This window comes from Myxine glutinosa, chromosome 7 (assembly GCF_964187855.1).
Source record: "Myxine glutinosa chromosome 7, kmMyxGlut1.1, whole genome shotgun sequence".
Classification (NCBI taxonomy): Eukaryota; Metazoa; Chordata; class Myxini; order Myxiniformes; family Myxinidae; genus Myxine; species Myxine glutinosa.
In genome coordinates this window covers 15,229,943-15,374,121 of record NC_136267.1, presented here as the reverse complement: position 1 = coordinate 15,374,121, position 144,179 = coordinate 15,229,943, and the positions used below count along the sequence as shown (strand labels likewise).

The 144,179-nt window shown below is 46.5% G+C and overlaps 1 protein-coding gene across 6 annotated transcripts; it reads right to left on the bottom strand.

Moving 5' to 3' along the window:
* Window positions 1–35,190: 35,190 nt before the first annotated feature.
* On the bottom strand, window positions 35,191–140,282 carry CEP164 (centrosomal protein 164). Of its 6 annotated transcripts, none has more exons than XM_068121811.2 (23): window positions 140,080–140,282; window positions 134,064–134,187; window positions 126,514–126,625; window positions 118,844–119,075; window positions 116,419–116,601; window positions 115,505–115,573; window positions 115,334–115,411; window positions 94,519–94,608; window positions 87,403–88,923; window positions 85,293–85,397; window positions 70,243–70,365; window positions 69,205–69,366; window positions 64,340–64,423; window positions 63,993–64,061; window positions 60,511–60,978; window positions 60,244–60,305; window positions 56,961–57,228; window positions 56,384–56,486; window positions 46,108–46,309; window positions 45,414–45,484; window positions 42,546–42,615; window positions 36,724–36,834; window positions 35,191–35,693 (listed from the first exon to the last, which is right to left on the bottom strand). In XM_068121811.2, the coding sequence occupies exons 2-23, from the start codon at window positions 134,131–134,133 to the stop codon at window positions 35,603–35,605; spliced, it is 4,344 nt and encodes a 1,447-aa protein (XP_067977912.2). In that variant the 5' UTR covers window positions 134,134–134,187; window positions 140,080–140,282; the 3' UTR covers window positions 35,191–35,602. The 6 variants fall into 6 exon arrangements, 5 of the variants coding, with proteins under 5 accessions (XP_067977912.2, XP_067977910.2, XP_067977911.2 ...); XR_013624016.1 differs by having other exon boundaries at window positions 35,195–35,693; window positions 60,255–60,305; XM_068121809.2 differs by having other exon boundaries at window positions 35,195–35,693; window positions 60,232–60,305.
* Between the last annotated feature and the right edge of the window lie 3,897 nt (window positions 140,283–144,179).

The following is a 144,179-nucleotide window of genomic DNA, read 5'->3' as shown; positions in this document are numbered from 1 at the left end:
AACACGATGATAACACATGAAGTGACAAATGAGGAAAGAAATGTGGAACCAGAAAAGGAAGACTTTTATGGCGACATAAACAGTAGAATTAAGATAATGGCATAACGACAATGTTATGAGTTGTGTCAATTACAATATCAATGAACTCATATCACCACGAGTGACACACTGTTAGAAAAAAAAAGAGGGAAAAGAAAAAGTGGAGAGGAATTATGGTAATAATACATTATGCTTAATTTGTTGGTTTGGGAAAATTGTTGTTGGGAATTAGGTATTCCCGTGTGTGATTGTAATCATATACAATGCTATTCTTAGTTTAGTAATAAAATACATACCTGATTGAATATTATTTGTGTGACGCATATAAATGAATATAACTTTTTGTGTTAAGGAAAAACAACAAATTGTTGAATGTGAAACTGTCGGAAGATATACATGATTATGCTGATTTCATGGTAAGATGTACCCTATCTGATTCAGTGTGTGCGGAAAGCAGATTCAGATATGACTGAGCATAAGGATAAGACGAGATCACATTTTGGAGGGATTGCTAACGGAATTGGGAAGAAGAAAGAAAGAAAATTTGTGGCTAAAAAAATGAAGTTAACCGTGGCATACACCCTCTTTCTCAAAGAATGATGAAGACATTCTCCCGTGTAACTTGGAGATGAATGCTTACCTTCACCAAGGAAATTTATGTGACCATTTGCCTGGATCACACTGCAACATATGAAAGAAAGGCGATCACTTACTCTTGTTCGAAGACTTCGAACATTCACCACATCAGAAGTTGCAGGACAACGACATTTTACCTGCAACCTCTGTGAAATGCGGGGACATATGTTATTACTTCACCAACGTCCGGGGAACCAGCATGGAGCTGCAAAAAACGGCTGTGCCCTTGTCACAACAGCTGTGCACGATTCTGCTGGATTGCTCCTGGTAAGGACCATGAATGACCTGAACACCATGGTCCCAACATCAGTGTGGATGCATCCGGCATCCCTGTTCCACATCTTGCTGGCCAATCAACGTCACACCAATACTTGCTGCCCACTCACAATGAGGGAAGAGGCAAGTCGACTACAACTGGGTGAAGGCCTTGTTCAAGGAATCATTATGGTTCACAGCAAAAAAAGTGGCAAGAATGCTACATGGAGAGAAGGGTCAGTCTATGACTCCGCAGTGTTACCACAACAGCGAAATCCTACACGAAGTAGTGCAGGAGCTATGAAGACATTAGGAGAAAATGTTTCATACCTGGATTCAAACACAAGTGATCAGCCCTTCCTTTCAAACAAAGTTAACATTTGTGTGGAGGCAAACGTTTTTTGCCAGATGGTGCAGATGCTTTACAAAACTTGAAAATGAAGTGAAATTGTTGTATCTTGGTGATGGTGAAGTGTTGTTTTGAAAATATATTTGTGATGCAAATGCAATAGATTGAACAATATGGAAGGAGTCAATGACCAACGAAATGTTTTGTGATTCTTGCAGGATGACGGTGTATGCCTAAGGGAATTTGATTACCAAAGTGATTGATTATTTACTTATACTTGTAATGATGTTTACTAGTAGTGATTGATTGTTTACTTATATTGATGTTTAGATTAATGGTTAATATAAACAAAAACAAAAAGATGAGGGAATTGTGGAAGTGTAACTCAGTGTAACATATTGATTGGCCCTGGTAACTTATTAATTAACCTGGTAACAAAGCAGATACATTTTATGTGTATGAACAATGTAATCTCTTGAAACACCTGGTCAAGGCCCCAGGCTAGAGCACCCCCCCCCCCCCCTGCTGTGTAAATGGAAAATCACAGCAGGAGGGGAGCGAGCTGATGCCAGGACTCGGTGCGATGCATGACCTCGGGACATTAGCGGAGAGGAGATTAAGTCCAGTTTGGCGATATAACGAGAGCAAACGTTGAGTAAAGTACACTGGTCCTCAGAAGCCCTGCCCGACGGAACGATGGAATGAACGAGTACTTGCTACGTGAAGTGCTGACCGAACGGGAGTGTCGGATGGAGAGAAGGACCAGCGAAAAGAGTTAAACCTGATCCATTATATTATGCGGTATCATTTTGGTAATTGGATGAAGTGAATACAGTTTAATAAACGAGACCTTTTGTAACCTGTGTCCGGTCTTTGGAGTCCTGTGAGTCCCCCAGTAAATTCCCTGACAGGGGCTATGGCATGAGAGAGGATGGGGGCTATGGCATGAGAGAGGATGGGAGCCATAGCATGAGAGAGGATGGGGGCCATAGCATGAGAGAGGATGGGGGCCATAGCATGAGAGAGGATGGGGGCCATGGCATGAGAGAGGATGGGGGCTATGGCATGAGAGAGGATGGGAGCCATAGCATGAGAGAGGATGGGGGCTATGGCATGAGAGAGGGTGGGGGCTATAGCATGAGAGAGGATGGGGGCCATAGCATGAGAGAGGATGGGGGCCATAGCATGAGAGAGGATGGGGGCTATGGGATGAGAGAGGATGGGGGCCATAGCATGAGAGAGGATGGGGGCCATAGCATGAGAGAGGATGGGGGCCATGGCATGAGAGAGGATGGGGGCTATGGCATGAGAGAGGATGGGAGCCATAGCATGAGAGAGGATGGGAGCCATAGCATGAGAGAGGATGGGAGCCATAGCATGAGAGAGGGATGGGAGCCATAGCATGAGAGAGGATGGGAGCCATAGCATGAGAGAGGATGGGGGCTATGGCATGAGAGAGGATGGGAGCCATAGCATGAGAGAGGATGGGGGCTATGGCATGAGAGAGGATGGGGGCTATGGCATGAGAGAGGATGGGGGCCATAGCATGAGAGAGGATGGGGGCCATAGCATGAGAGAGGATGGGGGCTATGGCATGAGAGAGGATGGGGGCTATGGCATGAGAGAGGATGGGAGCTATGGCATGAGAGAGGATGGGGGCTATGGCATGAGAGAGGATGGGGGCTATGGCATGAGAGAGGATGGGAGCCATAGCATGAGAGAGGATGGGGGCCATAGCATGAGAGAGGATGGGGGCCATAGCATGAGAGAGGATGGGGGCTATGGCATGAGAGAGGATAAGAGCCATAGGATGAGAGAGGATGGGGGCTATGGCATGAGAGAGGATGGGGATCATAGCATGAGAGAGGATGGGAGCCATAGCATGAGAGAGGATGGGAGCCATAGCATGAGAGAGGATGGGGGCTATGGCATGAGAGAGGATGGGGGCTATGGCATGAGAGAGGATGGGAGCCATAGCATGAGAGAGGATGGGGGCTATGGCATGAGAGAGGGATGGGAGCCATAGCATGAGAGAGGATGGGGGCCATAGCATGAGAGAGGATGGGGGCTATGGCATGAGAGAGGGATGGGAGCCATAGCATGAGAGAGGATGGGGGCCATAGCATGAGAGAGGGATGGGAGCCATAGCATGAGAGAGGGATGGGAGCCATAGCATGAGAGAGGGATGGGAGCCATAGCATGAGAGAGGGATGGGAGCCATAGGATGAGAGAGGATGGGGGCTATGGCATGAGAGAGGATGGGGGCTATGGCATGAGAGAGGATGGGAGCCATAGCATGAGAGAGGGATGGGAGCCATAGGATGAGAGAGGATGGGGGCCATAGCATGAGAGAGGATGGGGGCTATGGCATGAGAGAGGATGGGAGCCATAGCATGAGAGAGGATGGGGGCTATGGCATGAGAGAGGATGGGAGCCATAGCATGAGAGAGGATGGGGGCTATGGCATGAGAGAGGATGGGAGCCATAGCATGAGAGAGGATGGGGGCTATGGCATGAGAGAGGATGGGAGCCATAGGATGAGAGAGGATGGGGGCTATGGCATGAGAGAGGATGGGGGCCATAGCATGAGAGAGGATGGGGGCTATGGCATGAGAGAGGATGGGAGCCATAGCATGAGAGAGGATGGGGGCTATGGCATGAGAGAGGATGGGAGCCATAGCATGAGAGAGGATGGGAGCCATAGCATGAGAGAGGATGGGAGCCATAGCATGAGAGAGGATGGGGGCTATGGCATGAGAGAGGATGGGAGCCATAGCATGAGAGAGGATGGGGGCCATAGCATGAGAGAGGATGGGGGCTATGGCATGAGAGAGGATGGGAGCCATGGCATGAGAGAGGATGGGGGCTATGGCATGAGAGAGGATGGGGGCTATGGCATGAGAGAGGATGGGAGCCATAGCATGAGAGAGGATGGGGGCTATGGCATGAGAGAGGATGGGGGCTATGGCATGAGAGAGGATGGGAGCCATAGCATGAGAGAGGATGGGGGCTATGGCATGAGAGAGGATGGGAGCCATAGCATGAGAGAGGATGGGGGCTATGGCATGAGAGAGGATGGGGGCTATGGCATGAGAGAGGATGGGAGCCATAGCATGAGAGAGGATGGGGGCTATGGCATGAGAGAGGATGGGAGCCATAGCATGAGAGAGGATGGGGGCCATAGCATGAGAGAGGATGGGGGCTTTGGCATGAAAGAGGATGGGGGCTATGGCATGAGAGAGGATGGGAGCCATAGCATGAGAGAGGATGGGGGCTATGGCATGAGAGAGGATGGGGGCTATGGCATGAGAGAGGATGGGAGCCATAGCATGAGAGAGGATGGGGGCCATAGCATGTGAGAGGATGGGGGGTATGGCATGAGAGAGGATGGGGGCCATAGCATGAGAGAGGATGGGGGCTATGGCATGAGAGAGGATGGGGGCTATGGCATGAGAGAGGATGGGAGCCATAGCATGAGAGAGGATGGGGGCTATGGCATGAGAGAGGATGGGGGCTGTGGCATGAGAGAGGATGGGAGCCATAGCATGAGAGAGGATGGGGGCCATAGCATGAGAGAGGATGGGGGCTATGGCATGAGAGAGGATGGGGGCTATGGCATGAGAGAGGATGGGAGCCATAGCATGAGAGAGGATGGGGGCTATGGCATGAGAGAGGATGGGGGCTATGGCATGAGAGAGGGTGGGGGCTATAGCATGAGAGAGGGTGGGGGCTATGGCATGAGAGAGGATGGGGGCTATAGCATGAGAGAGGATGGGGGCGATAGCATGAGAGAGGGATGGGAGCCATAGCATGAGAGAGGATGGGGGCTATAGCATGAGAGAGGGTGGGGGCCATAGCATGAGAGAGGGTGGGGGCCATAGCATGAGAGAGGGATGGGAGCCATAGCATGAGAGAGGATGGGGGCTATAGCCTGAGAGAGGGTGGGGGCCATAGCATGAGAGAGGGTGGGGGCTATAGCAAGAGAGAGGGATGGGAGCCATAGCATGAGAGAGGGTGGGGGCCATAGCATGAGAGAGGGATGGGAGCCATAGCATGAGAGAGGATGGGGGCCATAGCATGAGAGAGGATGGGGGCCATAGCATGAGAGAGGGTGGGGGCCATAGCATGAGAGAGGGATGGGAGCCATAGCATGAGAGAGGATGGGAGCCATAGCATGAGAGAGGATGGGAGCCATAGCATGACAGAGGGATGGGAGCCATAGCATGAGAGAGGGATGGGAGCCATAGCATGAGAGAGGGATGGGAGCCATAGCATGAGAGAGGGATGGGAGCCATAGCATGAGAGAGGGATGGGAGCCATCACATGAGAGGGATGGGAGCCATAGCATGAGAGAGGGATGGGAGCCATAGCATGAGAGAGGGATGGGAGCCATACCATGAGAGAGGGATGGGAGCCATAGCATGAGAGAGGGATGGGAGCCATAGCATGAGAGAGGGATGGGAGCCATAGCATGAGAGAGGGATGGGAGCCATCACATGAGAGGGATGGGAGCCATAGCATGACAGAGGGATGGGAGCCATAGCATGAGAGGGATGGGAGCCATAGCATGAGAGAGGATGGGAGCCATAGCATGAGAGAGGGATGGGAGCCATAGCATGAGAGAGGGATGGGAGCCATAGCATGAGAGAGGGATGGGAGCCATAGCATGAGAGAGGGATGGGAGCCATAGCATGAGAGAGGGATGGGAGCCATAGCATGAGAGAGGGGTGGGAGCCATAGCATGAGAGAGGGATGGGAGCCATAGCATGAGAGAGGATGGGAGCCATAGCATGAGAGAGGGATGGGAGCCATAGCATGAGAGAGGGATGGGAGCCATAGCATGAGAGAGGGATGGGAGCCATAGCATGAGAGAGGGATGGGAGCCATAGCATGAGAGAGGGGTGGGAGCCATAGCATGAGAGAGGGATGGGAGCCATAGCATGAGAGAGGATGGGAGCCATAGCATGAGAGAGGATGGGAGCCATAGCATGAGAGAGGGATGGGAGCCATAGCATGAGAGAGGATGGGAGCCATAGCATGAGAGAGGATGGGGGCTATGGCATGAGAGAGGATGGGGGCCATAGCATGAGAGAGGATGGGGGCATAGCATGAGAGAGGATGGGAGCCATAGCATGAGAGAGGATGGGGGCTATGGCATGAGAGAGGATGGGAGCCACAGCATGAGAGAGGATGGGGGCTATGGCATGAGAGAGGATGGGAGCCATAGGATGAGAGAGGATGGGGGCTATGGCATGAGAGAGGATGGGGGCCATAGCATGAGAGAGGATGGGGGCTATGGCATGAGAGAGGATGGGAGCCATAGCATGAGAGAGGATGGGGGCTATGGCATGAGAGAGGATGGGAGCCATAGCATGAGAGAGGATGGGGGCTATGGCATGAGAGAGGATGGGAGCCATAGCATGAGAGAGGATGGGGGCTATGGCATGAGAGAGGATGGGAGCCATAGGATGAGAGAGGATGGGGGCTATGGCATGAGAGAGGATGGGGGCCATAGCATGAGAGAGGATGGGGGCTATGGCATGAGAGAGGATGGGAGCCATAGCATGAGAGAGGATGGGGGCTATGGCATGAGAGAGGATGGGAGCCATAGCATGAGAGAGGATGGGGGCTATGGCATGAGAGAGGATGGGAGCCATAGCATGAGAGAGGATGGGAGCCATAGCATGAGAGAGGATGGGAGCCATAGCATGAGAGAGGATGGGGGCTATGGCATGAGAGAGGATGGGAGCCATAGCATGAGAGAGGATGGGGGCCATAGCATGAGAGAGGATGGGGGCTATGGCATGAGAGAGGATGGGAGCCATGGCATGAGAGAGGATGGGGGCTATGGCATGAGAGAGGATGGGGGCTATGGCATGAGAGAGGATGGGAGCCATAGCATGAGAGAGGATGGGGGCTATGGCATGAGAGAGGATGGGGGCTATGGCATGAGAGAGGATGGGAGCCATAGCATGAGAGAGGATGGGGGCTATGGCATGAGAGAGGATGGGAGCCATAGCATGAGAGAGGATGGGGGCTATGGCATGAGAGAGGATGGGAGCCATAGCATGAGAGAGGATGGGGGCTATGGCATGAGAGAGGATGGGAGCCATAGCATGAGAGAGGATGGGGGCCATAGCATGAGAGAGGATGGGGGCTATGGCATGAAAGAGGATGGGGGCTATGGCATGAGAGAGGATGGGAGCCATAGCATGAGAGAGGATGGGGGCTATGGCATGAGAGAGGATGGGGGCTATGGCATGAGAGAGGATGGGAGCCATAGCATGAGAGAGGATGGGGGCCATAGCATGTGAGAGGATGGGGGCTATGGCATGAGAGAGGATGGGAGCCATAGCATGAGAGAGGATGGGGGCTATGGCATGAGAGAGGATGGGAGCCATAGCATGAGAGAGGGATGGGAGCCATAGCATGAGAGAGGGATGGGAGCCATAGCATGAGAGAGGGATGGGAGCCATAGCATGAGAGAGGATGGGAGCCATAGCATGAGAGAGGATGGGAGCCATAGCATGAGAGAGGATGGGGGCTATGGCATGAGAGAGGATGGGAGCCATAGCATGAGAGAGGATGGGAGCCATAGCATGAGAGAGGATGGGGGCTATGGCATGAGAGAGGATGGGGGCTATGGCATGAGAGAGGATGGGAGCCATAGCATGAGAGAGGATGGGGGCCATAGCATGAGAGAGGATGGGGGCCATAGCATGAGAGAGGATGGGGGCTATGGCATGAGAGAGGATGGAGGCTATGGCATGAGAGAGGATGGGAGCCATAGCATGAGAGAGGATGGGAGCCATAGCATGAGAGAGGATGGGGGCTATGGCATGAGAGAGGATGGGGGCTATGGCATGAGAGAGGATGGGGGCTATGGCATGAGAGAGGATGGGGGCTATGGCATGAGAGAGGATGGGAGCCATAGCATGAGAGAGGATGGGGGCTATGGCATGAGAGAGGATGGGAGCCATAGCATGAGAGAGGATGGGGGCTATGGCATGAGAGAGGATGGGGGCTATGGCATGAGAGAGGATGGGAGCCATAGCATGAGAGAGGATGGGGGCTATGGCATGAGAGAGGATGGGGGCTATGGCATGAGAGAGGATGGGAGCCATAGCATGAGAGAGGATGGGGGCTATGGCATGAGAGAGGATGGGAGCCATAGCATGAGAGAGGATGGGAGCCATAGCATGAGAGAGGATGGGGGCTATGGCATGAGAGAGGATGGGAGCCATAGCATGAGAGAGGATGGGAGCCATAGCATGAGAGAGGATGGGGGCTATGGCATGAGAGAGGATGGGGGCTATGGCATGAGAGAGGATGGGAGCCATAGCATGAGAGAGGATGGGGGCCATAGCATGAGAGAGGATGGGGGCCATAGCATGAGAGAGGATGGGGGCTATGGCATGAGAGAGGATGGAGGCTATGGCATGAGAGAGGATGGGAGCCATAGCATGAGAGAGGATGGGAGCCATAGCATGAGAGAGGATGGGGGCTATGGCATGAGAGAGGATGGGGGCTATGGCATGAGAGAGGATGGGAGCCATAGCATGAGAGAGGATGGGGGCCATAGCATGAGAGAGGATGGGGGCCATAGCATGAGAGAGGATGGGGGCTATGGCATGAGAGAGGATGGAGGCTATGGCATGAGAGAGGATGGGAGCCATAGCATGAGAGAGGATGGGGGCTATGGCATGAGAGAGGGTGGGGGCTAGAGGGGGCTATGGCAGAGAGGATGGGGGCTATCTCTCCAGAGAGGATGGAGGCTATGGCATGAGAGAGGGTGGGGGCTATAGCATGAGAGAGGATGGGGGCCATAGCATGAGAGAGGATGGGGGCCATAGCATGAGAGAGGATGGGGGCCATAGCATGAGAGAGGATGGGGGCCATAGCATGAGAGAGGATGGGGGCCATAGCATGAGAGAGGATGGGGGCTATGGCATGAGAGAGGATGGGGGCCATAGCATGAGAGAGGATGGGGGCCATAGCATGAGAGAGGATGGGGGCTATGGCATGAGAGAGGATGGGGGCTATGGCATGAGAGAGGATGGGAGCCATAGCATGAGAGAGGATGGGAGCCATAGCATGAGTGAGGATGGGAGCCATAGCATGAGAGAGGGATGGGAGCCATAGCATGAGAGAGGATGGGAGCCATAGCATGAGAGAGGATGGGGGCTATGGCATGAGAGAGGATGGGGGCTATGGCATGAGAGAGGATGGGAGCCATAGCATGAGAGAGGATGGGGGCTATGGCATGAGAGAGGATGGGGGCTATGGCATGAGAGAGGATGGGAGCCATAGCATGAGAGAGGATGGGGGCTATGGCATGAGAGAGGATGGGGGCTATGGCATGAGAGAGGATGGGAGCCATAGCATGAGAGAGGATGGGGGCCATAGCATGAGAGAGGATGGGGGCTATGGCATGAGAGAGGATGGGGGCTATGGCATGAGAGAGGATGGGAGCCATAGCATGAGAGAGGATGGGGGCTATGGCATGAGAGAGGATGGGGGCTATGGCATGAGAGAGGATGGGAGCCATAGCATGAGAGAGGATGGGGGCCATAGCATGAGAGAGGATGGGGGCTATGGCATGAGAGAGGATGGGAGCCATAGCATGAGAGAGGATGGGGGCTATGGCATGAGAGAGGATGGGAGCCATAGCATGAGAGAGGGATGGGAGCCATAGCATGAGAGAGGGATGGGAGCCATAGCATGAGAGACGGATGGGAGCCATAGCATGAGAGAGGATGGGAGCCATAGCATGAGAGAGGATGGGAGCCATAGCATGAGAGAGGATGGGGGCTATGGCATGAGAGAGGTTGGGAGCCATAGCATGAGAGAGGAAGGGGGCTATGGCATGAGAGAGGGATGGGAGCCATAGCATGAGAGAGGATGGGAGCCATAGCATGAGAGAGGATGGGGGCTATGGCATGAGAGAGGATGGGGGCTATGGCATGAGAGAGGATGGGAGCCATAGCATGAGAGAGGATGGGGGCCATAGCATGAGAGAGGATGGGGGCCATAGCATGAGAGAGGATGGGGGCTATGGCATGAGAGAGGATGGGGGCTATGGCATGAGAGAGGATGGGAGCCATAGCATGAGAGAGGATGGGGGCTATGGCATGAGAGAGGGTGGGGGCTATAGCATGAGAGAGGATGGGGGCTATGGCATGAGAGAGGATGGGGGCTATGGCATGAGAGAGGATGGGAGCCATAGCATGAGAGAGGATGGGGGCCATAGCATGAGAGAGGATGGGGGCTATGGCATGAGAGAGGATGGGAGCCATAGCATGAGAGAGGATGGGGGCTATGGCATGAGAGAGGCTGGGAGCCATAGCATGAGAGAGGGATGGGAGCCATAGCATGAGAGAGGGATGGGAGCCATAGCATGAGAGAGGGATGGGAGCCATAGCATGAGAGAGGATGGGAGCCATAGCATGAGAGAGGATGGGAGCCATAGCATGAGAGAGGATGGGGGCTATGGCATGAGAGAGGATGGGAGCCATAGCATGAGAGAGGATGGGGGCTATGGCATGAGAGAGGGATGGGAGCCATAGCATGAGAGAGGATGGGAGCCATAGCATGAGAGAGGATGGGGGTGTGGAAGTGTAACTCAGTGTAACATATTGATTGGCCCTGGTAACTTATTAATTAACCTGGTAACAAAGCAGATACATTTTATGTGTATGAACAATGTAATCTCTTGAAACACCTGGTCAAGGCCCCAGGCTAGAGCACCCCCCCCCCCTGCTGTGTAAATGGAAAATCACAGCAGGAGGGGAGCGAGCTGATGCCAGGACTCGGTGCGATGCATGACCTCGGGACATTAGCGGAGAGGAGATTAAGTCCAGTTTGGCGATATAACGAGAGCAAACGTTGAGTAAAGTACACTGGTCCTCAGAAGCCCTGCCCGACGGAACGATGGAATGAACGAGTACTTGCTACGTGAAGCGCTGACCGAACGGGAGTGTCGGATGGAGAGAAGGACCAGCGAAAAGAGTTAAACCTGATCCATTATATTATGCGGTATCATTTTGGTAATTGGATGAAGTGAATACAGTTTAATAAACGAGACCTTTTGTAACCTGTGTCCGGTCTTTGGAGTCCTGTGAGTCCCCCAGTAAATTCCCTGACAATCTTGGAGGCACCGCTGCGATCAATTGTACAAGCAAGTCTTCTTTAAAAGGTGAGTGTGTCTTGTCTTGCCCAATATGATTACGAACTTGGAAGTTATGGGTACATACATGGGGGAGCAGGTGATCTGGGGCTTCTTGGCGCTGGTTATTAAAGGGCCTTACTGTGACCTGGAAGCGGGCGGAGCAAGTGTGCACCTTGCGACCGCTTGTTTCAAGGACGTGTAAGGCCGGTACACTCGTTTACCCACTCGCACACGGATAAAGTACTACTTTTTTTTGCACTTGTTCGAAGCACTTGACTTGATCGGCGCTCGGCGAGCGACAGGGAACCGGGAAACGGAATTATATTTATATATATATATATTTCCAATATGGTACACCGGCCACAACGATTTTAGCGATTATCCGAGTTTTTTTTTTTAACGATTTCTGTAAATACGTATTTTTCCTGCGCTGTGTAATTCTTCTGACACGCGCCACGAAGAAACGCACCACTGATGTGCATGAAGCGACTTGTTTGCCGGTTCGGTAAGGTCCGTCCGTACACGTGTACAATCGTGTACACCCGTTTTAAATAGAGAATTTTGGGAGCAGTGCTGTTGTATTTTTTTTGACGAAATTTGCTAGATAAATAGCATGGGTGACACGGAACCAGTGCTGTTGTATTTTTTTGACGAAATTTGCTAGATAAATAGCATGGGTGACACGGAACCAGTGCTGTTGTATTTTTTTGACGAAATTTGCTAGATAAATAGCATGGGTGACACGGAACCAGTGCTGTTGTATTTTTTTGACGAAATTTGCTAGATAAATAGCATGGGTGACACGGAACCAGTGCTGTTGTATTTTTTTGACGAAATTTGCTAGATAAATAGCATGGGTGACACGGAACCAGTGCTGTTGTATTTTTTTGACGAAATTTGCTAGATAAATAGCATGGGTGACACGGAACCAGTGCTGTTGTATTTTTTTTTTGACGAAATTTGCTAGATAAATAGCATGGGTGACACGGAACCAGTGCTGTTGTATTTTTTTTTTGACGAAATTTGCTAGATAAATAGCATGGGTGACACGGAACCAGTGCTGTTGTATTTTTTTGACGAAATTTGCTAGATAAATAGCATGGGTGACACGGAACCAGTGCTGTTGTATTTTTTTGACGAAATTTGCTAGATAAATAGCATGGGTGACACGGAACCAGTGCTGTTGTATTTTTTTGACGAAATTTGCTAGATAAATAGCATGGGTGACACGGAACCAGTGCTGTTGTATTTTTTTTTTGACGAAATTTGCTAGATAAATAGCATGGGTGACACGGAACCAGTGCTGTTGTATTTTTTTTTTGACGAAATTTGCTAGATAAATAGCATGGGTGACACGGAACCAGTGCTGTTGTATTTTTTTGACGAAATTTGCTAGATAAATAGCATGGGTGACACGGAACCAGTGCTGTTGTATTTTTTTGACGAAATTTGCTAGATAAATAGCATGGGTGACACGGAACCAGTGCTGTTGTATTTTTTTGACGAAATTTGCTAGATAAATAGCATGGGTGACACGGAACCAGTGCTGTTGTATTTTTTTTTGACGAAATTTGCTAGATAAATAGCATGGGTGACACGGAACCAGTGCTGTTGTATTTTTTTTTGACGAAATTTGCTAGATAAATAGCATGGGTGACACGGAACCAGTGCTGTTGTATTTTTTTTGACGAAATTTGCTAGGTAAATAGCATGGGTGACACGGAACCAGTGCTGTTGTATTTTTTGACGAAATTTGCTAGATAAATAGCATGGGTGACACGGATTAAATGATTTTATGATTATGAATTAATGAGAAAATGATTTTATATTTAAATATAAAAATTGATCTGCTTGGTGTTAGTTTAAAGGGCTGTTCCAAATTTATCTTGATTATGAGACAAAAACAGCAGAATGGGAATCAACAGACAATGGAATAGCTAGCGACGAGTGTTTGTGGGTGACAACCACCCTCTGGTCGAGGCTCATAGAAGGGGTGATGCTTACTGATTCGGCACGCTTAAAATAGGTGTTAATGGTGGGATGTCAGAGGTCTTGGCGTGGGCTTAATAGTCACACTGTTTGAAAAATAATGCTCGATGCAACATGATCCTAAAAAGAACCCATCCCTACATCGAAGGATAAGGAAGGGAAGGAATGGAAAATTTGAAGTATAAAAGTTACGGAACTCAAAATGTCTGGGTTTGGATGGAGTCATTAAAGGATTGAGTCATTCATTCGTTTGATGATGGTCCTAATATTTTGATAAATGTTTGATAATGGTCCTGGTGATTTTAGTCCTAGGAATAATATATGCTAGTGGTTTGTATGAAGGTTTTAATGAGATCGGATTTTTATCTATCTATAATTCCAGTAATCTCGGTGTGTGTGTCGGTATGTCTGTATGCGACCGCTGTTTCTCAACAACTACCGGTCCGATATACTTGAAACTTGCCAGGTATATTTGTGGGGACCCGAGGATGTGCCTTTTCAAGGTTTGAAATTAATCGGACGGGTGGGTCCCAGGGTGTGGTCGCCGTGCTCGCGGGTCGTTCGCTTTGGCTCTGCGGATGGACCGAACCATTGCATGTAAATAGAAGGGGGGTTCTGTGGTCGTTCGCTTTGGCTCTGCGGATGGACCGAACCATTGCATGTAAATAGAAGGGGGGTTCTGTGGTCGTTCGCTTTGGCTTTGCGAATGGACCAAACCATTGCATGCAAATAGAAGGGGGGGTTCTGTGGTCGTTACTGCCACGTGGTTTCAAAGTTTTGTTGTTGTTGTTTGCACGCATGTTTTTTGCAAGCACGTACGGGCGAGCACGTACGTGCGGGCACGCCCTAGTATATATAAATTGAGGTAATATTAAGTTATGGAATTAATTGCTTTCAACAATGCAAAGGGTGACAAAATATGGGATTTTAATGGGATTTTTTAATGGGATATTGGTTTAGGAATGTTTAGAGGTCATTGCAATGTGATAATGACTTGTGACCATTTGTTGTCAAAACGTTTGGGACCATTCAAAGGTTGGGTTGTGCTAACGTTTCCACAACGTCGCTACAACGTTTCACTTTCGTTGTTGCAACGTTTTGCTCCAACGTTTTGTGAACATTTAAATGTTGTGTTTTGCTGACGTTTCCACAACGTCGCTACAACGTTTCACTTTCGTTGTTGCAACGTTTTGCTCCAACGTTTTGGGAACATTCAAATGTTGTGTTTTGCTGACGTTTCCACAACGTCGCCACAACGTTTCACTTTCGTTGTTGCAACGTTTTGCTCCAACGTTTTGTGAACATTTAAATGTTGTGTTTTGCTGACGTTTCCACAACGTCGCTACAACGTTTCACTTTCGTTGTTGCAACGTTTTGCTCCAACGTTTTGGGGACATTCGAATGTCAAGTGAATCGAATGAGAATTCAGGAATTATTTCATTATTAACGATTAATGAAGTACTTATTTAATTAATTACATTTCTTATTACATTACAGTAATTACATTACAGTAATTACCTGAGGTAATTACAGTAATTACAGTTCCGGTAATTGCAGTAATCATTACAGTAATTGCAGTAATCTTATTACAGTAATTACATTACATTAACTCAGGCACCTTTTGAGTAAGGAAGCTGATATTTGGACATGACACTGACCAAGTGATGTGGCTGTCAAGGAAAATATTGATTTATTGATTAATCATTTAATAAATTAACTCGTTGATTTATAAATGACTTATTTAATTAAAATTCCTGAGAGATACATCTTCGGATGAAATACTTGCAGATTGGTTATGCTATGAGCCAATTGATTAAGGAAAATATTTTGTGATGGCCATATTGGCAATTTCGTGGCCATATTCGTGGCAACTCAGTTAGTGCCACTGCACCTTTAAAATGCATCCCTGCGTTCATTTTTCGATCGATTGAGTTGAAATTTTGAACAATCGGATCTGGACTGTCGTTGTTAACGACTCTAGCACGCACTCGTCCAATCAGGATGGAGCGGTATGGTCCCCGGATCATCACTGCCCGCAGTTTTAATTAATTTTACTTTTTCTCTTGGGCATATAATTTTGAAGACATGCATGTCATGATAGAGGAAATGTTTGTTCTGTTAAACGGAATAAATGTTGTTTATTTGTGTGGGTGTGTATTTTTGTGAACTTGGATATATTTTTCACGACTAATTCCAGTTAACATCCTGCACAATTTGCTCGTTTGCTGGCCGAGTCGAAATTGCGTTGAGTTTCTATGGCATGCGCCATTAAAAGCGCAGTGTAATGGTTGAGCTCCCTTTATTTCGTTTTGGTCATGCGGATGAGCAAACAAAGTGACAAATGCTGCGACTGGAGCAGTAAAGGCGATGTTTTTTAAATGGAAACGATTTTTGTGGGTGTCTATTTTGAGTATTTTGGATATATTTTCACGACTAATTCCAGTTATCGTCCTGCAAAAGGTCTGCTCGTTCTTTTCCTTTGAGTCGTAAATTCCTGTTGAACTCTCATTAAAAAGCGGAATTAAGTACGCTGTGTGATGATGGAGATCCTTGATGACGAATCAGGAATAGTGAATGAGCAGACAAATATCACGGATGGTACACCAGATAGGGAAAATGTAGATGAAACCCCTTTTGCTCAGGTGCTGTGTAGCGCTGCACAAAGATCCATATGAGCGGGGCCTGGGTGCTGTGTAATTAGTACACAAAGAACCAATTACTAGGGTGCTGAATAAACACAAAGATCCATTTTTGGAGCTGGTTCTCCCGGTGCTGTGATTTATTCAAAGAACCAAATCTTGCAAGAATTAAGATATGATTTGTCGACATTAGAAATACTTTAATATATGTAACGATTTTGTAACGATCATCCTGCAAAAGGTCTGCTCGTTCTTTTTCCTTTGAGTCGTAAATTCCTGTTGAATTCTCATTAAAATGCGGAATTAAGTACGCTGTGTGATGATGGAGATCCTTGATGACGAATCAGGAATAGGGAATGAGCAAACAAATATCACGGATGCTGCGGCTAGAGCAGTGGAAGCGATTTTTGAATTGTTCAATGATTATTCGATATTGTTATGACTTATTGTCAATAGGTATACTAAGTGGCCATGAGGTAGCCTGTTGCTATGTACAGTTTTATTCTATTGTTGATTATACCACATAGCTGTGGTGATAAAGGAAATGTTCGTTTAAATAGATGATTATGATAGGACCATGACTATAAAATCATGATGATTATTATGAATGATATCATAGGGTTCAAATGCAGAATGATTGCATGAACTTGGGAAAGAACTTTCAAGCCCTATGGGATAAATTGGGTATTACAAGCGATGGAGTTTCAAAATTTAGCATGATTGAAGGAATTTGACAGTCCCATTTCAGGAGTTTTACGAAATTTATATTGCCAAGAGATTTTGGGTACTATTAAAAGGAAAATGATGAGATATTTTTCCCAAAGAACTTTAATATCTGGCATCCATTTTGGCTGTCTCACGAATGAAGGATGAGTTGCCTTTAGTGGTTGCAAAGAAAAATTTGTGGAGACCAGGCAAAATGGGAAAATATGTCAGATATGACCCTAGGACAGGACGGCGATTCATCAATTGACATGAGGTACGAATCCGAGGTGACGACCGATGAAATTCGATCTCAGTCAATGGATGGACCTGTCCTGACATCATTGGGGAAAGAGCTTATGCAAGGAGTCATTCAAAATGATTAATTTGATTTATTGATGAATATTGATGAATTAATTGAAATTGAATAATTGATTGAATTGTTAATTGATTGAATCTAATTGATTGAATTTAATTGCATAAATTGAACTGAATAAATTGAATTGAATATATTGATTGTTTGATTGATGAAAATGCGGTCTCAAGAAAGAAGCTTTGATATCTTTGCGAGATATTATCAATGTGGAGACAACCTGGGAAAATTGAGCAAGGTGGTGAGTTTATATACAGATATATATGTGCGGTTACCATTGTGTGATTTCCCCGTCAAACAGAGCGGACACCTGAGGATTCACCCACTTCATACTGACCCTCCGGCTCATCTGCAAATACTGATCTGTGAGATTGGATTGTGCAAAAGCCACAGCTGAGGGAGATTCTCTGGAAATCACCGTGCGAACAGGTGGAGAGATCCTTCCTGGAGGTACGAGTGAAGCTTTAGAGGAACCTGGAACAAGCTACAACACATCCAACGCCACTTTGATAAAAGGCAGAATGGGAAATGGAGCCTGCAAGAACACACAAGGACAACCAGAGATTCCACAAAAAGGTACTTGTACACATCATATGTACGACCGTTATGGTGCCGAAGCTATAAGGCAGGTCGAGAATTGGTATTTGTGGACAAAGGGACATGATGAGGAGTTTCCAAGAGATGGTACATTTGAGCGAAGTCGATTGGAAAGATTGGAACAAAGATTGAAAGCCAGGAAGAGACAGAATCTAACGGTAGACTGGCTTGCATTCCATCTTTGGGATGGTGAATCCAGACAACGGGAACAGCAAGAACGGATAACGGAACTAGAACTTAAAATAAAAAGGATACAGGATACAGTGGAGGAGAGAAATGCACAACTGCCCTCGAAATTAGGAATGAAAGTCACAGTTGTCCCATCTGATTTCCAGTTGTCTCCCCAAAAAGGACGGTACAGAGAATTTTTTCGTGTTTCAGGAGATAACGAGAGATTGCAGTGGCAACTTAGGGATGTAGAGATGCAGCCCAGCAATACAAGTGCACAGGCGCACAGATCAGACAACGACAGAAACCGGTGTTTCGAGTGTGGAAAGATGGGACATTGGAGAAGAAGATGTCCGTATGTCAACAGGAAGACAAGGTCATGGGGCAAACCAAGATCAAGGGTACCAGTGCTTACCGGTACCTCAGACAATGATTAGGCCTTCATTGCTGCAAATCCCAAATGATGATTGGCCTCAACAGATTCGATTACTGGACAAACATGAACAACTGTCAATGATTCTTGTGTCTGAAAAGTTTTCAGAGCAAGAATGATTCATTTTTCTTTTTGCTTGTTAACAAATTAATAATTAATTGATCAAATGCCAAAATTGGATCTTCTATTTTGGGCACAGCAATTTTAAATTTACAAAGTTTGGAACAATTGCGTTGCAATTGTTGGCAAACCAAGTAACAAGAGTCACATGATGATCAGGTGGGAATTTCGGACTATTGTTCCGCACGATTGATAGGTCAATGGTCGACTGACATGCAAATGGGTGTGTAGTCAAAATTTGGATAGATTATTGTGAAGGCAGAAAGGGTAATTTCAATTTGACATCATAAGGGTTTTCTAAGAATGGACTTTTGGTTTATTTATCTATAAGCATTTTGAATTTGATTGACAAATTTTATGAAATTGAAATTGGGATTCCATTTTTGATAGAATGTATATGAGAATAACATCTATTTATGGATATGAGCTTCATAAAAGGAAATGAGGAAGTACAAAATCATCCAAATTTGGGAGAGGTCTTACACTGACTTCCCAGAATACTCTGCTCATGGATTTTATATATATAAACTTGAATTTTATCAGCATATAAATTGTGCTGTATGTATGGATGTGTTTTAGGCATAGATTATATGGGAAAAGAGTAAAGAAAATTTTGCTGGTTTGAACTATTGTGGGTTTTTCAGTTCTGGAGTTTAAACAAAGTCACTGGTTAACAGATGAGAAAGGATAGTAAATAAATTATTCTCTGCTGGGCAAATTAAGTACGATATTACTAAGACTTATGAGAGCTATTGTTCCGCCTTACAGCAGTGGAAAATTATTGGAAAAAATTAGATCCAACATAATGAATCTATAAAAGAATGTGATAGGGATAATATCCTCAATTTGTACTAATTATTTGATTGTGGGTAAAGGAATTAAGTCATCGTAGTGGATTGTTAACAGCAGCCTGAAAATGTCCTGAGAGTGTGCATCCATGTAATCAGAAATCCCAGATTTGTTTTTACAAACAACATTTTGGTAGAGGTCTTGTGTGGAACACTTCCTTGGTAGATAAAAACGGTACTGCATGCTGGCAGCCACTTTTGCGGCCAGTTAGGCCAAACAAATTGAGAGGAAATTGTAGTTAAATACGTAAGTTACACATGGCTATTTGTAAAAAAGGAAATTTGTTGAGATGGGAAACATTTTTTCGAAGGTTTATTAAGGTGTTATAATATGACATGTGGCAAGGCAAACTATTGGATGGGAAAATTAGATCTGGCTATAGAATAAATTTATTGACCCCTTGAAGTTAATCCTTCGAATCATTGTTTCACTGGCATTTTTGTTCAAATTGGAAATAGTTTGGTAGAGCTTTGGTTAAAACCTTTGGTTGCGGTATCTTGGAACGAATTGATAAACCATAGGAGATTGATAAGAATAGAAACAAATATGGACCCAAAATAGAAAGTTGGATTCATGCCTCTCATTGCAAGCAAGCACATGGGGCTAAGGTGGACGATCCCACAGAAAATGAGGCTGCACCTAGCAGCCCAGCAGAACATTCAGTGGTAGAAAAATGATAGTCATGATTTACAGTCATTTGAATTACATTTTAACACCCCTTGCATTGATAAACATTACATTTTCAACATGTGATATTCCTACTTGGAATAGTGACATTTATTTGCCTACATGACATACAATTACCTGCTGATATAAATACAACATGAGTGAAAATATGTATCACAACTACACTCATGATCAGGGGATTGAGTTCAACCCCGGGAGATAGGGGGATCAGGGTAAGACAAATAATCTGATTATGTTACATATTAAGGGATTTTCTTTATTTACCTTTTAGGAAGCTTGTTAGTTTGGTATATAATGTTAAATGTCATCGACATATAACTATGTCATAGATATGAATATATACAAGGAGTAGCAGACTTGTGTGTTGGTTTAGTAGTTATATTGGCAATTGTTTTAGTGGTGGCTTGCTTGAAAGCCTTAGTGACGGTGTGTTTGAATAAGGTAACCAACAACACGATGATAACACATGAAGTGACAAATGAGGAAAGAAATGTGGAACCAGAAAAGGAAGACTTTTATGGCGACATAAACAGTAGAATTAAGATAATGGCATAACGACAATGTTATGAGTTGTGTCAATTACAATATCAATGAACTCATATCACCACGAGTGACACACTGTTAGAAAAAAAAAGAGGGAAAAGAAAAAGTGGAGAGGAATTATGGTAATAATACATTATGCTTAATTTGTTGGTTTGGGAAAATTGTTGTTGGGAATTAGGTATTCCCGTGTGTGATTGTAATCATATACAATGCTATTCTTAGTTTAGTAATAAAATACATACCTGATTGAATATTATTTGTGTGACGCATATAAATGAATATAACTTTTTGTGTTAAGGAAAAACAACAAATTGTTGAATGTGAAACTGTCGGAAGATATACATGATTATGCTGATTTCATGGTAAGATGTACCCTATCTGATTCAGTGTGTGCGGAAAGCAGATTCAGATATGACTGAGCATAAGGATAAGACGAGATCACATTTTGGAGGGATTGCTAACGGAATTGGGAAGAAGAAAGAAAGAAAATTTGTGGCTAAAAAAATGAAGTTAACCGTGGCATACACCCTCTTTCTCAAAGAATGATGAAGACATTCTCCCGTGTAACTTGGAGATGAATGCTTACCTTCACCAAGGAAATTTATGTGACCATTTGCCTGGATCACACTGCAACATATGAAAGAAAGGCGATCACTTACTCTTGTTCGAAGACTTCGAACATTCACCACATCAGAAGTTGCAGGACAACGACATTTTACCTGCAACCTCTGTGAAATGCGGGGACATATGTTATTACTTCACCAACGTCCGGGGAACCAGCATGGAGCTGCAAAAAACGGCTGTGCCCTTGTCACAACAGCTGTGCACGATTCTGCTGGATTGCTCCTGGTAAGGACCATGAATGACCTGAACACCATGGTCCCAACATCAGTGTGGATGCATCCGGCATCCCTGTTCCACATCTTGCTGGCCAATCAACGTCACACCAATACTTGCTGCCCACTCACAATGAGGGAAGAGGCAAGTCGACTACAACTGGGTGAAGGCCTTGTTCAAGGAATCATTATGGTTCACAGCAAAAAAAGTGGCAAGAATGCTACATGGAGAGAAGGGTCAGTCTATGACTCCGCAGTGTTACCACAACAGCGAAATCCTACACGAAGTAGTGCAGGAGCTATGAAGACATTAGGAGAAAATGTTTCATACCTGGATTCAAACACAAGTGATCAGCCCTTCCTTTCAAACAAAGTTAACATTTGTGTGGAGGCAAACGTTTTTTGCCAGATGGTGCAGATGCTTTACAAAACTTGAAAATGAAGTGAAATTGTTGTATCTTGGTGATGGTGAAGTGTTGTTTTGAAAATATATTTGTGATGCAAATGCAATAGATTGAACAATATGGAAGGAGTCAATGACCAACGAAATGTTTTGTGATTCTTGCAGGATGACGGTGTATGCCTAAGGGAATTTGATTACCAAAGTGATTGATTATTTACTTATACTTGTAATGATGTTTACTAGTAGTGATTGATTGTTTACTTATATTGATGTTTAGATTAATGGTTAATATAAACAAAAACAAAAAGATGAGGGAATTGTGGAAGTGTAACTCAGTGTAACATATTGATTGGCCCTGGTAACTTATTAATTAACCTGGTAACAAAGCAGATACATTTTATGTGTATGAACAATGTAATCTCTTGAAACACCTGGTCAAGGCCCCAGGCTAGAGCACCCCCCCCCCCTGCTGTGTAAATGGAAAATCACAGCAGGAGGGGAGCGAGCTGATGCCAGGACTCGGTGCGATGCATGACCTCGGGACATTAGCGGAGAGGAGATTAAGTCCAGTTTGGCGATATAACGAGAGCAAACGTTGAGTAAAGTACACTGGTCCTCAGAAGCCCTGCCCGACGGAACGATGGAATGAACGAGTACTTGCTACGTGAAGCGCTGACCGAACGGGAGTGTCGGATGGAGAGAAGGACCAGCGAAAAGAGTTAAACCTGATCCATTATATTATGCGGTATCATTTTGGTAATTGGATGAAGTGAATACAGTTTAATAAACGAGACCTTTTGTAACCTGTGTCCGGTCTTTGGAGTCCTGTGAGTCCCCCAGTAAATTCCCTGACAGGGGCTATGGCATGAGAGAGGATGGGGGCTATGGCATGAGAGAGGATGGGAGCCATAGCATGAGAGAGGATGGGGGCCATAGCATGAGAGAGGATGGGGGCCATAGCATGAGAGAGGATGGGGGCCATGGCATGAGAGAGGATGGGGGCTATGGCATGAGAGAGGATGGGAGCCATAGCATGAGAGAGGATGGGGGCTATGGCATGAGAGAGGGTGGGGGCTATAGCATGAGAGAGGATGGGGGCCATAGCATGAGAGAGGATGGGGGCCATAGCATGAGAGAGGATGGGGGCTATGGGATGAGAGAGGATGGGGGCCATAGCATGAGAGAGGATGGGGGCCATAGCATGAGAGAGGATGGGGGCCATGGCATGAGAGAGGATGGGGGCTATGGCATGAGAGAGGATGGGAGCCATAGCATGAGAGAGGATGGGAGCCATAGCATGAGAGAGGATGGGAGCCATAGCATGAGAGAGGATGGGAGCCATAGCATGAGAGAGGGATGGGAGCCATAGCATGAGAGAGGATGGGAGCCATAGCATGAGAGAGGATGGGGGCTATGGCATGAGAGAGGATGGGAGCCATAGCATGAGAGAGGATGGGGGCTATGGCATGAGAGAGGATGGGGGCTATGGCATGAGAGAGGATGGGGGCCATAGCATGAGAGAGGATGGGGGCCATAGCATGAGAGAGGATGGGGGCTATGGCATGAGAGAGGATGGGGGCTATGGCATGAGAGAGGATGGGAGCTATGGCATGAGAGAGGATGGGGGCTATGGCATGAGAGAGGATGGGGGCTATGGCATGAGAGAGGATGGGAGCCATAGCATGAGAGAGGATGGGGGCCATAGCATGAGAGAGGATGGGGGCCATAGCATGAGAGAGGATGGGGGCTATGGCATGAGAGAGGATAAGAGCCATAGGATGAGAGAGGATGGGGGCTATGGCATGAGAGAGGATGGGGATCATAGCATGAGAGAGGATGGGAGCCATAGCATGAGAGAGGATGGGAGCCATAGCATGAGAGAGGATGGGGGCTATGGCATGAGAGAGGATGGGGGCTATGGCATGAGAGAGGATGGGAGCCATAGCATGAGAGAGGATGGGGGCTATGGCATGAGAGAGGGATGGGAGCCATAGCATGAGAGAGGATGGGGGCCATAGCATGAGAGAGGATGGGGGCTATGGCATGAGAGAGGGATGGGAGCCATAGCATGAGAGAGGATGGGGGCCATAGCATGAGAGAGGGATGGGAGCCATAGCATGAGAGAGGGATGGGAGCCATAGCATGAGAGAGGGATGGGAGCCATAGCATGAGAGAGGGATGGGAGCCATAGCATGAGAGAGGGATGGGAGCCATAGCATGAGAGAGGGATGGGAGCCATAGCATGAGAGAGGATGGGGGCTCTGGCATGAGAGAGGGATGGGAGCCATAGCATGAGAGAGGATGGGGGCCATAGCATGAGAGAGGATGGGGGCTATGGCATGAGAGAGGATGGGAGCCATAGCATGAGAGATGATGGGGGCTATGGCATGAGAGAGGGATGGGAGCCATAGCATGAGAGAGGATGGGGGCCATAGCATGAGAGAGGATGGGGGCCATAGCATGAGAGAGGCTGGGGGCTATAGCATGAGAGAGGAAGGGAGCCATAGCATGAGAGAGGATGGGAGCCATAGCATGAGAGAGGATGGGGGCTATGGCATGAGAGAGGATGGGGGCTATAGCATGAGAGAGGATGGGAGCCATAGCATGAGAGAGGATGGGGGCTATAGCATGAGAGAGGATGGGAGCCATAGCATGAGAGAGGATGGGGGCTATGGCATGAGAGAGGATGGGAGCCATTGCATGAGAGAGGATGGGAGCCATAGCATGAGAGAGGATGGGGGCTATGGCATGAGAGAGGGTGGGAGCCATTGCATGAGAGAGGATGGGAGCCATGGCATGAGAGAGGATGGGGGCTATAGCATGAGAGAGGATGGGAGCCATTGCATGAGAGAGGATGGGAGCCATTGCATGAGAGAGGGTGGGAGCTATGGCATGAGAGAGGGTGGGGGCTATGGCATGAGAGAGGATGGGAGCCATAGCATGAGAGAGGGATGGGAGCCATAGCATGAAAGAGGGATGGGAGCCATAGCATGAGAGAGGATGGGAGCCATAGCATGAGAGAGGGATGGGAGCCATAGCATGAGAGAGGGATGGGAGCCATAGCATGAGAGAGGATGGGGGCCATAGCATGAGAGAGGGTGGGGGCTATGGCATGAGAGAGGATGGGGGCCATAGCATGAGAGAGGGTGGGGGCTATGGCATGAGAGAGGATGGGGGCCATAGCATGAGAGAGGATGGGGGCTATGGCATGAGAGAGGGTGGGGGCCATAGCATGAGAGAGGGTGGGGGCTATGGCATGAGAGAGGGTGGGGGCCATAGCATGAGAGAGGGTGGGGGCTATGGCATGAGAGAGGGTGGGGGCCATAGCATGAGAGAGGATGGGGGCTATGGCATGAGAGAGGATGGGGGCTATAGCATGAGAGAGGATGGGGGCCATAGCATGAGAGAGGATGGGAGCCATAGCATGAGAGAGGATGGGGGCCATAGCATGAGAGAGGATGGGAGCCATAGCATGAGAGAGGATGGGGGCCATAGCATGAGAGAGGATGGGGGCCATAGCATGAGAGAGGATGGGAGCCATAGCATGAGAGAGGATGGGAGCCATAGCATGAGAGAGGATGGGGGCCATAGCATGAGAGAGGATGGGAGCCATAGCATGAGAGAGGATGGGGGCCATAGCATGAGAGAGGGTGGGGGCTATGGCATGAGAGAGGATGGGGGCTATGGCATGAGAGAGGATGGGGGCTATGGCATGAGAGAGGATGGGGGCCATAGCATGAGAGAGGATGGGGGCTATGGCATGAGAGAGGATGGGGGCTATGGCATGAGAGAGGATGGGGGCTATGGCATGAGAGAGGATGGGGGCCATAGCATGAGAGAGGATGGGGGCTATAGCATGAGAGAGGATGGGGGCCATAGCATGAGAGAGGATGGGGGCCATAGCATGAGAGAGGATGGGGGCCATAGCATGAGAGAGGATGGGGGCCATAGCATGAGAGAGGATGGGAGCCATAGCATGAGAGAGGATGGGGGCTATGGCATGAGAGAGGATGGGGGCTATGGCATGAGAGAGGATGGGAGCCATAGCATGAGAGAGGATGGGGGCCATAGCATGAGAGAGGATGGGGGCTATGGCATGAGAGAGGATGGGGGCTATGGCATGAGAGAGGATGGGAGCCATAGCATGAGAGAGGATGGGGGCTATGGCATGAGAGAGGATGGGGGCTATGGCATGAGAGAGGATGGGAGCCATAGCATGAGAGAGGATGGGGGCCATAGCATGAGAGAGGATGGGGGCTATGGCATGAGAGAGGATGGGAGCCATAGCATGAGAGAGGATGGGGGCTATGGCATGAGAGAGGATGGGAGCCATAGCATGAGAGAGGGATGGGAGCCATAGCATGAGAGAGGGATGGGAGCCATAGCATGAGAGAGGGATGGGAGCCATAGCATGAGAGAGGATGGGAGCCATAGCATGAGAGAGGATGGGAGCCATAGCATGAGAGAGGATGGGGGCTATGGCATGAGAGAGGTTGGGAGCCATAGCATGAGAGAGGAAGGGGGCTATGGCATGAGAGAGGGATGGGAGCCATAGCATGAGAGAGGATGGGAGCCATAGCATGAGAGAGGATGGGGGCTATGGCATGAGAGAGGATGGGGGCTATGGCATGAGAGAGGATGGGAGCCATAGCATGAGAGAGGATGGGGGCCATAGCATGAGAGAGGATGGGGGCCATAGCATGAGAGAGGATGGGGGCTATGGCATGAGAGAGGATGGGGGCTATGGCATGAGAGAGGATGGGAGCCATAGCATGAGAGAGGATGGGGGCTATGGCATGAGAGAGGATGGGGGCTATGGCATGAGAGAGGATGGGGGCTATGGCATGAGAGAGGATGGGAGCCATAGCATGAGAGAGGATGGGGGCCATAGCATGAGAGAGGATGGGGGCTATGGCATGAGAGAGGATGGGGGCTATGGCATGAGAGAGGATGGGAGCCATAGCATGAGAGAGGATGGGGGCCATAGCATGAGAGAGGATGGGGGCTATGGCATGAGAGAGGATGGGAGCCATAGCATGAGAGAGGATGGGGGCTATGGCATGAGAGAGGATGGGAGCCATAGCATGAGAGAGGGATGGGAGCCATAGCATGAGAGAGGGATGGGAGCCATAGCATGAGAGAGGGATGGGAGCCATAGCATGAGAGAGGATGGGAGCCATAGCATGAGAGAGGATGGGAGCCATAGCATGAGAGAGGATGGGGGCTATGGCATGAGAGAGGATGGGAGCCATAGCATGAGAGAGGATGGGGGCTATGGCATGAGAGAGGGATGGGAGCCATAGCATGAGAGAGGATGGGGGCGATGGCATGAGAGAGGATGGGGGCTATGGCATGAGAGAGGATGGGAGCCATAGCATGAGAGAGGATGGGGGCCATAGCATGAGAGAGGATGGGGGCCATAGCATGAGAGAGGATGGGGGCCATGGCATGAGAGAGGATGGGGACTATGGCATGAGAGAGGATGGGAGCCATAGCATGAGAGAGGATGGGGGCTATGGCATGAGAGAGGGTGGGGGCTATAGCATGAGAGAGGATGGGGGCCATAGCATGAGAGAGGATGGGGGCCATAGCATGAGAGAGGATGGGGGCTATGGGATGAGAGAGGATGGGGGCCATAGCATGAGAGAGGATGGGGGCCATAGCATGAGAGAGGATGGGGGCTATGGCATGAGAGAGGATGGGGGCTATGGCATGAGAGAGGATGGGAGCCATAGCATGAGAGAGGATGGGAGCCATAGCATGAGAGAGGATGGGAGCCATAGCATGAGAGAGGGATGGGAGCCATAGCATGAGAGAGGATGGGAGCCATAACATGAGAGAGGATGGGGGCTATGGCATGAGAGAGGATGGGAGCCATAGCATGAGAGAGGATGGGGGCTATGGCATGAGAGAGGATGGGGGCTATGGCATGAGAGAGGATGGGGGCCATAGCATGAGAGAGGATGGGGGCCATAGCATGAGAGAGGATGGGGGCTATGGCATGAGAGAGGATGGGGGCTATGGCATGAGAGAGGATGGGAGCTATGGCATGAGAGAGGATGGGGGCTATGGCATGAGAGAGGATGGGGGCTATGGCATGAGAGAGGATGGGAGCCATAGCATGAGAGAGGATGGGGGCCATAGCATGAGAGAGGATGGGGGCCATAGCATGAGAGAGGATGGGGGCTATGGCATGAGAGAGGATGGGGGCTATGGCATGAGAGAGGGTGGGGGCCATAGCATGAGAGAGGATGGGGGCTATGGCATGAGAGAGGATGGGGGCTATAGCATGAGAGAGGATGGGGGCCATAGCATGAGAGAGGATGGGAGCCATAGCATGAGAGAGGATGGGGGCCATAGCATGAGAGAGGATGGGGGCCATAGCATGAGAGAGGATGGGAGCCATAGCATGAGAGAGGATGGGGGCCATAGCATGAGAGAGGATGGGGGCCATAGCATGAGAGAGGATGGGAGCCATAGCATGAGAGAGGATGGGAGCCATAGCATGAGAGAGGATGGGGGCCATAGCATGAGAGAGGATGGGAGCCATAGCATGAGAGAGGATGGGGGCTATGGCATGAGAGAGGATGGGGGCTATGGCATGAGAGAGGATGGGGGCTATGGCATGAGAGAGGATGGGAGCTATGGCATGAGAGAGGATGGGGGCTATGGCATGAGAGAGGATGGGGGCTATGGCATGAGAGAGGATGGGAGCCATAGCATGAGAGAGGATGGGGGCCATAGCATGAGAGAGGATGGGGGCCATAGCATGAGAGAGGATGGGGGCTATGGCATGAGAGAGGATAAGAGCCATAGGATGAGAGAGGATGGGGGCTATGGCATGAGAGAGGATGGGGATCATAGCATGAGAGAGGATGGGAGCCATAGCATGAGAGAGGATGGGAGCCATAGCATGAGAGAGGATGGGGGCTATGGCATGAGAGAGGATGGGGGCTATGGCATGAGAGAGGATGGGAGCCATAGCATGAGAGAGGATGGGGGCTATGGCATGAGAGAGGGATGGGAGCCATAGCATGAGAGAGGATGGGGGCCATAGCATGAGAGAGGATGGGGGCTATGGCATGAGAGAGGGATGGGAGCCATAGCATGAGAGAGGATGGGGGCCATAGCATGAGAGAGGGATGGGAGCCATAGCATGAGAGAGGGATGGGAGCCATAGCATGAGAGAGGGATGGGAGCCATAGCATGAGAGAGGGATGGGAGCCATAGCATGAGAGAGGGATGGGAGCCATAGCATGAGAGAGGGATGGGAGCCATAGCATGAGAGAGGATGGGGGCTCTGGCATGAGAGAGGGATGGGAGCCATAGCATGAGAGAGGATGGGGGCCATAGCATGAGAGAGGATGGGGGCTATGGCATGAGAGAGGATGGGAGCCATAGCATGAGAGATGATGGGGGCTATGGCATGAGAGAGGGATGGGAGCCATAGCATGAGAGAGGATGGGGGCCATAGCATGAGAGAGGATGGGGGCCATAGCATGAGAGAGGCTGGGGGCTATAGCATGAGAGAGGATGGGAGCCATAGCATGAGAGAGGATGGGAGCCATAGCATGAGAGAGGATGGGGGCTATGGCATGAGAGAGGATGGGGGCTATAGCATGAGAGAGGATGGGAGCCATAGCATGAGAGAGGATGGGGGCTATAGCATGAGAGAGGATGGGAGCCATAGCATGAGAGAGGATGGGGGCTATGGCATGAGAGAGGATGGGAGCCATTGCATGAGAGAGGATGGGAGCCATAGCATGAGAGAGGATGGGGGCTATGGCATGAGAGAGGGTGGGAGCCATTGCATGAGAGAGGATGGGAGCCATGGCATGAGAGAGGATGGGGGCTATAGCATGAGAGAGGATGGGAGCCATTGCATGAGAGAGGATGGGAGCCATTGCATGAGAGAGGGTGGGAGCTATGGCATGAGAGAGGGTGGGGGCTATGGCATGAGAGAGGATGGGAGCCATAGCATGAGAGAGGGATGGGAGCCATAGCATGAAAGAGGGATGGGAGCCATAGCATGAGAGAGGATGGGAGCCATAGCATGAGAGAGGGATGGGAGCCATAGCATGAGAGAGGGATGGGAGCCATAGCATGAGAGAGGATGGGGGCCATAGCATGAGAGAGGGTGGGGGCTATGGCATGAGAGAGGATGGGGGCCATAGCATGAGAGAGGGTGGGGGCTATGGCATGAGAGAGGATGGGGGCCATAGCATGAGAGAGGATGGGGGCTATGGCATGAGAGAGGGTGGGGGCCATAGCATGAGAGAGGGTGGGGGCTATGGCATGAGAGAGGGTGGGGGCCATAGCATGAGAGAGGGTGGGGGCTATGGCATGAGAGAGGGTGGGGGCCATAGCATGAGAGAGGATGGGGGCTATGGCATGAGAGAGGATGGGGGCTATAGCATGAGAGAGGATGGGGGCCATAGCATGAGAGAGGATGGGAGCCATAGCATGAGAGAGGATGGGGGCCATAGCATGAGAGAGGATGGGAGCCATAGCATGAGAGAGGATGGGGGCCATAGCATGAGAGAGGATGGGGGCCATAGCATGAGAGAGGATGGGAGCCATAGCATGAGAGAGGATGGGAGCCATAGCATGAGAGAGGATGGGGGCCATAGCATGAGAGAGGATGGGAGCCATAGCATGAGAGAGGATGGGGGCCATAGCATGAGAGAGGGTGGGGGCTATGGCATGAGAGAGGATGGGGGCTATGGCATGAGAGAGGATGGGGGCTATGGCATGAGAGAGGATGGGGGCCATAGCATGAGAGAGGATGGGGGCTATGGCATGAGAGAGGATGGGGGCTATGGCATGAGAGAGGATGGGGGCTATGGCATGAGAGAGGATGGGGGCCATAGCATGAGAGAGGATGGGGGCTATAGCATGAGAGAGGATGGGGGCCATAGCATGAGAGAGGATGGGGGCCATAGCATGAGAGAGGATGGGGGCCATAGCATGAGAGAGGATGGGGGCCATAGCATGAGAGAGGATGGGAGCCATAGCATGAGAGAGGATGGGGGCTATGGCATGAGAGAGGATGGGGGCTATGGCATGAGAGAGGATGGGAGCCATAGCATGAGAGAGGATGGGGGCCATAGCATGAGAGAGGATGGGGGCTATGGCATGAGAGAGGATGGGGGCTATGGCATGAGAGAGGATGGGAGCCATAGCATGAGAGAGGATGGGGGCTATGGCATGAGAGAGGATGGGGGCTATGGCATGAGAGAGGATGGGAGCCATAGCATGAGAGAGGATGGGGGCCATAGCATGAGAGAGGATGGGGGCTATGGCATGAGAGAGGATGGGAGCCATAGCATGAGAGAGGATGGGGGCTATGGCATGAGAGAGGATGGGAGCCATAGCATGAGAGAGGGATGGGAGCCATAGCATGAGAGAGGGATGGGAGCCATAGCATGAGAGAGGGATGGGAGCCATAGCATGAGAGAGGATGGGAGCCATAGCATGAGAGAGGATGGGAGCCATAGCATGAGAGAGGATGGGGGCTATGGCATGAGAGAGGTTGGGAGCCATAGCATGAGAGAGGAAGGGGGCTATGGCATGAGAGAGGGATGGGAGCCATAGCATGAGAGAGGATGGGAGCCATAGCATGAGAGAGGATGGGGGCTATGGCATGAGAGAGGATGGGGGCTATGGCATGAGAGAGGATGGGAGCCATAGCATGAGAGAGGATGGGGGCCATAGCATGAGAGAGGATGGGGGCCATAGCATGAGAGAGGATGGGGGCTATGGCATGAGAGAGGATGGGGGCTATGGCATGAGAGAGGATGGGAGCCATAGCATGAGAGAGGATGGGGGCTATGGCATGAGAGAGGATGGGGGCTATGGCATGAGAGAGGATGGGGGCTATGGCATGAGAGAGGATGGGAGCCATAGCATGAGAGAGGATGGGGGCCATAGCATGAGAGAGGATGGGGGCTATGGCATGAGAGAGGATGGGGGCTATGGCATGAGAGAGGATGGGAGCCATGGCATGAGAGAGGATGGGGGCCATAGCATGAGAGAGGATGGGGGCTATGGCATGAGAGAGGATGGGAGCCATAGCATGAGAGAGGATGGGGGCTATGGCATGAGAGAGGATGGGAGCCATAGCATGAGAGAGGGATGGGAGCCATAGCATGAGAGAGGGATGGGAGCCATAGCATGAGAGAGGGATGGGAGCCATAGCATGAGAGAGGATGGGAGCCATAGCATGAGAGAGGATGGGAGCCATAGCATGAGAGAGGATGGGGGCTATGGCATGAGAGAGGATGGGAGCCATAGCATGAGAGAGGATGGGGGCTATGGCATGAGAGAGGGATGGGAGCCATAGCATGAGAGAGGATGGGGGCGATGGCATGAGAGAGGATGGGGGCTATGGCATGAGAGAGGATGGGAGCCATAGCATGAGAGAGGATGGGGGCCATAGCATGAGAGAGGATGGGGGCCATAGCATGAGAGAGGATGGGGGCCATGGCATGAGAGAGGATGGGGACTATGGCATGAGAGAGGATGGGAGCCATAGCATGAGAGAGGATGGGGGCTATGGCATGAGAGAGGGTGGGGGCTATAGCATGAGAGAGGATGGGGGCCATAGCATGAGAGAGGATGGGGGCCATAGCATGAGAGAGGATGGGGGCTATGGGATGAGAGAGGATGGGGGCCATAGCATGAGAGAGGATGGGGGCCATAGCATGAGAGAGGATGGGGGCTATGGCATGAGAGAGGATGGGGGCTATGGCATGAGAGAGGATGGGAGCCATAGCATGAGAGAGGATGGGAGCCATAGCATGAGAGAGGATGGGAGCCATAGCATGAGAGAGGGATGGGAGCCATAGCATGAGAGAGGATGGGAGCCATAACATGAGAGAGGATGGGGGCTATGGCATGAGAGAGGATGGGAGCCATAGCATGAGAGAGGATGGGGGCTATGGCATGAGAGAGGATGGGGGCTATGGCATGAGAGAGGATGGGGGCCATAGCATGAGAGAGGATGGGGGCCATAGCATGAGAGAGGATGGGGGCTATGGCATGAGAGAGGATGGGGGCTATGGCATGAGAGAGGATGGGAGCTATGGCATGAGAGAGGATGGGGGCTATGGCATGAGAGAGGATGGGGGCTATGGCATGAGAGAGGATGGGAGCCATAGCATGAGAGAGGATGGGGGCCATAGCATGAGAGAGGATGGGGGCCATAGCATGAGAGAGGATGGGGGCTATGGCATGAGAGAGGATGGGAGCCATAGGATGAGAGAGGATGGGGGCTATGGCATGAGAGAGGATGGGGGCCATAGCATGAGAGAGGATGGGAGCCATAGCATGAGAGAGGATGGGAGCCATAGCATGAGAGAGGATGGGGGCTATGGCATGAGAGAGGATGGGGGCTATGGCATGAGAGAGGATGGGAGCCATAGCATGAGAGAGGATGGGGGCTATGGCATGAGAGAGGGATGGGAGCCATAGCATGAGAGAGGATGGGGGCCATAGCATGAGAGAGGATGGGGGCTATGGCATGAGAGAGGGATGGGAGCCATAGCATGAGAGAGGATGGGGGCCATAGCATGAGAGAGGGATGGGAGCCATAGCATGAGAGAGGGATGGGAGCCATAGCATGAGAGAGGGATGGGAGCCATAGCATGAGAGAGGGATGGGAGCCATAGCATGAGAGAGGGATGGGAGCCATAGCATGAGAGAGGGATGGGAGCCATAGCATGAGAGAGGGATGGGAGCCATAGCATGAGAGAGGATGGGGGCTCTGGCATGAGAGAGGGATGGGAGCCATAGCATGAGAGAGGATGGGGGCCATAGCATGAGAGAGGATGGGGGCTATGGCATGAGAGAGGATGGGAGCCATAGCATGAGAGATGATGGGGGCTATGGCATGAGAGAGGGATGGGAGCCATAGCATGAGAGAGGATGGGGGCCATAGCATGAGAGAGGATGGGGGCCATAGCATGAGAGAGGCTGGGGGCTATAGCATGAGAGAGGATGGGAGCCATAGCATGAGAGAGGATGGGAGCCATAGCATGAGAGAGGATGGGGGCTATGGCATGAGAGAGGATGGGGGCTATAGCATGAGAGAGGATGGGAGCCATAGCATGAGAGAGGATGGGGGCTATAGCATGAGAGAGGATGGGAGCCATAGCATGAGAGAGGATGGGGGCTATGGCATGAGAGAGGATGGGAGCCATTGCATGAGAGAGGATGGGAGCCATAGCATGAGAGAGGATGGGGGCTATGGCATGAGAGAGGGTGGGAGCCATTGCATGAGAGAGGATGGGAGCCATGGCATGAGAGAGGATGGGGGCTATAGCATGAGAGAGGATGGGAGCCATTGCATGAGAGAGGATGGGAGCCATTGCATGAGAGAGGGTGGGAGCTATGGCATGAGAGAGGGTGGGGGCTATTGCATGAGAGAGGATGGGAGCCATAGCATGAGAGAGGGATGGGAGCCATAGCATGAAAGAGGGATGGGAGCCATAGCATGAGAGAGGATGGGAGCCATAGCATGAGAGAGGTATGGGAGCCATAGCATGAGAGAGGGATGGGAGCCATATCATGAGAGAGGATGGGGGCCATAGCATGAGAGAGGGTGGGGGCTATGGCATGAGAGAGGATGGGGGCCATAGCATGAGAGAGGGTGGGGGCTATGGCATGAGAGAGGGTGGGGGCCATAGCATGAGAGAGGATGGGGGCTATGGCATGAGAGAGGATGGGGGCCATAGCATGAGAGAGGGTGGGGGCTATGGCATGAGAGAGGGTGGGGGCCATAGCATGAGAGAGGATGGGGGCTATGGCATGAGAGAGGGTGGGGGCCATAGCATGAGAGAGGATGGGGGCTATGGCATGAGAGAGGATGGGGGCTATAGCATGAGAGAGGATGGGAGCCATAGCATGAGAGAGGGTGGGGGCCATTGCATGAGAGAGGATGGGGGCCATAGAAACAAGGTTCAATGTGGGTGGTTTTTGAATTCCTGTTACATTTTAAAATAAAACCATTAAATGGAATCAGAATTCATATTCAAAGAGCACAACAGAATGTTATGCGAGGTAAACACTTCAAACAGCACACCAACCACAATAGCTGAGGTTAAAAAATAAAAAAGGTGAATTTGAACCTGGAATCTTCAGGAAGAAGGGTCAAACCGAATATTGTCCAAGACGGCTACAATATGTGAAGATTTGTTGTTTGGAATCCCGGTGACATCACCAGCGGAGCATCACAGCAAATTCTGCTGACGTCATGGAATCACGTGACCTCTTGGAACACATTTTCCAAGTTCACATCTGGGAGACAGACTCGTCCAAATAACACGATGGGTGCCGTGTCATTCAAAAGGAAGAACCCCAAACCACTCTGCACCCCACTCCCTTTAACATCACAAACACGAGTTTTGTTGGAAAACAATAATCTTTGTATTTTCACATAAATACAGAGCAGAATTCAAAAAAATACAATATGCACAGTCGAAAACAAGAACCGTGTGTACATGACATCACAATATCATGTGCACAAAAAGAAGGAAGCTACGAGGGTGGATTTTGAGCCTGGTGTGCCAGGGACCTGTGACGTCATTGCTGAAACGACACTGCGTTTGGATGACATCGTCGAACATCGTTGCAAAAAGAGCGGAATATTGTGCAACAGCCAATCCTGACGTTTCGTCATCGCGACGTGTGCAACATTGAAGGTCGTCTCTTTTACAACGTCCGTTTTACTGATATGCATGTCGGCATAATTCGTCTTGCCACAGACTTCCATACGCCCCTCGTATATGTAGCATGTAACCATGGCAACATGAGGACCTCAGTGATGATAAACGCGGATTTGGTTCGATTCGTCCAGTCGTAACTCCAGGTAACCATGAGGACTCCGTGCCGGTTGAGTTGTGGAGGGGCTGCCAAAAGATTGGGAATCAAGGAGATGCAACTTTGAAATTATGGAACAATGATAACGATTACGATAACTAGGCAGCAACATCGTAGCACAGGTCTTCAACATGACTGCCAAGACACAGCTATGATTACCAGACTCCGCATACACCTGGTGTTGGCTTAACGGTTAAGGTAGATGGGCTTTAGATCTTAGGGTCCCGAGTTCGGGCCCCTGTCGTGTCGTTCAATTAACACCAGGTTGGTTGACTCGGCCTGTACTCCTTCCGAGGTCGGCAAAATGAGTAGCAGCTTAATGGTAATGGGGGCATTAAATGAGTACCAGCTTAATGGTAATGGGGGCATTAAATGAGTACCAGCTTAATGGTAATGGGGGCATTCAATGAGTACCAGATTAATGGTAATGGGGGCATTAAATGAGTACCAGATTAATGGTAATGGGGGCATTAAATGAGTACCAGATTAATGGTAATGGGGGCATTAAATGAGTACCAGATTAATGGTAATGGGGGCATTAAATGAGTACCAGATTAATGGTAATGGGGGCATTAAATGAGTACCAGATTAATGGTAATGGGGGCATTCAATGAGTACCAGATTAATGGTAATGGGGGCATTCAATGAGTACCAGATTAATGGTAATGGGGGCATTCAATGAGTACCAGATTAATGGTAATGGGGGCATTCAATGAGTACCAGCTTAATGGTAATGGGGGCATTAAATGAGTACCAGCTTAATGGTAATGGGGGCATTGCATCATCAGAAAATGATGCAACCAGCAGCCACAGGCTGCACACAAACCACCACCAAGATCGGCGGTGTTTTGGTTAGAGAGTCTGCTCCTGGTCTGGGACAGTCAAATTAAAGACCTAAAATGGTAACTGTTGCTTCCTTCCATTGAAAAAGGAAAGAGCATGGACAAACAACCGTAGGCTGGCAAGCATTGTGAATGCTTGATGGGCTGAATGACGTCGTCCTGTGCTGAAATCCTTGGAAGGAACTCGTATTATTAGCCGCCCATTGGTTGAGGATACAGTGATGGCCGCTTGCGAAAGTCGTGGAGCCATTGCCGGTGGTTCTCTGCGACCATTCCCATTTGAGGAGACGATGCGCTTGTTCGCCGATGGAATGTCGACACACGCTCACTGCACACAAACCCAAAACCTTTCGTTATTGAGGATTGCTTCGTTCAGTTCCTGTTAAAACCACCGGACGGAGTCTGATGCTCATGACACTGCAATACATTACACCCTTACACTGAAAAACTGGAAAAAATTAATGATTTAAATACTGCATTATATAAAATACTGTGTAAAAATAAAAAATAAAAAATACTGCATTGTATAAGTGTAAAAGTAAAATAAAAAAAACATACTGCATTATATAAAATATTGTGTAAAAAAAACAAATACTGCATTATATAAAATACTGTGTAAAAAATAAAATAAAAAAATACTGCATTATATAAAATATTGTGTAAAAAAAACAAATACTGCATTATATAAAATATTGTGTAAAAAAAACAAATACAGCATTATATAAAATACTGTGTAAAAAATAATAATAATAAAAAATACTGCATTATATAAAATATTGTGTAAAAATAAAAAATAAAAAACATACTGCATTATATAAAATACTGTGTCAAAAAAAACAAATACTGCATTATATAAAATACTGTGTAAAAAAAATAGTAATAAAAAATACTGCATTATATAAAATATTGTGTAAAAAAAACAAATACTGCATTATAAAAAATACTGTGAAAAAACAATAATAATTAAAAATACTGCATCATATAAAATATTGTGTAAAAATAAAAAATAAAAAACATACTGCATCATATAAAATATTGTGTAAAAAAAACAAATACTGCATTATATAAAATACTGTGTAAAAATAAAAAATAAAAAACATACTGCATTATATAAAAGTGTAAAAAAAACAAATACTGCATTATATATAAAATACTGTGTAAAAAATAATAATAATGAAAAATACTGCATTATATAAAAGATTGTGTAAAAATAAAAAATAAAAAACATACTGCATTATATAAAATATTGTGTAAAAAAAACAAATATCCTCCGTCGATATCGGTATCCTCCGTCGTGCGAACGGTATCCTCTGTCGTGCGAAGTCCTTCCTCGGCACACCTGAGCTCCTCACCACATACAAGGCTTTCATCCGCAGCTCAATGGAATACTGTTCTCCCCTATGGGCCGGTGCTCCTGCCTCACACCTAGCTCGGCTTCACGCTGTTGAAACCAAAGCTTTCAGAATTATTGGAATCTCCCGCGATGAAGCTATCTCTGAGGGCCTTTCACTCACTCACCGCAGGCAGGTAGGTGGTCTTTCTGTCTTCTACCGACTCCTCTCCGGCCTTGCACCCCCAGCTCTCTCTGTGCTCTGTCCCCCAAATATTCCTACAGGTCGCACAAGATCTGCCAGCAACCCTCTGATGGTTAAACTGCCGAAATCTCGGCTCTCTGCTCACCTTCACTCTTTCATTCCTCTTTTCTCCCGCCTCTGGAACAAACTCCCTCACTCCCTTCAATCCCACTCCTCCCTCCAGGTCTTTAAAACAGCTGTTCACCACCATCTCTTATCTTCCCCCATCCAAAACCTTGATCTTTTCTACCCCCGCTAATTCACCCCAGATCCACCTTGTTTGAAATTCCAACTTCTTTCCTGGAAGTCCTGGCAGTGTCCATATGTTTTATACCTCTCCCACCGCCCCCTTCCCACGCCCCCCCCCCCCCCCCCAAGCCCTCGCCCTCTCTCAGATCTCTCGATGTCTCCATGTCCCTGCTCTCAAATGTTGTGTTTGTGTCCTTCCCCCTCTCTCCCCATCTTGTCTACCGCTCCCTATGTTATATGTTTTATGTGTCGGTTTGTCTTTCTGTGTGATTAATGTTCGCTCTTTCACGAGCCTCGACCTTGTATACAAAAACAAAAAAAAAATAAAAAAAAATAAAAAAAAAATACTGCATTATATAAAATACTGTGTAAAAAATAAATAAATACTGCATTATATAAAATAGTGTTAAAAAAAAATACTGCATTATATAAAAGTGTAAAAAAAAACAAACAAAAAAATACTGCATTATATAAAATACTGTGTAAAAATAAATAACAAAAAACATACTGCATTATATAAAATATTGTGTAAAAAAACAAACAAATACTGCATTATATAAAATAGTGTAAAAATAAATAACAAAAAACTGCATTATATAAAATAGTGTAAAAAAACAACAAATACTGCATTATATAAAATAGTGTAAAAAAAAAAATACTGCATTATATAAAATACTGTGTAAAAAATAAATAAATACTGCATTATATAAAATAGTGTAAAAGTAAAAAATAAAAAACATACTGCATTATATAAAATATTGTGTAAAAAAAAAAATACTGCATTATATAAAATACTGTTACAAAAAAAAATACTGCATTATATAAAAGTGTAAAAAAAAAAAAAAAAAAAACATACTGCATTGTATAAAATACTGTGTAAAAATAAATAATAAGAAACATACTGCATTATATAAAATATTGTGTAAAAAAAAAACAAATACTGCATTATATAAAAGACTGTGTAAAAAAAAATAAAAAAATACTGCATTATATAAAATAGTGTTTAAAAAAATACTGCATTAAATAAAATACTGTGTAAAAAGAAATAAAAAACATACTGCATTATATAAAATACTGTGCAAAAATAAATAACAAAAAACATTGCATTATATAAAATATTGTGTAACAAAAAAAAACAAATACTGCATTATATAAAATAGTGTAAAAAATAAATAAATACTGCATTATATAAAATACTGTTAAAAAAAAAATACTGCATTATATAAAAGTGTAAAAAAAACAAAAAAAACATAATGCATTGTATAAAAGTGTAAAAAAAACCAAAAAAAAAAACATACTGCATTATATAAAATATTGTATAAAAAAAAAACAAATACTGCATTATATAAAATACTGTGTAAAAAAAAAAAAAAAAACCATTATATAAAATAGTGTTAAAAAAAATACTGCATTATATAAAATACTGTGTAAAAAGAAATAAAAAACATACTGCATTATATAAAATACTGTGCAAAAATAAATAATAAAAAAGATACTGCATTATATAAAATATTGTGTATAAAAAACAACAAATACTGCATTATATAAAATACTGTGTAAAAAAATTAATAAATACTGCATTATCTAACATACTGTGTAAAAAAAATTAAAAAAATACTGCATTATATAAAATACTGTGTAAAAAATAAATAAATACTGCATTATATAAAATAGTATAAAAAAAATTAATAAAAAACATACTGCATTATATAAAATACTGTGTAAAACAAACACTGCATCATATAAAATACTGTGTAAAAAATAAATAAATACTGCATTATATAAAATACTGTGTTAAAAAAAACTACTGCATTATAAAAGATACTGTGTAAAAAGAAATAATAAAAAACATACTGCATTATATAAAATACTGTGTAAAAAGAAATAATAAAAAACATACTGCATTATATAAAATACTGTGTAACAAGCGTTACGCCTAGGTCCCCCGTCGGGGAAGTGATGTGAGTTGACAAAGTGGAACACGCAGAAAACATGCTATGATATGATATTTCGCTCACAAGGTTCAGACATACATGGAGGCAGCCATCTTGGATTTTGACGTGGTGACCCAATTTTCAATAGCGTTCTTCCTTATGCCTAGATACACCCACACACCAAAAGGTACTTCGCTTATTTTTCAAGATATTTCGCTCACAAGGTTCAGACATATATATGGTGGCGGCCATCTTGGACTTTGACGTGGCGACCCAATTTACAATAGCGGTCTTCCTTATGCCGAGATACACCCACACACCAAATTAGAAGTTGGTACTTCGCTTATCTTTCAAGATATTCATCTCACAAAGTTCAGACATATATATGGTGGCGGCCATCTTGGATTTTGACGTGGCGACCCAATTTTCAATGGCGTTCTTCCTTATGGCGAGATACACCCACACACCAAATTAGAAGTTGGTACTTCGCTTATTTTTCAAGATATTCATCTCACAAGGTTCGGACATACATGGCGGCGGCCATCTTGCATTTTGACATGGCGACCCAATTTTCAAAAGCGTTCTTCCTTATGCCTAGATACACCCACACACCAGATTAGAAGTTGGTCCTTCGCTTATTTTTCAAGATATTTCGCTCACAAGGTTAGACATATATATGGTGGCGGCCATCTTGGATTTTGACGTGACGACCCAATTTTCAATAGCGTTCTTCCTTATGCCTAGATACACCCACACACCAGATTAGAAGTTGGTCCTTCGCTTATTTTTCAAGATATTTCGCTCACAAGGTTAGACATATATATGGTGGCGGCCATCTTGGATTTTGACGTGACGACCCAATTTTCAATAGCGTTCATCCTTATGCCGAGATACACCCACACACCAAATTAGAAGTTGGTACTTCGCTTATTTTTCAAGATATTCATCTCACAAGGTTCAGACATACATGGCGGCGGCCATCTTGGATTTTGACGTGGCGACCCAATTTTCAATAGCGTTCTTCCTTACGCCTAGATACATCCACACACCAGATTAGAAGTTGGTACTTCGCTTATTTTTCAAGATATGCAGGTTACAAGGTTCAGACATACATGGCATCAGACATACATGGCGGCAGCCATCTTGGATTTTGACGTGGCGACCCAATTTTCAATAGCGTTCGTCCTTATGCGGAGATACACCCACACACCAAATTAGAAGTTGGTACTTCGCTTATTTTTCAAGATATTCATCTCACAAGGTTCAGACATACATGGCGGTGGCCATCTTGGATTTTGACGTGGCGACCCAATTTTCAATAGCGTTCTTCCTTATGCCTAGATACACCCACACACCAGATTAGAAGTTGGTACTTCGCTTATTTTTCAAGATATGCAGGTTACAAGGTTCAGACATACATGGCATCAGACATATATGGCGGCGGCCATCTTGGATTTTGACGTGGGTTGCACCCACACACCAAATTCGAATGCGGTCCTTCGCTTAAGCATGCACGCCCACACACACGCACGCCCGCACGCACACACGCCCGCACGCACGGACGGATGGACGGACGGACACACGGACGGAGGGGAAAGCCATAGTCTCCCTTTCGCTCCGCTGTGCGACGGGGGACAAAAAGAAATAATAAAAAACATACTGCATTATATAAAATACTGTGTAAAAAAAAATAAAAATAAAAATACTGCATTATATTAAAGTGTAAAAATATATATATAAATACTGCATTATATAAAAGTGTAAAAACAAATACTGCATTATATAAAATACTGTGTAAAAAAAATTATATATTTATATACTGCAGTATATAAAATAATGTAAAAAATAAAATAAAATACTGCATTATATAAAAGTGTAAAAAAAAATAAAAAATACTACATTATATAAAATAGTGTAAAAAAATAATTTATTTTTTTTTTTTTTTTTTTTTTTTTTACACTATTTTACACTATAAAATAGTGTAAAAAATAAGATAAAATACTGCATTATATAAAATACTGTGTAAAAAAAAAATAAAAAAAATACTGCATTATATAAAATACTGTCCATACATGACATCCATGGTACATCTATCATAAGGAAGAAAGAAAGTAAAGTGTATTTCTTCCTGAAAACACATTCAAACAAGATGTTTGTACAGATGTTTGTTAATCATGTGAAACACCGTGATGGGCCGACACTCTATGTTTAATTCCATTTGCAATTGCTTAATTCAAATTGGGGGATGGTTATTAAATATATATATATTGGGTTGAGGTTACCTGGCTGGGATGTACCCAAGGTAGCTAGCAAGCCCTCCTATGTCACCCGAAGCAGTTGGAGGAAGGCCAGCTGCAGGTCAGGAAAAGAAAAGTGAAAAGATGAATGACGATCATGGGTTCTCACGTTTCTCGTGTACTTTCCACTTAAAAACTCCCCCATGTCCCCTATCCAGTCAAAATACAACTTGTTACATGCTCCTCCCCAAACCCCGGTCACGGGGTACCTCCGAGCCCCGAGAGGAGTCACGGCAGAAAGATGTGTTATTCTGTGTGTCAAAGATCAATGGTGAAACCACACCAATTGTTACCAAGAAACAAGTATTGTATTAAGATCACACAAGAATAACAGCACAATAACAATATTAATCAATTGTACAACAAATATATCATTCCTATGATGGTACCATCAGTTTCGTACAATATAACTCACTGTGCTCCAAGTGAGCGAAAAGAACATTCCCAATGTCTCTATCCGGGCATCAAGCCAAAGTCTATCCACGCTCCAGTGATCGTCAGAACGATGTCTCTTCGAGACCAGAATCCTGTTCGGTTGACAGTCACACTGCCAAAGATGGGCAAAGGTGTCCTCAAGAGGCGACTGGGAAATCACACCTTCGGGTATGGATGTTCAACGGCTCCCCACACGGCGAACCGCAAATTCCCACTCAAAATCCACGTCACACATGCAAACCAGGCTAATGGCTGGATGCGTTGAAATGGTTGGAGCGAGGTGAAAATCCTGGAGCGATGCGAAATCGGGCGCGAGACAAAACGGCCAACGGCCCGTATTCAAGGCGTAACGGTACTCCAATGATTCTCTTCGGAATCAACCGCAAAACCTGACATGCAGGTTTATCTGTCACAGCGATAACAACTCTGTCGCAGGAATCCCTTTCCCAGGAAACCCAAAGTTCACTCGTGACCCCCGTTCGCTAGCGTTTGCTCAAAACCACAACGCAGCTCGGCTTCTGCTCCACCTTACTCGCTCCGCCTCCTTTTCCTCCTCTCCTTCCTCTTCTTCCTCCTTTTCCTCGTCCGGTTCCCGATCCGGTTTTCGGTTTCTTTTAAAACACTAACTTTTTTACCTTTTGAAAACAGTGATCTCTATATTTCACTTAAACGATAACAATAATAGTACATGCAACCAAAAATGTTTACAGTGGATGAGAACCACCACAACGGAAGTGACGAATCCATAACAAACTTAAATCAAACTCTATCAGCCTGACATTTATTGTAATCTCTATATAACTTGTACACAAACTGAGGATGTTGTGGATATCCAACTATTCTCCTTACCTTGTCCCACTCCCTTTCTCTTCCATTTGCTCATACACTGCTCCTCAAACAATATCCTTCAGGTTTTTAACTTTCTATGCATTACTTATTCATCAACCTACACTTTTCCTTTTCCTTTCCACACTTTTCCTTTTCATTTACTTTACTAAGGGGTGTTGCAAAATAAATGATACTGTTTTCCCCAAAAATTAAAAACTCACGTTTAATACACGTCAATATGTCCACCATTAGCTTCAGAAACCATTTGAAGTCGACTTTTAAAAGATTTCAGCAAAGACACGAACATTAGTCGCAAATATGACGGAGACAACACGCAGGCAACGTGCGCAACACGTCATGATGACGCACGTGAAATTTGAATTCAAAAATCGCGGACATGTGGTCAATACAATCTGGGGGGGGAAAGTATCATTTATTTTGCAACATGTGGTCAGGTCAATACAATCTGGGGGGAAAAAGTTATTTATTTTGCAACATGTGGTCAATACAATCTGGGGAGAAAAAGTATCATTTATTTTGCAAAATGTGGTCAATACAATCTGGGGGGGGGAAAAGTATCATTTATTTTGCAACATGTGGTCAGGTCAATACAATCTGGGGGGAAAAAGTATCATTTATTTTGCAACACCCTATACATGAGCCTGGTGTTGGCTTAGCGGTTAGGGTGTGGCTTAGGATCCTAGGATCCTGGGTTCAAATCCCAGTCGATCGCTGAATGAACGCCAGGGGGGTTGACTCAGCCTGTCATCTTCCGAGGTCGGCAAATTGAGTACTAGTTCACTGGTAATTCCCTGTGTGTCGCAAGAAGCGAATAACAGGGTTGGCGGCAGGAAGAGCATTTGGCCATAAAACATTGCTTCAAAAAGGGGACCACGGTGCCCAAAAAAGGCCAACCCTGCTCTGCGGGGAAAAATGGCCTCGAAAGGTGGTTCTATTTCCTTTACTACACCCCACAGTTCTCTTAAAATGCAACATTTTCTCTCATCCCATCATATTGTATTCACCATCTTTTGTCCTTTCTATGTGACAGGGTGGTGCACAAGTGTGTGCACTTACCTTTGAGTTGTGTAGTTTGGAGTCGATTCTCAGTCCGACTATAAACTGCTGGATTGACCAGGCAGGTTATTATTGTACAACAAAATGCAGCATCCCTTGTTAAGACGTTAAGCCGGATGTCCAGTCTGCTCACATTTGTTGGCCGCCGATAAAGATCTCATGGTGTCTTTTGTGAAGGGTAGGTGAGTTATCACCAGCACCCGACTGAACAGATTCCAAATGCCTGCCACCTTCAGTCAAGTGTTAGCCTTGGCCGGCATGGTCATGAGAGATTTGGCCCAGAAACTTTCCCGCCTGACCCCCTCAAGATGGGAATAATTAAGGAGTAAGGAAGTAGTAGCCGCTAATGAAGTAGGAGTAGCAGCCGAAGTGGCCTTGCTATATTATCTCACATTCTCAATCTCACATTCACATTCAATCACAGTCTCAAAAAAAAGAAAAAAAAAAGAAATGCAATGTTTCTATCCACATCTCTTTCCTGAAAGCTCTATCAGTGCCATTTCGTGCTGATACCTGGAAAATAGTGGCTCCAACGTCTGCTCAGGTGGTTGGTCAGTGACTGCGAAGCGGTGCTAATGTTGGGGCTACAAAGCATGAAGGTGGCGGTTCATGTGAACAGAAAATGTGGAAGTGGGTGAAAGAGGGTGACAGTAGGAAGAATCAAATCACTTTGACAAATTGTGAGACATTCTTCATGTGTGAGCGTAAATACTATGTCACAGTCACAGCAGCAAAAGCACATGGACAGATAAAAATCAAGAACAAACAAAAGCAAAAACAAAACAAAACGTAACCAAAATACTGGAGGTAATAATGGAGCAAACATGGATGTCACCAAAACTCTAAAATTGACATGTGGTGGAAATAGCGCCACCTTTTGTGGTAGCTGGTATTACAAATCATCTTCCTTTATCTTATGACTAGCGAGGTACTCATGCTACGCACGGGAGGAAGGCCGGGATCTCAAAAAGTTTGTAACAATAAATTCCACATTCCTGTGACAACTTCAGTTGAACGTCAGGCATGGACAGCCGGTTCGTGAAGGACTTGGGCAAAACACTTACTGCAGCTGACCCCAACAGAAGTAAGCTGGGAAATATTTCTATGATGCCAAAGGGGGAAACTACAAATGCCAAATCCGCGAATGTCATGTAATAATCAAGAACAAACAAAACCAAAAAGTTAAACCAAAATACCTCATACTCACTTGGATACGAAGGTGGAGATAGGAACACCTGGTTCAGTGGGAATGTGATTGGGGCTAACCCGTGTTGGTCCATATGGTGGGTTACCCCCAATTGGCTGGTAAATATAGCCGGATGACGTAGGCAAAGTTGGTAATGCTGCCAACACCGCTCGCAGCTCCACACTCAGCTGCTGCAGCAATGAGGGTAGTCGAGATGGTACAGCTGGAAACCAGAGGAGCCGAGGGGTAAGTGGGGTTCACCATAACATAACAAGAATGACCGCACTGTGGTCACAACCAGCGACAAAATCCGGTAACGGGCCGAATAGGAAACGCGCATTTAAAGCACTCTTAAAGGATGTACAGTGTGATTGGGAAACACACGTATAATGCGCTATCAAATAACTTGTGCAACGTTACGCTTGATTACGTAACGTAACGCTTGATTATGTAACATATCACTTGATTACATAACGTAATGCTTGATTATGTAACATTGATTACGTAACGTAACGCTTGATTATGTAACATATCGCTTGATTACATAACGTAATGCTTGATTATGTAACATTGATTACGTAACGTAATGCTTGATTATGTAACATATCACTTGATTACATAACATAATGCTTGATTATGTAACATTGATTACGTAACGTAATGCTTGATTATGTAACATATCGCTTGATTACATAATGTTACGCTTGATTATGTAACATATCACTTGATTACATAACGTAACGCTTCATTATGTAACATTGATTACATAACGTCATGCTTGACCACATAACATACCGCTTTGATTATGTAACATTGATTACGTAACGTAATGCTCGATTATGTAACATCACGCTTGATTATATAACGTAACACTTGATTACGTAACATATCGCTTGATTACGTAATGTAACGCTTGATTATGTAACATATCACTTGATTACATAACAATGCTTGATTATGTAACATTGATTACGTAACGTAATGCTTGATTATGTAACATATCGCTTGATTACATAACGTAATGCTTGATTATGTAACATATCGCTTGATTACATAACGTAATGCTTGATTATGTAACATTGATTACGTAACGTAATGCTTGACCACATAACATACCGCTTTGATTATGTAACATTGATTACGTAACGTAATGCTCGATTATGTAACATCACGCTTGATTATATAACGTAACACTTGATTACGTAACACAACACTTGATTACGTAACGTAACGCTTGATTACGTAACATTGATTACGTAGCGTAACGCTTGATTATGTAACATTGATTACGTAACGTAATGCTTGATTACATAACGTAACGCTTGATTATGTAACATAACGCTTGTTTACATAACATACCGCTTGATTATGTAACATTGATTACGTAGCGTAACGCTTGATTATGCAACATTGATTACGTAACGTAATGCTTGATTACATAACGTAACGCTTGATTATGTAACATAACGCTTGTTTACATAACGTACCGCTTGATTATGTAACATTGATTACGTAACGTAATGCTCGATTATGTGACGTAACGCTTGATTATATAACGTAACACTTGATTACGTAACATAACACTTGATTACGTAATGTAACGCTTGATTATGTAACATTGATTACGTAATGTAACGCTTGATTATAGAACATTGATTACGTAACGTAATGCTTGATTACATAACATAACGCTTGATTATGTAACGTAACGCTTGATTACCGTGCGTTCTGGATTACCGTGCATTCTGACGTGCTTGATTAAACCTTACAATTATTCGACATATGATTACATTTTTTGGGGTCCTGCAGCAGCATCATTTTGCCTTTCATGTTATACTAGAACGGCACTCGGTAGAGAGCATACCTTCTCCAGGCTGAACAGTTTATGTTTTGTATCCACTGATAGGCCGGATCTGGATTTGGACCTGAACTAAAATCTAATCACTTGTTCTTATCGCCTAATCAACTCATTCACCAAGTTTCATCCCAATCCTTCCATAACTTTTTGAGATATCGTGCTATATATCGGTTTTAGCCCTATCACTTAACGGTGAAGAATCACTCAAAAAACATTCTCGGATCTGGATTCGAATCTTCACCAAAATTGAATCAATTATTTCTTGTCACAAACACGACGTATCCACCAAATTTTTTTTTTTTTTTTTTTTTTCATCCGAATACGTACACAACTTTTTTGAGATATCGTGCTATTTGTCGTTTTTGGCACTCTCTCAATGGTGAAGAATCACTCAAAAAAAATTCTCGGATCCAGATCCAGATCTTCACCAGAATCATACCAATTCATCCTTGTCACACACCTGCCCACCAACTTTCGTCTAAATACATCCATAAGTTTTTCAGATATCCTGCTCACAAACACACAGACAGACAGATAACTTTGGTGGTGGAGGTAATAATAATGGAGCAAACGTGGACGTCACCAAAACTCCAAAATTGACATCTGGTGGGAATAGCGCCACCTTTTGTGGTAGCCGGTATTACAAATCATCTTCCTTTATCTTATAACTAGCAAGGTACCAGTGCTATGCACGGGAGCGAGGCAGTGTTCTGGGCCCTGTGCTTTTTCTGGTCTTCATCAATGATCTCTCTGACTCTCTTGAAAATCCTCTCTATCTCTTTGCTGACGACTCGACTCTCTGTCGCTCCATTCCTCATCCCTCAGTTCGGCAGTCTGCAGCCTCCTCACTCTCTGCAGACCTTGACAAAATCACAGACTGGGCAAACAAGTGGAACATGTCTTTCAATCCTGACAAATCTCACACTCTTACGATGTCTCTCCGAAAAGACCGACTGGACAACCCTCCCATCTACTTTCTGAATAATCCTCTCCAAGAAGTTCTGTCACTCAAGCTTTTGGGTCTCACTCTCTGCCATGATCTTTCCTGGAAAAACCACATTTCAAATCTGGCCTCCAAAGCCAGTCGCCGACTGGGCATCCTCCGTCATGCGAAGTCCTTCCTTGGCACACCTGAGCTCCTCACCACATACAAGGCTTTCATCCGCAGCTCAATGGAATACTGCTCTCCCCTCTGGGCTGGTGCTCCTGCCTCACACCTAGCTCGCCTTCGCGCTGTTGAAACCAAAGCATTCAGAATCATTGGAATCTCCCGCGATGAAGCTAACTCCAAGGGCCTCTCACTCACTCACCGCAGGCAGGTTGGTGGTCTTTCCGTCTTCTACCGACTCCTCTCTGGCCTTGCCCCCCCAGCTCTCTCTGGGCTCTGTCCCGCAAATATTCCTACAGGTCGCACAAGATCTGCCTGCAACCCTCTTTTGGTTAAACTGCCAAAATCAAGACTCTCTGCTCACCTTCACTCCTTCATTCCTCTTTTCTCCCACCTCTGGAACAAACTCCCTCACTCTCTTCAATCCCACTCCACCCTCTAAGTCTTTAAAACAGCTGTTCACCACCATCTCTTATCTTCCCCCATCCAAAACCTTGATCTTTTCTACCCCCGCTAATTTCACCCCAATTCCACTTTTTGAAATACCAACTTCTGTCCTGGAAGTCCTTGGTGTCCTTGTGCTTTATACTTCTCCCTCCCCCCCCCCCTTCCCATGCTTCCTCCCCGCGGGCCCTCTCCCTTCCACACATCTCCCTGCTCTCGGATGTTGTGTTTGTGTGCTTCCCCTTTTCTCCCCATCTTGTCTTCCGCTCCCTCTTTTTGTGTATTTTGTTTGTCTGGTCGATTTGTTTGTGAAGTAAATGTTAGCTCTTTCACGAGCCTCGATTCAGTATACAAAAAAAAAAAAAAAAAGCGAGGCCGGCATCTCAAAAAGTTTGCACCAACCGATTCTTCCTTGTCACACACACAACCTGTCCAACAAGTTTCGTCCAAATCCATCCATAACCTTTTGAGATATCCTGCTATATGTTGGTTTTAGCCATATCTCCCAATGGTGAAGAATCACTTAAAATTTAATAATTATTGTATCCGAATCCATATTCAGATCTTCACCAAAATCGAAACGATTAGTCCTTTTCCACCAAATAACCACACAACCTCTCCACAACCTCTTCACCAAGGTCCAACCAAGGTTTGGTCAACCAAGGTTGAGGTTTTCCCACAACCTCTCCACCAAGTTTCGTCCAAATCCATCCACAACTTTTTGAGATATCCTGCTCCATATCATTTTTGGCCATATCACTCAATAGTGAAGAATCACTTAAAAATTTTACTAGCTGGATCCGGATCCAGATCTTCACCAAATTGAATCGATTCTTCCTTGTCACACACACAACCTGTCTAACAAGTATCGTCCAAATCCATCAATACCTTTTTGAGATATCCTGCTATGTATAGTTTTTGGCCCTGTCTCCCAATGGTGAAGAATCACTTTAAAAATTCTGGTGGCCGGATCCGAAACCGGATCTTCACTAAAATTGAATCAATTCTTCATTGTCACATACACTACGTCTCTGCCAAATTTCGTCCGAATCCGTCCACAACTTTTTGAGATATCTTGTTCACAAACGGACAGACAAACGGGACAGACAAACGGACAGACAGGGGTGAAAACACAACCTCCACCGACCTTTGGTGGCGGAGGTAATTAATACTATACACAAAGAATTAAGTTAAGCACCCCTACACAACGAATTAAGGTAAGCACCCCATAATATATATTCTTTGTGTATATGTATACATTGGCATATATTCTAAGGTATGTGAGATCAAATAATGATTGGTATGGAACAACCTGCCACAGCAACGCATACGACGGCTTACGGGGTCTATGAGACGTAGGGTTGAGTCAGTGATCCGATCACGTGGGTCCTACACACGTTATTGACGCAAAGATCGCTAGAGGTCTTCTCAGAACAATGACTGTACGTTAGAAAACATAAACGTCATCCACACTGTCCGTGATGGACCTATAGCTCCATACTTAAATTGAGGTGAAAATATGCCTAAAATTCCCAAAAAATTTCACCTTAAATTATTCAGAATAAAATATTGAAAACGGCATGATTGTTATGTTTTTATGTGACCATAATATCACTTCTCCAGAAAATATAGCAATATCATGGGTATATTACACTGTTTTGACGACAACAAACTTGTAATGTGCGAGGTTGTAAAAAAACGGGGGGGGTGCTTAACTTAATTCTTTGTGTATATATCATTAATATAACAAAATACAATGTTTCAAACACCATTGAGGTAAACCAATATGGACGCTGTTCCCATGTTATAAACAATACAGACGAATCTACCGGCAAGAAGGGGCGGATACGAAACACTTCATACGGATCGAAAATCAAAATCATAATTATATTGAGAAATTTATGAAACCTCCCACCCACTTTAGGATACCTGCTGGGACCTCAAAACGTTCCACAGAAGGTTTAGTGGGGCTAGCCCCTAAACTGAGTGAGTAGATCGTGGATGGACAGACAGACTCTCCTGTTATATAACATGGATATGGAGTATGATATGTTGTGATCAATAAAGAAAGGTACTAGGTTTTAGACAGAAACCGCCCAGGGTAGTACTACCGTTCGGATTTAGGAGCGTTAAAGTGGTGCCCAGAACCATCTTACACTCTCCGTGTCAGGATTGCTGCTCTTACTTTCTGTCTCACTCGTACTACAGCTACCAGCCTAGCTTTAATCTCTCTTTCTTACAAACAAACATCATACACTTTTCATCACACACTTTTCATCATACACATTTCTTACTCATTTTCACTCCTCACCTTTACATTCTCTCTTATATTTCTCTTTCCTCACATTTATCAATGCAGTTATTAGTCCCCTACCGCTGTACACCGGAGGGGACTATAGGTTTGCACTCCGTCCCTCCGCCTGTCCGTCCGTCAGTCCGTCACGCAAAGAACAGATTTCCGGACTTTTTTTTTCTAAACTCTTAATGTTAATGATTTCAAACTTGGCACATGGTTTCCTCATGATAGGTTTCAGATCAAGTTCGAACTTCACGACGTTTCGATCATTTTTGACAAAGTTATGGCACTTTGAACTTTGGGAATTCTGATAATTCTAATGATCCTTAACTTTGTGCCATTTCAAGTTTTAATTTCCTTTAAAAAAGATGTTCTCTGCAATAATTGGACCGATTGAGATCAAATTTTTACCGTAGGAGGGACTCGGTCTGTAGAATATTTTAATGGTAATTATGACGTCATAGGTCACGTGGTTCGGCCGCCATATTGTTTTTCGCTTTTTCTCTGCAACGGCTGAACAGATCGAGGCCAAACTTTGCAGGCAGAATCGCATACCCATGACGAACAAAAAAGTCAGCGAGCATGACGTCATGCATCACATGGTTTCAGAGTTATGACGTTTTTAAGCATTAACCTTTAAAACCGAGCTCCTCCCTCATTTTTGATCCAATCGAGGGGAAACTTCACAGATCTGTTCACCATGTCAGTCTACTAAAATGTCCTTTTGGAATTTGCGATAGGGCACGTGGTTTGGCAGATATCGTTAATTAAACGGAAATATTTTTTAAAATGGATATCTCTTGAATCTCTAGTACCTCAGACCGTGAGTTGGTAATTATATATTTCACACAGTGCAATACGTGCAGGCTCCACGGAGCGACCTTGCGTGCTTATCAACGAGGCGAGGCGTGACACACATGTCTCAGCATACCTCAGATTAAGTTTGAAAACCAGCATCAACCGTGCATATAATTGCATATTCGATCATTTTTGACAAAGTTATGGCACTTTGAACTTTGGTAGGGGACATGTATTGCAGCGCAATACTCAGAATGCTTGTTTTATTTAAGGCCTGGCCTCCATGAGGCCTATATAGTCCGTGACTGGAGTCTTCAACATAAAAAAAATATATATATTTCTTGCAAAGATGACAAACATTATAAAGTGAATTTATAAGACTGTGCCACAGCACATTGCCCACCGGAGGTGGGCCAAGAAGAATGCTCCTGCCTGGAGTGCCAACGAGTATGATTAAATAAATAATAATAGTTACAGTTGTGGGAATGGACCCCCAGGAAGGCCATCCATGAACACGTAGGAATTCCCCAGACAGTTATTTCTTTAATTATGTGTTTTGATAGACCCTTGTCTTTTGTCTAGGGGATCGGAGAGTGGGGGCTGAGGGGGAGGGGGAGGAATGCGGTGTGAGGGTAGTCTGTTTATTCCCGGTGTGATGTCTCCCCACATGCCGCTTTCAATCTCCTCAATTCATCAGCAATCCGCTTGATCCAATCTGAATTCAACAACCCCTCGTCTGTGCACGACAGTATGTGTGCCCGGTGTGGCACGTATAAAGGCCAGAACCCGTCCGGGGCTGTTTTGTGACTGCCTGCTCAAAACAACAGAAAACTGTCTGCTCGACGGAACACCTGCCGGGATGAACTGCGCTAGGTCCAGGACGAACTGCAGTGGATCCAGGACAAGCAGCACTGGGCCCCGAGCGAAGCGAGGGGAATGTAAGGCGAGGGCGCAGTTACGCCGCAAGGTCCCTGTTGCATGTGTACATACACACGCGATCTTTTTCTCCAAGAACCACTATTTCTTGCCTTCTCCAAGAACCACTAACCGTCTACTTAGGACGCACAAAGCGAATGAACCATCCTAATGAGTTATCATTGATTACCCTCTGCCCCATTCCCCCCTCACCTCCCACCACCTCCCTTCCTCACCCACATGGGCGAGGCATTGTTTGCACTTCCCACACTTCCTCTAAGCCCACGCTATTGCTAAGCTGCACTCACCCGGCATCCTCCCCATCCTATACCCCTCTTCCCTCCACCTCCCACATGGTTGTGTGAGGTAAGGGAGGAGTTGCCCCCATACTCCGCTCTGCTTCTTTCTCCTCATTTATTCTCATCTTCTTATTTCCAGAACGAATGATGGTGCCATGTCTGTTGTGTAAGCAAGTCCATATAAGGGAAATACGTGCTAGGGGTAAGTGTGTTTGTCTTTGCCTTCAGACTGCTTACTTGCATGTAAATACAGTCACGTGAAAAAGTAAGTACACCCCATGTAAAGTTTTGACTTTTTCAACATATTTCAACATACAGCTATTTGATCTTCATTTCAACAATATTGATAAATAAAGGTGATATAATATAACAAATATCATGAAACATTTACATTTTGTAGTCCATTGTATAATTGAAATAAACATAAATGCAAATTTCGCATGTGGAAAAAGTAAGTACACCCCTACATTTATCACTACTTCAAATACCTAAAATTAGAATCAGGTGCACCAGCTGAGGTGCAAATGATTAGGAGATCGTCAGACAGGATCTTGGAGGAACCCGTCTTATTTAAACCTCAGACATTTAGTTTGGTTTGCTCTTTGTTGTTGAAGTGTGCAGCGTCACCATGCCGAGATCAAAAGCTCTCTGAGGCCTTCAGAAAGAAGGTTATAGATGCCTACGAGTCTGGGAAGGGATTTAAAAAGATCTCCAAACAATTTGAAATCAATCATTCGACTGTCCGGAAGATAATCTACAAGTGGAGAAGATTCCAAACAACTGCCAACTTGTTCAGGCCAGGCCGCCCCAGCAAGTTCAGCCCAAGAGCAGACAGCAAGATGCTGAAAGAAGTCTCTAAGAACCCCAGAATGTCATCATGGGACCTACAGGTAGCTCTTGCCACTGTTGTTGTCAAAGTGCACGAGTCTACCATTAGAAAGAGGCTGCACAAATTTGATCTACATGGGAGGTGTGCCAGGAGGAAACCTTTGCTGTCCAGAAAGAACATCAGGGCAAGACTAAAGTTTGACAATGAACACCTCGGCAAAGACCAGCACTTCTGGAACAATGTGCTCTGGACAGATGAGTCAAAGGTAGAGCAATTTGGCCACAGTACCAGAAGACATGTTTGGCAAAAACCAAAGACAGCATTTGACCACAAGAACCTGATACCAACTGTAAAGCATGGTGGTGGAAATATTATGGTTTGGGGCAGCTTTGCTGCATCAGGGCCTGGGCAGCTCACCATCATAGAATCCACTATGAATTCTTCATTGTACCAGAGGATGCTTGAGGATAACGTGAGGCCATCTGTCGGAAAGGTGAAGCTCAACCGAAGGTGGACCTTGCAACATGACAATGACCCAAAACATACCAGTAAATCCATGAAGGAATGGCTGAAAAGAAAGAAAGGGAGGGTTCTGGAATGGCAAAGTCAAAGCCCAGATCTAAATCCCATCGAGATGTTGTGGGGGGATTTGAAACGAGCTATGCAGGCAAGAAACCCCTCAAACATCGCACAGCTGAAAGAATTCTGCATGGAGGAGTGGGCAAAAATTTCTCCCAGTCGATGTCAGAGACTGGTAGACAGTTATAAGAAATGCCCACTTGAGGTTGTTTCTGCCAAAGGGGGCAATACCACCTATTAGAGCCAAGGGTGTACTTACTTTTTCCACATGCGAAATTTGCATTTATGTTTATTTAAATTATACAATGGACTACAAAATGTAAATGTTTCATGATATTTGTTATATTATATCACCTTTATCTATCAATATTGTTGAAATGAAGATCAAATAGCTGTATGTTGAAATATGTTGAAAAAGTCAAAACTTTACATGGGGTGTAGTTACTTTTTCACGTGACTGTACATGCTTTGATGATTACTTGCTTGTGTAATAAAGATTGCTGTTGGTTGCTTGCTGGAACATCCTTCAAATGTCCCTCGGTTGTCCTTTCTTTCATTGGTCTGGCATGGTGTCTACATAATAGACGGGAAGTTTTTGCCCCTCCAATTGGCTCCGCGATTAGCCGACGCTGCATTCACGGTTCCACTCGGCCGTAATAAGTACATGTTGAGGGCACATGTTGAGGGCACATGGGTGCATGTTGAGGGCACAGCCCCTAGTTGAGGTCATTATGTCACCAATACTTAACATGACATCGAAAGCAAGGGGGCTCTGTTGGACCCAATTATCCCAACCGGCATCCGCGGTTGCTTAAAAACCCAACCCATCGGACCGCGAAGTTATATGTGGCCTCAGGGTTAGAGGGCGAGCGGCAGGTCCGGCGACCACCCCATGGACCTCATCCGTACTCGAAACCCCGACCCATAACAATATTTTCTACACTGATGGATCACGGGAGAGTCAAACGGCTGTGGGTTAAAGCAACAGGCACCGCAGAGCGGGCAAATCAGGTTGTTTAAGTAATGTCCTTTATCTCCAAGTAATCTGGAGAGTTATCATTACAATTCTGTCAATACGACCCCAACCCCACAATCCCACTTTCTGCCTTGCAAAGAAAGATAAGCATGAGGAAAGGGGATGGGTGAGAAACAAAACAGGAAAAATGCAAACCACTAGAGATGAAGTCATATTCACTCTCCGAGTCGTATTCACTTCCTTCATCAGTGGAATTGTCAAATGTGACATTCTTCATCAACTGTTCCTCCTCAGGTTGCTGCCAAGAAAATGAGGGTGGGGTGGGATTTGGGGAAAGGGCATTTGAGGTATGGGCAAGGAACAGCAGTCAGACAAGCTCTTGTGTACAAATTTGCTTTTATTTATAATTACATTAATGCATTTAAAGTGATTGCTTAATGTCATCATAGCTTTCAACAGATGCTGCTGCCCATGAATAGACATACTGAGATCATAGGGGCTGAGCACATAAAGTGAACATCAGCACAAAGATATGATGGTGACAGACATCGAGACAACAGCTCTGCGAGCATGATTGAATGTACCATGACATAACATCGTGCCACAAGGATACGTAACATCAACAACACCCTAAAGGAACGATGTCATGACAACTGCCCTTACGTTAAGCAATGTTGTTCAGATAAGCAGCGACTGTTTAGTGCGGGTTTACAATCCCATACCACATCACACATGACAACAAACCACAACATGAGGAGACCAGGCCACTGACCTGCTTTGCACCTCTCTGCACTTTCTCCATCACCTGATCTTGCAGTACACCTCGAGCACCTGCTGCCCGCCGAAAATCTCCACTATGTGTCCAGTACCGGATGTCCTCATCGTCAAAATATCCGGCCCTTCCTTCCTCACACCTCAAATTCTCATCACTTTTGTACCTCTTGACCATTCGTTCCTTCTTCTGCATCCTGGCACGTGCAGCGAGGAATTCTCGTGCCACCTGCAGGCTGGGGTCTTCGTGAACTGGATACTGGCACAGGCTGAGGGAGATTATGGTGAGTGGGGAAATTGAGAGTAGAGTCAGAGTGATAAAAAAAAAAAAAGTTTGAGTAAGGTAAGGGTATGAGTAAGGTAAGGGTATGAGTAAGGTAAGGGTATGACTAAGGTGAGGGTAAGGGTAAAGGAAGCAGAGGACAGGTATGACGAAAGGACATAAAACTACAACAGGTTTTAGAATTGGTGAAGAGAAACCAGTGGAAGGCAGATATGGAGAAAGAACACATGCTTAACACTTAGGTAGGACGCACACACGTACGTATATATGAGTGTGTGCACTGTGCATGTACATGCGCGTATATGCGTGTCTGTGTGTTTGTGTGTGTGTGTGCTAATTATTTAATGGAATTAATTGGAATTTAATGAATGGAACTTAATGGAATTAATTAATAATAATTAATTAATTAAAGGAATTAATTAATTAATTGAATTAATTGTGAGGAACATAAATGAAAAAACGAGATGTGTGTGTGTGTGTGTGTGTGTTTGCAAGTTGCTGTTGTTGGTTCTATCTCCACATATGGGTGGGTTTCAGGAGATGGAACAGAGACCAGGTCTCAATGTATCCACCTCTGTAACACGAACACACACACACACACACACACACACACACACACACACACACACACACACACACACACACACATACACACATACACACACACACACACACACACACACACACACACACACACAAATGTATACCGATTACAGACTTTAAAATTTCAGAAAAAAATTATGAAATAGTGAGAGGAGTGATGTTGAGTATTAGTACTGTGATGGAATGATTGCACATCATCAGTCAGCTCTTACCCATAAGGCAGTGCAGAATGACAAGATAGAGGCAGTTCCCTTATCCTTCGAGCAACGTAACCTGATTTTGAAGTGGTATTGGAAATGCAAGAGCATGTGTGAGGTGCAAAGAATGTAGAGGCCACAACTTGTAATAGACCAATATGAGTAACCATTTCGTGAACCCATAATTGATTTGCAGCTGATGGTACAGTGCAAAAAAAAAAAATGTGGCATGGGGCCCGCAAGGCTAACCCCCGCTCTAGCAGGGAAAATGGCCTTTAAAATGTCTGTTGTTGTTCTTGTTCTTGGTACAGTGCAAAACATGCACAATCTTCTGGGAGACCATTTTTGAGTAATCTACACAAGTAACTGCTGTCTGTCCCACTTCCTACCTCCCACCTCCACCCCACTAAGTGAAATTCAGATAAAGTGATAGATTGAATTAATATAGCGTTGATAAAGCACAGGAATGATACGCCAAATGGTCTCCTCCTTTGTCAAAGTGCCCCGCATTCCTTGCGATAAGAACTCTCAGGTTAACTCCTCACCTCTTCTTCCTGTGTTCCATTCCGCTTGTGTGCAGCTTGCTCACCCCATCGCTCCTCCCACCCCTTGATCTCACTCTCATTTCTACTCTGCTGTTGGTGTTTTCCCTTTCCATTTTGTTTCCTTACATTCTGCTCGAGCTCTCCCACGAGCCTCGATCATCTATATAATAATAGCGTAAGGACTCGACTTTGTTATCCCTTTTACGCCGCACCCAGTGACCCGATGCCCACGGCACTAATGAATTTACGATCTACGAACCGCGCTCTTTGTTTATCACGTACAGCCATACTCGAAAAATCTGAATTAACCGACGTTGGGGCCCAAAAGCATCCGATTAACTGCCGATACGACGCCATCTTACGACGCCATCGTACTGGCGTCTGCTGGGCGAAGGCGAAGCAAGCCGTCCGCTGATTGGACAGGTGAAGGCGAAAGCAAGCCGTCCACTGAGTGGACAATCCAGAGCATGCATTTGTGCCGGTGTCGGCGATCGTTGTTCATATACGCACCCTTCATTCTCATCTTTCTTCCTAACTCTTACTCGGACAAGCAAATCCCCTATGCCATCCATAATGGTACACTCTATCCATACACCACATCCTCCCTTCCGTGGATGTTCCACAGGTTTCGGCTAGTCTGACTATAATTCACCAAATGTCCGTCTGTCCGTTCGAAGGTACCGCAAAAACGGCTCAACCGATCGCAACGATATTTTGGGTGGGTATTCCTGGGACCCCTTGGAGTAAAATACCGGTAGGCTATATTGTTTTTCCAATTTTCCAGTTTTTCCAAACATAATGGAATAATATTTACCGATATGAACAGTGATGTGGCTTTTATTGAAATTCTACAAATACCGTTTAGATTTTGATGAGAACTACGAACGTGCAGCGAATCCGGAAGTGGACAGATTACGCAATGCGCGGGTTTGATAATATCCCAATACAACCGTCATTCAATCGTAATGTTAAATCGTTAAACGTTAATTGTGTTAATCGTTTTGTTAAAGTATCAATTGATGATTGGAATTGAGTGAATACAATTACGATTTTGAATTCGTAATTGTATTCACCTAACCTTACAGAACTTCACATCAGGATTTAAATATTTGTTTATGTCACGAATGTTGTTAAAAAATTATTATATTAATGTGTATTTGTGATTGGAGTTATGCTGTTTGGAATGAAAAAAGAGATATCGAGTTCAAGTGAATGATGAAATGCCGTGACGGTTTCTACTTTCTAAACGTGAATTCACGGATCGCCATATGCAGATTCGCCATTGACTGGGTATGGAACAAACGTATCCGTTTGTTTGCCAACGGGTACGTTTTTCATGGAAGTCCTTCACGAACTTGCTGCCCATGTCTGACGTGCGACTGAAGGTGCTACAGGAATGTGGAATTTATTGGTTTCATGCTTTAGCATTCGCTGTATCTGCATTGTCTGTTTGCTTATGGCCTCCCACACGTGAGTAGCACGGGTACCTCACTAGTATATACAAAAAAAAAGCAAAAGTAAAAGCTACAAGGCGTATTAAATGGAGGGTAATATGAGATGTTGGAATGAAGTACAGACATATGTGAAATGGCAAGAATGAATCAAAATGTGGGTAAAAGACGGGGAAGCAACAAAACCAAGTACTTGGCTACAAACCCAGCACTGACTGAAGGTATGTCTGGTTTATGGACATGAGTCCATGGAGAATGACGAGGGACCTGTGGCAGAGAAGCAGTTATACACGTCGTACTTCAGCTTTCTCTCAATCTCTGCCCCCATCACATAATTTATTCGAATTTAGCCCTTCTGAAAGAAAAAATAATTATTTTGAGGCACAAGCAATGGCACACACAAAAAGGTGCACATAAATTGAGAGGGGGGGGGGGGGAGCGGAAGATGCTTTTGTCATATCTTTAAAGTTACCTTTTTGATTGAAGACCTGAGATCCTCTGTTCGAAGAGGTTGATCGCTCTTCTCCATCTCATGTGGGTCCATCATTTCATCATTTTTCGGAATCTCAGAATTATCTCCTCCTTTTATGTACTTGTTTGTGATCATCTCTTCCTCATCCAGCTCACTCTCAACACTGAACATATCTCCATCTCCATCCTCAAAGTCCCTAATCCTCACCGTCTTCCTCATTGTTCCAAAGCCATTGCTCGGAGTCTTTACATTATCTCTGCCATTTAATTCCTTCCCCCCTACCATCATCCACTCTTCTCTCAGCTCCCTCTCTTCATTTGCCTCCTCGACCTTCTTACTTTCTCCTATCTGCTTCTGCCTCACGATTTCAAGTCCCCTCTCCATCAACTCCTCTCTTTTGAAGTCCTTTTCTGTTTCTGACTCTTGTCTTCCGATTCCTCGAGTATAAGCAAATTTTGGTTCCAAAGTCTGGAAAAAAGACAAAAGACAAACAAAAACAACAAAACAAAAGACAAAGGAAGAAGTTAACGAGATATGCAGATTTATGGAGAGATAGTTAAGGGATAGAGGGAGTATTTTTTAATTGGAAAGTACAGGAGAAAGGGGAGCAACCAGTTATTCAGAACAAGTAAAGGGAATATGAGTTAACAAGAACGAGTGGACTCGCATCACATGTAATACTTCATACAAGGTGCGGCAGGCAGATTATCCCACCCCGAAAGTTGTCGTGATACGTATCGGCTCAAAATCCTTTTACCTTTCACTTTAGTAGATTTACAATGAAGGGAAAATGTATAGGAGTGCATAGCGATTGTGAATATGACAACTCTGAGGTGTCTTTGCCTTCGCATCGTGGTGAGAACTAAAATGATGGTCGTAAGATTTTTCATCAGGATGTCTGGGTGGGTGTGCAGGCCAGTGGTCAGGCTTATCTGTGCTCTGTTCCCCCCTCCGTCCCCGAAGTGGTGAAGATGTAGATCCATGTGACCTCCTGTGTGGCCCCCAGGGTATGCCCAAGTACACCCGGTCTTGGTGTCTTTCTTCTCGGTCTCATCCATCCTCGGTCTCATCTTTCCCTGATAGAATAGAATTGGCAAAACCTAACATGCCGCCAGACAAGGCCAGTGTGACAGGCCTCGTCCCCAGACGCATGTCGATCGGCATAACTCCGGGCACTCCCGGTGCTGTCTTCTTCCCCACCAAAGCTCCCCCGGTTCAATTCTCGCTCCTATCAAAGTTGTTTTCGGTGGGGTCCTGGGTCCCACGGAACTCGGTCCAATGCGGGCGAAACTTTGCAAGAGGCAGTTTGCCAAACCTCGGGCCCTCTCACCCGGGAGCACAGGGTTAACAAGTCCCGCCAAGCTGCAGGGTCAAGCTGCGCCACAAAGGCATGTCGAATGGCATGATACCGAGCGCCTTGCATGCATCTCGTCCCATCAAAGCTGCCGTTCTCAGTCTCACTGTTCTCTAAACTGTTGTATTCAACGTGACCCTCAGTCCTTTCCATCCCAGGTGGGAGGGAGGCATCAAATAATGCCGCACCCCCTCGCTGCCTTCCAGCGTGGAATCTTAAAGTGTGTGTGTGTGTGTCCATGCCCATATATTCTTGGTTTAATTTTTTTTTCCTCTGCAGCCGCTTGCCCGATCGATATAAAGCTTTAAATATAGGAGGGACTCCCTATGGAGAATATTTATTGATAACTCTGACATCATAGGTCACATGGTATGGCAACCATATTGGATTAAAGGAAAAAGATTGGCCATCTCCGAAACCGCTCAACGGAAAAAATTGAAACTTGGCATATGTCACCAACTCCCAGTGGGGTATATAGGGTGATAAGGATGACATCACCGGTGAAGTGGTATTCCATTCATAATTGGTTAAAATCCTTATCTGAAAAATCTGAAACTTCATACAGTATATCTGATTTATGATCCGATGTGAGTGAAGAATGAAATTTATGACGGCATCGGTCACGTGGGCTGGCGTAAATATTGGATTTTAAAAAAACAGGACAATCTTCTTCTCCAGCACCGCTTAACAGATCAATACGAAACTTCATACATATGATCAATGAGCCATGGGGAATATAGTTTGATTTTTCTTTCATATTCACCTTCATTGACACAATTTAGCCTTAATGTGCACAAAGGTGGACGCTAAATATCCTAATTTTAAAAACCACCTTTAGAGGCCATTTTTCCCCGCAAAGCGGGGGTTGGCCCTTTTCGGGCACCGTGGTTGTTGTTGTTTTTGTTGATCCCCTTTTTGAAGCAATGTTTTACGGCCGGATGCCCTTCCTGCCGCCAACCCTTTTTGTCGCCTTTTACGACAAGCAGGGAATTACCAGTGAACTGGTACTCAATTAGCCGACCTCGGAAGGATGACAGGCTGAGTCAACCCCCCTGGCGTTAATTCAGCGATCGACCGGGATTCGAACCCAGGATCCTAGGATCCTAAGCTGGCACCCTAGCCGCTAACCCAACACCAGGCTCTCCTAATAATCTAAATATCCTAATAATCAACCAATAATCAATAAAGCTACAGATAATGGCAATGTAATTGACATAATAGGTTGCATGGATGATATGGGTATATGGGCCATAATAGCAGTGTGTCTAATTAATGATGGTATTTTTGTTCAGAATGAGCACGTGAGGCGAGACAATGCGCTCTCCGGAGAGCCGTTCTAGTTATGAGAGCAATGATGTCATCAAATAATGTCCGAGTTGACCTGTTGGTGTTCTCATTTGACCTGATCACTCAAGGCACGGAACCAAGGTTCAAATCCCAAATGCTTTACGAATCGGAATCATCTGCTCATGTCCTTGTAATTCGTCCTTACATGTTGTAAAAAAACTGGGATGAAGATATATTGTGAACATTTTTGAACTTTAGCTTTGGTGAACCTTCGGTCACATCAATACTCAGAATCTTTACAAAAGTTTTTGTGCATTTGAGTCCTTCTAAGCCTCTTTTACTTTTTGATTTAGACAAGGTATGTTCAGGCCGAGACATTTTATACACAATAGTGACCTTAGTATCACTTTTGTCGAGATTGATTCTCCACATACTGTCGTCCTGGAGCTTCCCAGGATGAGTGCTGCATCAAATAATAAGCTGTCCTTTCAGAGGCGATAAGCTTGTTGTCATTCTGCTAGCACATGATTCCATGGATCCTTAGAAAAGAACAGCCCATTGTGTGCCGATAACCTGGCAAAATTTCAGCTTCCTGGTCCTTTGGCCGACTTTGCTGTCAATGACGTTAATGGTTGTAAAAGCAAACACCAGACTAGCATGAGCAATAGACAGAACTAACCTCCAGATGATGCACATCACAATGGACACATTGAAGTTATTCATTCCCAGATGACCATAATCACACCCATGTGCGCACACATGGACACCATCACGTTTCCCTGAAATCCCTTTTTTGCTACCGGATTTAGATTTTCTTTTCTTTTTAAAATGCTGCCTTTACCTCACGCTGCTTCCAACAACTTTTCTGCTCCTCCAGCAGCTTCTCTTTCCTCCTTTGCAGCGTTTCCTCCTACGGACAAAATACAAATGCAGTCCTGACCCTCACAAGGAAAACTTTAACTTTGACTTTGACTTCAGGTTTGCATCAAACTTGTGGGATTTAGTGTAGGCCGCAATGGAGAACAAGTAGGGTTTGCCGTTTATATGCACATGCAATCTACGGGTAATGTTTACATTTTACATGAATTTACTTGTGTGCAGATTATTCTGCATTTTGAAATCTCATTCTGCATGTTTGCTGAAACACAAACTACTTTCTTTAGCAAGTAAGTTGGAATTGGTCCATACCTGTGCCTGTAATAACCCCTCGCTGCTGGAGAGCTCAGGCAGCAAACATTCTACCTTCTCTTGCTCAATCCTGAGAATTTTCTCCTTTATTGAAATGGGATGAAAGGTAAGCAGAACAAAAAATTCTGGTGAGAAAATGTCTATGATAGCACGTCTTAAAACATGAAAGCAAATAACTAGTGACACCCACAGTCGATAATCGAGAGATTTCTCAATGCACAGCATACTGTGAAAGGTTTGAATAAATCAGTAAAAGGTCTTATTAATGTGATAAATATGTTTGAAACTTTTCACTCAAATCTTTCTTTTTTTTAAACTAGAACAGCACTCTATGACGTCGCGACGTTGACTAATATGCCTCCGCCCACATTATTACATCATTAAGAATACTTGTACCAAGTTTGTTTGAAATCCCTTCAGCTCTTCATTCTCAAGTATCACATTTTTATGTGACATTACCTCTGACCTTTGATACCAAAATCGAATCAGTTCATCTTTTCATCATAATATGATAACAATCTAATCACTGGTTCACAAGTTAGCTCGGTAACAAAAATGTTCCCTGACGGGACCTCCGACCTATGACCACTTGACCCCATAATCCAATCAGTTCATCTTTGTGTCATTATACATACTTGTACCAAGTTTGATTTCGTTAACTTCAGCCGTTCTTAAGTTATCGCAGTAACGAAAACCTATTGTAAGACTCTGACCTTCGACTTTTTGACCCCAAAACCAAATCAGCTCATCTTTGCATCATAGTACATACTTGCACCAACTTTGGTCAAAATCCCATCACTGGTTCACAAGTTATCGCGGTAAGAGGATTTTTACCGAACTGAACATGGAATCTGACCTTTGACCTTGTGACTCCAAAATCTAATCAGTTAATCTTTACCTCATTATACATACCTGTACGAAGTTTGACTTAGATCCCTTCAGCCATTCTCAAGTTATCGCGGTAACGAAAACATATCATGGATGCACGGACGGACGGACGGCCAAAAAACATACTGCTTCCGGCGACGAAAACCCCACTAACAAGCTTCTACGTTACAAAGATTGAGATAAAATTAGTAAGGGGCCATAATTTGTTTGCTTTTTCTTTGAATTTTACTGGTGCTTTTTAGGTCATCTCATCTCGAGTCTCGAAGAAATGAACTTATAAAATGGGTCGTGATGTCCGGATGTCTGTCCGTTGAATTTTTACTATTTTTGCTACTCCTCCCTTATCACGTAGCTGTTTATTCTGAAACTTAACACACGAATCCAAGAAAACTTGACACGTGAATACAAGACAGTAGCCCCCACAATTGCTCAGGCTTCGATTTTTCGATTTTGGATCATGGGGGCTTTGGAGAGGGGGAGGGGGCGGAGGGAGGTGCCGCTCCATTTCTCATCCCTCAGATCGGCAGTCTGCACCCTCACTCTTTGCAGACCTGGACAAAATCACAGACTGGTCAAACAAGTGGAACACGTCTTTCATGCTGACAAATCTCACACTCTTCCTATGTCTCTCCGAAAAGACCGTCTGGACAACCCTCCCATCTTCTTTCTCAACAATCCTCTCCAAGAAATGCTGTTACTCAAGATTTTGGGTCTCACTATCTGCCATGATCTTTCCTGGGCAAACCACATTTCCAATCTGGCCTCCAAAGCCAGTCTCCGACTGGGCATCCTCCGTCGTGCGAAGTCCTTCCTTGGCACACCAGAGCTCCTCACCACATACAAGGCTTTCATCCGCAGCTCAATGGAGTACTGCTCTCCCCTCTGGGCTGGTGCTCCTGCCTCACACCTAGCTCGTCTTCACGCTGTTGCAACCAAAGCTTTCAGAATCATTGGAATCTCCTGCGATGAAGCTGATTCTGAGGGCCTTTCTCTCTCTCACCGCAGGCAGGTTGGTGGTCTTTCTGTCTTCTACCGACTCCTCTCCGGCCTAGCTCCCCCAGCTCTGTCTGTGCTCTGTCCTCAAATATTCCTACAGGTCGCACGAGATCTGCCAGCAACCCTCTTATGGTGAAACTGCCAAAATCAAGACTCTCTGCTCACCTTCACTCCTTTCTTCCTCTTTTCTCCCGCCTCCAGAACAAACTCCCTCGCTCTCTTCAATCCCACTCCTCCCTCCAGGTCTTTAAAACAGCTGTTCACCACCATCTCTTGTCTTCCCCCATCCAAAACCTTGATCTTTTGTACCCCCATTAATTCACCCCAGATCCACTTTCTTGAAATACCGACTTCTTTCCTGGAAGTCCTTGCAGTGTCCATATGTTTTATAACTCTCCCACCACCCCCCCCCCCCCCCCCATTCCTATGCCTCCTCCCACCAAGCCTTCTCCCTCCCACAGATCTCCCGATGTCTCTGTTCTCTGCTGTTGTACTTGTGTGCTTCCCTCTCTCTCCCCATCTTGTCTCCTGCTACCTTTATTGTTTGTTTTGTGTTTCCGTTTTTTTTTTTTGTGATTAATGTTCGCTCTTACACGAGCCTCAATCTTATATGCAAAACAAAATAAAAAATAAAATACAATGGCAGTTTGTGTGTTTGTACAGATGTCTGTCCCCCGTTAATAATGGTTAATAATTATTAATTTTGTAGATTTTGTACAGATTTTGTACGTTAATAATTTTGTACAGATGTCTGTGCCCCTTTAAAGGCCAATCTTTTAACAAGAATGTGTGCTCACTACGGTCTATTTTTGAGAATAAAAAAACAAAAAATATTTTCCACAAAAGAGGAATTACCCGGTAATGTCTTCTATTGGAATTGTAGATGATGGCTTGCAAACCGAGCCGCAATGGCGGTGTACAGTAGCGACTAAAAAAAAATAACCATAAATACATGGTACAGGGAGGTGAAATTCGCTCTACGTGATGTGCAACGCTGGCAAAGTAAAACAAGTATTCATTTACATCCGTATGATGTGTAATAAATAAAGAAGATATAAGCACACCTGACACGAGGTTAAGGCTTCAGACTTTGGCACGCTCACGAGGCTGCACCATCAAATAAACTGTCTAACATGTCATTTTTGACGGGCTTTTTACTATTTTATATACAAAAGGAAAACAATATAAATAATATATTTGACCTTTATTATGTAATCCTAGGCAACATCCCTCTTTTTTTTATCTCACCTGGAGCATAGCTCATGCGAGCTCATGGGATGGCACGTCGTCTATTCGTCAGTCTGTCCGTCCGTAAACACTTATATCGCATCTTATTGATGCTGATGGGATTGTGACCAAACTTAGCTAAAATTATATTATCTTTGGTGTGTTATAACTCAAGTATGTTCATGACATACTCGCCCTCCACATATAACGACGTCATCATAAGGTTTAAATGTCCCAAAAGTACTTGAATTTTTATGTAGTTTAGCCGCAATTTTGGATTACAGGAAAACCTTTAACGATCCCCTTCTCTCAAACCATTTAACCGATCAATGCAAAACTTTAAATTTTGATCAACGTTCCATGAGAAACATTATTTGTTAACAATGTCATCATTCATGTGGTATGGCAGACATACCGGATCATAAGAAAACCTTAAAAAACCTCTTGTCTGAAACCACAAAACTGAATGATGCGAAATTTTACAAATGTGATCGACTACATGTAGGAAATATAATTTGATAACAATGCATCATTGGTTACATAGTCTGGTAGCCATAATGGATCAAAGGAAAATCTTTAAAATCCACCTTCGTTGAAACCGCCTAACAGATCAATGTGAAACTTAAAATGCATGATCGACTACCTGTGGGAACGTTTGATTAAAATATTTTTTATCCAAAATACAACATGACTGCCAGTGACGTCATAATACAGAACGTGAGCAATACAAACAACACAACAACATGCATTTTAAGGCCATTTCCCCTGCTAGAGCGGGGGTTAGCCTTGCGGTCCCCATGACAATCTTCTCCATTTTGCCCTATTTTCTGCATCTCTCCTTGTTAACCCCCTTGCCCGCATTTCTTCTGCAATATCTAGAAAAGTGAGCAATATCTAGAAAAAATATGAATTATAGACACCTTGGAGTTGCACCTTATCAAATATGGCTAATTTTGATATAACAGGAAGTGGCATCATTATAACGGCAGTGGACAATATCTCAAAATCTAAGGCTCATAGACAGCAGGGAGTTGCACCACTTTATTTATTTATTTATTTTTACAGGATCTAAGGCTCGTAGTGGAGCTGCAATGTGAGATACGTAGAGCCTTGGAAGAACTGGAAAAGGGAGAAGCACCAGGTGTCGACAAAATTCCAATACAACTTAAGTTAGTTGGGGAGGAGGCATAATAATGGGAGTGGAGGCACTGTTGTCTCGAAGCGGACTAGTTCACCCCTCCCAGCCCTTTTTGTTCTGTGAAGAGACTTTTCTATATTTGTCTTGTTTCAATCCAAGGGGTTGGTTGTTCTGCTTTTGTTTTCTTTGTGTAGCCCCCACCTTGAGTGGCCCTGTAGGCTTTGTGGCAGGAAACATCCCATAAAAACATTTTTTTTAAGGAGACAATCAAAAAAATACTGTGAACATCATGCTAATACTACCGGACTCAAAATGTGAATTCTAAATCCAGCTCTTATTTACACCCTGATCCATCCATCACTCCACTTTTTGGAAATCAGCCAGGTAAGCTACAGGAACATTGATCCTCTATTTTTGTTCATTGTCTCATGTTTTTTTTATGCAAGTTTATTTTATTTGTGAATGTAACATGAAGTTTGCTGAATAAATTCAATCAGTCGGTCTGAATGTTCTTCCGTCAGTCTGCCTGTTTTGTTTGCCTGTGCACGTACCTTTCCAAACATCCAAGGATCTAAGCATCTCATTATTTATCCACCTGTCTGTCTCTTTGGAGCACCTGTAGTTGTGGAGCTGTGAGGCCATTCTGATAAACGCACTGGGAGTTCTTGTCCTGATGGGTGTCCCGCTGGTTATTGATCAGAGCCTTGCGATGACCGTTGTCACTACAAACATGCTCAGCATGCAAAATGGCAGACAACGATTCTCGAAGGGCACGCTGCTGCAAATAGACAAATGAAAGAAGAAATGAGGAAAGGTAAGAGTGAGCAGATTAAATTCTGCAACTCTACTATCAAGAGAGCAAAGTACAAAATGGTGTAAGTTTGAGAATAATTTAGCAACACAGACTCAGTAGGCCGATCGCCATCATTTCAACATGTGAACACAACATTTTGCTCTCACTCATTGAAAAGTACTGAGTGGAGTTGACAAACGATTACGATTACAACTGTGTCACAAGTTCAATGAACAACTGGACGATGACGTTTTATGCACTGAATGTATGCTCGCCATACATCTTTCCTCTTGTGAGATCACATGGCTACTGTGAGGGTACGTGGACAACATGCCAGACATTGCTAAACTGATTAATTCAGCTGAATGCCATTATTCGTGACATTTCTGCTGCCCTTTGTAAGAATGTCATCACAAACTTCCCAATGTAAATCAGAGGGAGCGTACAATGTTGAGCCGGCCATTTTAATCATAAATGAGAAAGTCTTTAGAAGGGAGTTCGAAGGAGTTAGAAAAAGTAATAACTTTCACCTTCCAGTAAATATTCTCACGATTTTGAAGGTAATGAAAACAAAAGTTTCAAATGTGCCCGTTAGTTTTGGTGGTACAAGAAATTAATAAAAACAACAACCCCCAGTAATAATGTTCAACCATATCATTTGATCATTCTTATATGAAGAAATTAAATGATGTTTTATATTTTCAGACATTAACGTGTTCTGCCATTTCTCTTGAAAAGTTAATGGTCAGGTTATGCTCCATATACTCGTCATGTTTCAAATTTCAGTTTCTTGGTCTGGAAAATCTTTGTCCATTCCACACAATCAAAGCCACACCCACAATGCACTTCATTCCTCATTACCTCCTTATCAAACTGCCATTGCAGATCACGTGTGGCACGAGCGTGAGCTGCTCTAAGAACCTTCATCTTCCTCTCATGTTCTCTCTGCAGCATGTCCCTCCTCATCCGCAGTACGTCCTCCAGCTGATCCATGGCGATGTATGGAACAATATTAACATCACAAAGACAGAGATTGCAAAAAAAGAATAGGGCCAAGTAAAATAAATTATTAGTTTCTCGTCCCCACCCACTTCCTTTTTGACGACCCCCTCCTTTTTTTAATATTTACTATTTTCTGTCCAGATCTTTAAAAAAAAAAAATTATTATTTTATTTTTGGTGTCGGAGTTATAACCCAGGCCAATAATTATTTTTAGGCCTAGCGCTCACGCAAATGAAATGAATCTCGTCTGTAAGTACTTTTGCTAACTCCACACCGCGCACTCAGCAAATACGATTTTCGAGACATGTACATGAACATACGTACGTAATGTGTACAGTAAATTTAGCTAGCCAGCAAGCTCTAGCGATAGCGTGCACGTTATCAATCTGAAGAACAAACTTTCTTGGTAGTGTTACGTGCTCCTCCCCGACCCCCTGGTCACTCTTCCCATCTCGTGACCCCGAGAGGAGTCACGGCAGAAAAATGTGTTATTCCGTATGTCAAAGATCAATGGTGAAGCCACACCAATTGTTACTCACAAACAAATATTGTATTAGGATCACACAAGAATAACAGTACAACAATAATAGTATTCAATAGCACAATCAATATGTCCTATGATGGACATATGGAACTCACTGTGCTCCAAGTGAGTGAAACCAAGAACATTCCCCAATGTCTCTTATTCCCGGCTTCAAGCCAACGTTGATTCGCTCCAGCGATCGCCAGAACGATGTCCAATCGAGACCAGAATCCCGTGCGGATGGCAAGTACAGTCACACCGCCGACGCTGTACAAAGGCGCCCTCAAGGCGACTGGGAAATCCAAAGGCGCCCTACAGGCGACTGAGAGATCACACCCTCGGGTATGGACGAAGTAACCTTCAAAAAGCCACGTCACACACACGCCCCAGATCGACGTCTGAATGCGGTGAAAATGGTCGAAAAGAGATGAAAGCGCGAGCGAAGCACAAGTCCTGCGCGAGTCAAAATGGCCGACGACCCGTTCTAGAGACGTAACGGCCCGGTGATAATTCTCCTCGGAATCCGCCGCCAAAATCCTGACACGCAGGTTGATCGTCACAGCGATGACAACTCTGTCGCAGGAATCCCGAAAGTTAGCTAGCGACTTCCGTTCGACAACATTCGATTCCGAACTCGCAGCAACTCGGCTTTTTTGTCCGACTCACTCGCTCCGCCCCCTTTCTTTTAACTCTTCCTCTTCGTCGTCCGGTTCCCGATCCGGTTTCCTGTTTCTTTTAACATTAACTTTTTACCTTTTGAAAACAGTTCATGAACAATAAACCTTTTGAACACAATAATAGTACATGGAATCAAAAATATCTACAGTGGATGCAAACCACCACAACGGAAGTGACGAATCCGTAACAGTAGCTTCAACAGAGCTACTGATGAAGCACAGTCGACCAAGGTCTTAAAATGGTCTTCATTTGTGTATGCATCCACAAGACTGGCAGAAAGCTTTTGAAGCCATGGTACTCTCGTATGATGTTCGACGGAACCTATACTCTGCAGGATATTTTAAAACAAATTTGCAAATGGGCAGTTTCGACCAGATATCGCCCATCAACGACAACTACCAGACAGCTCAAGTCAGTAGTGCAAGTCCGCATACATCTAGTACCGAGTATTTTACACACACACACATATATATATATATATATATATATATATATATATATTGTTGCGAATATGGAATTTGGCCTCCATATCCGCTTGTAAATATTCCCCTATTTTCCCCAATACTCCCCAACTATCCCCAATCCCCCATTCCCTAGTCCCATTGCATGTAAATAACACTCTGTAGAGCCGACCTTCCCCTTATTCCCCCATTAAATGTCGTGCCCAGGTCCCACCGCAACACACGTAGACAACTATAGGACGTCTTCCTAGTTATTCTTAATCTATGTCAGTTAAGGACTCGTTTCCATTAATTCTGACTCTTCGTTGCACCAGAATGTGATTATATGGCATCAGTAGTGAGTTTAGGACCTTTCCCATACCTCCTTCCATCTTCTTCCCCAACAATTACAACAACAACAGAGGAGATGGCGGCGGCGCGGGGGAGGATGCGTCCTCACACCGGCTCGATTAGCGCCATTGACCACGCGCTCCACGGGGTTACCACGGAGGGGCTGGCTGTCAGCTCCTCCTCAAGGGCGGAGCCTGGTAACCCCCCGCACCCAATCAGAAGGGCGGACCGATTCCATCTGGGGCGGCGCTAGCGAGCCGAGGGCGTGTCACTCCCCGCCGGATATACGTGGCGACTTACCGGAAGTGAGGAGAGATGCGCCCCCAGCTGGAGAAAGAGGTACCTGCGAGCGCTGAGTCAGATGCGCCCCGCCTGAGAAAGAACGTTGCCTGCGATCGCTGAGAGAGAAAGACCCGCCTGAGAAAGAACGTCCCCTCCGAGCGCTGTGACCTCCCCGCATCTTTGGACCGGACTGTACCCTGCTTTGAGCCAAGAGTGCACCTTGAGCCATCGCTACTTGCCTTTCCTTGCCATCAAACCCCGTGTGAGTCAGCCGTTGTCCCGTTTACCTGTCGTCTGTCCGGGGTTAATATAAGAGTGTGTCTAAGTGCCTGTCTTCCTGTGATATACCTCTAGCCCCTGTAATCTAACCTTTCCTTACGAATATAATTGAGAATCGAAACATTGGTGTCTGTCATTATAACCCAGCCGGGTGTCTTCTTTTTCCTTATTAAGCCAGCGTGGCGCGGCTTCGTCAACGTTCGGGTACAATCGGGTAATTTGTGCGGACACGACGGCCATTCCGCTCGGCCCACCTTAACATCAAAGTCGTGTCTGTAACAATTGGTGTCGAGGAGTGAGATTCGGACCCGGGACTAAATTTTTTTAGGCCCAAACGTTGGGAAGTAGAATTGAGCCGGAGCGCGTTTGTTGCGCTCGAAATTATAACAGCAAAATTTGGATTTGTTTTACGAAAACTCGAATTTTGCAAGTCGCGCTATGGCGGATCAAGACGGCTGGGGTCCGGTAGGGGAGAGTGAAGCAGGGTCGGTCCGGGACCAAATTGAGACACGTGAGGAGAGCGAAACAGCGAGGGTAGCAAGCGCGCAAAATGGCGCCTCGCTGGTCACCGCGCCGGCGACCGAAGTAGCGCCGCTGGTAAATTTGGAACTTTTTTTTATGCAAATGAAGGCCCTTATGGACAAGAATAATGAAGAAATGGAAAACAGAATGGGGAATCGGATGGATGCTCAGAGTGAGCAAATGAGGGCTCAGAGTGAGCGATTGGGGAACCGGATGGATGCTCAGGGTGAGCGATTAGAGGGCCAAATGGGGGTAATGAGGGACGAAGCGAGGGGTACCGGTGAGGGATTAGACAAGAAATTAGAGGGGTTAGACAATGGGATAGAAGGGGTGAAACATGGGTTAACGGGGGTAGAAAACAGAATGGCCGCTCAAGAGAATCAAATGGAAGGGATGCAAAAAGGGTTAGAGGGGTTAGAAAACACCATGGAAGGCAAATTGAGGGACATGAGGGACCAAGCGGAAAGGGAAGTTAACCAAATGGGGCAGCAGATAGAGGGGGTCAGAATGGGGGTAGAAACCAAACTGGATGCTCACAGGGAGGAAATGGAGCAGATGAGGGTGGCATCTGGGCAGGAGATGCAAGTGATGGGAGAGCAGATCAGAAGAGGAGTGAGTGAGGAGATCGGAGGAGTGCGCGAGGAGGTGAGGCACTGTAAGGAGCACATGGAGAAGGAGGTGAGAAAGGGGACTGTAAAGTTACAAGGGGGCATAGAGGACCTGACGCAGGAGGTGGAGCAGCTGACGGTGGGACAAACGGAGTTAGTGGAGCAGGTTCAAAGGAACACTGCGGTATTAGGAGGTTTAAAAGCGACACAAAACGACATAAAAAACGACTTGATAGCGACAAAGAGGCAGTGTCAGACGGTACGTGAGGGACTGACAACGAGGTTGGACGAGGTGATAGAGGTAATGGAGACGAAGGACCGGCAGGTGAGGACGCACATGGAAACGGTCAAGGTAGCCTTGGAGGACGAGCTTGAGGAGACGTACCGGGGAATAAAAGAGGTGAAGCACAAATTAGAAGAAGTGGAAGAAGGGGTGAGCGAAATTAAAAAGCGACGGAGAGAGGATAAGAAAGAGATAAAAGAGGAGGTAAAAGAATTGGTCCAAAGTCTGTGTTTGGATCGTGATGATGTGCTCATTAACCGGATGAGGGATTCGCAGGTGATGGAGGAGAAGCGAAGAGGAAGAGGACCCGGTGTAAGTGGTGACCAATATGGTCGTGCGTATGATGCGCCAGGGGATTTAAGAAGCTTGGGGGTCGAGATAGACCCGGGTGTTCGTGAGAGGCCGTTGGTGAAGTGTGCGACAGGTCTGGTGTGCGAAAAAGGAGGTGAGCGAGAAAGTCCGACTCTGGGGTGTGTGAGGAAAAAGTGCGTGCCAAGGAGTGAGTGTGCTGGCAAGAGTGAGTCGGTCGTAGCGCGTGTGCGAGGGGGCACATGGAAGCGCGGTGTGGTAAGTGTTACAGAGGGTGTGACGGGAGAGTGTGCGCGAGAAAGGTGTGCGCGAGAAAGGTGTGTGACGGACAGGTGCATGGGGAAAGAGTGCGCTGTCAGAAGTAAGGAAGAGTGTCCACCTGTGGTGAGTGTTACAGAGGGTGTAACGGGAGAGTGTGCGCGAGAAAGGTGTGTAACGGACAGGTGCATGAGGAAAGAGTGCGCTGTCGGGAGTAAGGGCGAGTGCGTTGTCAGGAATGGAGGTGGAAGTAGTGAGAGTGACATGGAGCGTGAGTTAGTTGTGACAGGTGAGCGAGGATGTACACCTGGGATGGAAGGATGCACACCTGGAATGGTAGAGCGTGAGTGGGAATGCACGCTGGAGTTGGTGGTGAGGCACGTGGTTGGGTGTGCGAATGAGGGCACACCTGTGATTGTCACAGAGGAGGTGACCGAGGAGGGGGCGCGAAGAGGTGTGTTGGTGAGGTGTGCTACCAACGAATGTGTGCCACAGTGTTCGGTGGTCAGGTGTGTGACCAAGGCTGTGAGTGGAATGGGTGTGCCTGGGTGTGAAAGGAACGGTACAAGGAGAATGGGAACAGCTGCATGTATGAGCAAGAAAGGGGTAGCGTATGCATGTAAGCGCCCAGGTGAAGCATCGACGTTAGACGGGGTAGAGTTTAGAACGACTTATAGCCGAAGCGGGCCCTCGGTGCGTGCCGGGCCTCGCTTTGAACGGCCGCGTCCGTGCTCCACTAGGTGGAGCGGGCAGCTGGATAGGAAGGGTCGTCATGGCGACCACGTTTTGTTGAGACGTGCCGGCAGGTCGAGATCGGGACATTGGATGGCTCCACGCCGAGGTGGTGCGTGGGATCTCGGCCCGGGTAAGCCCCCGTCCCTGCCCCGAATGCCGGACGCATCCAGCCGCCGGCACAAAACAACCAGCATTCATTGCTCGGCTTTACGAAGCCGGGCTTTGGACAGGAATTGGCGCACCGAGAGGTATTAGTGAGTAGACTGGGTGATGAGGTCAGTGTTTTGGCCCCAAAATTAGAGAAAAACAAAATTTGATGATTGGCAAAGGATTGGCAGTGATGATTGGCAGATGATGGGTAGTGATTGGCCAAATTTTTAATTTGTTGAAATTTGACGTGCCAAATTGGTAGCGAGAGACCCCCAATGTGGTGGGATGGCAAATCCATCATCCCTCGCATGGGGGCAAAGGAGCAATAGCTTATGGGGTGTATGGCAGTGAAAACTAGCCCGGGTGGGTTAGGATATGGTGTGTAGGGATCTAGCGAAGATGACATTAGGTAACGTTAAGATTAGTTAGTGACTGATACCTGTAGTGGGGACGCAGGTAGATTAGTGTGGATGATAATGACGAGGGAGCGCAATAGTTTAAAGGGACGACTGGGAAGCGCAAGTTTCAGAAGGGAGTAGTTAGCTGAGATGATGCCGTGTGTGTGTGAGAATTGAACAGGTGTGATTGCACAGGTGTGCAACTGGACAGGTGTGTGGAGCAGTGTATGAGTAGTGAGTGTTGTGGATCAGCGCGAATGCGCTTGGGGAGAGAAGGGTGCGGGTGGCACCAGGTGTGAGAGCACAGGTGTGCAAGTACAGGTGTGTGGAGAGAGTTGGAGTAAGTGGTACGGAGTGGTGTGCATGGTGCGAAGGTGTGAATGGGGGAAGAGTGGACCCCCATCACGGATAGCCGGGGCGGGTAGTGTAAGTGTTAGGTAGAGGGTACAGGTAAATTGTGGTTGGATATTGGCATTTGTGGTGCGGTTGCAGAATGGTGTTGTGGATGGGTGCATTAGTGTTGTGGAAATGGCTGGGCGTGTAGCCTGTTAGTGTGTGTAGTTGGTTGGGCACTCCACCACTGTGAGGATGTCGGCCAGGTGAGGCCGCAGGTGGGCTCTGGGAGCCGGTAGAGTTGTGGATGGGGCCCGAGGATCCGGAGGACGGACCCGGGTAGCCCAGTGCCAGAGAGGGCACCGAGTGGGGAGAGTGCAAGAGGGCCTTCCCCAGGTAGTTAGGTTAGGGTAAGGAGCAGGTAAGCTCGGAGGCAACTGCAGTGGTGGAGGTGTGCAGGTGGGTAGACCCACTGGGAGAGGTACACGCCGCAGCCCAGAAATTGTGCGAGGGCACCGGGAGATGAATCGGGGGAGTGAGACCCCAAATTGAAAAGCACCACAGTTTGGCCAATGGGAATTGGTTTTTAGAACCCATAGTGTAAGAGGGCCAATGGTTTGGCCGGAGAAAGACCCCGGGGTAGTGTAAAGTTGTTAAAGTCATTTAGGAAATAGTTAGGATTGATGAACCTGTCGCACCATACGCAGCCACTTACCTGTGGTGATGATGATGACTCCACACCTGTGTTTTGTTTGTTTTGTTGCAGGAGATGAATCGCTGTGTGGATTTGTGAGACGCATCACGACGTGGATGAGACATTGGGGTGATTCCATCTCTCCCTCCCTAGGAGGGACTGATGATGAATTGGTAATGGCAAATTATGATGTTGAGTTGGAGATGGCAAATTTTGATGAGAGTTGAAAATGGCAAATTTGATTGGTTAGGAGGGAGAGAAGACGAATTTGGTATATGGGAGGAACGGGGAAGACAGTAGGGATGTTTGTTGATTTGTAAAGTAGATGTTTATGGGTAGTGTTGTGTTGTGTGGATACAGTAAGGGGTAAGGGAGGGGCCATGTAGGTTACCTGGTGGGGGGGGGCGTACGATAGGAACGTACCTGTCTCACCTGGTTCCCATGTGCCCCCAGTGTGCATCACCTTACATTGCGTGCACTTTTGCGCCCTTACCACCTTACTCACTTGTCTGCTTCTTTTGTCTCCCACCTCCGAGGATCTGGCTTTGGGGTAGAGAGAGAGGAGAGAGAGGTGCTGGCTGCGCAGTTGTGGGCCTGCACTTTCGCTGTTTGCTGCCGGGATCGATACACCATATGGACCGCAATGTTTGTGGCCACCCACAATGGACCGCAGTTCGTTTGCGGCCAAGCACCACCCGGGGATGGACCTATGGGTCAACGTGGCACCTATGCCATACAGGTGAACCACTTTTAGTTAACACCAAGTGCACCACAAGAAGAGCAAGAGACACCTGCAGGGTTAGGGGTTGTCGAATTTATTTTTATTCCAATGAACAATGGTGACTGCACCGATTGGTGGTGGGGTGGTGCTTTTGATGCTCGGGAAGGGTGCTCTGCACGTTATTAAAGGCCGTCGGCCACAGAGCACTCGTGGGTTGGTGTATCGATGTTGGCAAGCGCGCTCTCTCTATGCATAACATCTGCATGTGTTCCTCCAAAAACAGGTCCTGGATCGTCGTGTAAATAGCAGCGTAGTCGTGTAAATAATGCTCCCTACCGGCTGTATGTTTAGTTTGCGAATTCTTTCCGATTCGGTTATCCTGTGGGTGTGTTTCTGTGAGGAGAAGGGTGCAACGTCGCAGGGGGACATATTTACTCATTTGTGAATATCTGTAAAACTGTCGCACTCAGGGTAGAGTTAATAGTAGAGGGAACTACATTGCGTGCCACACTAAAGTAGGTAAAAATTTATCGGGTCGGGACGCCCCGAGGGTAGAGAAGGGTGCAATGTTGCGAATATGGAATTTGGCCTCCATATCCGCTTGTAAATATTCCCCTATTTTCCCCAATACTCCCCAACTATCCCCAATCCCCCATTCCCTAGTCCCATTGCATGTAAATAACACTCTGTAGAGCCGACCTTCCCCTTATTCCCCCATTAAATGTCGTGCCCAGGTCCCACCGCAACACACGTAGACAACTATAGGACGTCTTCCTAGTTATTCTTAATCTATGTCAGTTAAGGACTCGTTTCCATTAATTCTGACTCTTCGTTGCACCAGAATGTGATTATATGGCATCAGTAGTGAGTTTAGGACCTTTCCCATACCTCCTTCTATCTTCTTCCCCAACAATTACAACAACAACAGAGGAGATGGCGGCGGCGCGGGGGAGGATGCGTCCTCACACCGGCTCGATTAGCGCCATTGACCACGCGCTCCACGGGGTTACCACGGAGGGGCTGGCTGTCAGCTCCTCCTCAAGGGCGGAGCCTGGTAACCCCCCGCACCCAATCAGAAGGGCGGACCGATTCCATCTGGGGCGGCGCTAGCGAGCCGAGGGCATGTCACTCCCCGCCGGATATACGTGGCGACTTACCGGAAGTGAGGAGAGATGCGCCCCCAGCTGGAGAAAGAGGTACCTGCGAGCGCTGAGTCAGATGCGCCCCGCCTGAGAAAGAACGTTGCCTGCGATCGCTGAGAGAGAAAGACCCGCCTGAGAAAGAACGTCCCCTCCGAGCGCTGTGACCTCCCCGCATCTTTGGACCGGACTGTACCCTGCTTTGAGCCAAGAGTGCACCTTGAGCCATCGCTACTTGCCTTTCCTTGCCATCAAACCCCGTGTGAGTCAGCCGTTGTCCCGTTTACCTGTCGTCTGTCCGGGGTTAATATAAGAGTGTGTCTAAGTGCCTGTCTTCCTGTGATATACCTCTAGCCCCTGTAATCTAACCTTTCCTTACGAATATAATTGAGAATCGAAACATTGGTGTCTGTCATTATAACCCAGCCGGGTGTCTTCTTTTTCCTTATTGAGCCAGCGTGGCGCGGCTTCGTCAACGTTCGGGTACAATCGGGTAATTTGTGCGGACACGACGGCCATTCCGCTCGGCCCACCTTAACATCAAAGTCGTGTCTGTAACAATATATATATATATATATATATATATATATATATATGTACTAACAAAAGTACCCGGGTAACAATGAGTCAATTTCCTGAGGGAAATATGATATACGCAAGCTGGGTCCATCATCTAAAGGGAATTTTAAAAACAGATCGCAGATACAGTGGACTCTGATGCAGTTGAGTGACACCCTATCCCATGGACGTATGAATTAAGTTGAAAATGATTATTAAGTTTATAAGGACTTTTCCGGTTTTCCAACCAGGGGAACTTGTTAGCCGGTGTCTGTGACTTAGGGGCGTGCTACGATGACCACGACAGCACTTGGATTCCGTCTCCACATCGAGTGGCCCGAATAATCCTCTAGGATTCCGAATAATCCTCTTCCTCAGTATAATAAGGTGCTCAAAAGGCTTCCTCACGCTCTTCCCGACACACAAGTATTTGCCCGACCTGCCATATGAGTCCTGCTCTACTGGCAAAAGTTGCAGCTCCAACGTGGCTTGCAATCGTGTGAGTACACCTTTGCGCCGCCGCGCTCCGCAACACACACACAACTAGTCCTCACGCTCTTCGTGCACCGACCAAGCCATCGTGAGAAGAAACGCACCTGGTCCTTCGATTGTTCATTCTGCACTAAGCATGCAGCAACTATAAATGTTGATAGAACGACGCACATCCACCCGGACACGCTGTGTGACAGAGCGGGCGCCGACACGGAAACGCCGAGAGAGACACGCAGAGAGACGCCACGAGCACGGGACTTCGCGAAGTATTTATCAGAAATCACTGCGCTGTTATAATCACACCTCATTCGTTCCCGGCACAGCGGGAGCACAAAACAAAGGCTCCCTGAGCAGCGGTGGAGATTTATTTGCACGATTTGGGAGGGTAGAGGGGTGGGGGACGATTGGACAATTTATGACAAAAAAATTACCCTCGATACTGAACGAAAAAACACACACAAACACACGCACACACACACACACACACACACACACACACACACACACACACACACACACACACACACACACACACACACATTTTAGGGGTACTGGTGCTGGTCTTTTTAATAATTCAGCTGTGGTTTGCTACATGACAAAAAACAATAAATTGAACCTTAGTCGCTTCAAGGCTGATTTGGTGAAAAAGTCTCTGATATCCATCCATGTTGATAATGTTGTCATGCACACACAACTGGTCGAGAACTGTTATCTAACTGATCAATTCTAGCACAATGAGACCGATCTGTCCTTCTGTGATCCAAACGATGCCACTTGACCAGAAGCAGGCCTGCCCTGGACCACTTTGAATGTGGGAGACTTGCTATCGAGAAGCAGCGGAGGCAAGAAAGAAAAACCTGCTAACGTCGATCTCCACAAAGACCTGCGATGTTTGTGGTAGAAGCTGTGGGTACAATGCTTAGGTCCAAAACACGCAATGCTTAGTGAGCACACCAATGAAGGGAGGAGATTCATCGAAAATGATGGCTCACACCATCGTTATCATCATCTTCATATGTAGTACCAGTTCAGTATGTACAAGCACCCAGTGCAACAGACAGTGCCACTGCTGCAGTAGATGTTGACATATCGGGTATATGACCAACGTCATTTTTAAAGGTATATGGCATGTTGGTGGTAGGGTAGTGATAGTCTTTGGTCTGGTAGACTTTACTATGTGACGGCCATCTTGGAAAAAATATATTAAAATCTGGAAAAGATCCAATAGCAAGGTGCCCCATCCCCTCCTACTTATTTTTTGAAAAGCTCGGACGAGAAACTAATATTTTTCTACTTGGCCTAATATAGAGACAATGGTGCAATCAATTGTAAAGAATTGCAAAGGTGTAGGTAAAAGTAAAATATAATTTCTTAAAAGGTGTATTAATCATGTCTTTGTCCCACATATACAGGGTGTCTCACTGTCTCAGAGGCATGAAAATGTTTTCATACCAGGACGTTAATACACAGAAGTGATCATAGTCATATTTTTCCTTTCACATTAGGGTCCGAGACTGTGGAGAATGGATCGTTGGATTACAAAAGAAAGCTCTGCCATTGTGGAGTTCTTTGCAAGCGACTCAATTGTTCAAGTTCAGCGAGCATTCAAACGTCAATTCCGTACAAACGAAGCTCCATCTGCAAATACTATTCACAGTTATGCAAATTAATTCTGAAGTATAGGTACAGTGCATGACACAACATGACACATTGTCTCAAAACCAGAGGCAATTGAGAAAATGCACGTAGCAGTGATGAGGGGTCCTGGTAGGGCAGTACACCAACTCTCCTGAACAGGGAATTTACCTGGCCAACTTGAGCAGGTGACAAAATGAGAGTAAGCAGAATTCCTCTATTTAGGAGACTTCAATGTGCACCACAGGGAGTGGTTGAAATCTTCCCACATGGATGTTGGTGGAGTAGAAGCTCTTACATTTTCCATTCTCAATTATTTGGAACAAATTATCACCCACCCTACCCATATCCCAGATCGTCATGACCACTCTTCCAATACTTTGGATTTGTTCTTCACCTCTAATCCGTTGCGTTACAGCTACACAATTTCACCTCCAATTGGTTCTTCTGACCACAATCGTGTGAACATCACTTTACTTACCACCACCCCTTCTCCTCCGACTAAACACCAGTATTGGCATTTCAATAGCGCTGATTGGACTGGTTTACGACACTTCTTTTCTGATTTTCCCTGGAAAGACGACTGCCTCTCCTCGGCCAATGCCTCTATATCTGCTGAACGTATAGCTGAGGTTATTGTTGCAGGAATGGAGGCTTATATCCCCTTCTTTTTCACATCTAGCTCTCCTACCAACTCTTGGTTCAATAATTCCTGTTCCGCAGCCATTCGTGCACGAGATGCAGCATATCGGACATGGAAAAACTCTGCTTCCTCCGACTCACATCCAGTTTTCATATCTGATAGAAATCAATGCAAACATGTTATTCGTGAGGCGAAGCATTTCTTTATCAAAAATAAATGTGTCAACCTCTCATCTTCTTCCACTAATAGATATTTCTGGTCATTAGGTAAAAGTATCTCCAACAACTTCTGTCACGCTACCTTTCCTTCGCTTTTCCGTTCCGATGATACTATTGCTGTCTCTCTGACTGATAAAACAACCCTTTTTGGTTCTCTTTTCTCCTCTAATTCCACACTGGATGACTCGAACACTCCATCTCCCTCTGATACACCCCTTACCAATCCTACGCCTCTCCCTATAATCTCTTTCCATGCAGTCAAAATGTACTCCTCTATCTGGCCACAAGAAAGACGTATGGACAAGATGGCATTCCTCCTCGTGTCTCGAAGGAGTGTGCTTCAGAACTTGCACCCGTGCTTGCTCGTTTGTTTCGTTTTTGTTTAAAAACCCAAACTTTTCCTCTTTCCTGGAAACATGCCTTAGTGCAGCCTATTTTAAAGAAGGGTGATCGTTCAAACCCTTCCAACTTCCGTCCTATTGCTCTAGCTTCTACTATTTCCAAAGTCCTTGAATATCTTCTCAATTCCCATTTCCTCAAGCATCTTGAATCTCACAGTCTTCTATCTGACCATCAATATGGCTTTCACAAGGCAAGCTCTACCGGTGATATCCTTTCTTACATTACAAATGTCTGGGCCTCTTCTCGGAGAGACTTTATTGAATCCTTTGTTGAAGGCCTTGATAGCTCAAAAGCCTTTGACAGAGTTTGGCATCGGGGTCTGATATCCAAGCTTCCCTCTTTCGGCTTTCCTCCTTCACTCTGCTCTCTCATATCGAGCTTTCTTTCCGACCGCTCTATCTCTGTAATTGTTCATCATCTTCCTCCTTCCCTATCAACAGCGGTGTCCCTCAGGGTTCTGTCCTGTCTCCAACACTCTTCCTTCATTTTATCAACGATCTTCTTTCTTCTACAAATAACCAAATACACTCATATGCTGATGACTCGACATTACATTCCACCATGGTTTTCCCATCTGCCACATCCTCCCTCAATTGATCTACATCTTCTTTTATCACAACCACCTCTTTAAATTCTGATTTGGGCAAGATTTCCCAGTGGGGCAAATATAATCAAGTTAAGTTTAATGCTTCTAAAACTCTATTTCTTCCCATCTCTCTCTAAAACTCCTCTCAACTCTCCAATCTCCTTTGAAAGGAGATGCAAGAGAATGTACATTAACCAAATTATTGCCTTGATTTCATGTGGTAGCGAGATATTACTAAAGAACATTCAACATAGAATATAAGACTTCATGAAGTGAGGTCGCTACAACCTCCATTGTGTGACCTTTAGGCCTCCTGTCAAGTTTGGTTGAGATTGCATAAGTAACGACTAAATGTATCGCAGACACCAAATCGCGTATTTTAGTGTGATTATAGCAAAGCACTCAAGTGTGTTGATCATGAATAGATGTGGATTATGCTGAGAGAAATGAGGATGCCAGAGCACCTGATGTGTCTGATAAGAAGCCTGTGTCATGGAGAAACGTCACATGCATTCGAGTGAAATAGTGCAAACAAGCATTCTGAGTATTGCGCTGCAATACATGTCCCCTACCAAAGTTCAAAGTGCCATAACTTTGTCAAAAATGATCGAATATGCAAATTTATGCACGGTTGATGCTGGTTTTCAAACTTAATCTGAGGTATGCTGAGACACATGTGTGTCACGCCTCGCCTCGTTGATAAGCCCGCATGGTCACTCTGTGGAGCAGCCTGCACGTATTGCACTTTGTGACTTATATAATTACCAACTCACGGTCTGAGGTACAATCGATTCAAGAGATATCCATTTTTTTTTTTTTTCCTTTAATTAACGATATCTGCCAAACCACGTGCCCGATCGCAAATTCCAAAAGGACATTTTAGTAGACTGACATGCTGAACAGATCTGTGAAGTTTCCCCTTGATTGGATCAAAAATGAGGGAGGAGCTCGGTTTTAAAGATTCATGCTTATAAACGTCATAACTCTGAAACCATGTGACGCATGAAGTCATGCTCGCTGACTTTTTTGTTCGTCATGTTTATGCGATTAAGCCTGCAAAGTGTGGCCTCGATCTGTTCAGCCGTTGCAGAGAAAAAGGGGTTTTCGTGTCTTCACCAAAAACAATATGGCGGCCAAACCACGTGACCTGTGACGTCATAATTACCATTAAAATACTCTACAGACCGAGTCCCCCCTACGGTGAAAATTTGATCTCAATCGGTCCTATTATTGCAGAGAAAACCTTTTTTAAAGGAAATTAAAACTTAAAATGGCACTGAGTTAAGGATGATCAGAATTATCAGAATTCCCAAAGTTCAAAGTGCCATAACTTTGTCAAAAATGATCGAAACGTCGTGAAGTTCGAACTTGATCTGTAACTTATCATGAGGAAACCATGTGCCAAGTTTGAAATCATTAGCATTAAGCGTTTAGAAAAAAGTCCGGAAAACTGTTCTTTGCGTGACGGACTGACAGACGAAGGGACGGCGTGCAAACCTATAGTCCCCTCCGGTGTACACCGGTAGAGGACTAATAATAATTACACGGCACATGAGTTTCTGTAAAGAGTGTGAAAGTGCAACTTTCATTAGAACCACCCTCACAGTTTGCTTTAGGGGGCTTGTGCAGGAATCTGACTAAGTAATCTGAAAATCCTGCCATTTTGTCTTACCTGTCTCTCATAGGATTGCAACTGATGACTATGTGAAAAGGAGCTCATATCTATGTGCACTCCATTCTCTCTCTCCTCTTCGTCTGATGTTGTATGGATGAGATCCTGCATTTTGAGATGAAAAGGAGAGTAAGGCTTTTTGTGCCGTGCATGTACAGGAAAGCAGACTCTCAATGGCAAGTGGTTCGGCGTTCAAGGGTAAAATTAGAACCATATTAAAAACCTGGATGTTTTACTGAAAACTTGTTCACCTTATCCAATATTTATCAGCATCAATGATTCTTTATGAGAGATAAGACAAACCAGAAAATGATTCTTTATAAGAGATATGAATTGAGCAATATAATATTTAAAATATACATTGAACCGGATGCTGCTCATAACCTGGCACATGAGTTAAAATACCGTAACGTCGAAGGGATTGGGGATCCATAGCTAGACTGTTTTAAGTGTAACATGGTCCATGTGTTTCAAGTAGGTTAGACTGCCATGTATCAGGTACCTATCAGAGCAAGTCGTCTTGTGTTACGGATTCGTAACTTCCGTTATTGTGGTTTTCCTCCACTTGAAAGATTTCGGATTCTACGTACTATAATTGTCTTCCTAAGGTTTATTGTTTATGAACAGGTATTAAAAGTTAAAAAGGTTAACTTCAAATGATACAGGAAGCCGAACGAGAAGACAATGAGGTGAAGAGGAAGAAGCGGCGCGAGCAAAGTCGGAGAAGACGCATGACGTCAGCGCTCCGGAACGAGCAAGGTTTCCCGACAGCCGCGAGAGGATTTTGAGTTCCTGGAAGGGACATCCGGCGATAAGAATATTCGCTGGAGTGGAGAAATCTGCGTAGACAGATTTGGGGCGCTGAGATTCCAACGAATCCTCGTCTCGTTGCATCGGCTCAAGCCAGAGCCGTCGGCCATCTTGCACCCCGTGCGTCGGACACCTGTGAAGGTTTGCTTCGTGTCATCTTCACCCCCAACATCCTACCATCTGCTGGGGATGGGTGTGTGCGACCGCTTCGTCTCCAATTACGTTGCGGTTTGCTGAGGGAGCGGTGAAGGTGCGCCTCTGGAGGGCGCCGTTGTACAGTTTGGCGGGAAGAGCACCCTTGCCCACTGTACACGCTTCGGAGATCGACTGGAGAGCGAGATTCGGGCTTCGACCGGATTTCGTTCCATCGACCGCTGGAGTGAATCCCATTCGCCTTGGGAAAAGTCATAGAGACATTGAGGAGTGTCGTTGCACTCGCTGACCGTGCCGTGAGTGACCTGACTGTATATAAGAGATATATAGAGTGCACTCTTAATGGCCATTTGCTGTACCGTATTACCTGTGTGTGATTTATAATACAAGTTTGTTCATTTATAATCATTGGTGTGGTTTCACTATTGATTTTCAACACAGGGTAACATGTTTTTCTGCCGGGGTTCCTCTCGGGGTTCGGAGGTTACCGGGACCAGGAGATTGTAGAGGACTCCGTACCACTTGTTACACGTGATACTGAGGAGGCAGTGTATGTGATTTATAGACAGGATACTCAGAGTAATATTGTATGTGTAAACACCTTTTGTTTGCGAGCGGGGCCAGGTGAAAACTTCTGGCAACAAAAAGGCACATAGGAAAGCGCTATGTGCTTTAAAACAACCAATCATAATTTGTCTGGCCAGTGTATACAAGCCATGGTGGCGTAGTATGCTGTGAAACCCCAGAAGAGGGGATGGACGTATATTTTATTAGGGCCGCCCCATGGGTGGGACAACCCGGAGGATGGCCTCCCTCAAGGAGCAGTCAGTCTGAGACTCATTCATGTGTTTACCTCTACGCTGGAAGCAAACAAGAAGTATTTACGCATACAATATTAATCTGACTATCTCGTTTATCAATTACATATTGCTGCCTCCTCAGTGTCACGTGTAACAAGATGACTTACTCTGACAGGTCCCGAATACATGGCAATTTAACCTCCTCGAAACGCACGATAGACCATGTTACACTTACCACAGTCTAGCTATTGATGCACCCCTCCCCCCTCCACATCCACGCAACAATACCAATTAGATAAGAAGGATGTGACACAGTATATGAGTAGGAGACAAGTTATTATACTCACCACATGCTGTTTTATCACATGACCAGCTTCTAAAGCTTCCGCAACCTCTTGCCGTGTTTTTATTTTGCTTAGCCGTTCAATGTTAACGGTTTTCCTCTCCAGTTCTTTGTTCAGCATTTCCTCACTTTCATTTTGTTTATCTTCCTTTTGCTTCATTTCTGTATGCTCCCTCTCTTTTTCTGGAATATCTTTGCACTCTTTCTCTGAACATTCCCTCTCTCTTTCTTCCCCCTCTTGTTGCTCTGTCTCTGCATGATCCCTCTCCGCATCATTCTCCTTATACACAGCCCATTTTTGCTCCCTCTCCTTATTCCCCCTCTCCTTTTGCCCCCTCTCTAAACACTCTCTTTCTTGTTGCTCCCTTTCTGCACACTCTCTTTCCTTTTGCTCCCTCTCTGTATGCTCCCTTTCCTTTTGCTCCATTTCTACACACTCTCTTTCCTTTTGCTCCATTTGTGCACACTCTCTTTCCTTTTGCTCCATTTCTGCACACTCTCTTTCCTTTTGCTCTCTTTCTGCACACTCTCTTTCCTTTAGCTCCCTCTCTGCATGCTCCCTTTCCTTTTGCTCCCTCTCTGCATGCTCTCTTTCCTTTTGCTTCCTCTCTGCACACTCTCTTTCCTTTTGCTTCCTCTCTGCACACTCTCTTTCCTTTTGCTCCCTCTCTGCACACTCACTTTCCTTTTGCTCTCTCTCTGCACGCTCTCTTTCCTTTTGCACCCTCTCGGCACGCTCTCTTTCCTTTTGCTCCCTCTCGGCACGCTCTCTTTCCTTTTGCTCTCTCTCTGCACGCTCTCTTTCCTTTTGCTCCCTCTCGGCACACTCTCTTTCTTTTTGCTCCCTCTCTGTACGCTCTCTTTCCTTTTGCTCTCTCTCTGCATGCTCTCTTTCTTTTTGCTTCCTCTCGGCACGTTCTCTTTCTTTTTGCTCCCTCTCAGCATGCTCTCTTTCCTTTTTCTCCCTCTCTGCTCGCTCTCTTTCCCATTGCTCCTTCTCTGCTCGCTTTCTTTCCCGTTGCTCCCTCGCTGCACGCTCTCTTTCCTTTTGCTCCCTCTCCACACATTCCTTTTCCTTTTGTTCCCTCTCTACACGGTCTTTCTCAGCACACTTCCTTTCTCCATGCTCCCTCTCCTCATACTCTTTCTGTGCAATCAGCTTCACTGTGTGCTCTTGCTCTGTACACTCCCTCTCCTTTAGCTCCATCTCAACACGTTCCTTATCCTTTTGCTCCCTCTCTGCATGTTCGCTTTCTTCATTCTCCATCTCCTCACATTCTTTCTCAATTTGTGTCATCTCTTCAAGCTCACACTCTTGGTACCTGAGCTTCATTAGTGATATATCTCCTAGCAGTAGATTCTCTTGAAAATTTGTCAACCCCGTTAGTTCATTACTCCAGGAAATCTCATCTTTCAATGACAAAATATTTCTTTCTTCATCGTCATTCATTTCCGTATTCAATGTGATCTCTGCTTTTTCTTCCTTTTCTTCTCCTCTCTCTTTGCATTTTGTATATCGGGAACCCTGAAAAAGCAAATTATATAATGATTAGAAACAATTGATACCGATAATGAATTGGAAGTTCCAATGATCATCAGTAAACACATAAGGAGTACATTGTCAGGTGATGAGTATTTACAGCCCAGACTCAGGTCAAATTTTCATTAAAACCAACACAATATTGGATCATTCAATGACAAATAAACCCCAGACTGCTGTATTTATACATTCTCAAAAACTGTTTCTGCAAACATATCACGGACATCCCAGAGACCTAGAGGCTAAATGAATAGATGATGGTATTTGTTCAAACAGCTCATACTGTAGAAAGTGATAAGAGTATTCAAAATCCCAGCATTACATTACTTCATGTCTCAAGTCAAAAAGGTAAATGAAAGACCACTTCACACATAAAATAATCCAAAGGAAAAAGGATTATCCTCAATCTGAAGCAAGAACAACTTTATAATCCATGGATTGTACTTTAAATTGTCAAACAGTGTTTAAATGTCAAACTCTTACATTGTTAGAATGGCCTGCATGACATTGCCATGTGAGCATTCGTCTTTGATGCTACGAGACTTGAGTTTTTTTTTGGTTTTTTGGTTTTTTTTGTATACAAGATCGAGGCTCGTGAAAGAGCTAACATTAATCACACAGAAAGTCAAACCGACACATAAAACACAAAATAAGGGGAGCGGTAGACAAGATGGGGAGAGAGGGGGAAGGACACAAACACAACATTTGAGAGCAGGGACATCGAGAGATCTGTGGTATTTATAGGTAATAATAATAGGTAATATTTATAGGTAATTTATAGGTAATAATAATAACTAGCCGAAACCCGTGGAACATCCACGGAAGGGAGGATGTGGTGTATGGATAGAGTGTACCATTATGGATGGCATAGGGGAGCGTTCATGGGATCTTCTTCTTCCGTTAAGCTCCAATTTTTTCTCTTTAAGTTAAGTCCAATCAGTCCTCTCTGCTCGAAGTGCTCAGGGCATGCCTTCCCGCTCTCATACTTTTATTGCCGTTCGGTGTAGAAAGGGATTGACATATCGTTCGTCTGTTTCAGCTCGTTATCTTTAAGCTTCCTTACGTCTCGCCACCTGCTACACCTCTCTGAGTTACGAGGATTTATGCAACGCACCCCGAGTATCGCAACGTCACTCCATTTAACTTTATTAAAATGACGATAAAGACGTTCCTTATATATCCTAATTTAAAATGTTCAAGGGAATAAAAAGACCATTTGGTTCACACCACCCATGTTCACACCACTCGACTGTCCAATCAGCGGACGGCTCGCTTCGCCTTTGCCCAGCAGACGCCAATACGATGGCGTCGTAAGATGGCGTTGTATCGGCAGTTAATCGGATGCTTTTGGGCCCCAACGTCGGCTAATTCAGATTTTTCGAGTATGTCTGTACGTGATAAACAAAGAGCGCGGTTCGTAGATCGTAAATCCATTAGTGCCGTGGGCATCGGGTCACTGGGTGCGGCGTAAAAGGGATAACAAAGTCGAGTCCTTATGGTATTATTATATAGATAATAATAATAATAGGTTTAAGCCACAAACATGGTGTCAATTTGTCCATAGTCATCTAATGACCTTGTATTTCATGTAAAACTAGAACGGCACTCAGTAGAGAGCATACATCCGCCTGGTTGACCATATCACTCAATGGTGAAGAATCACTTAAACATTCTACTAGCTGGATCCAGATCCGGATCTTCACCAAAATTGAATCGATTCTTATTATCACACACACAACCTGTCCAACAAGTTTCGTCCAAATCCATCCATAACTTTTTGAGATATCCTGCTATGTATCATTTTGGCCCGATCTCCCAATGGTGAAGAATCACTTTTTAAAATCCTAGTAGCCAGATCCGAATCCGGATCTTCGCCAAAAATCTAATCATTTCGTCGGTGTCACTTATGCTACATCTCTGCCAAATTTTGTCCGAATCCTTCCACAACTTTTACAGATATTTTGTTAACAAACGGACAGACGGACAAACGGACAAACAAGGGTGAAAACATAACCTCCATCCACATTTGGTGGCGGAGGTAAAAATACATTCTTCCCTCATGTCGTTGTCTTGCTTATTTTATTTCTTACCATCATCTGTGAGCCCTGGTGTTGGGCTAGCGGCTAGGGTGCCGGCTTAGGATCCTAGGATCCTGGGTTCGAATCCCGATCGATCGCTTAATTAACGCCAGGGGGGTTGACTCAGCCTGTTCATCCTTCCGAGGTCGGCTAATTGAGTACCAGTTCACTGGTAATTCCCTGCTTGTCGTTAAAAGGCGGCAAAAAGGGTTGGCGTCAGGAAGGGCATCCGGCCGTAAAACATTGCTTCAAAAAGGGGACCAAAAAACAACAACAACCACGGTTCCCGAAAAAGGCCAACCCCCGCTTTGCGGGGAAAAATGGCCTCTAAAGGTGGTTATCTGTGAGCACTAAACAAGTACAAGACCATATTTTTGTTGTTATATGGAATTTTGGAGTTTAAAAATGGTTTAAAAGTTCAATATCACAGCAATAGTTCAACATTTCTAGTTCTTGGAATGGTGCTGGAAAACCAAATTTGAGAAAGTTGCCCTGGTTTTCCAATTCAAAATATGCTTCTGAAAAAACAAGACCAAAAGTCTAACAACGGCGTAGCCGGGCTTGTAAAATTTATAAACCACAAACACATATGATTACCTTTTTATACAGTCGCTAATGCTGTTTATAACATTAAACAAAGAAATTTGGAGGAATCCCAACATCCGTGAGGTAAGTTTTACTTACAGTACTGAGTGAAGATCTACTGTAATCTATATACCCCACAATGGTTGGAGATGTGCTCATTTACCAAGCAGCTAGCTAGCGCTTGCCAAGCCAGTCGTTCCTTAACGGTTTAGAATGGAGTGCTTGCTCGAATGCCTAAACCACTTGGCGATCTCTCCACAAGAAACTCGGACTCGGTAAATGAACACACACCCAATGTTCTTGAGACCCGACCATAGATTGACTGTAATCTATATACCCCAAAGAGGAATGACCCTTTCTGCAGCTCCCATAGTGAGTAGTGAGCGGGTGCACTAATAAATTAAAATGTCGGTCGGTGGAGTCAGCCGTCGTAATGACATCATAGATGATAGACGTAATGACATAACGGAGACGGACACAAAACTGCCGCTACTTTAATATGTAGAAGATGATATATTTTAATTTCCAGATTAGTGTTACGATTAGATTTACAATAATATTAACGTTATATTTCGAAAATGATATTACCATTAAAAAACCGAGGCCAATTCCTTACTTCTGCGATTATTAATATTAGTGCCGAACACCGCTCATCACTGATTCATGAACCATACACCGCTTCAATCCATTAACGTTGTAATCATGACATTGGGATTAAAGTGTTATGGTTATATTTACTATATTATTATTATGAAAATGATACTACTGAAACGATACACTACTGTATCAACACCCTGGGCTTAATTTGTCCAAAGCGGTCTGAAGATGAGGCATAACGCCTAAGGCCTATACTACCGTTTTGTTGGAAGAGACGAAACGCCTAAGTTTTCAATATTTGATGGTCATTTTAACAATCGGTTTGTTTGCGTTTCACACTGAATGAAAAACGTAAAGGTCGAGCATGGCGATTGTGATATATGACAGGTTTGACGATTTGTTCGGCATGAACGGCATATAAATCAAAATGGCGGTGTGTGGAGAGTCAGCCACTGCACTGCCGTAATGACATCAGACGTAATCACATCACCGTGTCATGTGACCAGATCCTCAGCTCTGATTGGTATACGTTTGAGGGGACATACATACATACATATATACATACATACATACATACATACATACATACATACAGACGGACAAACACTGTTCTAGACGGCTTTGCCCGATGGGCTACGCTGTAAAAACATGTTACTAGTGCAGTCCCACATGGGATCTTTAATGTCCACAAAAAATTGCCAGCAGACAAGGCATTCAACCTGATGCCCATTCCAAAAAGTCTGCATGCTCAGTAGAACCTTTGAAGCGACCCCACCCAATACAATTTGTTACCTCCGTCACCGAAGGTGGAAGAAGGTTATTTTTCACACCCAGGTCTGTCAGTTTGTTTGTCTGTGAGTAGGAGATCTCAAAAGGTGACGGATGGATTCGGATTAAACTTGGTGGACAGGTTGGGCGTATGACAAGAACAAATTTATTTAATTTTGGTGAAGAACCACATCCGGATATAAGACTTTTTTAAAGTTGTTGTCATTGTTGTTTCATTTGCAGCCTGTGGTTGCTGTTGCGTCATTTTTCTAGAAGTGAGGCTGTGCCGCCGATGCAGTGCCCTGTTACCAGTCAGCTGGTATTCATTTTGCCAACCTCAGAACAATGTCAAGCTGAGTCAACCCACCTGGTGTTATTTTAACGGCACGACAGGGGCTCAAACTCAAGACCCTAAGATCTTAAATCAGCCAACTGAACCGTGAAGCCATCACTGTGCATATTTTTAAAGGGATTCTTCACCATTGAGAGATGAGATAAAAAACGATGCATAGCATGATATTTCAAAAGGTTGTGGATGGGTTTAACAAAACCAGGTGGATGAGTTGGATCATTGACAAGAACAAGCTGATTAGATTTTGGTTCAGGTTTTTGGTTCATTTTTGGTTCAGTGCTATTCTCATTTGGACCTGTTATGTTAGAAATTAAATGCTGACTGGACAACCAAAAGCCAGGCACCCTACTTCAAAGATATCCTTGGTTCATCATCATTACACAGACAGAGAGACAGAGACGCACACGAATGGGAAGAAAGTGGGTTGCAAAGGGAGTATAATCATACTGAAATACACAATTTGGTGTCTGGCTGTCCGTCTGTCTGTCTGACCATGATACATTCGGTCATTACTTATTCAGTCTCAACTAAACTTGACAGGAGGACTAAGAGTCACATGATGGAGGTTGGAGGGACTTCATTTGCCCCCACCCCTCCCTTCCCAAGGTGGTTTCAGTCTTGGGCATAATTTGCGCTAGGGTGTATATCCATGTTAAGATAGCTAATCATGGTGTTTTTCCAAGGCCACTTGTAATAACAACAATAATGGTAATAGCATAAAATTAATGTTATTGCAGAATAATATTAATACTAATAATACCCACCCTCCCTCCCCCCCCCCCCCCCCCCCCCCCCCACCTCCCCAAGAGGCGTTTCCTCCTTGGACAAATGCTATATTAATATCTATAAATAGCTTATCATAGCGTTTTGTAGGGAACAACTAGCAGAAGTAAAAAATGTATATGAACCACAATCAAGTATAATTACCTTTTTAAACAGTCGCTACTGCTGTTTAACACTAAACTGAAGGAAATTTGGAGGAAACCCAACGTTCATGAGGCATTATATGGTTATCGCATCCACCACAGACCAACGGACCAGAGCTTAGGTCTACTGTAATCGATATACCCCACAGAGGATAATAACATGACCCTTCCAGCCACTCAGGTAGGGATTGGGTGCACTAGTCCATTGAAATGCATTCAATATGTCCCATCAAAAATGTCTTCTTTACAAGTACATCTGCATCAAAAATCATACCACTGAAAATTTCTCCCGAGAAGAAACGTTGTCCTTGTCCGATATGTCAAATAGTCGAACATTTTCCACATCTTCACTGCGCAGCGACTCCTATTGAGAGTACAGACATAAACAACATCAGATAACTCTGTTCTTCTCGATTTCACTTTTCTTTTCTCTTCCGACTTTCACTCTCGTCAATGTATTAATCTGTCCTTTCTTGCTTGTTTCAGCCATAATTGCTTCCATTACTTCCACTATTATAAATATGAGGTACATTCGAAAGTTTGATGAATGAGATACTTACAATGGTGTGAGACATGCCAACACATTTTTCATTTCTTTCACGATACCTCACCCGATGTACCACATATGTGTTATATATACCAGTGAGATACCCGTGCTACGCACGGGTGGGAGGCCACGGGTGGGAGGCCAGAAGCAAACAGGCAATGCAGATACGGCGAATGCTAAAGCATGAAACCAATAAATTCCACATTCCTGTAGCACCCTCAGTCGCACGTCAGACATGGACAGCAAGTTCGTGAAGGACTTCCATGAAAAACGTACCCGTTCGCAAACAAACGGGTACGTTCACGTATAGATACATCGATCGTGGGCCCGTGGTGAATCTGCATATGGTGATCCGCGAAGTTCACGTTTAGAAAACATCACGGCATGTCGTCATGTACTTGAACTCGATATCTCTTTTTTCATTCCAAACAACATAACTCCAATCACAAATTAATCACAAAATAAACTTTTAACAACATTGTTAATGTTTCCTTCAACAAGTCAACTACCAAGTTTCAAAACTACCAAATCAACACTTAAAAGGATTTTGAGCCGATAGGTGTTACAGCATTGGCAAGATCGATGGAGACAGCGATCTGTTGGCTTATACACTGCCCAAATAGCTATGTGGAATTCTCTCATGTAGAGATTAAACTCATGTCGTTTGAACTTTGGCCGAGGTCATTATTTACTTTTAATGATGTTTATATACTAATCAAAAAGAAGATAATTGGTTTTGGGTCGTCCTTTCTGCATATCTCGTGGGATTGTGAGTTGGAGAGACAACCATGAAGGCGGGGAGGGGGTTGGCATTTTCTCAAGCAGGGATTCAACCCATGTCCGTATAAAAGGTCTTTGTCCGAGGTCACCGAGTCCGATCGGTGCAGCCGATCGGTGCAGCCGTGCAGTCGTTTGTGCGGCACCTGGGAAAATACCGTTATGCGAGAGTCCAAACCTGAAAATGCTGGAGGCCAAAGCTGTAATTGGAAAAACAATATAGCCTATTTTACTCCAGACGGTCCCAGGATTACCCACCCAAAATATCGTTACGATCGGTTCAGCCGTTTTTGCGGTACCTTTGAACGGACGGACAGACATTTGTTGAATTATAGGAAGATATATATATTGTAACGAATTTGAGAAGTGTAACGGTTTTGAGAAGTGTAACAATTTTGAGAAAGTGTAACGAATGTGAAAAGTATGGTTTTGTTGTGTGTAACACCCTCGTAATGTAAATAATGGTCGCAGCCCGTCCTCCTAGTTAATTCCATGAAACTTACACACAGGCCACGATATATCTTTTTAAATAGCTTATTTCCTTATTCTATGTAGGCTAAATATGTGTTTCCCACTAGATTGACTCTGCATTGTATCAAACGAAATAAGCGTAGGCCCCTTTCAATTTCCCCAATCATCTCCGCTCTCCAAAGTTCCTTTCAAAAGCGGTGCGAGTGGTGTTCAATCCCGCAAGCCGCCATTGCCCATGTGCTAATCTCGGAGAAGAGGGGGGGTAGGAGCCGCCAACTCACGGGCGTGGCACGTCGTCATGATCAAAGGGGGAATCGGACAGCCCTAACAGCCAACCAGCACCGCGGTGAGCGACCCGGTAGGCGTGCCCTCGCAGCCGGCGGCTTGATTCCGACCCGAGTAATAAAAGCGACTGGAAGGGACTGCTTCGGAGATGAGATGAGATGAGATGAGATGAGATGAGAGGAGAGATGAGCTGTGAGCTGTGAGCTGTGAGATGAGAGACGCTCCAAACCAAAAAGGAGAGGTACTTGGAGATGAAACAAGCTTTGGAGAGACACGCTGAGAGGAGGGAGACGGCTCCACCAGGAGAGGAGCAGGTGTGACCGAGCCAGCGCGTGACGTCCACAGCATCAGCAGCGTCGACGCGACCGAGGGTTTTCCCGCCAAAAAGGAGCTGCTACCTCCAGCCCTGCCGGTTGCAGGGACCTGACCCTGCCTCCCTCTCCAGCAACCCACCTCCGCCATTCCTGCCTGCAATTTCCCCCGTGTAAGTGTGAACGTCGTCTGTCCTAATCGTTGTCCTGGGGTTAAGTAAATTGAATAGTATAAGCTAACGATTCACTGTGTGACTGCTTCTTCCATCCATTGCTTGTAAATAACTTTGATCGCTCCTTCTTTTTGCTTGTGTGTATAATAAATCCTGTTATTCCTCCGTACTCTGTCTTCTTCTCTCTTCCTTCTCTTTCGGTCGCTTTAGAGGTTTCCAAATTGAATATCTGTGGTGCGATCTGGTCAACGTTGGGGGAGTCGGGCCAATCGTCGGGGATCCTGTAACAGTCGTGGTTGACCATCCGCTCGGCCCAAAGTAACATCTTGTCCGCGACCCGTAACAATATATATATATACATATATATTGTTGTGGATCTGCCGCCGGCCTTCTCCCCTTATCAAGGGGGGATTAATCCCCTTGTCTTTACTAGCCTGGTGCGACCCGAGACCTATTACGTCCCCTCCCGGACAGTGCTAAATAGGGTTTCGGGACCAAATTCGCTGTTACCCAAGTACTAGCGTTGCCCTGGAAGCGAGGAAATAAGCCTCGCACGAACCACGTGTGATGGTGATACACCGAGCGGTTTGCGTACACGTGATCTGCGCTATTTATAATTACTAGACCCGATTGGAGCGATCCTATTCGTACCACGCTTAGTCAATGGAGAAATCACAAAGGCGATCGAATTGGAAAGGAAAGGAAGAACAAATATGTTTAATTATGATTGCACGTATGTACAGCTCAGGACGAAGAGACACAGGGAAATCCTTAATAATAATAATAATTCATTTATTTTGTATAGCGCTTTTCCAGAAGCCCAAAGGCGCTTTGACAGAGTGGCAAACATAATGCATAACAATACATGAAAACAACAATTGCAAAAAGACAAGAATCAATAGGGAAATATTTAAAGCAAAAGGAGGGAGAAGGAGAAGAGATAGTCAGGGGTTAAATGCTGTGGGTTGAATGTTGAATGCAGTGTTGAACAGGTGGGTCTTTAGTGATGTTTTGAATGTGGTGAGTGAGGAGGAGTCTCTGATGGTGTGAGGTAGTGAGTTCCAGAGGGTGGGAGCAGCGATGGAGAAGGCCCTGTCCCCCCAGGATCTGAATTTGGTCCGGATGGAGGGGGTCAGGAGGTTGGTACCAGCAGAGCGGAGGTTGCGGGTGGGAGTGTGTCTGGAGAGGAGGTCAGCCAGGTAGGATGGGGCCAGGTTATGGAGGGCTTTGTATGTCAAGAGGAGGATTTTGTACTGGATTCTCTGGGGGATGGGGAGCCAGTGAAGCTTGTAAAGGACGGGGGTGATGTGGTCACGGGTCCGGGAATGGGTGAGTAGACGGGCAGCGGAGTTCTGAATGTATTGGAGTTTATTGGTGATTTTTGAGGGTGAACCATAGAGGAGGCTATTGCAGTAGTCCAGACGGGAGGTGATGAAGGCGTGGATGAGGGTTTCTGCAGCCGTGGAGGAGAGGGATGAGCGGAGACGGGCAATGTTTTTCAGGTGAAAGAAGGCTGACTTTGTGATCTGTTTAGTGTATTTGTCGAAGGAAAGGGTTTGGTCAAAGATGACGCCAAGATTCCGGATGTGAGGGGAGGTGGATACTGGGATACCGTCGATGTTGAGGGCAAAGTTATGGGTGGATTTTGTGAGCGTTTTTGGGCCAATGATGATTATTTCAGATTTATCACAGTTAAGCTTGAGGAAGTTGATTTGAAGCCAGGATTTTATTTCAGTGATGCAGTTTGTCAGGATAGAGTGGGTGTCGGTGGAGACGGACTTGGTGGAGATGAAAAGCTGGATGTCATCGGCGAAGCAGTGGAATTGGAGACCATGACGGCGGATTAAGTGACCGAGCGGGGACAGGTAAAGGATGAAGAGGAGGGGGCCAAGAACTGAACCTTGGGGGACACCTTGGGGGAGGGGAGCAGTGGGGGATTTGCAGTTATTGATGGAGATGAACTGGCATCTGTCAGAGAGGTATGATTTAATCCAAGAGAGGGCAGTGCCGGTAACGTTAAAGGTGGATTCAAGTCGGGTGAGGAGGATAGTGTGATCGATGGTGTCAAAGGCAGCGCTGAGGTCGAGGAGGACGAGAATGTTGAGGTTGCCAGCGTCAGAGGAGAGGAGAAGGTCGTTGGTGATTTTGAGGAGAGCAGTTTCAGTACTGTGGTTGGAGCGGTATCCGGATTGGAATGTTTCATACAGGTTATTGGCAGAGAGATGATGTTTGAGTTGAGTGGCTACAGCGCGTTCCAAAACTTTTGACAGAAAGGGTAGGTTGGAGATGGGTCTGAAGTTGTTTAGGGTGTCAGGGTTTAGACCAGGTTTTTTTAGAATGGGGGTAACAGCAGCAATTTTGAGGGAAGGTGGGACGATGCCTGTAGACAGGGAGGAGTTTATTGTTGCAATGATAAGTGGAGAGAGAGCAGGGAGGGAGGCTTTGACAAAGCTGGAGGGGATGGGGTCAAGAGTGCAGGTGGCAGTTTTCATTCCTATGAGGAGTTCAGAGAGGTCAGTAGGGGAGATTGGGGAGAACCGAGACAGGGGATGGCAGGACAAGGGGGGGCAGGTGGTTGGAGGGGGAGCGGGTGCGGCGGTGGTCAAGCTGTTGTAGATGTTGTCAATTTTGTGTTGGAAGAAAGAGAGGAAGGATATGCAGTTGTCTACTGTGAATGACTGGGTGGTGGTGTTCAGGGGGCGGAGGAGTTTGTTTATTGTCGAGAAGAGTGCTTTTGGGTTTCCGGAGCCAGAGTGGATAATTTGAGAGTAGTAGGCAGAGCGGGCGCGGGAGAGGGCATCTTTGTAGTGTTGTAGGTGGTCCTTGTAGGCTTGGGAGTGAACTGTGAGACCCGTTTTATTGCGGAGTCTTTCAAGTTGGCGAGCACGAGTTTTCATCAGGTGGAGTTCAGGGGTAAACCAGGGAGCAGAATGGGTGAAAGAAACTGTTTTGGTTTTTACAGGCACAAGCTGGTCAAGGCAGGAGGAGAGAGTGTGGTTGTAGTAGTCAGTGAGGTCGGAAGGGGTGTGGAGGTCAATGAAGGGAGAAGTGGACATTTTTTCAGAGAGGGTGGATGAGAATGAGGTAGGTGAAAGAGCGTTTAGCTTACGGAAGTTGATTGTGCGATAATGCCTTGGTGTTGGGGCGGGGATGTTGATGGTCAGAGTGATGGCTAAGTGGTCAGAGAGGGTGAGGTCGGAGCCATAGAGATGGTGCAAATTTAATCCAGTGGAGCAGACAAGGTCCAAAATGTGACCACGGATATGGGTAGGAAAGTCGACATGTTGAGTGAGGTTAAAGCAGGTGAGTAAATCAGTGAAGTCAGTGGTTATTGTGGAGTCAGTGGAGTCCATGTGGATATTGAAATCACCAAGGAGGAGGATTGAGGGGGAGAGGGAACATAGCTGGGTCAGAAAGTAGGAGAAGTCAGACAGGAATGATGGGTGTGGTTTGGGAGGGCGGTAGACGACAGCCATGACTGACTGCGTGCGACCAGAGAGTTTTAAAGCCAGGTGTTCAAATGATGGAGCAGATGAGATGGAGATGAGGTTGGTCTTGATGTCTTGACGGTGGATAACGGCAATTCCACCACCTCGGCCCTCCGAGCGTGGTTTGTTGACGTAGGAATATCCATTGGGTGTGGTGAGGTTAAGTGTGTCGTAGTCCAGAGGTTGTTGCCAGGTTTCGGTGAGACAGAGAAAGTCCAGTTTGTTATCCAGGATGTATTCGTTCAGGATGAGGCATTTGTTGTTGAGGGACCGGGTGTTGAACAGGGTGAGCTTGATGTTGTTTTGAACAGCAGGGATGAATTCAGGTGATTTAGCCAGGGTTCGTAGGCAGGAGGTGCGATCGTGTGCGTTGCTGTGACCAGGTGCGCTGGGACGAAGAGAGAGAGTGCGCTGAGCCGACCAGAGGACGGGGATGGAGTGACCTGATTGCAAATAAACAAACTTACGACCGGAGCCACGGTGAATGTACCTGGGTCGTCGGAGGAGTCCATTTGATTTGATGGCAGAGATGCATGATGGGGTGGAGCGGGTATTGAGCAGAAGAAGCCTTGCGGCGGAGTACCTCAGAGCCATGCCAGGCAGGAACGAAGGGACGAGTACGAGGCCAAGGTCGAGGAGGCAAAGCGGCAAACGCAGCGGCAAACGACTGCAGCCGCTAATCAAGACCACAGCGGCAAACAGCCACCGCCGCAAACAACGGGAGCGGGCCTGAGGAAACAGTGGAGGAGCCGGGCAGGCGAAGCCAGGAGCAGAGCCGGGACCGAGCAGAGGGCAGACCCAACGGTCAAAAATCCACCACGACCACCAGAAAAGCAAACTATGTACAATGGCCCAATGGCCCAGACCCTTAAACAGTCTTACTCTTAATACCCCAGGACAAACGGGCCCGTCTCACACACACACTCACACGGGGATTGCTGATGGGCAGGATGATGTTCACCAGCGCCGCGGTGGTCGTACAGGATCGGCTCCGTCTCACTCTCCACGGTACCCGGCACGTCCCACGAAGATGGTAGGCGAAAGCAGGACCGCGTATCGTGTCGCTCGAACGGAACGGGTAATCTCGGGGTGAACGGTAGAGGGCGGAATTTGCACGGCTGGCGGTTACTCAGTTCACTCGCTTTGGCCGAACCGCGTGAGTTATCAACTTTTGGCCGAACCATCAAATTTTGTGTAAAGCTTGGCAATTCCCAAGTGGAAACGATCCGCAAGATTCAACACCGTTCATTCCATTATGAAGGAGGATTTGGGCTTCAGGAGAATCTCAGCGAAGTTCGTACCAAAGCTGCTAACGATTGAGCAGAAGCAACTCCGTTTGGAGATCGCACAGGACATGCTGGAGACTGTGAACAGCGATCCCAGCTTCCTCAACACAGTGATCACTGGCGATGAGTCCTGGGTTTATGGGTACGACCCAGAAACCAAGTTGCAGTCATCACAATGGAAGCATCCAACATCCTCGAGGCCAAAAAACACAAAATTTGATGCAGTAGCGTTGTTCAAGTTTTTCCGTCATTTTGTCAAAAATGAAAATCCGACGGCACTCACTTACATGTCCTCACTCATCGGCGGTCTGCCGTCGAATGACAGCTTCTGCAGGTGGGAAAAAATTAACGCGTGCGCATTAGGATCGCCTACATACGTGCACCAATCAACGCCTCCCTAGCTTCTTTTTTACGCACGAAAAATAAAGGTCGGATACTTTTTGAACACACTACGTATATATATATATATATATATATATATATATATATATATATATATATATATTGTTGCGGATATGGGATTTGCATCCATCCATATCCGCTTGTAAATATTCCCCTATTTCCTCAATACTTCCCAACTATCCCCAATCCCCCATTCCCTAGTCCCATTTTCTGTAAACAACACTCTGTAGACCCGACCTCCCCCTATTTCCCCCATTAAATGTCGTGCCCAGGTTCACCGCATCTCATGTAAGACAACTATAGGACATCTTGCTAGTTATTCTTAGTCTATGTCAGTTAAGGACTCGTTTCCATTAATTCTGACCCTTCGTTGCACCAGAATGTGATTGTATGGCACCGTTAGGAAGTTTAGGACCTCCCAATACCTCCCCGCAGCTCTTCCTCACAGTTCAACAACAACAACAACAACAACAACAACAACAACAACAACGAGCGCAGGAAGTGCGCGTCCTCACTCCGGCTCGGTTGGTAGGGGGTGTTGGGAGGGCACCAGGCCTTCCCAACGAGCCGCCATCAAACATGTGCTCGACGGGGTTACCAAATAGGGGCTCCCTGTCAGCTCCTCGTCAAGGGCGGAGCCCGGTAACCCCCGCACCCAATGGAAGCGGCGGACCGGCCCCAGTGGGGCGGAACCAACCAGCCGAGGGCGTGTCACTCCCCGCTGAGCATGCGCAGTGAGAGGGAGGTGACGCCAGATGCGCGCTGAGCTTGGAGAAAGAAAGACGTCCCCTCGGAGCGCTGTGACACCTCCCCGCATCTTCTGGACCGTGCTTTATCCTGTCCCCGAGCCAAGGTGCACCTTGTGCTATCGACCTACCTGTCCCTTCCTGCCATCAATCCCTGTGTAAGTCTGCCTTGTTCCGTTTGTCTGTGGTCCGTCTGGGGTAAGATAAGACGGTAATTAAGTGCCCATCTCTTCTGTGTCTTTACCTCACTGCCTTGTAATCTACCCCTTTTCTCCACCACTGTAATTATACCCTCCTCCGGAGGTCTTGAGAACTGTACCCCTTGCGTCGTTTCCTCTTTCCCAGTCGTCGTGTCCTTTCTATCATTGATTTGGCATAGCGCGATTTGGCCAACGTCTGGGTGAACCGGGTGAGTTGGGGAAGAATCGGGGGAACTGTTCGGTCGCGGTAATACCAACCGCTCGGTAAATAACATCTTTAACCGCGTCCGCAACAATTGGTGTCTGGGAGTGAGATACGGACCTGAAGCGCGCTTAACGCGCTCAAAATTACAAGTCACCGAAATTTGATTTTGTTTTACAAAAAAAAACCCGAATTTTGAAAGTCGCGCTATGGGAGATCAAGACGGCTAGGTTCCGGTAGAGGAGAGTGAGGCAGAGTCGATCCAGGACCAAATTGAGGGACATGAGGAGAGCGAAGCAGTGAGGGCGGCAGGTTCGCAAAATGGCGTCCTCGCGCACGAGGTTACGGGCGCGCAAAATGGCGCCTCGCAGATGGCTACGGCGACCGCGCCCGCGACCGTAGCAGCGCCGCTGGTGGATTTGAACATTTTTTAAATACAAATGAAGGCCCTTATGGCCCAGAATAGCGAACAATTGGAACAAAGAATGGGCAAGCAATTAAGGGAGGACATGGGGGCCAATAGCCAACGGTTAGAACAAAGGATGGGGTCCAATAGCGAGAAATTGAGGGAGGACATGGGGGCCCAGATCGGAGGGTTAGGGAGTAGAATAGAGGGATTAGGAAACAAATTTGAGGGACTAGACAACAAATTTGAGGGATTAGACAATAGATTAGGGGAAATAAAGGTGGGGTTAACGGGGGTAGAAAACAGAATGGCCGCTCAAGAGAATCAAATGGAAGGGATGAAAAAGGGGTTAGAGGGGTTAGAAAACAGTATGGAAGGCAAATTGAGGAACATGAGGGACCAAGCGGAAAGGGAAGTTAAACAAATGGGGCAGCAGATAGAGGGGGTCAGAATGGGGGTAGAAACTAAATTGGATGCTCACAGGGAGGAAATGGAGCAGATGAGGGTGGCATCTGGGCAGGAGATGCAGGTGATGAAAGGGGAGATCAGAAGAGGTGTGAGTGAGGAGGTCGGGGGAGTGCGCGAGGAGGTGAGGCACTGTGAGGAGCGCATGGAGAAGGAGGTGAGAAAGGGGTCTGTAAAATTGCAAGGTGGTATAGAGGAGTTGACGCTGGGAGTAGAACAGCTGACAGTGGGACAAAAGGAGTTGGGGGACCAGGTAAAGAAGAACACAGCGGTAATAGAGGGTTTAAAATCGACACAGAAGGAGATGAAAAAGGACGTAGGGGTGATTAAAAAAGAGTGTCAGACGGTACATGAGGACCTGACGAGGAAAATGAACAAGGTGGTAGAGGTGATGGAGGTTAAAGAGCGGGAGGTGCGGGAGCACATAGAAAAAAATAAGGTGGAGTTAGAGGAAGAACCTAAGGGGGCGCACGAGGAGATGAAGGAGGTGAAGCAGAAATTAGAAGAAGTGGAAGAAGGGGTGAGCGAAATTAAGAAGCGACGGAGAGAGGATAAGAAAGAGATAAAAGAGGAAGTAAAAGAATTGGTCCAAAGTCTGTGTTCGGATCGTGATGATGTGCTCATTAACCGGATGAGGGATTCGCAGGTGATGGAGGAGAAGCGAAGAGAAAGAGGACCCGGTGTAAGTGGTGACCAATATGGTCGTGCGTATGATGCGCCAGGTGATTTAATAAGCTTGGGGGTCGAGATGGACCCGGATGTTCGTGAGAGGCCAAGAGTGAGGTGTATGGCTGGTCCGGAGTGTATGGAACGAGGGTGCGAGCGAGAGGGTCCGGTGATGGGAGAGGTGCGAGGTGTGAGTGAGCAAGGTTGTGGTGGTATGGAATGGGTAGCGGGTTGCGGAAGCGTGACCCATGCATCGACACCAACAGGGGTAGTTTTTAGAGGGACAGGGGAGGCACGGGAGCCCCTTGGGGGTTATGTACTGTGGGGGCCCGGCCGGTTCGGCCCCGCGCTGACCCCGCAAGGGGCGACGCACGGGGTCCGGCAGGCGGGCAACGACTCACATACGAGGTGGTCCCACAAGGTCCCACTCGCGCCGTATGACGGCAAGAGTGATCTACGCGCGTACCTGGCGCAGTTTGACTGTGTGTGTAAGGGCAACAGTTGGGGTGAGGACGAAGGTGGAGTACACCTGGTGGCCGCATTGCGCGGCGCGGCGGCGGAGGTGCTGACGGCATTACCACTGGGTGCTCTCACCCTGCCAGCCCTCCGCGACGCCCTAATTAATCGATTCGGCATTGAACAGCAGAGCGAGCTTGTTAAAGCTCAGCTCGCGCTGCGAAAACGCAAGCACCAGGAAGCCATCGGGGAACTTGCCCACGACATTCGCCGCACAGTGGGGATCGCACATGCTAACATGGCAGCGGATTCCCGGGAAAGCCTGGCGCTGGACCATTTTATCCAGGCCCTCCCGGATATTGAGCTCCGGCAACAGCTCGCCATGTGGCGCCGGCAGACTCTGAGCCAGGCGGCTGACGCTGCAGCCCGTTGGGAAGCAGCGAGGCCCTGGCCCGGGGGAGCGAGCGTCACGCAATGGCGGTCCGCCAGGTGGGACCCCCGATGGAGGGAGGACCCCTTAGGGGGCCCGCCCCCGACGTGAGTCCTGACCTGGCGGGCATGGTCCGGAGGCTGGTGGACCAGCGCCTGGCGGGACCTGGACCATGGCAGGCGGCCCCGAAGGTGGCCCGCGGTGGACCACGAGCGGGTAATCCAATTCGGACCTTCAGGGGGGGGGATTTGGAATTCCGGAGACAAGCACCTTATCAGGTGAGGTGCTATACTTGCAACCGTCTGGGTCACCTGGCGCGGCACTGTCGAGCCACGCGCCGGGATGATCCCCGGCGTTTGAGGTCCTCAACTCCACCCAGGGGGGAGCGGGTTAGCCGACCCCAGACACCCCCCCGCCAGACCCCGGGAAACTAGAAGGTGTCGGGCACGTAGGGCGGTGTTCGGCAGAAGAGGATGGAGGAGAGCCCTCATTGACGCGACAGGTCATTTATTGTGGCCAAATTGGAACCGGTAGCCTGACAATCAGATGCAAAATTGCCGGCGTGGGGGTAGACGCCGTAGTGGACACAGGAGCTAGCGCCACGATCATCAGCCCTGTGGTCCTTGATTCGAGCGCAGGTGGCTGGGATAAGATCCAGCGCCTGCAAAATTATAGTTTGCAACTTGCTACCGGGGTAACGGCCCCGATCATAGGGCGTGGTTCTGTGACCCTCAAGTTAGGGTCGGTAAGGAGGGAGATAGATGTTTGGGTGGCGGAGGTATGCGACCCATGTTTAATAGGGTTGGATTTGTTGACTGCCAGCGGTTGTAAAATCGACTTGTGCCGGGGGATCCTGCAGGTGGGAGTAGAAGAGCTGCCGTTAGGGGGAGTGAGCACGGCCGAGAGAGCGGAGCTGGAGGCTTCCGAGGCCGTGACCATTCCTCCAAGGGCCGAGGCGATAGTGCCGGCCCGATGCGCAGTTCGCCCAACATGGCAGGAGTCCTGCGGCCTGGTCGAACCGGTGGCAGCGCAGTCCATACCGGGTTTAATCGTGGGCCGCACCCTTGTAAAAACGGACGGACCGGTAGTGGCCGTCCGAGTAATAAATATAAGTACAGAACCACGCACTATAGTAAGGGGCACGAGGGTAACTGGCTGCACCCTAGTTGAAAAAGTCGCGACAGTGAGGGGCGAGAACGTCCAGCCGAGCCGGCCCCAGGGGGAGCCTTCAATAAGAAGTAGGAATTGGCCCGATCCCATTTGCGAGATGGTAAATCGTAGTAGCGTTGAGTTGGGAGGTACCCAGAGGGAGGCCTTACACAAACTGGTTGGGTCCCATTTGGACCTCTTCTCCCTGTCCACCGAGGATATTGGACGTATGGGCCTGGTGAAACATCAGATCCACACCGGTGAGGCCCGGCCTATTCGTCAGGCCGCCCGACGGCTCCCTTGGAGCAAGAGGGCGGAAGCCGACGAGCAGGTTGAAAAAATGCTCGACGCAGGCGTGATCGAGCCCTCGGGAAGTCCTTGGATGTCACCTGTTGTGCTGGTCAAAAAGAAGGATGGGACCACGCGGTTCTGCGTGGACTATCGCCAGCTAAACAACGTGACACTCAAGGACTCATATCCCCTGCCAAGGATTGATGACACCCTCGATGCCGTTGCGGGCTCAAATTGGTTCTCAACTTTGGACCTCAAGAGTGGGTATTGGCAGGTGGAGATGGATAGGGCAGGGAAGGAGAAAACGGCATTTTCCACAGGTAAGGGACTGTATCAGTTTACTGTGATGCCGTTTGGTTTGTGTAACGCCCCCGCCACCTTTGAAAGATTGATGGAACATGTACTAGGCGGCATGCCATGGCAATCATGCCTGGTGTACCTGGATGACGTCCTAGTACATGCCAAAACGTTCCCCCAGGCAGTAGCTAATTTGGACCAGGTGTTTAGGTGCCTCAGACAGGCAGGGTTGAAACTGAGCCCCAGTAAGTGCACCTTGTTTGCCAAGGAGGTGGCCTATTTAGGCCACGTCATCGGTTGCGAGGGGGTAAAAACGGACCCAGACAAAATTAAAGCGGTAGAGGAGTAGCCCGCACCACGTACCATCAAAGAGGTGCGGGGATTTTTGGGACTCTGCTCCTACTACCGGCGCTTCGTGGCGAAATTTGCGGAGTTGGCTCGGCCCCTTCACCGCCTTACGGAGAAGGGGACGAGATTTAATTGGACAAGGGAGTGCCACGAGGCCTTCCAAAAATTGAAGGGGTGTCTAACATCCGCACCCCTTCTAGCTTACCCCACTAGCAACGGGGCATTTACCCTGGACACGGATGCGAGCCAGGAAGGATTGGGCGCAGTTTTGTCTCAGACACAGGAGGGCGTGGAGAGAGTGATTGGTTACTATAGTCGGGCCTTAAGTAGGCCCGAGCGAAATTATTGTGTCACTCGCAAAGAGTTATTGGCTATGCTGGCTGCCATGAACCATTTCCACCCGTACTTGTACGGGCGGAAATTTTTGGTTAGAACTGACCATTCCTCCTTGCAATGGCTCCTTCGGTTCAAGGAACCGGAGGGCCAAATTGCAAGGTGGTTGGAAAAGTTGCAGCAGTACGATTTTGATGTGGCCCATAGGGCCGGGAAGGCCCATGGTAATGCGGACGCACTCTCTCGGCGTCCTTGTCTGGGGGAAAACTGCAAATTTTGTGCGAGACACGAGGAGAGGGAACAATTGGGCGATTCGGACCCGACCCTCGTTGTCCGTGCAACCCGGGTGAGAGGGCCAATTTTGCCACTAACCGCAGATGAGGAATTCGGAACTTTGGCTTGGAGCGCGGCCCAGCGGGAGGACCCCGTACTGGGGCCGGTGCACGAATGGGTGAGATTGGGGCAAAGACCTAATGGGGAAGAGGTCACCCCCCTCGGGGCACAGACCAAGTCATATTGGGCTCAGTGGAAAACCCTGGAATTGAAGGATAACATCTTGTATCGCAAGTGGGTGGAGGTTCCCTCTGATAAAACTTCCTGGCTGGTGGTAGTCCCAAATAAATTTAAGACCGATATATTGCAACAGGTGCATGGTACCCGCCGCGGCGGCCATTTGGGCAGGACAAAGACGACATGGCAGGTACGCCGGAGGTTTTATTGGGTGAATATGGGGAGCGACATACAGGACTGGTGTCGGAGATGCGACGCCTGTACTGCCAAAAAGGGACCAGCACGGAGGATGAGGGCCCCCCTTCAATTACACCAGGTGGGGGCCCCCCTAGAGCGGATGGCCATGGATATCCTAGGCCCACTACCCCGCACCCGCCTCGGTAATAAGTACATCCTCGTTGTGATGGACTACTTCACCAAGTGGCCGGAGGCCTACGCCCTCCCCAACCAAGAAGCAGGGGTGGTAGCGCAGGCCTTCGTGGAAGGATTTGTGTGCCGGCATGGGATTCCGCAGGAGTTGCACACCGACCAGGGACGAAATTTTGAGAGCAAATTGCTAAAAGATGTGTGCAGTCTCCTGTCAATTCGGAAAACAAGAACAACGCCTTTAAGACCTCAATCTGACGGGATGGTGGAAAGATTCAACCGAACTTTAATCCAACAACTGGCACTGTTCACCGCCACCCGTCAGGATGACTGGGACGAACATCTCCCTTATTTGCTCATGGGCTACCGAACCAGCCAGCACGGGGCCACCGCATGCAGTCCAGCGTTGCTTATGTATGGGCGGGAGTTACGGGCTCCCGCCGACTTGCTATGCGGTCCCGTGCCAGACACAGTGGTTAACCCGCCGAGGGAGGGGTACGCACGTCACCTAGAGGAAGGCATGGAGCTAGTCCATGCCTTCGCCCGCCGCCAACTCCATCTGGCGGGGGAAAAGATGAAGCGCAGGTACGACCACCGGAGCCAGGGGAGTCAGTACACTCCGGGGATGAAGATTTGGTTCTTCAATCCCCGGAGGAGGAAGGGTAGGTGCTCGAAACTCACCTCTCCCTGGCAAGGCCCGGGGGTCGTCCTGTCGCAAGTCTGTGACGTGGTAGTAAAAATCAAAATGGGGCCACGAGCCCTCCCTCGGATCGTCCACGCCGACGAGATAAGGCCTTACACCGGCGAGCAGGCGCCCCCGTGGATTGCCTCGGCTTTAGATGCCGAGGCGGGACCCAGTACCTCTGAATAAGGGGGGCTTATTAGTGCCAGAGGACTGGGGGATTGATGAGCAATGGGCCCGGTGGGTAAGGGTGGCATTCCTGCCACCCTTCCCATGATTGGGGCAAATGCGCTATAGATTATGGGGTGTATGGCAGTGAAATCTAGCCCGGGTGGGTTAGGTTATATTGATAGGGACTAGAGGTGACTATGGGTGACAAGATTTAAGTAAGAGACTTGGTACCTGTAGTGGGGACGTAGTAGCTTAGTGTTTGATAATGACGTGGGAGCGCTGAGTGTAAGGGAAGACGGAGGAGCGCGAGTTTAGAAGGGAGTAGACAGAGCAGATGATGCAGTGTGAATGGAAGTGCTGGTGAGCAGCTTCAAATGAGGCATCGGTGAGGCAATGCTCCGAGGTGTGTGTGAGTGTACAAGTGATGAATGAGAGAGCATTGCGGATGAGTGTCATGGTGAGTAGTGAGTGTTGTGGATCAGCGCGAATGCGCTTGGGGGAGAGAAGGGTGCAGGCAGCACCAAGTATGAGAGCACAGGTGTGCAAGTACAGGTGTGTGGAATATATGGAGCAGAGAATGAGTGGTGTGGAGAGAGTTGGAGTAAGTGGTACGGAGTGGTGTGCGTGGTGCGAAGGTGTGGATGGGGGAAGAGTGGACCCCCATCACGGATACCCGGGGCGGGTAGTGTAAGTGTTAGGTAGAGGGTATAGGCAAATTGTGGTTGGATATTGGCATCTGTGGTGCGGGTGGAAGAATGATGATTGGATGGGTGCATTAGTGTTGTGGAAATGGCTGGGCGTGTAGCCTGTTAGTGTGTGTAGTTGGTTTGGGCACTCCACCACTGTGAGGATGTCGGCCAGGTGAGGCCGCAGGTGGGCTCTGGGAGCCGGTAGTAGTTGTTGTGGATGGGGCCCGAGGATCCGGAGGACAGACCCGGGTAGCCCAGTGCCAGAGGGCACCAAGGGGTGACAGAGCCAGGAGGGGCCTTCCCCAGTTAGATAGGTTAGGTAAGGAGCAGGTAAGCTCGGGAGGCAACTGCAGTGGTGGAGGTGTGCAGGTGGGTAGACCTGCTGGGAGAGCTACACGTCACAGCCCAGAAATTGTGCAAGGGCACCGGGAGATGAATCGGGGGAGTGAGACCCCAAATTGAGAAGCACCACAGTTTGGTCAATGTGAATTGGTTTTTAGAACCCATAGTGTAAGTTGGCCAATGGATTGGCAGGGAAAGACCCCGGGTAATGTAAAGTTGTTAAAGTCATTTAGGAAATAGTTAGGATTGATGAACCTGTCGCACCATACGCAGCCACTTACCTGAGGTGATGCTGATGACTCCACACCTGTGTTTTCTTTGTTTTGTGTTGCAGGAAAGGAGAATTGCTGTTTGGATTTGTGAGACGCATCACGACGTGGATGAGACATTGGGGTGATTCCATCTCTCCCTCCTTAGGAGGGACTGATGATGAATTGGTGATGGCAGATTTTGATGTTGAGTTGGAGATGGCAGATTTTGATGAGAGTTGGAAATGGCAAATTTGATTGGTTAGGAGGGAGAGAAGACGAATTTGGTTTATGGGAGGAACGGGCAAGACAGTAGGGACGTTGTTGATGTGTAAAGTAGATGTTTATGGGTAGTGTTGTGTTTTGTGGATACAGTAAGGGGTAAGGGAGGGGCAATGTAGGTTACCTGGTGGGGGGGGGGGGGCGTATGGTAGGAACGTACCTGTCTCACCTGGTTCCCATGTGCCCCCAGTGTGCATTACCTTGTATTGCGTGCACTTTTGCGCCCTTACCACCTTACTCACTTGTCTTCTTTTGTCTCCCACCTCCGAGGATCTGGCTTTGGGGCAGAGAGAGAGGAGAGAGAGGTGCTGGCTCCGCAGTTGTGGGCCTGTACTTCCGCTGCTTGCTGCCTGGATCGATACACCATATGGACCGCAATTTTTGTGGCCGCCCACAATGGACCGCAGTTCTTTTGCGGTCAAGCACCACCCATGGATGGACTCTGGGTCAACGTGGCACCTATGCCATACAGGTGAACCACTTTTAGTTGGCCCCCCTGACGGCCACAATTCAGAAATGGACGCGGTTGGCGCCTTTCTTTATTTCTAAAGAAGCCAGAAGGCCAAGTGCACTCCATGAAGGCAAGACCAGCGGCAGAACATCGGCCGGCTGCGACACCACCGGTGACCATGGACACTTAATTGTGCATTTTTATGAACACTTTATTGGTGCACCGGATGGTGCTGACTGTGCGTAATGGGGTGGTGCTTTTGGTGCTTGGACGGGGTGCTCTGCACATTATTAAAGGCCGTAGGGCCACAGGGCACTCGTGGGTTGGTGTATCGATGCTGGCATGCGTGCTCTCCCTATGCATAACATCTGCATGTGTTCCTCAAAGAACAGGTCCTGGATCGTAGTGTAAATATCAGTGTTGTATAAATAATGCTCCCTACCGGCTGTATGTTTAGTTTGAGGATGCTTTCCGCGATTCGGTTATCCTGTGGGTGTGTTTCTGTTAGGAGAAGGGTGCAACGTCGCAGGGGGACATATTTACTCATTTGTGAACATCTGTAAAACTGTCGCACTCAGGGTTGAGTTAATAGTAGAGGGAACTACATCTGAGTGCCACACTAAAGTAGGTAAAAATTTATCGGGTCAGGAAGCCCCGAGGTAGAGAAGGGTGCAGTGTTGCGGATATGGGATTTGCATCCATCCATATCCGCTTGTAAATATTCCCCTATTTCCTCAATACTTCCCAACTATCCCCAATCCCCCATTCCCTAGTCCCATTTTCTGTTAACAACACTCTGTACACCCGACCTCCCCCTATTTCCCCCATTAAATGTCGTGCCCAGGTTCACCGCATCTCATGTAAGACAACTATAGGACATCTTGCTAGTTATTCTTAGTCTATGTCAGTTAAGGACTCGTTTCCATTAATTCTGACCCTTCGTTGCACCAGAATGTGATTGTATGGCACCGTTAGGAAGTTTAGGACCTCCCAATACCTCCCCGCAGCTCTTCCTCACAGTTCAACAACAACAACAACAACAACGAGCGCAGGAAGTGCGTGTCCTCACTCCGGCTCGGTTGGTAGGGGGTGTTGGGAGGGCACCAGGCCTTCCCAACGAGCCGCCATCAAACATGTGCTCGACGGGGTTACCAAATAGGGGCTCCCTGTCAGCTCCTCGTCAAGGGCGGAGCCCGGTAACCCCCGCACCCAATGGAAGCGGCGGACCGGCCCCAGTGGGGCGGAACCAACCAGCCGAGGGCGTGTCACTCCCCGCTGAGCATGCGCAGTGAGAGGGAGGTGACGCCAGATGCGCGCTGAGCTTGGAGAAAGAAAGACGTCCCCTCGGAGCGCTGTGACACCTCCCCGCATCTTCTGGACCGTGCTTTATCCTGTCCCCGAGCCAAGGTGCACCTTGTGCTATCGACCTACCTGTCCCTTCCTGCCATCAATCCCTGTGTAAGTCTGCCTTGTTCCGTTTGTCTGTGGTCTGTCTGGGGTAAGATAAGACGGTAATTAAGTGCCCATCTCTTCTGTGTCTTTACCTCACTGCCTTGTAATCTACCCCTTTTCTCCACCACTGTAATTATACCCTCCTCCGGAGGTCTTGAGAACTGTACCCCTTGCGTCGTTTCCTCTTTCCCAGTCGTCGTGTCCTTTCTATCATTGATTTGGCATAGCGCGATTTGGCCAACGTCTGGGTGAATCGGGGAAGAATCGGGGGAACTGTTCGGTCGCGGTAATACCAACCGCTCGGTAAATAACATCTTTAACCGCGTCCGCAACAATATATATATATACACAGTCATCCCTCGTTTATCGCGAGGGTTACGTTCCAGAACCCCCCGCGATAGGTGAAAATCCGCAAAGTAGAAACCATATATTTATTTTATTATTTTTATATATTTTAAGCCTTTAAAAACCCTCCCCATACTCTTATAAACCTTTCCCACGCTCTTATGAACCCTTTCTACACTCTTAAACACACTTTTGAGACCCATCCTTAGTCCTTACGTATTAGAAAAATATTTGTACGTGTATATATAGCTGTACAGTACATTGATGCAAGTTCTTTTATAATTGCAATTAATTAACAAACAAACATACACATATGATCATGGAACTACACAAGTACAGTACAACAAAGTATTTACATTGATGCAAATTGTGTTTTTGAAAGCAAAAGGCAATAATTGACAAAAGTGCCTTTAATCAAACCTGAGGCCTAAGCATACAGAAGTCTTCATGAGCTATTCAAAATAGAGATGATGATTAATTTTGAAAATTAATAAGAAATGCATTAGCTTCCTCTTGCATATGCAGCAGCTTCCTGATGGTTAATTTGTAGGAAGCAGTGGGGGGTGGAGAGGAGGTGAGGAGGGTGGTTATTCCTGATCTGATGCAGTGATGAAGCAGATATCTCATCTGTATCAAAAGGTAATGACCAAAAAATCCCATCCTCCACAACCTCGGTCATTCATGTTACTCAGCGACTTAATCTAATTGCAGCTTTAGACAACATCATCGAAATCGTCATCATGATCATGTGTCTCTAAGTTGTAAACATAAGTTATTGTAAATTAGAGGTTACCCAAAGTATGATGACTCTTAAAACCATATTGATCATTAAACTGCAGGACACCGTTTGGCATCAACCTTGCAAATTACTTAAAGTAGCGAAGAACCCGTCCAAGAACCCTCCTTACGGATGGGTTAATTACCCCCAGAATCATGGACAAGTTAATTACCCCCAGAATACGGGACTTTCAAAATGCGCGATTCTTTGTCTACTCATTTATAATGCGTATTTTATTTCGATTTACTGTAATATTCTTTTAATATAGGTTTTAATTAATGTGTTATATTTTTATTTATATTATTATTAATTTTTTAGGCTAGAAAATGCTTATTTTACCGCAAAAATAATTAAAATCTAAAAAAATTAAAATACCTATAGGCCGCAGAATCCCGCGATATAATCAAAAATCCGATATATAATTTTACATATACTAGCGAGAAAAACCCGCGATGTACCGAAGCCGCGAAAAGTGAAGCGCGATATAGCGAGGGATTACTGTATATACACACACATATATATATAGTGTTTGTTCTTCTGAATGCCTGGGGTCATGCTGGGTGGGTTGCCATCCCTCTCCAAGTCGTACTTAAGGCAGAAATTTGAAATTTAGCTATGGTGCTGGTGATAGATCATGTACTCTTTGTAAAACACACCGTGGGATCTTTAACACCCATCAACTAACGCGACGCCAAGTTTAACGTCCATCCGAGGGACGGCACACACATTGATGAATCACCTGCTTGTGAAACTGCATGGATTTTATCAATTCACCATTGACTGAGGAAAGGAAAAATAAAATCTCAATGTTTTACAATTTCAAAAGTGACCACACAGAGGGTAAATGAGTAAATAAACAAAGAAACAACGAATGGATGGGGGTGAACATAAATAAAGGCACTCACGAACAGTGATAACTGAAAATGTGAACAAAGACACTCTATAAAAAGAAGTGAGACGAAAATCAGAGGAACACAATTACAAAATCATAATTAGGAATGTGAACAAATGTACACACGAATGGGGAAATAGGAAGGGTGTCACCTCATATTCAAAGTCAGATCCCAGCATCCCAAAGTCAAGGTGTAGATCTTTCAGTCGATTTTCTGACTCCCTTCGCCCCTAATAACAGAATGAATGTGTAAATAAATTTGCAGATAACTAACCCGAATCAGATAATTTACCAAACTAAATAATATATCAAGGCCTACACACCAGGCTGTAGCCCTCGTCCCAGTCGACAACACCATGCATCTCTCTCGAATCCCTCTCCTGATTTGAGGCCTGTGAACATGCAAGATGGAGTACCATTTTATCGGCTGGTCAAATTGTCGGGGGAGGTTTTATAATCGTACATTACGATCTTTCGGGGAAGATCGATTACAACCTTGAAAACTTGCTGAGGGGCTGGGCGAGGGGCGTTTATAAAAGGTCAGGGTGTAATTCCAACATAAATACCTATATTCATCAGCATTTTATGGATTAACTCTTAAATCTATCCTGAATGAAGTCTTAAACCAGACATTTATTTAATCGAAAATGCGACATCATAAACAGACCGAATCGAACCACCAAGACTACCCAGATTTTGTACTTTTGAGTTTTCTCTCAAAGTCTACCCAAATTATCCACACGCATATTGGGAGGTCTGTCCGACTGAAGTTCTAGCCTACATGCCAAAGTCTAAAAAGTCTGCATTCCCTGTTTAAGAATCTCTGTGGTAGATCCTGCCACGAGTTAACTATCAATATATTTGACCTAAAGGCGAACACAACACGTTTGATCTTGTAAGTACTTGAACGGTAAAGGTAATTAGGCATCACAGATGATAACTTTACTGGATTGTGGACCATTTCTGCTACAAGTAAATCCAAAACAGTAATTAAGCCCCATTACAGCAAATACCAAGCATCCCCCCAAGCCTTCTCCCTCCCACAGATCTCCCGATGTCCCTGTTCTCTGCTGTTGTACTTGTGTGCTTCCCTCTCTCTCCCCATCTTATCTCCAGCTCCCTTTATTGTATATTCTGTGTGTCCGTTTTTTTGTTTTTTTTGTGATTAATGTTAGCTCTTACATGAGCCTCGATCTTGTATACAAAAAAATAATAATAATAATAATACATTACATACTCGGCGAAATAGGGATGACACCAGAGGGTCCCTGCACCCGCCAATGCTGTCTGGCGAACCTCTCGGGGGCAGTCCATTTGGCTCATGTGGCACGCTTCGCAGAGACGAGGTCAGACGAGGGTCGACAGCATGAACACCCCCTGGTATCCGAACGGGTACCAATCCACGGATTGGGCCAAGGATCTGGTGAGAGATATCATGAATTGTCACCTGCGGACGTGCATGTCGTGCTTAGATGTGTCGTTTACTGGGAGGTAAACATGCGCTGTGCCTCAGCCTGTTAACACCACCCATGGCATACACCACAAGTAAACACCGTACACCAACTCGAGAGCTCAGCAAGATTTGCACTTGGAAATTAAAATTGTCATCGCTTTCAAAAGTTATCAGCCTGTCTCTTCACCCTGACTGTGATAGACATGTTTGTGTCTCCTAACTTGGGATTCAAAAATGGAACCCAGTTTCAAGTTTGTGGCCTCTCTTTTTTCGAGCAGCTCTCCTCTGGTCTTTTTTATACATGGTCTTGGCTCATGAAAGAGCTCGGACACACAACAGGGCACGACACAACACAACAAAGGTAACAGCAGGAGAAAGGGGAAACGCCAGCAGCAGGGCAGAGTGAGAAAGTAGACAGAGACGGCCAAACAAGTAGGTAACGATGAAGGTTAGGGGATACTCCTTGCTCAACAACACAACAACAACAGGCATTTTAAGGCCATTTTCCCTGCTAGAGCGGGGTTTGCCTTGCGGTCCCCATGACAATCTTCTCCATTTTGCCCTATTTTCTGCATCTCCCCTTGTTAACCCGCTTGCCCACATTTCTTCTTCCACCATCTTTAGCCAAGTCTTTCTCGGTCTTCCCCGTCCTCTACTTCCTTCTACATTCATTTCCACCACTCTTCTCAACCAGTCACTTTCATCGTTCCTCAACACATGACCAAACCATCTCAACCTGTTTCTCTTCACAGCATCAATCACAGGCTCTATTCCCATCATCTTTCGCAATTCATCATTTGTCTTCCTCTCTCTCAACGATACTCCGCACATCCACCGAACCATTCGCATTTCCACCCTTTCCAACCTTCGTTGCTGCTCTACGTTCATTACCCATGTCTCGCTCCCATAAATCATAACACTTCTCACACATGCAGCATACACCTTTCCCTTCAGCTTCAAAGACACTCCCCTCCTCGTCAGCACACCACTCAGTTCCCAAAACTTCTTCCATGCACATCTCACTCCAGCAACCGTTGCCGAGTCTGATCCACTCAGCATCTGATGATCTGATGATGCCGAGATGCTGATCTGATGCCAAGTCTGATGCGTCATCCGAGTCCTTGGTTATACTCCCTGCTCCCACTACCTTAATCCCTCTATCACTCCATAGCCCCTTCCAGGTTGCACACATCCAAAAATTCCAAATCTCCATGAAAAGAAAGAAGTGTTTGTGGTTAATTTTTAAGGTGAGTTGATATACAGAAACCACAAAATAGTCATATCACGAGGTGACAGGTGCAGCATGTACACGTGAGTGATTGAAGACAGGAAGAGCACGCAGGAAACCGTGGAACGGTAGCAGCACGTACGAATAAACATTTCAACAGGAAAATGCGTGCATACGTGTATTATGAAAAAGCACGACATGAACAGAACAAAGTTACATCTGTCGTGTGTTACCGCTGAAAAATAATACATTGCTACTTATCGTAACAAATTGTTCGAATTTTTTTAAATCACAGGATGTGTGGAACATCTCCCAGTCAGTGAATGGAATGGGAACTTGTATGGAACAAACTGAAGTGTGAAGGTATGGATAAGTCAGCTCTGGTTTGGCACTAGGTGGGTTTAAAAACACGCTTCTCCCCAAAACACGACTCCCAGGATATGTGCACAGCATCTCAGTGATGATTCAACTCTATCTATCAAGTAATTTGATTAGTTGCCAGTGCAGTTTAAAAAAAACATCATGGAAACACAAATTTGACAAAAGAGACAAAAACATTTTTTGGGTACTTTTTGCACACAAAGTTTTTTTTTTTTTTACAACACCAACACCAAATGCTTAGAAATGTGAGCAACCAATCAACCTCTTGTTAGGCTTTGTGTGTGGTGTACCACGATGGCAGTGTTCACCTGATGATAGCGATGATTTAACAAAAGTCAAGACTGGAAAGGTAAGCAAGAGAGCAGAGCAAAAGAGAAAGTTGGAAGGAAGCTTGTGAGATCACAGACATGAGCAAACAACCACGACTCGGTTGAGTAGGCCATTCAAAGTTGGTGAGTTCTGCCATTTTCTTTGATGTTGTAATAATGCTCCTGATGCAATAATTTTTCAAACCAATGTAATGAAAGGATGATTGGGAGCGTTAGATTGAGTTTTTAGCTTTCAGACACAGACGACCAACTATATTTAAGTTCAACTTACACCGGTGCCAATGCCTCTCGTTTCCACATCCTTTTTCTTTTTCTTCTTCTTTTTCTTGTTGTCCGTGCCTTGGTTATTCTTCTTCTTCTTTTTCTTCCTGCCCTCCGCAAGCAGTGCAATGCATTCCCTCTCAGCAGTAACGAGTTTCTGATAATGCTCATCGCAGGGATGCTCCCAAATGGACTTCCCAGTCGAGAAATTAAAATAGTAGATCTCTCCAGTGGTGTCTTTGCTGCGGGCAAAAGGGTGAGGATGAAAGTGAGATAGGGAAAGGTCAGCTTAACAGGTGTTTCCTGATGAAATCTGGCTACAGGACAGTACTGATGAAAAAGGTGTTCACTCAGATGGCATCCAAAGCGCCTTGCCAACTGGGCGTCCTGCATCGTACAAAGTCCTTACTCCGCACACCAAACTCCTATCCACTTACAAGGCCTTTATCCACAGCTTGATGGAGTACAGTACTGATCTCTGCTCTGAGCTGGCTACCATGCCTCACACCTTGCTCAGCTTGACACTGTGGAAATCAAGGCCTTAAAGATCATTAATCAGCATATCCTGCAATGGAGAAGAGTTTATGGGCCGACCACATTCCCATTGTAAACAAGTCGGTGGTCTCTCTGTCTTCTACCACCTCCGTTCTGATCCTGCACCTTCTGCTCTTTACATGCTTTGTACCCCCTCCCCACTCCACGCAATCCTCTCCCACCCAGGGTTTCTGTCGGATACACGCGGTATACCATCAACCCCCTTCTGGTGAAACTTCCACAATCAAAGATCATTGCTCCCCTCCACTCATTTGTTCCTCTTTTTCCCCACCTGTGAACCAACTTCCACATTCTTTTCAATCCCATCCTTCCCTCCACGTATTCAAGACAACTGGTCACCACTGTAAGGTATCTCGACAAACTACGATCAATTGTCGTACACGTTTATTCACTCTGCCGATACAGGCCCGATTCACCTCAGCGCCATCCGAGCTGGGGCGTAGGGATACAATGCGGTCACGGTGTAGGGATACAAGGGTGAATATTTGCACTTCATACATGACATCCTCCCCTTTAAGTCCAAAATTACCAAGAGCAATACGTGCTAGATTTCAAGAATTGACATTTCAAAAGCAACATTTCCAAAACATGTGAAAATATGTGTGCAAACGATTATGAGAATAATGAAAATACGTGAAAATAGAACATGTGTCACCGTGAAAATAGAACATGCGTCACCGTGAAAAAAAACATCTTCAAAGATTCAACCAGTCGGGTGCTTTTCTCTCACGCATTGAGCGTCGCGGTGTACCAGTGGATACAGAGTCCGAGGTGATTCCTTTGGTCTCCACGAAGGGTGTAGCGTTCGCAGAGGTTTTCGGGGCATCCGAGCCGGCTGGAGCGGCCACGACGATCTTCGGCAGTGGTGGGTCGAACTGTTGTCCTGACTGTGACGATGCTGCAGGCTCTATCGACTCACAGTGACGATAGGTTATGTGGTCCTGATGTCGACGAATTTCGCGGCCATCCTGCAGGCGAATCACGCAGGACAGTGGACCTGGCTTCTCGATGATGTCCCCCGGTAGCCACGTTGCACCTGCACCAAAATTTCGGGCAAACACTGGATCTCCAATGTTGATACATCGACTGTTGGACGTCTTATCGTGCACCAACTTTTGATTAAGCTGGCTCTGATAAACATTTGATGATATGTCTGGTTTGAGATTGTCAAGTGTCGATCTCAGGTGTCGTTTCATCAATAACTCAGACGGAGCTGCACCGGTTGTTGATTGTGGCGTGATGCGGTATTTGAACAGGAGACGAGACAGCTTTGTTTCCAGGGTTCCCTCCTGAAGTTTCTGCAATCCGGATTTGATGATTCCCACGGATCGTTCGGCCAAGCCATTTGAAGCCTGGTGATGTGGGCTGACAAACTTATGTTTGATGCCGTTCCGACGTGTGAACTCGGCAAACTCGGTACTGGAAAAACACGAACCGTTATCACTCACGATCATCCTGGGCAGACCATGAGTGGCGAAACAGCGTCTGAGTCTTTCGATGACAATGGCTGACGTAGTACCACGCGTCACATAGGCATCAATCCATTTTGTGTGCGCGTCCGTAATTATTAGAATCATGCTGCCGTTAATAGACCCGGCATAATCGAGATGTAGGCAATGCCACGGTTCGCTGGGCCATTCCCAGGGATGCAGTGGCGCTTTCGCAGGTGTATTCCGGGTGCTCTGGCAGGGGTAACAATGTCGAACATGATGTTCGATATCAGCATCAAGATTCGGCCACCACACATAGTTTCTGGCGAGTGACTTCATCTTCACAATCCCGGGGTGACAGTCATGGATTTCATCCATGACCCTGGAACGCAGATTTTTCGGGATCATGACACGACATCCCCAGAGTAGGCAACCATTTTCCACGCCGAGTTCGTTTTTACGTGCTTTAAAAGCCGCAAAATCTGGGTCACCCTCAGGTAGCAAATGCCATCCAAGCTGTACAGCCTGGACAGTTCTGGACAGAACGGGGTCTCGTCGAGTATGAGTGCGGATCTGGCCGGAATCGACAGCACAATCTTCCAGATGATCCATCAGTGCGATAATGGATCCTGGTGTCGGCGAATCATCAACGGATTCTGGAAGGGGTAACCGACTCATGGCATCTGCATTTGTGATAGACGAACCGGGTTTATAACATATGGTGTAGACATAAGCAGCGAGAAACAGGGACCAGCGGATGATCCTGGGCGGTAGTGTGTCAGATGTCGCCTTAGTTGGACCAAACAGACTGATCAGCGGCTTGTGATCAGTGCGAATCGTGAAATGATGTCCAAGAAGGTACTGGCGAAATTTGCTGATGCTGAAAACGATTCCCAATCCTTCCTTGTCAAGTTGGGAATAGTTCTTCTCTGCTGGGGACAACGTTCAGGATGCAAATGCAACCGGTCTTTCCGTACCATCTGGCATCACGTGTGATAATACACTCCCCACTCCATACCGACAGGCATCGCATGTCAGCACAAGATCCTTCTCTGGATCAAAATGAACGAGAACATTGGACGATTTGAGCAGATCCTTAGAGGTCTGGAATGCTGATTGTTCAGTAGACCCCCAGCTCCAGGAGACTCCTTTCCTCAAAAGCCGATAAAGGGGGCCCAAAACGTCGGTCACATTCGGAATGTAACGACCATAGAACTGAAACAAACCGAGGTATGACTTCAATTCGGTCACGTCTCGTGGAGCAGGAGCATCCTTGACAGCTCGGACTTTCTCATCTGTCGGATGTAGACCCTCGGCATCAATCGTATGACCCAGGTACGTGACTGATGGCACCATAAACTTGCACTTGTCTCGACGCAAACGTAGGCCGGAGTCCGAAATCTTATTCAGAACTCTATCCAGGTTTTGTAGATGTTCCGCGTCCGTACGACCAGTAACCTGAATATCATCCTGGTAACAAACGACGTTGCGTTCGGCGGCAAACAAACTGTCCATGACACGCTGATAAATTCCAGGTGCAGATTTCACTCCAAAACTGAGTCGGTGGTACCTGTACAACCCACGATGCGTGTTGATGGTAAGATACTGTTTCAAATTCTCGTCCAAGCGGAGCTGTAGATAGGCGAATTTGAGATCAAGTTTCGTAAAAGTCTTGCCTCCCGTGAGACGAACATAGAGGTCTTCGATCCTCGGGATTGGATATTTATCCAATGAAGAACACTTGTTCACGGTCATTTTATAATTTCCACATATGCGGATGGACTGGTCCGATTTTATGACCGGAACGATGGGCGCCGCCCATTCGGCAGACTGGATTTGCTAGATGATCCCCAGATTTTCAAGATGATCCAGTTCCTTGTCAATCCGCTCCCGCAGGGCGAAAGGGACTGGGCGAGCTCTGCAAAATATAGGATTGGCATCCCGGTCAACACTGAGTTTAGCCGTATGTCCTTTCAAGGTTCCAAGCTCATCCTTGAAGACATCCGGGTACGTATCCAGCACATTTTTTAGTGTGTATACTGCGGTAGGAGAAACGTTGGCTGCCCGGAGTTGATGAATGCTTTTCCACTTCAGTCGAATTATGCTCAACCAGGTCCTACCGAGTAAGGAAGGGCCCTTTCCAGGAATGACGATCAGGGGTAGGTGAAACTCACGGTTATCATAGCCCACCATGACGTCACATGTACCGCAAGGAACAATCTTCTCACCTGTATAGGTGGAGAGACCATAGGTAGTAGGTTTCAGATGGGGTCGGTCAGCATCACTCCACAGGTTTGTGAAAACAGCATGGCTGATGAGCGAGACGGCCGCACCAGTGTCGACCTCCATTTGCAATGGTCGATTGTTGACGACAACAGTGGCAAGAAGAGGGTCCCGCCTATGGTGAGAATCAATATGAAGCAGGTCATACGATTCTGAGTTGCCGGAAACAGAGCTCACCTGGTCAAGCTCAGGTTACTCCGAACCGATAAACTGATGAATCTTGTCAGCAGCTTTCCCTTTTCCCGATTTGCGAGTGATGCAAGCTGGAACAATATGGCCAGTTTTCGAACAGAAATGGCAGGTGGCATCTTTGAACCGACACGTCTCCGGAGGGTGCTTTCGGTTGCACCGAAAACATTTGTTGTGGGTTTGAGACTGCACTGGCTTCTGACGAGGAGCCTTGTTCCAACGTTTTGGCTGAACATGATCCAACCGATTCACAGCAGGGCTGGTACCAGATGAGCGAGTGGCACCGATGCTTGTAGCGTTGCGTTCAGCACTTTCCATGGAAATGGCGGTGTCTCTGGCATTTTGGAACGTCAGTCTTCTCTCAGCAAGCAGGCGTCTACGAGTGCAGTCATCGGACATGCCAACCACCAGCAAATCACGGAGCATGTCATCAATCGTGTCCCAAACTCATACAGATGTGTCAGTTTTTTGAGGTGTGCAATGAAGTCTGCGATCGACTGACCTTGATGCTGTCTGCACATGTAAAAATTAAACCGACACAGGATGACTGAAGGAGATGGATTACAATGTTCCTTCAAAGCGGCCTTGAGCTCTGCATACGTGAGCTCCTCGATTGTCCGAGGCCGAATCAGGTTTTTAACAAGTGTGAACGTCTCACCTCCGCAAACGGACAGGAAGACGGCCTTCATCCGGGCTTCGGTCGCGATGCCGTTCGCCTCGAAGTAAAAAGACAACCGCTCAGAATACGTGTCAAAATCCCCCTCATGAGGGTCGAATTCATCGATATGGCCGAAAGAAGTCATGGTCTAGATGTTTATCCTCGTCGCCATGTAAGTTATCTCGACAAACTACGATCAATTGTCGTACACGTTTATTCACTCTGCCGATACAGGCCCGATTCACCTCAGCGCCATCCGAGCTAGGGTGTAGGGATACAATGCGGTCACGGTGTAGGGATACAACGGTGAATATTTGCACTTCATACATGACAACCACCATCTCAGATCGTCCCCAATCCAAAACCATGATCTTTTCTACCCCTGTTAACCCTCTCCAAGCCCACCTCTTTCCAAATTTCCAGTTTTTCCTTCCTGAGAGTTTGTTTCTGTTTCCATCTTGTCCATCTCATGCATCCTCCCCTTCCCCTCGTTCTTCCCAACACCCCTTATTTGTCTAAGGCTCCCTTTATTTTGTCCTTCAACCCTGCTGTTGATGTCCCCCACTCTTTCTACCATTCCTTTTGTTCTGTTGCATCCATGATTAGTTCAGAGTTCTAGCTCTTCCACGAGCCTTGGCTTTGAATGCAAAAATCCAGGTATACCAGGGTGAGTCAAAAGTAGCACCCGATTTCTGTTTATATTTATACATTATATATATATATATATATATATTTCTGTCAGTTGATTGTTTGTTTGCCATTTGTATTACAATGTACAAGAAGGTAGAAAGAAATGAATGACATGTTTATCTAACCATTTATTCGGGGGAAAATTATTACGGAAAATTATTACGGAGGAAACCCTTAACTACATTCGTTGCCGTTTTCGGAAGACCGGACTTCTTTGCAGTGGCTACCGACCCTGTTGCTTCAAATTTCTCGACAATCAATCGTATGTTTCTTCCCTGGGGTGGGTTAATATCGAATTCCTGTGCCAAACGGCGTGCCGCCATCGTTGGTTGTTCATTACATTTGTAGTAATGTTTCATGGCCGCAATGCGTTGATTCATTGAAAGGTAATTCATGGTTCAATTTGGTGCAACTTCATTAACTTTCCAAACTCTCAGCAATAACCTGCAAAAGAAAAAAAAAAAATTAAGAAAATTAGTAATCTGCAAGACAATTATTAACATGACATCCCAGAAAGAATCTGACAACCGAAAAAACAGAAATCGGCTGCTACTTTTGATTCACCCTGTATACAACAACACACAACAACATGCATTTTAAGGCCATTTTCCCTGCTAGAGTGGGGGTTAGCCTTGCGGCCCCCATGACAATCTTCTCCATTTTGCCCTATTTTCTGCATCTCTCCTCGTTAACCCCCTTGCCCGCATTTCTTCTTCCACCATCTTTAGCCAACTCTTTCTCGGTCTTCCCCGTCCTCTACTTCCTTCTACATTCATTTCCATCACTCTTCTCAACCAGTCACTGTCATCCTTCCTCAACACATGACCAAACCATCTCAACCTGTTTCTCTTCACAGCATCAATCACAGGCTCTATTCCCATCATCTTTCGCAATTCATCATTTGTCTTCCTCTCTCTCAGCGATACTCCGCACATCCACCGAACCATTCGCATTTCCACCCTTTCCAGCCTTCGTTGCTGCTCTACGTTCATTACCCATGTCTCGCTCCCGTAAATCATAACACTTCTCACACATGCAGCATACACCTTTCCCTTCAGCTTCAACGACACTCCCCTCCTCATCAGCACGCCACTCAGTTCCCGAAACTTCTTCCATGCACATCTCACTCCAGCAACCGTTGCCGAGTCTGATCCACCTTCTCCATTCAGCATGTCTCCAAGGTAGCAAAATGTTTTCACACCTTCCAGCTTCACGCCATCTCCAAGATCCAACTTAACATTTCCTCCATCTGCAGCTCCCTCAGTGCACACCTTACATTTGAATGGAGTTCACTCAGACACCCTTCCTGCACACAGCACATGGCCACTTCCCAGTTCTTTCCACCTCACCATATGCTTTACCACTTGCCATCACCTTCGTCTTTCCTATAATCACCTTCAGACCTTTTGTCTCCATACATTCCTTCCACTTGTTCATCTTTTCCTTCAGTCCATCCATACTTTCCACAATCAACAGCAGATAATCTGCATACAACAACTCCCACGGTAAACCTTCCTTCACGTTCTGAGCCAGCACCTCCATCACAGCTACAAATAGTAGTGGACTTAGTACCGACCCCTGATGCACTCCCACCTTCACCTCAAACTCACCACTGTTCCCGTCCTTCGTCCTTACAGCTGTGCGCGCTCTTTTGTACATTGCCATCACTACTCTGATCAACCATTCCCAACCATTCCTCCACTCCTAACTTCCTCAATGCCCATGTCAATACTTCGCGTGGAACCCTATCGAATGCTTTCTCCAGACCAACAAACCCAAGAAACAACTTCTTCCTCTTCTCCATGTACTTCTATGTATAATGGGAATATTATATTTCTTGATAGAACCAGAACGTAAAAAGATGCTTCAGCTCACCACGGCCTCCACTCGGGTGGTAAAGGTGTCATGATTCCCTCGCGTGCAAAAGTCATGAGCTCAGGCTCCGTATCTGGATCAATGCCTATCTCGATAGCATATTCCCGCACCTCTGCACAGCACAAACAGAGAAGCACCATGTCGTTCTTGTTTGCAACAACATCTGCTTTCAAATGGTCAGAATGTTATCTGCCACATCTAAAGAAAAATATAACAAGCGTTACGCCTAGGTCCCCCGTCGGGGAAGTGATGTGAGTTGACAAAGTGGAAGACACAGAAAACATGCTATGGTATGATATTTTGCTCACAAGGTTCAGACATACATGGAGGCGGCCATCTTGGATTTTGACGTGGCGACCCAATTTTCAATACCGTTTATCCTTGTGCCTAGATACACCCACACACCAGATTAGAAGTTGGTACTTCGCTTATTTTTCAAGATATTTCGCTCACAAGGTTCAGACATACTACTGTGTTCAAAAAGTATCCGACCTTTATTTTTCGTGCGTAAAAGAAAGAAACTAGGGAGGCGTTGATTGGTGCACGTATGTAGGCGGTCCTAATGCACACGCGTGAATTTTTTCCCACCTGCAGAAGCTGTCATTCGACGGCAGACCGCCGATGAGTGAGGACATGTAAGTGAGCGCCGTCGGATTTTGGTTTTTGACAAAATGACGGAAAAACTTGAACAACGCTACTACATCAAATTTTGTCGGATACTTTTTGAACACCACGTATATATGGTGGTGGCCATCTTGGATTTTGACGTGGCAACCCAATTTTCAATAGCGTTCTTCCTTATGCCTAGATACACCCACACACCAGATTAGAAGTTGGTACGTCGCTTATTTTTCAAGATATTCAGCTCACAAGGTTCAGACATACATGGCGGCGGCCCTCTTGGATTTTGACGTGGCGACCCAATTTTCAATAGGGTTCTTCCTTATGCCTAGATACACCCACACACCAGATTAGAAGTTGGTCCTTTGCTTATTTTTGGTGTTGGCGCTGGCGGTGTTGGCTGGTCAGGCGTGGCTTTCTCAGGGGACGCGTGGCATGATAGCCTGCTTGAACCAGTCATTGGTTGATTAGCCTTCTGGATACAGGCACATTTGTCAGTTGCTGCCACTCAGCCCTAAGCCGATTAGCTGACTTGGTACGGCCATTGCGGACTAACCGGTGCAGCTGGCGATCATCCCCCCCTTGTGGTTCTGCGGGGACGTCCTGGCCTCGGTATTGGAGTAGGGACACCCCTCTGAGCATTTCGTTTCAGGATCTTTGACACCTGACCTTGAGTGATGCCATACTGCCAAGCAATAGCATGCTGTTTCATGCCGGAATTTCGTAAAACCACCACTAAATGACAAACAGCATTGTCGAGTTGACGGACCATCTTCAGGGGAAGCGGCAATAACTTTTGTAGACGTGCAGCCATTGTTTTCCACCAATACAGAACGCAACAACCCTTATATACCTGATTGTGAAGCCAATCGTCAAATGTACCTGTCCGTACATTTTGTCACGCCACCTGTGATATAATCCTGTTATTGACTTCTTGCTGCGACAGACAATCAGTGACATGGTTCTTTTAACAAAGAAATCACCGAAGCGTAAAAGAAACTCACCAGATTGATATACCGAGTTCAGAAAGTAAACCCAAGTCAAGAAAAAATATATATTCCATATTAAATGCCATGTCCTCAATGCCAGTTTCCCTCACTCACCGCAGGCAGGTAGGTGGTCTTTCTGTCTTCTACCGACTCCTCTCCGGCCTTGCTCCCCCAGCTCTCTCTGTGCTCTGTCCCCCAAATATTCCTACAGGTCGCACAAGATCTGCCAGCAACCCTCTGATGGTTAAACTGCCGAAATCTCGGCTCTCTGCTCACCTTCACTCTTTCATTCCTCTTTTCTCCCGCCTCTGGAACAAACTCCCACACTCCCTTCAATCCCACTCCTCCCTCCAGGTCTTTAAAACAGCTGTTCACCACCATCTCTTATCTTCCCCCATCCAAAACCTTGATCTTTTCTACCCCCACTAATTCACCCCAGATCCACCTTGTTTGAAATTCCAACTTCCTTCCTGGAAGTCCTGGCAGTGTCCATATGTTTATACCTCTCCCACCCCCCCCCCCCCCCCTTCACATGCCTCCCCCCCAAAGCCCTCTCCCTCCCACAGATCTCTCGATGTCTCCATGTCTCTCGGTCCCTGCTCTCAAATGTTTTGTTTGTGTCCTTCCCCCTCTCTCCCGATCTTGTCTACCGCTCCCGATGTTATTTGTTGTATGTGTCTGTTTGTCTTTCTGTGTGATTAATGTTTGCTCTTTCACGAGCCTCGCTCGATCTTGTATGCAAAAAAAAAAAAAAAAAAAAAAAAAAGTCTTTATATTCGAACATGCATATTTATATACAGTCGTGGCCAAAAATATTGGCACCCTTGAACTTTTTTCAAATACCTCACAATTTCTCTAAAAACTAGAACGGCACTCAGTAGAGAGCATACATACCTCCACCTGTTTGACCATATTACTCAATGGTGAAGAATCACTTAAAAAATTATTCTAGCTGGATCCGGACCCGGATCTTCACCAAAATTGAATAGATTCTTCCTTGTCACACACACAACCGGTCCACCAAGTTTCGTCCAAATCCATCCATAGCTTTTTTAGACATCCCACTATGTATCATTTTTGGCCCCATCTCCCAATGGTAAAGAATCACCTAAAAAATGAAATAATTCTCACATCCGAATCCATATTCAAATCTTCACCAAAATCGAATCTCTTTGTCCTTGTCAGACACCCAACCAGTCAACCAAGATTCGTCCAAATCTGTCCACAACTTTTTTGAGATATCCTGCAATGTATCGTTTTTGGCCCGATCTCCCAAAGGTGAAGAATCACTTAAAAATTCGAGGAGCCAGATCCGAATCCGGATCTTCATCAAATATCATCTGAATCCGTCCACAACTTTTTGAGATATTTTGTTCACAAACAAACAAACAAAAAAACAGACAGGGGTGAAAACATAACCTCCATCCACAAAAACATTACCTCCATCCACCTTTGGTGGCAGAGGTAATAAGTTGAAATTGACAAAAGTATTTGGTCTCCATAATTCTTTATTTCACTGTTAATATTACAGAGCCTTTGTTTTTGATTCAGAACTTAATATATCCTTTAAAATTACAAAATAAAAAGAAATGGCATTGACAAATTTATTGACACATTGACACCTCGAGACTTAATACTTGGTAGCACAGACGTTAGACAAAATAACTGCAGTGAAGCACTTCCTATAGCCATGAATGAGCTTCCTACACCTCTCTACTGGCAGTTTGGCCCACTCTTTTTGTGCAAACTGCTCCAGTTCTCCCAGATTTGATGGAAGCCTTCTCCCAACTGTTGTTTTCAGATCTCTCAACAGGTGTTCAATGGGATGTAGATGTGGACACATTGCTGGCCACTTCAGAACAGTCCAGCGTTTTGGCTTGAACCATTCCTGGGTGCTTTTTGAAGTGTGTTGTTAGGGTTAGGGTCATTGTGTTAGGGTCATTGTCCTGCTGCAAGACCCATTACCTTTGATGAAGACACAGCTTTCTGACACTGGGTTGAACATTGCGCTCCAAAATGCCTTGGTAATCTCCTGATTTTGTGATTCCAAGCACATATTCAAGGCACTCAGTGCCAGAGGCAGCACAGCAACCCCAGAACATCACTGAACCTCCTCCATGTTTGACTGTAGGGAAAGTGTTCTTTTGTTTGAAGGCTTCATTTAGTTTTCTGTAAACATAGAGATGATGTGCTTTACAAAAAAGCTCTAATTTGGTCTCATCTGTCAACAGGACATTCTCCCAGAAGGAGTTTGGCTTGTTCAGGTATGTTTTGGAACACTCCAGGCTGTCAGAGAAAAATAAGAATGGTCAATAGGTGTGCAATAGTTAAGAACCCTACCTTGGAAACCAGAAAGACGATCTGGGAATCGTTTTGCCTTGCAGGAATGTTTTTGTCTCAAGTTTGAATTGCAGATTACAAAACTATATAAGTGGCGTTGGGTCCAGTTCACATTGCCTCAGGCCTTGAAGAAAGCATTTTTTTTTTTTGCACAAAACACTTTCGGATACAAATAATACAATGGTCGCCGCTTAATAAAACCACCTTGGGACCGGGGCTATCTGGTCTTATTAACCGGTGTTTTTTTAATAAACCAAGGCCTGTAGATTAGGCAACAATTTTTCTCACATTCTGCAATTCGGTATTTCTGCACATAACAAACCAAACACAGATTGTACAATACAGTACATATGGCCTAATTTTTTATGGATCGCTGAATGTCTACCTGAACTATGGGCGGTGCCCTCAAAAGATCCCAGATGTCACCTTGAATTTTTTCAACCCTTCTATGTTGTCAAATCCACACCACTCAAGACCGATTTGCAGACGGTGAAGATTAGCCCGCATTTCAGCATTTGAAGTTAGTGCCTTCGACGCCTTCATCATTTTCTTCAGTGGCGTCATCATGAGAATCCTGACCTGATGGATTCATACCGTTGATTTCTTCATATTATTAGGAGTATTATTGGTATTAATATTGTTTTGCAATAACATTAATATTATGCTATTATATTTAGCATTGTTATTAAAAGCGTCCATGGAAAAATGCCACGATAAAGCTACCTTAACACGGATATACACCTCAACACGCAACTCCATTGGCGGTGAAAAACCCCTCGGCAAAGAAAATCACCTTGAGGAGTGGGGCAATTTAATTCGCAACAACCTCCACTGTGTGACCCTCAGTACTCCTGTCAGGTTTGGTTGAGATTTGATAAGTAACGACCGAATATATTGCAGTCAAAACCGTCAGACATACAGGCAGACACCAAATTGCGTATTTTAGTAAGACATCCTAAAGCAGCCAGGAAACAATATCTCTCTACTCTCAAGACTGAACTCTCAAACCTGTCTCCCTCCTCGAAATCCTGGTGGCGTCTGGTCAAATCTGTTTCTGGTGTTTGTTCCCCCTCCATCCCCTCCCTTACCTCAAATGGCTACACAGCTGACACTGCACTTGAAAAAGCTGAATGCCTCAACTCTGTTTGCCTCAAAATCTTGTGTCCCAAACGCATCCCTCTCTGTACCCACCGCATCCAGTCATACCCAGGTGCTCCTGGACTCTGTCCTTCTCTCCCGACGAGGTGGAGAAGTTTCTGTCAAACCTCGACTCAGATTCTGCAACTGCACCAGACAGCATCAGCCCACGGGTCCTAAAATCCTGCTCTGCCACTCTATCTCACCCTCTCTCAATTCTCTTCACCCTCTCTTTTTCTCAAGGTCATCTGCCCGCAGTTTGGAAATCAGCCAACATTACGGCTTTACACAAAAAAGGTGCAAAAACAGATCTTTGCAACGACAGACCAATCAGCCTGCTCTCAATTATGAGCAAGGTCGTGGAATCAATCATCGCTTCTGATATTAAATCCTTTCTCTTCTCCGATGGCTTGACATCGGATCATCAATTTGGATTCAGACCAGGTCACTCTACTCTGGACATGCTGCTTCTGCTGTCTCAACAATGGATGGAGGTCCTCAATGCCAAACAGGAAATCAGAGCTGTCTCCCTTGACATATCTCGTGCCTTCGATACGGTCTGGCACCCCGCTCTGCTCTCCAAACTCTCCTTTTATGGTGTCCATGGAAACCTCCACGCATCGCATGGCTGATGAACTTCCTCTCCTGTCATAGTCAATGTGTGGCTCCAAATGGAATTATCTTAGCTCCTCTTCCTGTCCAGACTGGAGTTCCTCCAGGCATTCTTCTGGGCCCTGTGCTTTTTCTGGTCTTCATTAATGATCTCTCCGACTCTCTGGAAAATCCTCTCCATCTTTTTGCTGATGACTCCTTCCTCTGCCGCTCTCTCTATCTCATCCCTCAGATCGGCAGGCAGCAGCCTCTTCACTCTCTGCAGACCTAGAAAAAAAAGGACAAACTGGTCAAACACGTGGAACATGTCTTTCAATCCTGATAAATCTCACACTCTCACTTTGTCTCTCCGAAAAGACCATCTGGAAAACACTCCCATCCACTTTCTCAACGATCCTCTCGAAGAAGTTCTGTCACTCAAGCTTTTGAGTCTCACTATCTGCCATGATCTTTCCAGGAAAAACCACATTTCCAAGCTGGCCTCCAAAGCCAGTCAGCGACTGGGCATCCTCAGTCGTGTGAAGTCCTTCCTTGGCACATCTGAGCACCTCACCACATACAAGGCTTTCATCCACAGCTCAATGGAATACTGCTCTCCCCTCTGGGCAGGTGCACCTGCCTCACACATAGGTCAGCTTCACGCTGTAGAAACCAAAGCTTTCAGAATCATTGGAATCTCCCGTGATGTAGCCGATTATGAGGGCCTTTCACTCACTCACCGCAGGCAGGTTGGTGGACTTTCTGTCTTATACCGACTCCTCTCCGGCCTAGCTCCCCCTGCTCTGCTTGTGCTCTGTCCCCCAAATATTCTTGCAGGATGCACAAGATCTGCATGCAACCCTCTTCTGGTGAAACTGCCAAAATCAAGACTTTCTGCTCACCTTAAATTTTTCATTCCTCTTTTTTCCCATCTCTGGAACAAACTCCCACACTCTCCTCAATGATTCCCACACTTCCCACTCCTCCCTCCAGGTCTTTAAAACAGCTGCTCACCACAATCTCTTATCTTCCCCCATCCAAAACCTTGATCTTCTCTCCCCCTTTTAATTCACCCCAAACAGACATCCTTCAAATTCCGTTTTCTATCCTGGAAACCCTGCAGTGTCCATCGTGTTTATCCTGTATACCCCCGCTCCAGCCCTCTCTCTTCCACAGCTCTCCTGATGTCCCTGTTCCCTACAATTGTTGTTCTTTCCTCTTCCCCCCCCCCCCCCCCTGCTCCCCCCCTAACCTCCCTCTTATTATATGTTCCATGTGTTAGCTCTTATATGAGCCTCGACTAATTATACCAAAAAAATCTCTCAATGGTGAAGAATCACTTTAAAAATGAAACAATTCTCGTATCCGGATCTGCATCCGGATCTTCAAAAAAAATCGAATCAATTTGTCCTTGTCACACACCCAACCTGTCCACCAAATTTCATACAAGTTCGTCCATTGCCTTTTGAGATATGCTGCACACAAGCGAACATCCAAATAGACAGGGGTGAAAACATAACCTCTGCCCATCTTGGGTGGCAGAGGTAATAAGCATATTACTTATGTAGATCGAAGAAAATACCAGCATCAGTAATCAGTATGGTATGCAGTTCCTAAAGTTGGTCCATGATCTTGTCGGCAAAATGCTGCAAGGGAGGTAAGGCACAAATAATCCTTCCATTCAGGTTTGATGTCCCCCATGGCATGGTCAACAATACATACTTTATGGGGTGTTGTCCCAACTTCATGGGACATGTGTAACAAAGAAGAAGATAAGGGTGCAGGGGACATTTCATCAGTGACAAATACAAATTCCAAAGCCTTTAGTGCTACACCATTACAAGACAAATGCTTCGGTCATAATGTCCTCACCTTTCTCCGTTGGCACAAAGCCCTCATCATAGTTTTCCTCCAGAATGATCTGCGTTCCCCCAAAAGCCATGATCTACCTCATTCAGCAATTCACGGAATATTCTTCTTTTGACTCTGCCAAGAACTTCCCAAGAAAAAAATATATACGATCACTACACACAGCGTACTCGACAAACGTAGCCTTATCCTGAATTTTGTAACACAATGGTACACTACAATCGATGGGAGTACGTTTGGCATTAAAAAATAACAAAAAAAATTGAAACAGTAGGGCAGTGATAACAGTTTCTCGAGTAGAAATCAATAAACTTTGCAAAAGATAGTGAAATTTGATTTTAAAAGTTTGATCTCAGAAGGAATATATATTTTTAGTTCCCTAGCAGTTTCACAGGTGGGGACAACAGGTCTGTCTGTCGGTCCCACCGGTGGTTTTTCAGACTTTTTTCCCTTACCCTTTTACATATTCAACTTGGTACATGGATTTATTATGATAAGTTACAGAACAAGATCACGTTTCAGGGCGTTTCGTCAATGTTTCACAGAGCTACGCCATCTTTGGTACCAACGTATAAATAAATTTATTCCGGGGTTTACCGCCATTTTCTGCAACGTCTATTACGCCACCCTATCTAGCACATTACAAGAGTTGTTTGTGTCCTTTATAACGTCCTTAAAAACAGTAGTTTGCTGTTGTAATGACTTTCAATTTTGTTTCAGTGTCCGCCGTCTATTACCATTAAACTAGAAGGCACGTGGGCTCCTGGCAAGGGCTCGTGCCCTGGACATGCACCTCCATGTCTTAATTAAATGTTGATGCGGCCGAGCGTTAAACCACGGGGTACATACAGTCACGTGAAAAAGTAAGAACACCCCATGTAAAGTTTTGACTTTTTCAACATATTTCAACATACAGCTATTTGATCTTCATTTCAACAATATTGATAGATAAAGGTGATATAATATAACAAATATCATGAAACATTTACATTTTGTAGTCCATTGTATCATTTAAATAAACATAAATGCAAATTTCGCATGTGGAAAAAGTAAGTACACCCCTACATTTATCACTACTTCAAATACCTAAAATTTGAATCAGGTGCACCAGCTCAGGTGCAAATGATTAGAACATCGTTAGAGAGGATCTTGAAGGAACCTGTCTTATTTAAACCTCAGACATTCAGTTTGGTTTGCTCTTTGTTGTTGAAGTGTGCGGCGTCACCATGCCTAGATCAAAAGAGCTCTCTGAGGCCTTCAGAAAGAAGGTTATAGATGACTACGAGTCTGGGAAGGGATTTAAAAAGATCTCCAAACAATTTGAAATCAATCATTCGACTGTCCGGAAGATCATCTACAAGTGGAGAAGATTCCAAACAACTGCCAACTTGTTCAGGCCAGGCCGCCCCAGCAAGTTCACCCCGAGAGCAGACCGCAAGATGCTGAAAGAAGTCTCTAAGAACCCCAGAATGTCATCACTGGACCTACAGGTAACTCTTGCCACTGTTGATGTCAAAGTGCACGAGTCCACCATTAGAAAGAGGCTGCACAAATTTGATCTACATGGGAGGTGTGCCAGGAGGAAACCTTTGCTATCCAGAAAGAACATCAGGGAAAGACTAAAGTTTGCCAATGAACACCGAGGCAAAGACCAGCACTTCTGGAACAATGTGCTTTGGACAGATGAGTCAAAGGTAGCGCTATTTGGCCACAGTATCAGAAGACATGTTTGGCGAAAACCAAAGACAGCATTTGACCACAAGAACCTGATACCAACTGTAAAGCATGGTGGTGGAAATATTATGGTTTGGGGCAGCTTTGCTGCATCAGGGCCTGGGCAGCTCACCATCATAGAATCCACTATGAATTCTTCATTGTACCAGAGGGTGCTTGAGGATAATGTGAGGCCATCTGTCGGAGAGTTGAAGATCAACCAAATGTGGACCTTGCAACATGACAATGACCCGAAACATACCAGTAAATCCACCAAGGAATGGCTGAAAAGAAAGAAATGGAGGGTTCTGGAATGGCCAAGTCAAAGCCGGATCTATATCCCATCGAGATGTTGTGGGGGGATTTGAAACGAGCTGTGCATGCAAGAAACCCCTCAAACATCGCACAGCTGAAAGAATTCTGCATGGAGGAGTGGGCAAAAATTTCTCCCAGTCGATGTCAGAGACTGGTAGACAGTTATAAGAAATGCCTACTTGAGGTAGTTTCTGCCAAAGGGGGCAATACCACCTATTAGAGCCAAGGGTGTACTTACTTTTTCCACATGCGAAATTTGCATTTATGTGTATTTAAATTATACAATGGACTACAACATGTAAATGTTTCATGATATTTGTTATATTATATCACCTTTATCTATCAATATTGTTGAAATGAAGATCAAATAGCTGTATGTTGAAATATGTTGAAAAAGTCAAAACTTTACATGGGGTGTACTTACTTTTTCACGTGACTGTATATATGCATTAAATAAATGTAAATTAAATAAATAACACAATTAATTAAATCGATGAAACATAACAGGCTCGATGGGCCGAATGACCTTCTCCTGTGTCTCCGTTTCTTGTGCATTACAAGAAGGCTTTGAATTGTTGAAATAATAATAATAATAATAATAATAATAATAATAATAATAACAAATTATATATATATTTACACACACATCGTTCGTTATTTTGTTCCATGGTAGTGTGGACCAGACGTACCTTGATACCGTCATAACCTCGTACCCCTCGTCTACAAGTGATTGAATGATTGAAATGAGCTATGATTGAAAAATCAAAGTGAGCAATAAAGGAAATGAAGGACAAATATAAATCAACACCTCAAATGATGGCCCAAGCTGGACGAAGTGCAAATGATGGCCCAAGATAGACGAAGTGCAAATGATGGTCCAAGATAGACGAAGTGCAAATGGTGGACCAAGCTAGACGAAGTGCAAATGATGGCCCAAGCGAGATGAAGTGCAAATGATGGCCCAAACTAGACGGAGGGCAAATGATGGCCCAAGCTAGACGAAGTGCAAATGGTGGCCCAAGCTAGACGGAGTGCAAATGATGGCCCAAGCTAGACGAAGTGCAAATGGTGGCCAAAGCTTGGCGAAGTGCAAATGATGGCCCAAGCTAAACGAAGTGCAAATGATGGCCCAAGCTAGACGGAGTGCAAATGATGGCCCAAGCGAGACAGAGTGCAAATGATGGCCCAAGCTAGACGAAGTGCAAATGATGGCCCAAGCTAAACGAAGTGCAAATGATGGCCCAAGCGAGACAGAGTGCAAATGATGGCCCAAGCTAGACGAAGTGCAAATGATGGCCCAAGCTCGGCGAAGTGTAAATGATGGCCCAAGCTAGACGAAGTGCAAATGATGGCCCAAGCTAGACGAGGTGCAAATGGTGGCCCAAGCTAGACGAAGTGCAAATGGTGGCCCAAGCTAGACGGAGTGCAAATGATGGCCCAAGCTAGACGAAGTGCAAATGGTGGCCCAAGCTCGGCGAAGTGCAAATGATGGCCCAAGCTAAACGGAGTGCAAATGATGGCCCATGCTAAACGGAGTGCAAATGATGGCCCAAGCGAGACGAAGTACAAATGATGGCCCAAGCTAAACGAAGTGCAAATGATGGCCCAAGCTAGACGGAGTGCAAATAATGGCCCAAACTAGACGAAGTGCAAATGATGGCCCAAGCTAGACGGAGTGCAAATGATGGCCCAAGCTAGACGAAGTGCAAATGATGGCCCAACTAGACGAAGTGCAAATGATGGCCCAAGCTAAACGAAGTGCAAATGATGGCCCAAGCTAGACGGAGTGCAAACGATGGCCCAAACTAGACGAAGTGTAAACGATGGCCCAAGCTAGACGAAGTGCAAACGGTGGCCTAAGCTAGACGAAGTGCAAATGATGGCCCAAGCTCGACGAAGTGCAAATGATGGCCCAAGCTCGGCGAAGTGCAAATGATGGCCCAAGGTAGACGAAGTACAAATGATGGCCCAAGCTAGACGAAGTGCAAATGATGGCCCAAGCTAAACGAAGTGCAAATGATGGCCCAAGCTAGACGAAGTAAAAATTATGGCCCAAGCTAAACGAAGTGCAAATGATGGCCCAAGCTAGACGAAGTGCAAATGATGGCCCAAGCTAGACGAAGTGCAAATGATGGCCCAAGCTAGACGGAGTGCAAACGATGGCCCAAGCTAGACGAAGTGCAAATGATGGCCCAAACTAGACGAAGTGCAAATGATGGCCCAAGCTAGACGAAGTGCAAATGATGGCCCAAGCTAGACGAGGTGCAAATGATGGCCCAAGCTAAACGAAGTGCAAATGATGGCCCAAGCTAGACGAAGTGCAAATGATGGCCCAAGCTAGAGGAAGTGCAAATGATGGCCCAAGCTAGACGAGGTGCAAATGATGGCCCAAGCTAGACGAGGTGCAAATGATGGCCCAAGCTAGACGAGGTGCAAATGGTGGCCCAAGCTAGACGAGGTGCAAATGATGGCCCAAGCTAGACGAGGTGCAAATGATGGCCCAAGCTAGACGAGGTGCAAATGATGGCCCAAGCTAGACGAAGTGCAAATGATGGCCCAAACTAGACGAAGTGCAAATGATGGCCAAAGCTAGATGAAGTGCAAATGATGGCCCAAGCTAGACGAAGTGCAAAAGATGGCCCAAGCTAGACGAGGTGCAAATGATGGCCCAAGCTAGACGAAGTGCAAATGATGGCCCAAGCTAGACGAGGTGCAAATGATGGCCCAAGCGAGACGAGGTGCAAATGATGGCCCAAGCTAAACGAAGTGCAAATGATGGCCCAAGCTAGACGAAGTGCAAATTATGGCCCAAGCTAGACGAGGTGCAAATGATGGCCCAAGCTAGACGAGGTGCAAATGATGGCCCAAGCTAAACGAAGTGCAAATGATGGCCCAAGCTAGACGAAGTGCAAATGATGGCCCAAGCTAGACGAGGTGCAAATGATGGCCCAAGCTAAACGAAGTGCAAATGATGGCCCAAGCTAGACGAGGTGCAAATGATGGCCCAAGCTAGATGAGGTGCAAATGATGGCCCAAGCTAAACGAAGTGCAAATGATGGCCCAAGCTAGACGAAGTGCAAATGATGGCCCAAGCTAAACGAAGTGCAAATGATGGCCCAAGCTAGACGAGGTGCAAATGATGGCCCAAGGTAGACGAAGTGCAAATGATGGCACAAGCTAGACGAAGTGCAAATGATGGCCCAAGCTAGACGAGGTGCAAATGATGGCCCAAGCTAGACGAGGTGCAAATGATGGCCCAAGCTAGACGAGGTGCAAATGATGGCCTAAGCTAGACGAGGTGCAAATGATGGCCCAAGCTAGACGAAGTGCAAATGATGGCCCAAGCTAGACGAGGTGCAAATGATGGCCCAAAAGAGACGAGGTGCAAATGATGGCCCAAGCTAAACGAGGTGCAAATGATGGCCCAAGCTAAACGAAGTGCAAATGATGGCCCAAGCTAGACGAGGTGCAAATGATGGCCCAAGCTAGACGAGGTGCAAATGATGGCCCAAGGTAGGCGAAGTGCAAATGATGGCCCAAGCTAAACGAAGTGCAAATGATGGCCCAAGCTAGACGAGGTGCAAATGATGGCCCAAGGTAAACGAAGTGCAAATGATGGCCCAAGCTAAACGAAGTGCAAATGTTGGCCCAAGCTAGACGGAGTGCAAATGTTGGCCCAAGGTAAACGAAGAGCAAATGTTGGCCCAAGCTAAACGAAGTGCAAATGTTGGCCCAAGCTAAACGAAGTGCAAATGATGGCCCAAGCTAAACGAAGTGCAAATGTTGGCCCAAGCTAAACGAGGTGCAAATGATGGCCCAAGGTAGACGAAGTGTAAATTATGGTAAAGTCGAGCTCGCTGAGGGATATTTAACATTCATTTCCATCCCCAGGATAAAGGTTTATCAGTTACCTCGTACAACGCATTCTTTCACAATCACCAACATTATCACGTTAATATTTGAAGAAAAGAAAAACATGCGAGACACTCACGGAGCTTGAGGAGCCAGTGTAGGCCTCGTTGCTGTGGTGACGCTTTACGTTTACGCCCTCGCACATTTCCGGGCGCGTCATTTGTCCCGCCTCCCGGGAAATGATCACGTGCTCCATTTTCAAAACGCCTCCGCAGTCCGCCCCGCTCAAAATCTTTGGACCGAAGACGTCATCACGTCGAAGCCGATGAAGTCGCTTTTACCTGAAACAGCAAGAAACAGGTGATTGTCGACTTGGCCTGAGTGTTTTCAGCCATTTTTTTTTTTTTTTTTATTGACGTTGATTTTTAAATGTAAATATCTGCTATAAAAAGGTATTTTTTTTTAATTCACTTGATATTAAAAGAAGAATAACCAGTTTTCTACATGATGATCCGAGAAGTAAGTACAAGCAGAGGCCATTTCGGTGACTAAACGGTAAACCAATTGGATCGTATTCCATTTCCAGGTAACTCAGTGTTGAACTCACAGTAACACAATCCCAGGATTCCCACCTCGGCCCTCCTGCCGTAAACTCCATGATACCTGTGAGATATTCGATTTGGCAAGTAATAAACACGATTGAAAACATTACCTTCGTCTACCTTCGGCAGATCTGATGTGAAAACGGGATGGTGGGGGTGGGACTCCATTAAGGGCTGTCTATTTATTACGTATGCACGAGCACACACAAAATGAATGGTCAGAATCGTCCCAAAGAGACAAAGGAATAAGGACGTGCACCGGCAATCACTCTGCAAACACCTTTAGGTTTATCTATAATGATAAAAGGTAATGTGTGTGTGTGTGTGTGTATGTTTGTGTCAGTGTGTATGTGTGTGTGTGTGTTGTGTTTCAGTGTGTGCACGTGTCAGTATGTGTGTTTCAGTGTGCGCACGTGTCAGTGTGTGTGTGTGTGTATGTCAGTGTATGTGTGTGCGTCAGTACGTATGTGTGTGTTTGTGTGTTTTAAGTGTGTTTCATCATGTGTGTGTGTGTGTGTGTTTGTGTGTGTGTGTGTGTGTCTGTATGTGTGTGCGTGTGTGTCAGTGTTTGTGTGTTTTAAGTGCGTGTTTCATTCTGTGCGTGTGTGTGTGTGTGTGGCCTTTAAGCACAAAATATTATTTTCCTTGCTAACCCCTTTCCCCTCCTCCCCTCACCTTTTCTTTTTTTTCACCCCCTCCCCCACACTTCTCTCCCTCCCCCACCCTTCTCTCACTCCCCCACCCTTCTCTCCCTCCCACACCCTTCTCTCCCTCCCACACCCCTCTGTCTCTCCCCCATCCCTTTCTCCCCTACCCCTCTCTCCCACAACCCTTTTTCCCCTACCCCTCTCTCCCCCACTCTTCTCTCTCCCCCATCCCTTTCTCCCCTACCCCTCTCTCGCCCATCCCTTTCTCCCCTACCCCTCTCCCCTATAGTCTAACAACGGTGTAGCCGGGCTTGGATCTGCTGTCCCCCTGTCATGTGATCAGATCCTCAGCTCTGATTGGTGGACATTTGCGAGGGAGATACATACATACACCGGACGGACAGACAAACGCTTTTCCAGACGGCATTGCCCTAAGGGCTACACCGTAAAAATATGGCTGCCGAACCACCTGACTGATGATGCCATCGAGGTTTTTTTCTTGACCAATTTATCCCTACCTCATGCTCAATAAATTTCATACTGATCCGATAAAGCGTTCCACTTGTCGATTTATGACGTCATAATGAAAACACCTATGACATCATCATTAAAATATGTTATTTCCCATGGGGAATAGTTTACAATGAGCCACCTTTCAATTTTTTCCACAGAGTGGTTTTGGAGATATGGAGGTGTAAAGTTTTTCAGTTTTTCCAAGATGGCGTTGTAGCGGCTGCCGCTGAGTTTTCACAATCGCCTTGCACCTATCAAGGACGCGGAGCGATCACCATGCCGGGCTCGTCCAGGACGCCCAGGCTCGCCCTCAACTTGCCAGGCCGCAGCCAGGACGCTGGGCCACGCCCCCTGGCGCCGGGCCTGGGCAAACCCCCTGGCGGAATAGATATACTATATTGCTGACTGATAAACGGTTTTTCAGAGTGCCTGAGTGTTTGATTTCATTAAAGCAACTCAGATGAATTCTAGCTTTTTGTCGCGTCCATTCTTCCGATCGACGTGGGAGCCCCGGCTCCTTCATTGGTGACCTATCGACATGGACACGGCAGTCGCCCTTAAACTGCCTACCTTCTGGGAGGCTCACGCGGCGGTTTGGTTCGCACAGGCGGAGTCCCTGTTCGCCCTGCGAGGCATCACGGCCGACGACACCCGCTTCCACCATGTGGTAGCTGCGCTCGGGTCGGTTACCGCGGCCCGCGCCCTGAGCCTCCTCGAAAGCCCGCCAGCCACTGACAAATACGGCGCGATTAAGAAGCTGCTCCTCGATGCTTTCGCCCTCCCATCGGCGGAACGCGCACGGCGCCTGCTCGATCTGCCTGAGCTCGGCGACACGCGCCCTTCCGAGCGCATGGACTACATGCTTTCACTGCTCGGCGAGCACTCTCCGGCATTCCTGTTCCGGGAGCTGTTCTTCCGTCAGCTGCCTAACCCGGTACGCCTCGCCCTGGCAAGCACGACGATCACAGATCCCCGGGCCCTTGCCAGAGAAGCCGACAAGATCTCCGCCGCAGGACAGCGCATCATAGCGGCGACATGGGACCCACCGCCGTCCGACGCAACACCCAGGGCGCCCGAGCACCCGGCACGGTCGACGGCCGAACTGCCGACGCCATTGGCGGCCGCTCTACCGAGCCGACCACCTCCGGCACGACGACCGAGGCCTCCACCTGACCAAGCGTGGTGTTACTATCATGCCAGGTTCGGACAGAAGGCCCGGACATGCCGACCCCCGTGCACCTTCGGCAGGCCGGGAAACGGCCGGGCCGGCGTTCATTACCAGCCATGAGCGCCGGCCACACGGGCAACTTACTGTTCATCACGGATAAAGCGTCCGGACGGCGCTTCCTGTGCGACACCGGCGCCCAACTGAGCGTCATACCCGCCTCTGACCAGGACAGGCAATCCGCGGTTTGCGGCCCCTCCTTAGTTGCGGCCAACGGATCGACTATCCGCACCTTCGGCCCGCGCAACGTCACCCTCTGCTTCGGCGGCCAACGCTTTGCTTGGACGTTTGTAACCGCCAACGTGCCCGTGGCTCTGCTAGGCGCCGACTTCCTCTGCGCACACGGACTGCTGGTGGACGTCCAACGGCGTCGTTTAATCAACGCTGAAACCTTCAGCTCCCTGGTATGCACATTGAGCAGCTCCGCGCCGACCGAGCTGGCATGCGCCGTCCCGGCGGCGAACGAGTTTGCTCGCCTGCTCACGGAGTTCCCGGCCCTCACGCGGCCGACGTTTTCGGCCGTCGCAGTACGGCATGGGATCGAGCACCACATACCAACCACGGGCCCGCCGGTCTACGCCAGGGCCCGCCGCCTCGACCCAGCCAAGCTCGCCGTAGCGAAGGCCGAATTCGACGCGTTGGAGCATCTCGGCATCGTGCGGCGCTCCGATAGCGCGTGGGCCTCGCCACTGCACATCGTGCCAAAGCCGGGGGGTGGATGGCGCCCGTGTGGCGACTACCGCCGTCTCAATGACGCTACCACCCCCGACAGGTACCCGATCCCGCATATCCAAGACTTCTCCGCCCGTCTGGCGGGACGGGTCATTTTTTCGAAAATTGACCTCATACGGGGATATCACCAGGTACCTGTCAGGGCGGCCGACGTCCCTAAAACGGCAGTCATCACGCCGTTCGGCTTATTCGAATTCTTGCGGATGCCGTTTGGTCTCAAGAACGCGGCTCAGGCGTTCCAGCGCTTGATGGACGGCGTGCTGCGTGACCTGCCGTTCCTTTTCGTTTACCTGGACGACATCCTCGTCGCCAGCACGTCCCGGGCCGAGCACCTCCTCCACCTCCGGACACTGTTCGAGCGCCTCAGCGAGCACGGCCTCATCGTCAACCCGGCCAAATGCCACTTCGGCACGACGGCCGTTGATTTTTTGGGCCATCACATCACCAAGAACGGGGCCGTGCCGCTGCCAACCAAGGTCGAGGCCATCACCACGTTCCCGCGTCCCCGCACCATAAAGGC

Excerpts from the sequence above, each read along its gene's own strand:
- CEP164 (XM_068121809.2), bottom strand. The coding sequence starts at position 134,133 with ATGGCTTTTGGGGGAACGCAGATCATTCTGGAGGAAAACTATGATGAG. Across the intron at positions 88,924-94,518 it reads CTCGGGAGAAATTTTCAGTG|GGTTCCCGATATACAAAATG; the intron begins GTATGATTTTTG and ends TTGCTTTTTCAG. Across the intron at positions 64,424-69,204 it reads TCACAGCTCCACAACTACAG|GAGAAAATTCTCAGGATTGA; the intron begins GTGCTCCAAAGA and ends ATTTCAATAAAG.